The sequence below is a fragment of the Coregonus clupeaformis genome, chromosome 1 (genome assembly GCF_020615455.1).
Source record: "Coregonus clupeaformis isolate EN_2021a chromosome 1, ASM2061545v1, whole genome shotgun sequence".
Classification (NCBI taxonomy): domain Eukaryota; kingdom Metazoa; phylum Chordata; class Actinopteri; order Salmoniformes; family Salmonidae; genus Coregonus; species Coregonus clupeaformis.
The window spans coordinates 66,862,479-66,984,374 of NC_059192.1; the positions used below are offsets into that span (position 1 = coordinate 66,862,479).

Consider the following 121,896-nt stretch of genomic DNA (forward strand, 5'->3'; position numbering starts at 1 on the left):
TCTTCGTGACAAAGGAGGGTGGTCTACGTCCGTGTATCGACTACAGAGGTCCCAACTCCATCACCACCAAGTACCGCTACCCTCTCCCGTTGGTACCGGCTGCCATTGAACAGCTCCGCAGGGCCCGTTTTTTAAACTTAACTGGACCTGCGGAGTGCCTGCAATTTGATCCACATCCGGGAGGGGGATGAATGGAAGACGGCCTTCAGCACAATGTTTGGGCACTACGAGTACTTGGTGATTCCTTATGGATTAGCCAATGCTCTGTCGGTGTTCCAGGCATTTGTGAACGAGGTGTTCTGGTACATGCTTAGGCATCAGGTGGTCATGTATATTGACGACATCCTGATCTACTCGGACAACTTGGAGGAGCACATCACCCACGTCCGGGTAGTCCTGGGACGCCTCCTGGAGAACCATCTGTACGTCAAAACGGAGAAGTGTCAGTTCCATCAGGCCCCCGTCTCCTTCTTGGGATATCGGATCAGCTCGCAGGGAGTGATTATGGAAGAGAAGAAGGTCGATGCAGTCAAGTCATGGCCAGACTCAACCACCATAAATGGAATACAACGGTTTTTGGGGTTTTCCAACTTCTACCACCGCTTCATTAGGAACTTCAGCTCCATCGCCTCTCCCCTCACCTCTGTCCTCAAAGGTGGTCCCCGTAAGTTGGTGTGGAGTCCTGCAGCCGATGAGGCCTTCCGCCTACTGAAGGGGCATTTTACCTCCGCCCTGTTGCTGAAACATCCAGACCCTACGCTGCCCTTCGTGGTGGAGGTGGACGCCTCAGAAGTGGGCGTGGGGACCGTTCTGTCACAACGTTAAGGTAATCCACAAAAATGGTATCCCATGTGCATACTACTCTAAAAAACTGTCTCCTGCAGAAAGGAACCATGACGTCGGTGACCGTACTCCTGGCGGTGAAGTTGGCATGAGAGGAGTGGAGACACTGGCTGGAGGGCGCCACGGACCCGATTCTCATCCTCACCGATCATCGGAACCTGGAGTGCATACGGCTGTACCCGCACCATGCAAGGAGGGCCCTTTCCTTTACTAGATTCAACTTCACCCTGTCATACCGCCCAGGTTCAAAGAACATCAAATCCGATGCCCTGTCTCGTCTCCATGATTCGGCAGAGGTTCCTGTCCTGAGTGCGCCCATCATACCTCCCTCCCGAGTCATTGCCGCCGCGCTTTGGGACATAGACGTGGACATCCGCCAGGCTCTGGAGAGGGAATCCGCGCCTGCTACCTGTCCTCCGGAGCCCACCTACGTTCCCACGGAGGTAAGGGATCGGCTATTGACCTGGGCGCACACATCCCTTGCCGCTGGACACCCAGGCATCACCAGCACCACTCAATCCATCTCCGTTAAGTACTGGTGGCCCACCTTGGCACAGGACGTCGCCCGCTACGTCAACTCCTGCTCCGTATGTGCTCAAACCAAATCCTCCCGGCAGGCTCCAGCAGGGAAATTCCTTCCCCTCCCCATGCCTCAGCGGCCTTGGTCCCATCTGTCCATAGATTGTGTTACTGATCTTCCCCTATCTGATGGTTTCACCACTGTTCTGGTTGTTGTGGACAGATTCTCCAAATCCTGCCGTTTTATCCCTCTCTCTGGTCTCCTTACCGCTCTCCAGGTCGCTGAGGCACTATTTCAGCAGCTCTTCCGGCACTATTGTCTTCCAGAGGACATCGTCTCCGACCGTGGTCCCCAATTCACGTCGCGGGAATGGAGAGCCTTTATGGAGAAGCTGGGGGTCACGGTCAGCCTCACATCCGGGCTCAACATCGCTGGTCTACTAAAGACCGGTCCTGGCAATCCATCATTACGCAGACCTGATAACCTTTATTACGCACACCTGCGCCTCATCATTAGGCACACCTGGACTTCATCACTTCCCTGATCACTCTCCCTTTATCTAGTACTCCATTGTTATCACCCATCAGGCAGTATTGTTTCTATGTTTATGTTCAGACACTACTTGTTCATGTATTCACTATGTTCGTTCTTATTAAACTCGCCGACTGCACCTGCTTCCTGACTCCCTGCGTCTACGTTACAAACATAGACAAACCTTGAATAAAATATGTTGAATTTGTACATTTAAAACAATGTCAGATTTTCAAAGTTATATCCACTATCAGAAACAAAAGACCCTTTGGTCTCCCATCCAAGGTTTTAACCAAGCCCAGCTTTGCTATGATATTTGTCACTTGACTATTACCATTGCTATTGTGAGAATGATTGTTGCGAGATCTCCACTTAAAAACTAAATTGCTATCAAAGTCATTCTAAAGGGTAGGTTTTACAGGGAAATTAAATGTGACCATAATTGCTCAATCATCAATGATGATATTTAGACCTATATAGCATTTGAAAGGCTTCAATCCAACATGTAAATTATACATTTGTAGACAAACTGGAATTAAAGCCAGACTAAGTCAGTGTAGCAGATGGATCTCCTTCAAATGTTGATATTTGGCTGCGTTGACAACCAAACACAATTCAATATCACATTTTAAATATACAGTGCCTTGAGAGTATTCACACCCCTTGACTTTTTCAACATTTTGTTGTGTTACAGCCTGAATTTAAAATTCATAAAATTTAGATTTTGTGTCACTGATCTAAACAATACCCCATAATTATGTTTTTAGACATTTTTACAAATTAATATAAAATTAAAAGCTGAAATGTCTTAAGTCAATAAGTATTCAACCCCTTCGTTATGGAAAGCCTAAATAAGTTCAGGAGTAAAAATGTGCTTAACAAGTCACATAATAAGTTGTACCTCACACATTACAATTATCTGTAAGGTCCAGTGGAGTCTGGGGGAGGAGCTATAGGAGGACTGCTCATTGTAATGGCTGTAATGGTATAAATGGAATGGAGTCAAAAATGTGGGTTCCATATGTTTGATACCGTTCCATTAATTCCAATCAAGCCAACTTTATCTCCTCCCACCAGGCTCCACTGAAAAGGTTCCTCAGTCGAGCAGTGAATTTCAAACACAGATTTAACCACAAAGACCAGGGAGGTTTTCCAACGCCTTGCAAAGAAGGGCACCTATTGGTAAATACAAAAATACCAGAAATGAAATATCCCTTTGAGCATGGTGATGTTATTATTTACACTTTGGATGGTGTATCAATAGACCCAGTCACTACAAAGATACAGGCGTCCTTCCTAACTCAGTTGCCGGAGAAGAAGGAAACCGCTCAGGGACTTTAAAACAGTTACAGAGTTTGATAGCTGTGATAGGAGAAAACTGGGGATCGATCAACAACATGGTAATTACTCCACAATACTAACCTAATTGACAGAGTGAAAAGAAGGATGCCTGTACATAATAAAAACTTACCAAAACATGCAATAAGGCACTAAAGTAAAACTGCAAAAAAATTGCCAAAGAAATGTACTTTATGTCCTGAATACGAAGCGTTATGTTTGGGGTAAATCCAACACAACACAACACATACAGTGGGGGGAAAAAAGTATTTAGTCAGCCACCAATTGTGCAAGTTCTCCCACTTAAAAAGATGAAAGAGGCCTGTAATTTTCACCATAGGTACACGTCAACTATGACAGACACAATGAGATTTTTTTTCTCCAGAAAATCACATTGTAGGATTTTTTATGAATTTATTTGCAAATTATGGTGGAAAATAAGTATTTGGTCAATAACAAAAGTTTCTCAATACTTTGTTATATACCCTTTGTTGGCAATGACACAGGTCAAACGTTTTCTGTAAGTCTTCACAAGGTTTTCACACACTGTTGCTGGTATTTTGGCCCATTCCTCCATGCAGATCTCCTCTAGAGCAGTGATGTTTTGGGGCTGTCGCTGGGCAACACGGACTTTCAACTCCCTCCAAAGATTTTCTATGGGGTTGAGATCTGGAGACTGGCAAGGCCACTCCAGGACCTTGAAATGCTTCTTACGAAGCCACTCCTTCGTTGCCCGGGCGGTGTGCTTGGGATCATTGTCATGCTGAAAGACCCAGCCACGTTTCATCTTCAATGCCCTTGCTGATGGAAGGAGGTTTTCACTCAAAATCTCATGATACATGGCCCCATTCATTCTTTCCTTTACACAGATCAGTCGTCCTGGTCCCTTTGCAGAAAAACAGCCCCAAAGCATGATGTTTCCACCCCCATGCTTCACAGTAGGTATGGTGTTCTTTGGATGCAACTCAGCATTCTTTGTCCTCCAAACATGACGAGTTGAGTTTTTACCAAAAAGTTATATTTTGGTTTCATCTGACCATATGACATTCTCCCAATCCTCTTCTGGATCATCCAAATGCACTCTAGCAAACTTCAGACGGGCCTGGACATGTACTGGCTTAAGCAGGGGGACACGTCTGGCACTGCAGGATTTGAGTCCCTGGCGGCGTAGTGTGTTGTTGATGTTAGACTTTGTTACTTTGGTCCCAGCTCTCTGCAGGTCATTCACTAGGTCCCCCCGTGTGGTTCTGGGATTTTTGCTCACCGTTCTTGTGATCATTTTGACCCCACGGGGTGAGATCTTGCGTGGAGCCCCAGATCGAGGGAGATTATCAGTGGTCTTGTATGTCTTCCATTTCCTAATAATTGCTCCCACAGTTGATTTCTTCAAACCAAGCTGCTTACCTATTGCAGATTCAGTCTTCCCAGCCTGGTGCAGGTCTACAATTTTGTTTCTGGTGTCCTTTGACAGCTCTTTGGTCTTGGCCATAGTGGAGTTTGGAGTGTGACTGTTTGAGGTTGTGGACAGGTGTCTTTTATACTGATAACAAGTTCAAACAGGTGCCATTAATACAGGTAACGAGTGGAGGACAGAGGAGCCTCTTAAAGAAGAAGTTACAGGTCTGTGAGAGCCAGAAATCTTGCTTGTTTGTAGGTGACCAAATACTTATTTTCCACCATAATTTGCAAATAAATTCATAAAAAATCCTACAATGTGATTTTCTGGATTTCTTTTTCTCAATTTGTCTGTCATAGTTGACGTGTACCTATGATGAAAATTACAGGCCTCTCTCATCTTTTTAAGTGGGAGAACTTGCACAATTGGTGGCTGACTAAATACTTTTTTTCCCCACTGTAACTGAGTACCACTCTTCATTTTGCAAAGCATGGTGGTGGCTGCATCATGTTATGGGTATGCTTATCATCGGCAAGGACTAGGGAGTTTTGTAGGATAAAAAGAACAGAATAGAGTTAAGCACTTGCAAAATCCTAGAGGAAAACCTGGTTCACTCTGCTTTCCAACAGAAACTGGGAGACAAATTCACCTTTCTGCAGGATAACAACCTAAAACACAAGGCCAAATATACACTGCAGTTGCTTACCAAGACGACATTGAATGTTCCTGAGTGGCCTAGTTACAGGTCTGACTTAAATTGGCTTGAAAATCTATGGCAAGACTTGAAAAATGGCTGTCAAGCAATCATCTAGCAACTTGACAGACCTTGATTTTTTTTTTAAAGAAGACTTACCCAGAAAGACTCACAGCTGTAATAGCTGCCAAACGTGATTTTATTTTTTGTTTTTTATAAATGTTAGAATTTTTCTTCCACTATGATATTACAGAGTATTCTGTTTAGTTTGTTGACAAAAAATAATAATTAAATCCATTTTAATCCCACCTTGTAACAACACAACATTTGGAAAAAGTCAAGGGGTGTGAATATTTTCTGAAGGCAAAAAATTAAAATTAAAGAATTGGATTAAGCCAGTGGCTCAGATAAAACTATCAATGCAGTAGATACATCTCCTTTAAATGTTGATATTTGGTTGCATTGTCAACCAAACACAATTCAGTATTACTTTTGTAATACAGTAAATAGCCTATTGTTAAGGCTATGTAACATTCAACCTTAAAATGAGTAACACATCCATGGCCACATTTTGAGGGGACTGTAACTATAAATTTCTTCTTATGTAATCATATAAAGTGTGCATGTTCAAGATAGCATGCATAGGTCATCACAGGTCTGTGGAGATCTTCACAATTGCTGTAATAATCTATGCAGAATCTTGAATAGCATTGATCACTTGCACCATGTGCTTTTAATGTAATCTCAACTGCAATCCAGGTCATTTGGTTCTGCTATTAGATAAAGCACAGTGATACCAATTATCCATGTTGAAATGACGTAGTGTATCCAGTGGGCTTTTTAGGTCAACACCTTGCATAGCCTAGTAGCCTAGAGAGTCTAACAGCTAGGTCTATATGTCGAAAGGGAAGGTAAGATATAAGGAGGACAGATCTGTGCATAATGGCAACATTAACATTCTTATCCATGGTGCTTTACGAACACCAATGAAGTAGACCTATAGGCTAGGCTTATTCCCTTGGGAATGTCATGCAAGGATTGCGTCCAAGAGGGTTGCACATCCCTGTCGGACTCACGGACTGCCCTCCGAACCCTGTTCCACAAGGTTCTGTTCTCGGACCATTATAGTTCTCATTGTATATGCTACCTCTCTGTGAAGTTATCCATAACCACAGTGAATGTTTGCACGACTAATGGCTATAAACACAGCTGATTAAACTAATTGCATTCTAAATTGAAGATCATGATTAGTTGATTATTGGAGTCAGATGTGTTAGCTGGGGCTGGGGCAAAAGTATGACACCAATCAGTGAGTTGCCAATCACAAGTGTCTGCAGGTTTTCACTCTTTCCTTGTACTTGATTAATCAATTAAGGTAATTGATTAGGTAGGATCTCCCCTCACCTGGTTGTCTGGGTCTTAATTGGACACAAATTGAAATACATTTCAGTTTCAGCTAGCAGCTAGTTTTTTCTGCAGTCAGAGCATCACTATTTTATGAATAAAACATGTCTAAGAAACGTAAAAGTGCTGATGACTCATCATCAAAAAAGAAAGTAATACTATATCTCGAGAGTTATCTTAACTTTGGTTTTATTGAAGGACAGGACAGGACTCGGCCAGAATGTGTCATTTGTGGCGAGAAGCTAGCTAATGACACCATGAAGCCAAGCAAAATGCAACGACACCAGGAAACAAAACACCAGGAGACTATTGGTGAAGGTCAGGATGTTTTTGAGAGGAAGAAGCAGTTGGCACTATCAAAAAGATCCACAGACATCAGAAAAGCATTTGAAAGAGCAGGCAGTGATTTACACAGAGCCACGGAGGCGTCATTTGAGTGTTCGCTATTAATTGCCAAGGCTAAAAAGCCGCACAATATTGGAGAGCAGCTAATCAAACCCACCTACCTGAAAATTGTAGAGAGGCTGTGTGGCCCACAGGTGGTGGATAAAGTGAGAACCGTCCCACTCTCTGACAACACTGTTAAAGACAGAATTGATCAAATGGCTGGAGATTGTCAAAACCAGATGCACGAGAAGCTTAGGAATGTTCCCTTTGCCATTCAGTTGGATGAAACAACAACAGTGTCAGACGAATCCGTTCTCATCGTTTATGTGCAATATATTGACGGTGATGACTTGAAACAAGACATTCTTATGTCTACCAATCTAGCCACAACAACAACAGGCCAAGATATTTTTATAGCTATGGACTCATATCCCTCGTCCTACAATCTGCCCTACGAGAATATTGTTGCGTGCTGCACTGATGGGGCTGCAGCGTTGATGGGCAAAAACAAGGGATTTAACAGTCAATAAATATTTACACGAGAACGGATACAAAAAGTTTTGGATTGTCAAAGGACACGCAGTTGCACCCAGACTGGCCAAACACGCAGCTACAAAGGTTATTCAACCAATTAGCACTACGTACCTGTCTGAGAAGGCCTTCAGCGCGCTTGTAACAATAAAAACAAAAGCCCGTAACAGGCTCGATGTCCACCAGGAATCCAAGGAAAAAAGGTTGGGAACCACTGCTCTAGCTGATCAAACTCGTCTGCCTAGCTGGTAAAACCACACCCATTAATATCATATTTCCCAGCATGCTCTATTGCGGTTTATTTTTATAATTGTTTGTTACAATATCTGTGTTTATAATCTATTGAATAGCATACAAGATGAATAGCATACAATTTTCTAAACTAATCTATTCTGTTAGTTGGATTTATTGCACCCGTTACTGAAATGGTTGTTCCAATTTAGATGGTTTAGGTAGTCTCATTTATTCACCATTCTAACCCTGGCAGTCATTCCGAATGCATATTATGGTTGAATACAAGTTCCAATTGTTGGATATCCCTGCTCTGGCTGGATTCAAATAAGCATTAAACATCAGTTTGCAAGCCAGCAAAATGTGACTTGCAGGCCTGATGTGGCTACTATATAAAAACTAGGCCCTCAAAGTAAGGCCTTATGATATATGTAATGTTTAATGTTTAATGCTGGTTTTGCTGGTGACCAGCATATGCTGGTACACTCAACCTAATGAAAAAATTGTGCCATCTCCAAAGGGTTAAATAAAAAAATGATGTGCAATTTATCGATACAATACGTGTCAACCCTGTAACACACGTTCGCATATCTGTCTGAAATTTGAGAATATATTTTTTAAATGATTAATTCCTATGGTAAAGCCATGACATTTTTAGTTCTGAAAACTTCATGGCGATACTAACTTTATAAAATAGTATACAAATCCTAAGAAGATATCCATCTAAATGTTGTCTTCCCCATTCGGAAAGTATTCAGACCCCTTGACATTTTTCCACATTTCGAAATTGAGCTCAGGTGCATCCTGTTTCCATTGATCATCCTTGAGATGTTTCTACAAATTGATTGGAGTCCACCTGTTGTAAATTTAAATTGATTGGACATGATTTGGAAAGGCTCACACTTGTCTATATAAGGTCCCACAGTTGACAGTGCATGTCAGAGCAAAAACCAAGCCATGAGGTATAAGAAATTGTCCGTAGAGCTCCGAGACAGGATTGTGTCGAGAGACAGATCTGGGGAAGGGTACCAAAAAATGTCTGCAGCATTGAAGGTCCCCAAGAACACAGTGGCCTCCATCATTCTTAAATGGAAGAAGTTTGGAACCACCAAGACTCTTCCTAGAGCTGGCCACCTGGCCAAACTGAGCAATCGGGGGAGAAGGACCTTGGTCAGGGAGGTGACCAAGAACCCGATGGGCACTCTGACAGAGCTCCAGAGTTCCTCTGTGGAGATGGGACAACCTTCGAGAAGGACAACCATCTCTGCAGCACTCCACCAATCAGGCCTTTACAGTAGAGTGGCCAGACGGAAGCTTGCAGCCTGCTTGGAGTTTGCCAAAAGGCACGTAAAAGACTCTCAGACCATGACAAACAAGATTCTCTGGTCTGATGAAACCAAGATTGAACTCTTTGGCCTGAATGCCAAGCGTTACGTCTGGAGGAAACCTGGCACCATCCTTACGGTGAAGCATGGTGGTGGCAGCATCATGCTGTGGGGATGTTTTTCAGCGGCAGGGACTGGGAAACTAGTCAGGATCAAGGGAAAGATGAACCTCAGACTCGGGCAAAGGTTCACCTTCCAGCAGGACAATGACCCTAAGCACACAGCCAAGACAAAGCAGGAGTGGCTTCTGGACAAGTCTCTGAATGTCCTTGAGTGGCCCAGCCAGAGCTGGACCCGATCGAACATCTCTGAAGAGACCTGAAAATAGCTGTGCAGCGACACTCCCCATCCAACCTGACAGAGCTTGAGAGGATTTGCAGAGAAGAATGGGAGAAACTCCCCAAATACAGGTGTGCCAAGCTTGTAGAGTCATACCCAAGAAGACTTGAGGCTGTAATCGCTGCCAAAGATGCTTTAACAAAGTACTGAGTAAATGGTCTGAATACTTATGTAAATGTGATATTTCACATGTTTTTGCTTTGTCATTATGGGGTATTGTGTGTAGATTGATGAGAAGAAAAAAACTATTTAATCAATTTTAGAATAAGGCTGTAACGTAACAAAATGTGAAAAAAGTAAAAGGGTCTGAATACTTTCCGAATACTTTCCCCCCCCCATCTCTCTCTCTCATCTCATCACTCTCTCGCTCTCCCTCTCCTTTTCTCCCTCATGCTCGCTCTTGGTATCCCCCTTTCCCTTTCTTCCTCTGCCTCTGCCCATCTCTCTCCAAAATAAAGAGACCACGTTTCTTCTCTGATTAACAAGTGCCTCACATGGTGGCATGGTTTCTTTAACCTTGAGTTCCTCGCAAAATCAGCAGAGATTCCATTTCACATAAAACAGAGTTATTCAGGGTTGGTGTATGCTAGCTTAGGGCGATCCCATGACTACTGCTCATTGTAATCCAGGAGATCAAAAGATTTTCTCTTTCTTGAGATCACACAGAGAGCTGAGATATTGATGGCTGAAGTATTGGCAATAGCCTGGTGTTCATTTGTTACATGAGTTGTCACCGGCAATAAAGCTGATGGAAAGTGGTGATATAAGGTGGTGCATGTGACCCATGTGAAGATACGCTTGAATAGAGGCTTTTGTACCTCTTATAGCTAGAGATATTTTGTCACTGTACCACCATGCACAATGATTTCCACATTTTTCAAACTGTGTTGGTTCGTGTGTGTGTGCGCATGTGTGTCTGCGCGCATGCATGCAGGTGCATGCTCATGTGCATGTGTGTAGTTGGGAGAGACACATATGGATTGATTTCAATATGTTGTTTCCACATGTCACAGACATTCAGCAATTATACATGATCATCCACTGCAGCTAACCAAGAAGTGTCAAAGTCAATTAAAGTTCACAAGATATCCAGATTCAATAGGACTAATTACCGACCAGGCCTATTTGCATTCATCCCTCGTGGTTCTTTTTAAATTACCCGGAGAGACTGTAAGGCAGTGGCTTCGTCCCAAATGGCACCCTATTCCATTTTGGTGCATAAATTTTGACCAGGGCCCATAGTGTGAAGTGACTTGATTTTCCCTTCCTCTTACTTATACAGCTGAACAAATAGTCCCACACTTCTTTAAAGTGATATTTGCTTGGTAGGCCTACTCATATTTAAATTCCAACTAAAGATTTACATTTGATCTCTGCTTGGGTATAGCCTACCAAAAAATGACATGTCGACGTGTCAAAAAGGGAAGAGTGCATTTTTATATTTCATGGTTGGAGTGTTGCCGAAATGACACACAATCTTCTTAATCTAACCTGAGGCGTTGCTTGGCATTGCTTATCAAATCGACGTTGGTTGTTGAAATTATGTTATGATGATAAAATAGATAAGAAGTTGGCAGACTGGTGGGGCTGAGAAGGAGACAGGTCTGTGTATCGCTGTCTCTCCCAATCAAGCACAGGGTCTAAATGAAGTCCCCCTTGTCATCATTATTCTCAACCAACCCCCTCCACACATTCCCTCCTCTGACCCGCCACCCACGTCCCCACCCCCACTAGGCCTCTGCAGTCATGATACCGATGGTAATATAAGTTCAGTTCAATGGTTGCCTAGCAACTGAGTTCAGAATTGCGAGGGGGACCATATACAGTAGAGAATTAACAGTGTTTAGGGTTTTGTTTGTGTGTGTGTTTTGGTGGGGTGGGATGGGATGGGATGGAGTGTGGGTGTGTGCATAACAATACCTCAGTCTTAAGTTCTGTTCTATACATTACAGCTTCTGTTCCCCAAGTATTATACTTCAATTCCCCATGCATTAGCATATAGTTTGTTCGTTTGTCATATTTACTACTTTTTATTTGGGGGGGAGATAGTGCTTCTAAGGAAAATATTACATGAAAGCTATTTCAAGTCCATAAAAGTACAATGTCACCCTTGACCTATGATAATGTTTATTATATCCTCTCTCCTCCTCCTCCTCATCCACTTTCTCCTTTGCTCCCTCTCTCCTCTCTCTCCCTCCTCTCTCTCTTTCTCCCTCTCTTTCTTCTCCCCTCTCTCCCTCCTCCTCTCTCTCTCTCTTTCTCCCTCTCTCTTTCTTCTCCTCTCTCTCTCTAATTCATCATCACCGCTCAGGCAGACTTCCTGAGACTCTTCATGAGACTCTTTCATTAATGAAGCAATCAATTAAATAGAAACTCTTCAAGGGCCATGTCACAATAACACCTAATCACTCTCTATTAATTGAGTTTTCTCCAATTGTGGCATAAATTCATGCACATTACACCGCTCCACCTTCATACTGCTTTCCCTATTCTAAGGGCACTATTCAAACAGATCTGCTTCAGCCGACATCTGCATAGCGGTTGTTTTGGCAGTGTCGGATGTGGAACTGCATTAGAGCTTTCAAATCCACAAGCAGCTCCTGGTATTATACCTAAAGCGGACATTGCCACTGGCTGCAAGGAGTCACATTACGAGAAATTCCATGCAGCCTTGTTTACAAGTTCGAACACTGGAATGTGAGATGTAATCTACACCTCCATTAGGTTGATAAAAATCTACATTATTTTGTTTAATGATTTTCAATTTCAGCGTCATTATTATAGCCAAAAGTGGTCCATGAAAGATTTTTTCGCCCCCCTAAAAAGTTTGTCGGATTTTTGTTTTTGGTAAAACAATACTGTAAAATCACCAGGAATTTCATTGAGGAAATCTGTTGCCAAGTATTCCCACAAATAAAAAAATTGACGTGATCGTGTCTCAATGTTATCAAGCTATGAAATTATTGTCATTTTCAAATACAATCTCTTTTTGGGCTTAGTTATGGTCAATTTGCAGTGTACAAATTATTATAATTATTTTCCGGGCCCCCGACAGAAATCGGCCTGTGGCTGAATCTAGTTGCCTACCCCTGCCCTAAACTAATATAGCTACAGCTAACCAGTGTAGATCCCATCATCTCAAACAACTGCACACACAAACATGCTCTGTGCAGAATCATGTGAACTAGTGTAAGGCCCTACAGAGAAGAGTGTTCCAGGCTGCCTGTCTCCAAGTGGCAACCAAGGACAGTGTGAATGGCGCTTTGTCACATAGACTGACCAGGTGAATCCAGGTGAAAGCTGTGATCCCTTATTGATGTCACTTGTTAAATCAACTTGAATCAGTGTAGATGAAGGGGAGGAGACAGGTTAAAGAAGGATTTCTAAGCCTTGAGACAATTGAGACATGGATTGTGTATGTGTGCCATTCAGAGGGTGAATGGGCAAGACAAAAAATGTAAGTGACTTTGAACAGGGTATGCTAGTATGTGCCAGGCGCACCAGTTTGTGTCAAGAACGGCAATGCTGCTGGGTTTTTCACACTCAAAAGTTTCCCGTGCGTATCAAGAATGGTCCACTACCCAAAGGACATCAAGCCAACTTGACACAACTGTGAAAAGCATTGGAGTCAACATGGGCCAGCATCCCTGTGGAATGCTTTCGACACCTTGTAGAGTCCATGCCCCGACAAATTCAGGCTGTTCTGAGAGCAAAAGGTGGGGGGTTGCAATTCAATATTAGGAAGGGGTCCTTAATGTTTGGTATACTCAGTGTAAACTCCCTGTGAATCATTTTGCAGAGCATATTTTACATTTTTGTCATTTAGCAGATGCTCTTATCCAGAGCGACTTACAGTAGTGAGTGCATACATTTTCGTACTGGTCCCCCATGAAACCCACAACTCTGGCGTTGCAAGCACCATGCTCTACCAGCCACACAGGATCACTAAAAGCTCTCCAAGACTTTAAGATGTCAAGGCCATTTCGTTTTTTGTGTGAAATTATTTTTTTATTTTTCAAGATGTCAAGACCATTAAAAGAGTGGGAATATCTTATATAAAAATTGACATTGTCTTTTTGGGATCATGGATCCAGCCTATTAGCTTCCATTTTTACATTCAATTATGTTATTTTAACATGATCTATACTAGTGTTTGGGGGTGGTACTCTCACAGTATCATACACCAATGTTGGTATTCGTCTAGCCTGAGTGCCAGTCTGTTTTTGATATCATGCTAACTTCTTGTCATGCAAAACATGGCTTGACAATGAGCAATGGAGTTGGCAAGAGTACAAACAGATCTGGGATCAGGCTAGTATTTGTCCTCATATCATTAATAGACTATACTGTAAGTCACACAACAGCCTCTCCTTTATTTCAGGCAGGATCTAAGCTAATACCGGTAATGATGCCAACGTTTCCGTCTGTCACTTCTGTCAGCTAGTGAATCACCCAATACACCAGGGTGGATCTGGATCACATAATATGTACTGGAGAGGATGTCTGCTTCCTGAATAGCACCCTATTCTTTATAAAGTGCACCTCTTTTGACCAGTGCTTTGGTCAAAAGTAGTCTACCATATAGGATATAGGGTGCCATTTGGGATGCAGACGATGTACCAGAGAGCTTCTTTTACAAGAGCCTTCTTCTATTTCACTCCTCCGTACATGATGATCTTCCTCTCAAAAGATCTTACTCTCAGGAAAATTGCAACAGGAAAATGAAAGAAACAAATCCTCCCTTCCAAGTCCACAAGTCTCTGTGGTCCTCGTCAGTGATTTTATTAGGGGTTCACCGAGAAGCTGTGAAACCTATTGTTATTGTCTGAATTATTCATTTAAAAAAAATCTTAATCCAATAACCCAAGTATAGATTGGTAATTTTTTATCTAATTTGGCACTCAGAAACTAGAGGACAACTTGGTCAAAACGAATGGCACAAATTAGCCTATAGGGGTTGTTATTATAAGCAGTCTCACTTAAAACTTCATATTGCCGCCCCATTTCACCTACTTTGTATGTAGGTGTCTTTCCTCATGCTGAACAAATTTCCCTCAAGGACCCATAAGGTCCGTCAGCATAGATTGTCCTCCATCTTGATTTTTTTTTTTTTACAATCTTTGAAAAACGTATTCCCATGAACCATACGTCCAAATAACACCAACTAAGGGATTGGATAAGAGATGGCTGAGTTATTGATCAATCAGGAAATCTGATTTAACGTGTCCATTGAAATCCTTTGTAAATCCACTCCACAATTGCCTATCAACTTGAAACTATTTAGGGTCATCAAAGACATTACCATGATGAACCATGTTACGTTTGGCATTGATATCTTAACAAATAAGGAAACTATTAACAATTAACTTTTTTGACTATCTAACGCTAATGCTTAAAATAACCATAAAAGATTATTCTCATAGACTAAAAGTCAGATTCACTCCAAATGTGTTATTTGGACTCATCACAATAGTCCCTAAAGAGTTTGAGAAAATAACATTGATGCATTCAAAGATGGCCACACTATGCCAGTATACGCTAATATGCAAACATTTTCTAAACAAATACTTCAAAAATCTTGTTATCATGAACCAAATTACACCAAATTTGGAATGTCTGCTAAATGACTAAAATGTAAAATGTAAAAAATCAAAATTGCGCCTAAACTGCAATATTATATTGTGGCCTTTCTCTTGCATTTCAAAGATGATGTAACAAAAAAATTATAGAAAACACATGTTTTCTTGTTTGTATTATCGATCTCTAAAGTGTTATAACCTCCTACATTAATTTCACATTTCCACAAACTTCAAAGTGTTTCCTTTCAAATGGTATCAATAATATGCATACCCTTGCTTCAGGTCCTGAGCTACAGGCAGTTAGATTTGGGTATGTCATTTTAGGCGAAAATTGAAAAAAAGGGTCCGATCCTTAAGAGGTTAAACCACTGTAAATCCACTCCATAGTGCCGTATGATCTCGAAACTTGTAATCACTATCATGGACGTCCCTAAGATATACCACACTGAGTTCCTACCTGATAGAGTGCTTGCTTTGTTATCCAACTGATCGTATGCCCTTTCTGTCATGTAGGAACTCAGTGTGGTTCATTTTAGGGACGTCATCATCAATCATCCCTCTATTCCAGAGAGTCTTGGGATCCTTTAATCGATGTTGCTGTATTTCTCATATAGGCTTCTACTCACTTTGAGATAAAATATTTGTCAGATTGAAACACCTGGTTTCTTATTATGCCAGCCCAATCTCTTAAATAATACGGAACTAGGCATATAATGCGTATAATCCATATAATCCACAGGCATATGCAATATTCCTAGAAGTCAATATTTTTTATGGTCAGTCAGTCTCTTTGTAGACTTCACCATGGGTGGTCATTTTCTTCTAATGTCAACACAGCCAAGCATGACATAATTGCTGTGGAGATACTGGGTAATTACTTTTCACACTGATAGTGGACCACATGCATTTTTTATGAGGGGATTTTCACTGTTCATCAACACTAGGGGATGTAAAGAGAAGAAAAGTGCAGCTTTGGGAGAGTGAGATGTGGGTGAGGGAAAGAGAGTAGGGGATTGGACAAAGTTAGAATGATTGAACACCCTTTTTTGAGAGTTTAAGGGAATGTGTGTGTATGTGTGTGCGTGCGGTGTCTGTGTGCGTGCATGCATGCATACTTGTGTGTGCGTGTGAGTGAGTGTGTGTGCCTATGAGTGAATGTGACTGTGTGAATTCATATGCATTTGAGTGGGGGGGAATAGAAAGACATGAACAGAAAGAGACTGACTCTGTGCCAGCTAGTCCTCATTGCTATACCACCATGTAACTTTGACATTCTTTGTTCTGATCTGTGATGGATGAATAGATTCAGAGAGTGGAGGCCAAGGGTTGAGAGAGACACAGAGAGAAAGGGATAGGGAAGGATGGAAAGAGAGAGAGACTGAGAGAAAGAGGGATGGACAAGGAGGGAGGGAGTGAGTGATAACGACAGGAAGACCCGTAAGCAACACCAATTATGACTCTTTACCAAGAGGAGAGAAGGGGAAATAGCATGTCTGCCTCTGTCTATCACTGCCTGAAGTACCATTAGTTTAATTATATGGAGAGAAAGAGTGAGTGTGTGAGAGAGGGAGAGAGAAAGAGGGGCAGACAGAGAGAGACTGAGGGGTGAGAGAGAGGGGGGACTGAGAGGGGGGAGACGAGAGTGGAGAGTAGAGACAGACTGGGAGGGGGAGATGGAGAGAGAGGGGAGCGATATACTGGCACAGTCTGTACTGCATTGCATTGGCACTGGCTTGGAAAGCAAACAGAACAGAAAAGAGAGAAAGAGGAAGAGGGAAAGCAAACAGAACAGAAAAGAGAGAAAGAGGAAGAGGGAAAGAGAGAATGTTTTTCTGGTGATCCTAGAACAACTGCAACACTGCCCTGAAGGAGGGAGGGCAAGAGGGAGGAGAGAAAGAGAGTGAGGGAGAGAGGAAAGACAGAAATAGTCACACACACACAAGCGCAAAACAGACTGTCAAGGAATAATTTTCCTTCCCGTTGGCTCACTCTATAATCTTCCTCCTCCAGCATGCCTTTGTATTTCCTCTTCTCCTTCTCTTTTTTATCTCAACTTTAACTATTCATGCATTAGATTTTGTATGCATCTTTCTCCCTCTCCCTGACTCTCTCTCTCTCCATCGCTCTCTCTGTCTTCCTCCCTCCCTTCTCCTCACCACCTGTTAGTCTTGATTCTCTCTTCACCGGAATTTCCAGTTTTTGTGTGGGAGTTTCACACTCACGCTATTACTAAGGTAAGTCCATACTTGTATCAGTGAATATTGCATTTTCATCTATTTCTAAGCTCTTTTTCTGTGATTGCAATGTATTTTTTTATTTTTTGTCATTTAGCAGACGCTCTTATCCAGAGCGACTTACAGTGAGTGCATACATATTTTTTTATTATTTTTTTCATACTGGCCCCCCGTGGGAATTGAACCCACAACCCTGGCGTTGCATACGCCATGCTCTACCAACTGAGCTACACGGGACTATCTTTATCTTTCGTTTATTCTATCATTATTTTTCTGTCCACATTCACTCTTTCCCTGCCTGTCTGTCACATCCCCTCTACTCCTCACTTTTTTCTCAATATCAGTAGGTCTAATGTGCAGTTTGTCGGTATTAGCTGTTTGAGCTGTCAGTGTCTCCTCACTCAATATCGTCGTCAGTGTGTCCGTTCACTTCATGTGACATTTACTCTCAATGATTGTCACCTGTGCTACACTGTGAAACGAATGCAGGAAAAACAATGCATAGCCAAGTTGTACACCCACGCACATATAAAGACACACATGCACACACATGCACGTACGTACAGACACACATGCACATACACACACGTACACACTTTAAGTTTGATTTATTTAGCTCTCTCTCTCGCTCACACACACAACTAGAGACTTGATGCTTTATCTCGCCCTCACACATGCAAATTGTATCAGGTCTTTTTTTTGTATCTCCATCTAACACATATGCCCCCCGCAACCCCTACCCCACCTCCAATCCTGAAACAAACACACACACAAAAGCACACACAGACACACACACTGGAAATAACTTTACTCTAATTGACAAGCGCTCACCGTGGTACTAGGAGGCTGAGTGACACGCTGACTATTAGGTTCTAATGAGCAGAATGCACTGCACAATACTGTCTGTCTCCATGGTGTTATTTAAAGGTGAAAGGAGACTGCCCGAGGGCCTATTTGTGTTGTATGTAGGACTGGAAAGAAAGTAACACAACACAGGTTGGGGAAAGAAATGGCAAAAAGACTGACAGAGAGATAATGAGAAAGATAAAGAGGAGAGGATGCAAGACGAGGGGTTGACGGATAAAGAGCTGAAAAGGGGGTGAGAGGATGAGAAGAGGAAAGTAGAGGGAGCGACCGTGCATAAGATATGAGTCTAATTCAAAGTGAAAGAGCTAACTGAAGAAGGGAGAGGCAGGATTGAGTTGTATGGGGGACTCATGTTGCTAAGATGTTTTTCTGAGATGTTCTTGTCTGTCAGGGTGGATCAAGCCCTGTTTATTCAATTTTGGAGCTGAGAATCTACACGAATCTACACGTGTAGCTCATGGCTACACTCTTAGAAAAAAAGGTGCTATCTAGAACCAATAAAGGTTATTCGGCTGTCTCCATAGGAGAACCCTTTGAAGAACCCTTTTTGGTTCCAAGTAGAACACTTTTGGTTTCAGGTAGAACCCTTTTGGGTTCCATGTAGAACCCTTTCCACAAGAGGGTTCTACATGGAACCCAAAAGAGTTCTACCTGGAATCAAAAAAGTGTATCCTATGGGGACAGCCAAAGAACCCTTTTGAAACCCTTTCTTCTAAGAGTGTACATATTCAGTGGCTTGCGAAAGTATTCACCCACCTTGGCATTTTTCCTATTTTGTTGCCTTACAACCTAGAATTACAAATGATTTTTTGGGGGGTTTGTATCATTTGATTTACACAGCATGCCTACCACTTTGAAGATGCAAAATATTTTTTCTTGTGAAACAAACAAGAAATGAGACAAAAAAACAAAACTTGAGCGTGCATAACTATTCACCCCCCAAAGTCAATACTGTAGAGCCACCTTAGGCAGCAATTACAGCTGCAAGTCTCTTGGGGTATGTCTCTATAAGCTTGGCACATCTAGCCACTGGGATTGTTGCCCATTCTTCAAGGCAAAACTGCTCCAGCTCCTTCAAGTTGGATGGGTTCCGCTGGTGTACAGCAATATTTAAGTCATACCACAGATTATCAATTGGATTGAGGTCTGGTCTTTGACTAGGCCATTCCAAGACATTTAAATGTTTCCCCTTAAACCACTTAAGTGTTGCTTTAGCAGTATGCTTAGGGTCATTGTCCTGCTGGAAGGTGAACCTCCGTCCCAGTCTCAAATCTCTGGAAGACTGAAACAGGTTTCCATCAAGAATTTCCCTGTATTTAGCGCCATCCATCATTCCTTCAATTCTGACCAGTTTCCCAGTCCCTGCCGATGAAAAACATCCCCACATGCAGCATGATGCTGCCACCACCATGCTTCACTGTGGGGATGGTGTCCTCGGGGTGATGAGGGGTGTTGGGTTTGTGCCAGACATAGTGTTTTCCTTGATGGCCAAAAAGCTACAGTTTAGTCTCATCTGACCTGAGTACCTTCTTCCTTATGTTTGGGGAGTCTCCCACATGCCTTTTGGCGAACACCAAACGTGTTTGCTTATTATTTTCTTTATGCAATGGATTTTTTCTGGCCACTCTTCCGTAAAGCCCAGCTCTGTGGCGTGTACGGCTTAAAGTGGTCCTATGGACAGATACTCCAATCTCCACTGTGGAGCTTTGCAGCTCCTTCAGGGTTATCTTTGGTCTCTTTGTTGCCTCTGATTAATGCCCTCCTTGCCTGGTCCGTGAGTTTTGGTGGGCGGCCCACTCTTGGCAGGTTTGTTGTGGTGCCATATTCTTTACATTTTTTAATAATGGATTTAATGGTGCTCCGTGGGATGTTCAAAGTTTTGGATATTTTTTTATAACCCAACCCTGATCTGTATTTCTCCACAACTTTGTCCCTGACCTGTTTGGAGAGCTCCTTGGTCTTCATGGTGCCGCTTGATTGGTGGTGTTGCAGACTCTGGGGCCTTTCAGAACAGGTGTATATATACTGAGATCATGTGACAGATCATGTGACACTTAGATTCCACACAGGTGGACTTTATTTAACTAATTATGTGACTTCTGAAGGTAATTGCACCAGACTTATTTAGGGGCTTCATAGCAAAGGAGGTGAATAGATATGCACACACCACCTTTCTGTTATTTATTTTTGTAGAATTTTTTTAAATAAGTAATTTTTTTTATTTCACTTCACCAATTTGGACTATTTTCTTTATGTCCATTACATGAAATCCAAATAAAAATCAATTTAAATTACAGGTTGTAATGCAACAAAATAGGAAAAACGCCAAGGGGGATGAATACTTTTGCAAGGCACTGTATGAGATTACAATACATGTAACAGTTAAGGTTGCATTGCTTATATCTCTCTGGCTTTTAAGCTATTGTTGTGTATAGGGCTGAGTTTGTACAGTATATGTCCTATTTGGTCAGACTACACGTGATAAGAGGATATACAGTGGGGGGGAAAATAATTTAGTCAGCCACCAATTGTGCATGTTCTCCCACTTAAAAAGATGAGAGAGGCCTGTAATTTTCATCATAGGTACACGTCAACTATGACAGACAAAATGAGATTTCTTTTCTCCAGAAAATAACATTGTAGGATTTTTTATGAATTTATTTCCAAATTATGGTGGAAAATAAGTATTTGGTCAATAACAAAAGTTTCTCAATACTTTGTTATATACCCTTTGTTGGCAATGACACAGGTCAAACGTTTTCTGTAAGTCTTCACAAGGTTTTCACACACTATTGCTGGTATTTTGGCCCATTCCTCCATGCAGATCTCCTCTAGAGCAGTGATGTTTTGGGGCTGTCGCTGGGCAACACGGACTTTCAACTCCCTCCAAAGATTTTCTATGGGGTTGAGATCTGGAGACTGGCTAGGCCACTCCAGGACCTTGAAATGCTTCTTACGAAGCCACTCCTTCGTTGCCCGGGCGGTGTGTTTGGGATCATTGTCATGCTGAAAGACCCAGCCACGTTTCATCTTCAATGCCCTTGCTGATGGAAGGAGGTTTTCACTCAAAATCTCACGATACATGGCCCCATTCATTCTTTCCTTTACACGGATCAGTCGTACTGGTCCCTTTGCAGAAAAACAACCCCAAAGCATGATGTTTCCACCCCCATGCTTCACAGTAGGTATGGTGTTCTTTGGATGCAACTCAACATTATTTGTCCTCCAAACACGACGAGTTGAGTTTTTACCAAAAAGTTATATTTTGGTTTCATCTGACCATATGACATTCTCCCAATCCTCTTCTGGATCATCCAAATGCACTCTAGCAAACTTCAGACGGGCCTGGACATGTACTGGCTTAAGCAGGGGAACACGTCTCGCACTGCAGGATTTGAGTCCCTGGCGGCGTAGTGTGTTACTGATGGTAGCTTTGTTACTTTGGTCCCAGCTCTCTGCAGGTCATTCACTAGGTCCCCCCGTGTGGTTCTGGGATTTTTGCTCACCGTTCTTGTGATCATTTTGACCCCACGGGGTGAGATCTTGCGTGGAGCCCCAGATCGAGGGAGATTATCAGTGGTCTTGTATGTCTTCCATTTCCTAATAATTGCTCCCACAGTTGATTTCTTCAAACCAAGCTGCTTACCTATTGCAGATTCAGTCTTCCCAGCCTGGTGCAGGTCTACAATTTTGTTTCTGGTGTCCTTTGACAGCTCTTTGGTCTTGGCCATAGTGGAGTTTGGAGTGTGACTGTTTGAGGTTGTGGACAGGTGTCTTTTATACTGATAACAAGTTCAAACAGGTGCCATTAATACAGGTAACGAGTGGAGGACAGAGGAGCCTCTTAACGAAGAAGTTACAGGTCTGTGAGAGCCAGAAATCTTGCTTGTTTGTAGGTGACCAAATACTTATTTTCCACCATAATTTGCAAATAAATTCATAAAAAATCCTACAATGTGATTTTCTGGATTATTTTTTCTCAATTTGTCTGTCATAGTTGACGTGTACCTATGATGAACATTACAGGCCTCTCTCATCTTTTTAAGTGGGAGAACTTGCACAATTGGTGGCTGACTAAATACTTTTTTCCCCCACTGTATCTGTGTTTTTATATGAGACAGTACAGTATACGAGGTCGCATAGCTTACATCTGTTTGGCTTTTGTTGTGTATGGGTTATATGGCTGGGCTTGTAATGAGCTACAGTCACATCCAAAATTATTGGCACCCTTGATAAAGATGAGCCAAAATGACTGTATAAAATAAATAATACAAATACCAAGCTATATTGTATGCTGATTTAAACATATATCATGTTTTATATTAATACAGTTGCTCAGAGGAATGCATTTCTCATAAATATATTTTCAAAATTATTTGTACCCCTAAAGAGTCTTACAAATATAATCAAACAAAATTAAATCTGCATTAACATTCACATTTCTTAAGTTAATCTCATTTTAAGGAACTGTATTGTGGCCTTCCATGGCTTCCAGTTTCATTGGGGTATAAAAATGAGGTAACGCATGTAAAATCCCTTTGTCATCAATTCACCATGGGAAAAGGCAAATAACTCACAAACGAAAAGAGACAAATGATTATTGACCTTCATAAATTAGGCAATGGGTACAATAAAAAAGAATAATAAACAAATAATACCACTTACTACTATTACGGCAATAATTAAGTAGTTTAAAACCACTGGAACAGTGGTAAACTTGCCTGGTATTGGACGCAAGTGTATCTTTTCCAGGAAGGTGGTTCGGGAGGCAAAGAAAAATCCAAGGGCCAAAGTTTGAGAATCTTCAGGTCTCCAAATCTATAATTAGACGCCACCTCCATGCCAAAAGGCTTTTTGGAAGGGTTGCCAGAAAAAATCCTTTATTGAGAGCAACCAACAAATGTAAACACCTGGAATTTGCTAAACGGCATTGGCACTTTGATTTGGAACCGGTGCTATGGTCCGATGAGAAGAAAATAGAGCTCTTTGGCCACGCACACCAGTGGTGGATTTGGCGTAGAAAGAAAGATGCATATACAGAAAAAAACCTCATACCTACTGTAAAATATGGTGGTGAATCTTTGATGTTATGAAGCTGTTTTGCTTCCACTGGTCCTGGGGCCCTTGTTAAGGTCAACTGCATCATGAACTCTACCATGTACCAGGACATTTCAGGCCAAAACCTGATTGCCTCTACCAGGAGGCTGAAACTTGTCTGCAAGTGTATCTTCCAGCAAGACACAATATCCACAAATAAATGGTTAATTGACCACAAAATCAACATTCTGCAATGCGCATCTGTGTCCGGACTTGAATCCTATTGAAAACCTTTGGTTTTGTATGTAACCCTTGTTCTCTGAAGGAGATGAGGGACACGTTTCACCATGGGACACACCCTATAGGGAGATGTTGAACCGAGTTGACTGAACGAGAACAACAACAATTTTGACACTTCTATCGTTTTTAGATTTTATTGTATTACTTGTTAAAACAAAATCTCTTTCTCTGAGCAATTGTATTAGTATAAAATAATATTATTACCCAATTTTTTTTGGCATACAATAAACACTGAGTATAACATTAAGAACACCTGCTCTTTCCGCGACATAGACTGGCCAGGTGAATCCAGGTGAAAGCTATGATCCCTTATTGATGTCACTTGTTAAATCCACTTCAATCAGTGTAGATGAAGGAAAAGAGACAGGTTAAAGAATGATTTTTAAGCCTTGAGACAATTGAGACATGGATTGTGTATGTATGCCATTCAGATGGTGAATGGGTAAAACAAGAAATGTAAGTGCCTTTGAACGGGGTATGGTAGTAGGTGCCAGGCGCACCGGTTTGTTTCAAGAACTGCATCGCTGCTGGGTTTTTCACGCTCAACAGTTTCCCGTGTGTATCAAGAATGGTCCTCCACCCAAAGGACATCTTGACACAACAGTGGGAAGCATTGGAGTCAACATGGGCCAGCATCCCTGTGCAACTCAATATTAGGAAGGTGTTCCTAATGTTTGGTATACTCAGTGTAGCTCAGTATTTGTATTATTCATTGTATGCAGACTTTGTTGCAGGTTAGCGTTTTTCATCATGAATGTTGTTCTGGAGGCAGCTCTGCAGAGTGGTCACTAGCTGGCACAGCCACAAATTCATAAAATCTGATTTAAAACCTAACCCTAATCTTAACGCTAACCACACTACTAACCCTAATCTAATTTTTTTCCATTAATTTTTACAATAGCCAATCTTGACTTTGCAGCTGGCCTATCTAGCGGAAATCGATCGGCTCTGCCTCCAGGAGAAGACTCATCCCAATAAACGTCAACCTGCGTCTTTTTTGCTCATCTTTATCAAGAGTGCCAATAATGTTGGATGTGACTGTATAATTATGTCCTATAGTGTGGAGTGGACACCAGTAAGAGTAGCTGGGTTGATCCACAAATAGAGTGCCTTTTATTTCCCTCTAATCTCAGACAACCAGAACTAAAATGTTGCGTAATGCGTCAAATGCTCGATTAAGTTCTGGTGGGAGACTTGTTAGAAAATGTACTAAGGAGACTGGCAAAGTCTCCACCCCTCTAAACGGAAACTCTATGGGCCAAATGTTCCCTTCTGAAATTAGAAAGATGCGAAATCGTGATTTGTCCAAATGATCAGTGCCAAAAACCTACCTTTTTAGGGGACTTGTAGAAGTTCTGGACTGGTTCCGATCTGCATTTCCGTGTACAAGAGCGTTCAGTGAACGGCGCAACATCAATTGCTTTATAGTCAGCTAAAGAGCTGAGCCTCCCACTTCAGCTGCTGCTCCCGAAGAGCTGAGGTGGACTATGTGAAAGCTGACACCTCATTTGCAAAGGGAGCAACGTGTCACATTTTCTGGCCTATCCAGACAAAGGATCGATGTCCTCTGACTCAGAGCGACGGATACCCACGTGGGAGATGACATACAGTGGTTCCTCAATTAAAAGTTTTGAGTTTATGCCACGGCACGTTTGTGGTAGATGGTGCCAGATTGCGGTAAATTGCATCATTCTGTCATCGCGCCAGACTATCACAATAGGGAGTTAGAACGCTGATTATGCTTTGGGTTTTTCTCCCTCGAAAAACAGAAAGAATTAATTCTAAAATAGCACAGTGTGCCCCTAGTCTATGTAAAGAGAGTTTCTGAAACATGGAGTAGTTCTTTGTTGATGTGAAGAAGAAACTGAATGAAAGAGAGTACAGCGAGGAAAAACTGACAGAGAAGTCATTTGTATGGGCCTCATTTATGCACATTGTGGATACGGAGGGGAAAAAGTTTGCCCATATTTTCAAGACCTGATTTCATTTATAAGTTTTATTTATTAAAGCTGCAATATGTAACGTTTTGGGGCGACCCAACCAAATTCATATAGAAATGTGAGTTATAGATCTGTCATTCTCATTGAAACCAAGTCTAAGAAGCTGTAGATACAGTGGGGAGAACAAGTATTTGATACACTGCCGATTTTGCAGGTTTTCCTACTTACAAAGCATGTAGAGGTCTGTAATTTTTGTCATAGGTACACTTCAATTGTGAGAGACGGAATCTAAAACAAAAATCGAGAAAATCACATTGTATGATTTTTAAGTAATTAATTTGCATGTTGTATGTTCTATGTTGTCTGTACTGTATGCTTCCCGTTCTTAAGTTTTGTTTTTGCGTCTTTTACTTTTGGTTTTGTACACCAGTTTCAAACAGCTGAAAATAAAATATTTTGGGTTACTGAAAATATATTTCACAGCGGTTTAGATGGTACAATGCTTGTTTTGTCACATAAACTGAAATTAGGCGAACTATTAGAATTTTAGCAACCAGGAAATGGGAGAGCGATTTCTGCATATTGCACCTGTAAATGTATTAGTTTATTTAGGAAATTAAAGGTATTTGTTTAGTCAGCATAAAGCTGAGAAACTCACTATTTTGTGGCTTTGGTTCAGCCTTGCGAATGCAGTAATAGCGGTCTAATCTCGCTGTAATATTCTCAGACAGATTTACAGCTCTCAAAATGAAAAAGTACAAAACCATTTCGTAGAATTGAAACAAGACCACTTTCCCTTGGTCGCTGAAGTCTTAACGAGTGTTCAGGCATTTGAATGGTGTATCTGTGTCACTCAGAGGATGCAGGGCAGAACATTTTCTGTCAGTGAAATGAAATAGTGCCAATTTTGTACTGTCACTAAATATGATCATACTGTAAAACTTCAATTAAAAGCAGAGTCTCAAATAGCAGTCACCTTTAAATAGCCGGGCAATGGTACACATTCCAGAAAATAAACACCTGTTTCAAATAAACATCTGGTTTAAATGAATTGTTTACAAGGTTACCATGTATTACCATGCATTGTGTACAAGGTTTAATGTTCGATTTGTTACATTAAATAATTCAGTAATGACTCGAAAGAATGATGGCAATCATCTGTTTTTATCACCAGTAAGAAACCTTTGGCTGCTAACAGCTGAGAACTTCTAGCTAACTGGCAAGCACAAAAACAGTCAACAACTTCGGAAGTACAGACCCCCAGAAATTGGCAGATCGCCCTCTAGTTGCGAAAGTAAGAACTGTCAAAAATGCACAGTCAAAGAGGAGAATAAGTATTCTATCAAGGAAAATTATTTTATTTATATTTTTTGGGGCATGCTAAGACAAAAGAAACCTGACACAGTGTGTAAATGATAACACAGTGCAGGAAATGAAGAAATTGATTAAAATGCTGGAAGTGAATGCTGGAATTAAACAATGAACTATGCAAATAGTCAAAAGCTGTGTGCATTAAGGAAATAGACGCCTGGCTCAAATAGAAGCCTGTCTCTAATAAGCGCCTGTTGTGTTCAGTGATTTAAACAAATAAACGCCTGGGCTATTAATCTAAGTTTTACAGTATCTATTTTACAGTTATAAGGAAGGTAGTCTCACGTTGCCATACCTCCAAAATCACGTAATTGTCATGCCTCCCTTGGAGGTTTGGAGATTTTTGTATTGCAAAAATGGTTTGAAAGATCCGCTGGGGGAATTTTTTTTTCAATTTCAAGAACCCTCCCCCCACACGCCCATTGAAACTGGTGGTACGTGTTATGTTCGTCACTGTTTTCCGACCGGGTAGGACACATTTTGTAGAAAGTGTTTCTCCGGGAAGATGTCAATTTATATTTACAACCTGAACTTTTCTCAGTTCAAAATACTGTAAATATATCAAAAATACATTTTACTGTAAAACTTCAATTAAACGCTGAGTCTCAAATAGCTGCCTGTCCCTTTTAATAGCCGGGCAACAGCACACATTTCAGCAAATAAACAAACGCCTGTTTCAAATAAACGCCCGGTCTAAATTAATTTCTTACAAGGTTATCATGAATAATTCAGTAATGACTTGAAAAAATTATGGCAATCATTCGTTTTCATCACCAGTAAGAAACAGCTAGCCATTGGCTGCTAACAGCTGAATACTGCTAAAATGGCCCCAGATGAGTCAACCACTCTATATATACCACCAGATATGATGTGCATCATTATAATAGTCTTATCTCCAACTTGTGTGACTCTTATGCATTAATGGACATTTGGAGAGTTCAGAACCCAGATATTAAGCAATTTGCTTGGTTCAAACCCAATGGTCCCAGTAATTGTATTTATTTATTATTGGCTCATTTCAAATAATTTTGCCACCTATGTCTGTAACACTTTCATTTCAGCTTCCCCTCTCACTGATCATAGTGCCATATCTCTAGATTTAAAACCTAATGACAAAGCAAAAACAAAAAACAAAAAAATAAATATGAAAATGTACATAAGTATTCAGACCCAGTACTCAGTACTATGTTGAAGCACCTTTGGCAGCGATTACAGCCTCAAGTCTTCTTGGGTATGATGCGACAAGCTTGGCACACCTGTATTTGGGGAGTTTCTCCCATTCTTCTCTGCAGATCCTCTCAAGCGCTGTCAGGTTGGCTGGGGAGCGTCGCTGCACAGCTATTTTCAGGTCTCTCCAGAGATGTCAGATCGGGTTCAAGTCCGGGCTCTGGCTGGGCCACTCAAGGGCATTTAGAGACTTGTCCCGAAGCCACTCCTGCGTTGTCTTGGCTGTGTGCTTAGGGTTGTTGTCCTGTTGGAAGGTGAACCTTTGGCCCAGTCTGAGGTCCTGAGCGCTCTGGAGCAGGTTTTCATCAAGGATCTCTCTGTACTTTGCTCCGTTCATCTTTCCCTCGATCCTGACTAGTTTCCCAGTCCCTGCCCCTGAAAAACATTCCCACAGCATGATGCTGCCACCACCATGCTTCACCATAAGGATGGTGCCAGGTTTCTTACAGACGTAACGCTTGGCATTCAGGCCAAAGAGTTCAATCTTGGTTTAATCAGACCAGAGAATCTTGTTTCTCATGGTCTGAGAGCCTTTAGGTGCCTTTTGGCAAACTCCAAGCGGGATGTCGTGCCTTTTACTGAGGAGTGGCGTCCGTCTGGCCACTCTACCATAAAGGCCTGATTGGTGGAGTGCTGCAGAGATGGTTGTACTTCTGGAAGGTTCTCCCATCTCCACAGAGGAACTCTGGGGCTCTGTAAGAGTGACCATCAGGTTCTTGGTCACCTCCCTGACCAAGGCCCTTCTTCCCCGATTGCTCAGTTTGGCCAGGCGGCCAGCTCTAGGAAGAGTCTTGGTGGTTCCAAACTTCTTCCATTTAAGAATGATGGAGGCCACTGTGTTCTAGGGGACCTTCAATGCTGCAGAAATGTTTTGCTACCCTTCCCCAGATTAGTGCCTCAACACAATCCTATCTCGGAGCACCACAGAAAATTCCTTCGACCTCATGGCTTTTGCTCTGATATGCACTGTCAACTGTGGGACCTTATATAGACAGGTGTGTGCCTTTCCAAATCATGTCCAATCAATTGAATTTACCACAGGTGGACTCCAATCAAGTTGTAGAAACATCTCAAGGATGATCAATGGAAACAGGATGCACCTGAGCTCAATTTAGAGTCTCATAGCAAAGGGTCTGAATACTTATGTAAATAAGGTATTTCTGTTTCGTTATTTTATAAATTTGCAAACATTTCTAAAAACCTGTTTTCACTTTGTCATTATGGGGTATTGTGTGTAGATTGATGAGGAAATCCATTTTAGAACAAGGCTGTAACGTAACAAAATGTGGAAAAAGTCAAGGGGTCTGAATACTTTCTGAATGCACTGTATAATTACATTAATACCCAAACCTGGAAAAGACTGTAGATCTATTGATAACCTTAGACCTATACATTCACAAAATAACGATTATAAACTATTTTCACACTTGTTTGCCAACAGAAGGCGTAACTCAGATTGTAAATGAGACTCAATGTGGTCCATATATAATAATATCCGATTAGTCCTGGACCTGATAGATTATGGTTAAATGACAGAGGTTTATTTTATTTGTAGATTTTCTAAAGGCTTTTGATATGGTGGAACATGATTTTTTGTTCCAATCTCTTAAACATTTTGGATTTGGTAACAAATCTATTGATACCATGACAATGTTATATTGTAACAACAGTTCAGTCTCCCTTCCTCATGATACCTCTCCACAATTCAATATTAATTGTGGAATTTGGCTAGGCTGTCCAATTTCAAAATGTTTATTAATTTTAGCTGCTGAAATGCTGGCCATTTTTTAAAAGAATTATGAAAATGTTACGGGAAAATCCATAATTATTAGTCAACTGGCAGATGATACAACTATTTTTCTTAAGGACAAAGAACAAATCCCCTTACCTATCAATTTAGTTAATCTCTCCTCAGATGCATCAGGTTTGAGGCAAAAATATTAATAAATGTGAGCTTATGGCCATACATGACCATCCATCAATTTAATTTGGCTTCAAAGAGATGTATCTATATTTGGAAGAATTTAAAGTTTGTCTAGGATAATTTATCCAGCACTAGCTATCCCTGCTCAGCTTATAAAAATGATCAACCAAACTGAATTACATTTTATCTGAAAGAACAAGGTTCACTACATTAGAAAGAGTGATGTTTCAAGACCCTACTTTCTGTATTTCACCAACAAGTGTTATTATATTGTAAATTGGCATATAAAAGCAACTTCACTCCACATAACACACCAATATGGAATAATAGGTGTATTCTGTACTGTAACAAGACCATATTCTTTGAAGAATGGATTAACAAAAATATTTTGTCTGTTACAGATCTTTTAGATGAAAGTGGTAATATCCTCAGCCATAATGATTTTATGATAAAACATTACTTTCCCTGACGCCCTAAGCAATATTGTACAGTCATAAATGCTGTTCCTTCTAGTCTTGTACTGCTGGTTAAAGGGATGTTATTATATTCAGATGGATCTCCTTGCCTACCTTCTTTATACATAGATGGCTGCTGTTTGTGGGATAAGAAGTGTAACAATGAAAATTTATTTCCCGAACATTCTTCCCAGAACAGTTCAAAAGGAATTATACACAGTACCAGTAAAAAGTTTGGACACACCTACTCATTCAAGGGTTTTTCTTTATTTTTTTACTATTTTCTACATTGTAGAATAATAGTGAAGACATCAAAACTATGAAATAACACATGGAATCATGTAGTAACCAAAAAAGTGTTAAACAAATCAAAATATATTTTATATGAGATTCTCCAAATAGCCACCCTTTGCCTTGATGACAGCTTTGCACACTCTTGGCATTCTCTCAACCAGCTTCACCTGGAATGCTTTTCCTACAGTCTTGAAGGAGTTCCCACATACGCTGAGCACTTGTTGGCTGCTTTTCCTTCACTCTGCCGTCCGACTCATCCAAAACCATCTCAATTGGGTTGAGGTTTGGGGATTGTGGAGGCCAGGTCATCTGATGCAGCACTCCATCACTCTCCTTCTTGGTAAAATAGTCATTGTCCAGGTCATTGTCCTGTGGAAAAACAAATGATAGTCCCACTAAGCCCAAACCAGATGGGATGGCGTATCACTGCAGAATGCTGTGGTAGCCATGCTGGTTAAGTGTGCCTTCAGTTCTAAATAAATCACAGACAGTGTCACCAGCAAAGTACCCCTCCTCCATGCTTTACGGTGGGAACTACACATGCGGAGATCATACGTTCACCCACACCGCATCTCACAAAGACACGGAGGATGGAACAAAAACTCACATTTGGACTCTAGACCAAAGGACAAATTTCCACCGGTCTAATGTCCATTGCTCGTGTTTCTTGGCCCAAGCAGGTCTCTTCTTCTTATTGGTGTCCTTTAGTAGTGGTTTCTACCATGAAGGCCTGATTCACACAGTCACCTCTGAACAGTTGATGTTGAGATGTGTCTGTGACTTGAACTCTGTGAAGCATTTATTTGGGCTGCAATTTATGAGTCTGGTAACTCTAATGAACTTATCCTCTGCAGCAGAGGTATCTCTGGGTCTTCCATTATTTTGGCGTTCCTCATGAGAGCCAGTTTTATCATAGCGCTTGATGGTTTTTGCGACTGCACTTTAAGAAACTTTCAAAGTTCTTGAAATGTTCCGTATTGACTAATGATGGACTTTCGTTTCTCTTTGCTTATTTGAGCTGTTCTTGCCATAATATGGACAAATAGGGCTATCTTCTGTATACCTTGTCACAACACAACTGATTGGCTCAAACACATTAAGAAGGAAGGACATTCCACAAATTAACTTTTAAGAAGGTACACCTGTTAATTGAAATGCATTCCAGGTGACTACCTCATGAAGCTGGTTGAGAGAATGCCAAGAATGTGCAAAGCTGTCATCAAGGCAAAGGGTGGCTATTTGAAGAATCTCAAATATAAAATGTATTTTGATTTGTTCAACTATTTTTTGGTTACTACATGATTCCATATCTGTTATTTCATAGTTTTGATGTCTTCACTATTATTCTACAATGTAAAAAGTAGTAAAAATGAAGTAAAACCCTTGAATGAGTAGGTGTGTCCAAACTTTTGACTGGTAGTGTATGTCACATTTTGTAACCAAGAAAATAAGAAAGAGCAGGTGTTCCTAATGTTTTGTACTCTCATCTATACTATATATCAGGGTTTCCGTGAGCAAAATTTTGCGCCAGACAAGTGACTGGGAAGATTTTATTTATCTGACATTTGATAAATGTACCGGTCATCCATAAGCATTGGTTGCGTAACTCATTAGGGCGTCTAACCACGCTGCCAGCAACGTCAATAAAATAGTGATTTTGGCCAAGTGAGACACATTTACATGTCCTTAAAAACAGCTTATAACAAATTACAAAAACACTATTCCTTCTATTCCTTGTGTTTCGATGTGTAGGATATGCAGAACTTTATAACCTATTGTTTTATTGATTTTTACTTTCCTAAAACAATAATTGTCACCTCACGTTTCAGCTGTCAAGAGACATGAGTGCTAAATGCATCAGGGCATTGCATGCATCAGGGCATTGCATGCATCAGGGCATTGCATGCATCAGGGCATTGCATGCATCAGGGCATTGCATGCATCAGGGCATTGCATTATTCATTTTAAGAAATATAAAGGAAGAGAAGCTTAGCTTAGGCCTAGCCCCAGAGAGAGAGAGATATGGCGGCGGCATGCTATGACACCAACATGCATTTCTTTATCCTTGTCAGATAGGCTACTCCTTCTGCTTTACAGATATAGGCGTACAGAACAGGGAATGGAACCGGTTCAGGGAACAGAACAGAAAACCGGAAAATATTATTTTTCAAGGAACAGAAATGGAACCTGGACCGAAAGTGATCCACGTGGAACGAGAGAGAGCTCGGTTTGTTGTTTTAGAAAGTTTGTTGGTTTGAAAGTGTATTGAAAAGTTTCTTAGTAGTTAGCTAACTTTTGAGTTTGTATCTTGTGACGCAGTTGGCATCAGTTGCTGGGACTGCTACTCTCTGTCCAGTGATCCTGCTGACCAAGGCCGGGTTTGAGGACCTATTTGGTGTAGCAGCTAGCCTAGCTGCTAGCTAGCTGCCTATCAAGCTAGCAGGGTTTTCTTGAGGGCTTGAACGCAGCCCGCGATGCAGTTCGCCATTGTGGCTGGGATCGCGGATTGTCCTGGGTTTGTGGCTGTCTAGATCCCTGCTGTTTAATGTTGTTTTCAATCTTCCCTTTGACCTGCCCTGTCTGGAACTGCGAGGAGTAACAGCGTAACCTACGTTGCTAGTTAACATGACAAAGACCAAAACCGGCGGGAGTACCGTTGAGGACAGTGGTGTCTCTCTATCACAGGAAATAGATCAATCCATGGAGCCTTTGATATTATTGACCATAACCTGTTGTTGAAAAAACGTATGTGTTATGGCTTTTCAACCTCTGCCATATTGTGTATTCAGAGCTATCTATCTAATAGAACTCAAAGGGTTTTCTTTAATGGAAGCTTCTCTGATGTCAAACATGTAAAGTGTGATGTACTGCAGGGCAGCTCTCTAGGCCCTCTACTCTTTTCTACTTTTACCAATGACCTGCCGCCAGCATTAAACAAAGCATATGTGTCCATGTACAGTGCATTCGGAAAGTATTCACACCCCTTGACTTTTTCCTCATTTTGTTACGTTACAGCCTTATTCTAAAATTGATTAAATTGTTTTTTTTTGTTATGTGTTATGACGATCTGTTATGACGAGTTTCTCTGGTTTTCAAGTAATTCATAATGCAAGAAGATATTTAACACTTAGATGGAGAGTTGATGCAAAGTATTTAATTGATTACGGTACCGGGTTCGTATAACAAACGGCACATGCATTGCCTCCTGTCATCCGAACTCTGGACAAAGGAAATCTCTCAGTTGATATACTTCATGTTACACGTTTCTGCAACAACATCTGGTAACCATCAGTGGGCACTCCCCACTCTGATGTTATTATCTTGTACCCCAAGTCAGTATATTACATCTATCAATCATTCTAAGATAAACCCTATTAAGCTCCCTCGACATAATGGAATCCTTGGCATTCAGACTCTGTGGCACCAAGAGTTACCTATCTAACAGATTTAACTTTGTTAACACTATGACAAGACGTTATATCAATCCCCCATTTCCTTTTCTTTTGTTGTAAGTAAAATTCCCCTTGTATAACATTACTTAAACCCAACATTTCACATAAAACTTCATATCAACTAAATTGTTCTCCAATCAGTAGTATAGATATATGATTAGAGCCTAAACTATGATAGATACCTGAGAATTCATCCCCCTCTACTTTCTATACCTGAATTCAACCAGATCCTCAATATATTTAATCAACAAAGGTATACATTCTCAGTCATCTAACACATGCTAAATCAAACCTCTCAAATCTCTATGGAGTCAGTCTGAGTAAAAGATCGATACATGATTAATTACTATATTCACGCTTAATATCTATGTAGGCAAAACCTCAATTATACATAAAGAAAAATCCCACATAGACCATTCAAGAAAAAACATACATAAAATGAATGTTGAACATCATGACATCATCCAACCAGATACATTGATTCATGACAATTTCTAAGTTACATTTAAACTACAATATAGGTAGATGAATATCCCAATAAAAATAACTTCAGTCTTCATTTTCTTGATTCATTCAGAGGAACCCCAAGCTTTTCTATGGTAACTTGGGGCGCTATCTGATCGACGAGGTAGTCCAGCTTCCACATTTTCAATCCTGTAAACCTTATATTCAACGTTATAGCATTCCCACATCACATTCCCAAATCCTCAATCAACATTATCAATGGACTGTACACTTGAATAAGATGATATACAGTGGGGAGAACAAGTATTTGATACACTGCCGATTTTGCAGGTTTTCCTACTTACAAAGCATGTAGAGGTCTGTAATTTTTTTAGTTTTTCTTTAAGAAGCCCTCCTGTTCTCCACTCATAACCTGTATTAACTGCACCTGTTTGAACTCGTTACCTGTATAAAAGACACCTGTCCACACACTCAATCAAACAGACTCCAACCTCTCCACAATGGCCAAGACCAGAGCGCTGTGTAAGGACATCAGGGTTAAAATTGTAGACCTGCACAAGGCTGGGATGGGCTACAGGACAATAGGCAAGCAGCTTGGTGAGAAGGCAACAACTGTTGGCGCAATTATTAGAAAATGGAAGAAGTTCAAGATGACGGTCAATCACCCTCGGTCTGGGGCTCCATGCAAGATCTCACCTCGTGGTGCATCAATGATCATGAGGAAGGTGAGGGATCAGCCCAGAACTACACGGCAGGACCTGGTCAATGACCTGAAGAGAGCTGGGACCACAGTCTCAAAGAAAACCATTAGTAACACACTACGCCGTCATGGATTAAAAATCCTGCAGCGCACGCAAGGTCCCCCTGCTCAAGCCAGCGCATGTCCAGGCCCGTCTGAAGTTTGCCAATGACCCTCTGGATGATCCAGAGGAGGAATGGGAGAAGGTCATGTGGTCTGATGAGACAAAAATATAGCTTTTTGGTCTAAACTCCACTCGCCGTGTTTGGAGGAAGAAGAAGGATGAGTACAACCCCAAGAACACCATCCCAACCGTGAAGCATGGAGGTGGAAACATCATTCTTTGGGGATGCTTTTCTGCAAAGGGGACAGGATGACTGCACCCTATTGAGGGGAGGATGGATGGGGCCATGTATCGCGAGATCTTGGCCAACAACCTCCTTCCCTCAGTAAGAGCATTGAAGATGGGTCGTGGCTGGGTCTTCCAGCATGACAACGACCCGAAACACACAGCCAGGGCAACTAAGGAGTGGCTCCGTAAGAAGCATCTCAAGGTCCTGGAGTGGCCTAGCCAGTCTCCAGACCTGAACCCAATAGAAAATCTTTGGAGGGAGCTGAAAGTTCGTATTGCCCAGCGACAGCCCCAAACCTGAAGGATCTGGAGAAGGTCTGTATAGAGGAGTGGGCCAAAATCCCTGCTGCAGTGTGTGCAAACCTGGTCAAAACCTACAGGAAACGTATGATCTCTGTAATTGCAAACAAAGGTTTCTGTACCAAATATTAAGTTCTGCTTTTCTGATGTATCAAATACTTATGTCATGCAATAAAATGCAAATTAATTACTTAAAAATCATACAATGTGATTTTCTGGATTTTTGTTTTAGATTCCGTCTCTCACAGTTGAAGTGTACCTATGATAAAAATGACAGACCTCTACATGCTTTGTAAGTAGGAAAACCTGCAAAATCGGCAGTGTATCAAATACTTGTTCTCCCCACTGTAGATGAAGAATTTGTACTTTCCCTCCTTGCATTAATATTGACTGATACATCTCTAGCTGTAATCACTGGCATGTTAGTAATCGTTTGTACAGATCTCAAAATCAATCCCCGAAAAATGGGAAAACAACACCCCATAACTATGGCTACAATAATTACTATGGCCACTATGGGACCTAGAATGCTTGCCATCCATGTTCCTATTGAATTATCACAAAAAAACCTTGAAAAGACTTCAACAGTGTTCAAATTGCTATATCCCCCTAATATTTTTGCATCTCTATTCGTATTCTTAATTCCATCCTGCATTTCTCTAATATTTCCCATAGCTTTAGTTAAATTCCCAAGACCTTCCTGATTATGATGGCAAGTATGCCAAACATGTATCTCCTCCTACAATCGCACACACGCCCCCTTGAGCTGCTGTAATAGCATCCAATGCTATGCGAGTTTCAATTACATATTGTCTAATGAGTGCCCTTTCAGACCCAATTGCTTGAAAACCCAATACTGTTAGTAGGTACCATGTTTAGTCTGAACTCTGTTCAACCCTGACTCCGTTCCAGTAATATTCCTTAGGATGGAGGCAAAGAATAACACTCTGGTTACAGTCACTGATAAATCAGAACATCCTTGGATTAGTTAGGAGTGAGGATTTCAACCCTAGGTCAGATCAGATAAAGATAGAAAACAAACATTCCTCTTTCACACACCAAACCCAGTGATGAACCAATTAAGTTCTTGCTTAACAACACATATGTACTCATCTAAACCTTTCAATGTAAAAATACACATCAATCCCTCATAGGTCTCATATCAATACATCCCAATACTTCAAACCTATATAGTTACTACTATATGAATACTGTGACATAAAAAATCAACATGTTCCTGATATAAGGCACACTCCTTGCATCAACCTTATCTTCCAAACAGTAATATTCAAAATGTCTACTCGAAATAAATCATATAAGTGTATCCTAACACCTTAAAACTAATGTAGCGTTGTTTTAACCATAATATCTGTTTAAGACATGTATCTTGCGATTGTACCAGCACTACCAGGGCATGCTGAGAATAGGTTCAACATCTTTAGCTCACATAACTTCTTTACCCATATCACAATTAGTATTACAATAAAAATAATCAATATCAATATCTAATACATTAATTGCAGTGTCAACTTACTTAAATCACTCAGTCATCTTATAAATCATAACCAAAATCAAATTAATTATCCAACACAAATTTTAAATGACAATTGTTGGTGATTCACATTGGTCCTATCACTCAAAGTTAAAACCCTCAACTTAGCACCCATTGACACTGGCAGAATTGTCACGATCGTGGGAAGGAGTAGACCAAGGCGCAGCGTGTGAAACAAACATGACTTTAATTAGTTAAAGTTTAAATATACAAAACAAGAAACGACTCGTGACGTCCAACGATAACACTGACCGAACACGGAACAAAAACCCACAAACCCAAAGTGAAACACAGACAGTTAAATATGGCTCCCAATCAGAGACAACCAGCAAACAGCTGACACTCGTTGCCTCTGATTGGGAGTCACACAGACCAACCTAGAAATAAACACAACAGAACTACCAACATAGAAACAGAAAACATAGAATGAACACACCCTGGCTCAACATAATGAGTCCCAGAGCCAGGGTGTGACAGTACCCCCCCCTAAAGGCGCGGACTGCGACCGCGCCTCAACTAAACAAACCAGGGGAGGGCTGGGCGGGCATACCTCCTCGGCGGTGGTTCTGGCTCCGGCCTTGACCACCACCCTTCAATACACCCCCCAATGCGCCCCTGGTCCAGTCTGGCCCCGCCGGCTGGAGCAGGACTTAACAGGAGCGGTCCTTACCAGGCTGTCGACTCGCACCCCTGGCTTGGTGCGTGGAGGAGGAACGGGCCTTACCAGGCTGACGACGCGCACCCCTGGCTTGGTGCGTGGAGGAGGAATGGGCCTTACCAGGCTGATGACTCGCACCCCTGGCTTGGTGCGTGGAGGAGGAATGGGCCTTACCAGGCTGACTTCTCGCACCCCTGGCTTAGTGCGAGTGGCAGGAACAGGCCGGACCGGGCTGGCGACGCGCACCGTAGGTTTGGTGCGAGTGGCAGGAACAGGCCGGGTCGGGCTGGCGACGCGCACCGTAGGTTTGGTGCGAGTGGCAGGAACAGGCCGGACCGGGCTGGCGACGCGCACCGTAGGTTTGGTGCGAGTGGCAGGAACAGGCCGGGTCGGGCTGGCGACGCGCACCGTAGGTTTGGTGCGAGTGGCAGGAACAGGCCGGGTCGGGCTGGCGACGCGCACCGTAAACTTGGTGCGGGTGGCAGGAACAGGCCGGACCGGGCTGGCGACGCACACCGTAGGCTTGGTGCGTGGAGCAGGGACAGGCCGGGCTGGGCTGTCGACGCACACCGTAGGCTTGGTGCGTGGAGCAGGGACAGGCCGGGCTGGGCTGTCGACGCACACCGTAGGCTTGGTGAGTGGAGCAGGGACAGGCCGGGCTGGGCTGTCGACGCACACCGTAGGCTTGGTGCGTGGAGCAGGGACAGGCCGGGCTGGGCTGTCGACGCACACCGTAGGCTTGGTGCGTGGAGCAGGGACAGGCCGGACTGGGCTGGCGACGCACACCGTAGGCTTGGTGCGTGGAGCAGGGACAGGCCGGACTGGGCTGGCGACGCACACCGTAGGCTTGGTGCGTGGAGCAGGGACAGGCCGGACTGGGCTGGCGACGCACACCGTAGGCTTGGTGCGTGGAGCAGGGACAGGCCGGACTGGGCTGGCGACGCACACCGTAGGCTTGGTGCGTGGAGCAGGGACAGGCCGGGCTGGGCTGTCGACGCACATCGTAGGCTTGGTGCGTGGAGCAGGGACAGGCCGGACCGGGCTGTGGAGACGGATAGGAGGCCTGGAGTGAAGAGCGGCCACCACCCGTCCTGGCTGAATGCCTACCCTCACACACTCTGTGTGAGGCATCCGCACAGGACGTACAGGGCGGTGTACCCCTGGCCTGGTGGCCTTCTGGATCCGCCCCCTTTTCTCCTCCGTCAGCCCCGTCGTCCATGCCGTGTGCCCCCCCCTAAAAATTTTCTGGGGTTGCCTCACGACCGTCCGACGACGACCCTGATCACGCCGTAGCTCCTCTCTACAGCGCCTCTCCACTGTCTCACTCCATGGCCGGCGATCCATCCCGGCCAGGATTTCCCCCCAAGTCCAGGACCCTTTACCGTCCAATATCTCATCCCATGTCCAGGCTGCCTGCTCCTGGACACGCTGCTCCTCTTTCGCCAGGGCCTTTCCCGGCGCTTCCTCCCATGTCCACCCCAAGGGCTGCCCCTGGACACGCTGCTTGGTCGTTGCATGGTGGGTTTTTCTGTCACGATCGTGGGAAGGAGTAGACCAAGGCGCAGCGTGTGAAACAAACATGACTTTAATTAGTTAAAGTTTAAATATACAAAACAAGAAACGACTCGTGACGTCCAACGATAACACTGACCGAACACGGAACAAAAACCCACAAACCCAAAGTGAAACACAGACAGATAAATATGGCTCCCAATCAGAGACAACCAGCAAACAGCTGACACTCGTTGCCTCTGATTGGGAGTCACACAGACCAACCTAGAAATAAACACAACAGAACTACCAACATAGAAACAGAAAACATAGAATGAACACACCCTGGCTCAACATAATGAGTCCCAGAGCCAGGGTGTGACAAGAATGTACATTTATATTAACATACTGTAGCACCCGAGTGGCGCAGTGGTCTAAGGCACTGCATCGCAGTGCTAGCTGTGCCACTAGAGATCATGGTTCGAGTCCAGGCTCTGTCGCAGCCGGCCGCGACCGGGAGATCCATGGGCGGCGCACAATTGGTCCAGCGTCGTCCAAGGTAGGGGAGGGTTTGGCCGGCAGGGATGAGGGTTCGTTTCCCACGGGGGGCCAGAAAAAATAAATAAAATAAAAAATACATGTATGCATTCACTAACTGTAAGTCGCTCTGGATAAGAGCGTCTGCTAAAATGACTAAAAAATTAAATAAATAAAAAACTATCCAGAATTCTAGTATTACCTTCCTCATCATGAGAATAACTACAGATCACTATCACAATGCATTCTTAGTCCAAATTACTATATATTTAGCAGCACCTTCTACATCAACCTCATACCCAAATTATCAAATTTAGAGAAGTCCAAATCAATTATGGACACAGCTGACCAACCCCGTCCTTCCCCGACACTTAATCTTCTGGCGTCCCTTCATTATGCTCTTCAGACAGCTTCATATTTCAACTTGACTTGCCCATAACAATGTCCCAATTTCAATGTCTCATCCGAGCAGCTACCATCTCTGCCCCCCCATTCCGTCCATTTGCCAACCAGTATACCAACGACATGAAAAATGCTGTATTTGAACAGATCTCTCTCCATGCCCACTCCACATGGACTCCTGTCACACTCCCGCGAGAAAAGCATGAGATAAAAGACAGTTGATAGCTTCGATTGGATACTGTACATCAGTTGCAGGTAGAAGTGGTGCTGTACAGGACTGTCTTCAACGCCTCTGATGCTCATCTTCAGCCGGTTTAGAAGTTTTTTTTTTTTGGTTCACACCGTTCTTGACCGAATTATCCCTACTATGCATTCCAGACACCATCTGTAGTTACGAAAGAGAGGACAGATCATAACAGTTTAGCTGAGTTCATTTCTAATCCAAGAAATCCATATAAGCATTGACTATATGACAAATTATTATGTTTTTACCAATTATTCTTAATACCAATTTCTAATATACTCTCTTTATCACCCTATCGAATCAGCCAGAGCAAGTAGCTCATCAGTAGCCTTCCCATTGTCACCCTCAGCTCCCTCATCTCTAGGTCGTCAGTTTCCTCATGGTACTCCGGTACAGTGGTTTAGATGATACCAGGTCGATCTCCCCTCTATCCGTACAGCCGTTGGTGTAGCCTGGATGACGATGTATGGTCCCTTTAGCTCTGAACCTTCTTCCGTAACTAGGATCTCCGGATCAGGCAGAGTCCCTCTCAAGCCACCAACATCGGTCTGTGGAGAGTGTCCTTCTGGCAGCATACCAATAGGGAAGTTGAGAGTCACTGCTGCAAAGACACACAGACACAGACAGACACAAAAGAAAACAATGCTCCACAGTGGTGAGGCCATCTTCCTCTTCTGGGGTTGGAACACTCCTACAGTGGGACACATGGATGCAGGTATTTCTCTCTGGTACTTTCCCCTCCATCTAGGTAGCCAGCAACACCTAGTACTGACCTCCCCACCTAGGGTTTGTCCATCTCTTACTTCTGTAATCCTTTACCGCCAGTCTCCAGGGCGCAGATATGGCTCATATTCTCCTGCTAGGTTGGGCAGAGAAGCCTTCACCCGTGGGAAGAAAGTCTTAAGAACATTGTTAGGTGAGACACAGTATGCTACTGTACCATGTCTTCTCATCAGTTAGGAAAAGCCTTGAGACTAGGAAGTGCACATTCTTGCAGCTTGTTGCAATCCACTAGTTTCAGAGACAGGCCTCCTCTACACCCTGCCTCCTCTACACCCTGCCTCCTCTACACCCTACCACAAATACACTTAATCACATAAAACATTTAATCTAACCCATTACACATTAATTACTACTGCTCATATTCTTAATACAATTTGCATATTTACCAAAAAGGCCCATTCGACCAGTACTTGCCCCCTTTGGACACATGACTCACATCGTGATTCATGCATTCAAAAAACTAAACAACAACATTGCATGTTAAACCAAAATAATAAATGAAATTAAAATGACAACCTTTGATAATACCTTAACTTAATTGTATCCCATAAGGTAATTCAAGAATAATAAAATTGACTAGCGACAGGTATCCCTCATTCAGGGATAGCACTCTCTCCCTGTCCTTGTCATGGTCTGAATCATATATATAGGACTATTGCTAAAAACGAGTCCTATATCGACATAACCTGAAAGGCTGCTCAGCAAGGAAGCCACTGCTCCAAAACCGCCATAAAAAAGCCAGACTACGGTTTACAACTGCACATGGGGACAAAGATCGTACTTTTTGGAGAAATGTCCTCTGGTCTGATGAAACAAAAATAGAAATGTTTGGCCATAATGACCATCATTATGTTTGGAGGAAAAAGGGGGCTGCTTGCAAGCTGAAGAATACCATCCCAACCGTGAAGCACGGGGGTGGCAGCATCATATGCTGTGGGGGTGCTTTGTTGCAGGAGGGACTGGTGCACTCAAGACATCAGTCAGGAAGTTAAAGCTTGGTCGAAAATGGGTCTTCCAAATGGACAATGACCCCAAGCATACTTCCAAAGTTGTGGCAAAATGGCTTAAGGACAACAAAGTCAAGGTATTGGAGTGGCCATCACAAAGCCCTGACCTCAATCCTATAGAAAATCTGTGGGCAGAACTGAAAAAGCGTGTGCGAGCAAGGAGGCCTACAAACCTGACTCAGTTACACCAGCTCTGTCAGGAGGAATGGGCCAAAATTCATCCAACTTATTGTGGGAAGCTTGTGGAAGCTTACCCGAAACGTTTGACCCAAGTTTAACAACAAGGCAATGCTACCAAATACTAATTGAGTGTATGTAAATTTCTGACCCACTGGGAATGTGATGAAAGAAATAAAAGCTGAAATAAATCATTCTCTCTACTATTATTTTCACATTCTTAAAATAAAGTGGCGATCCTAACGGACCTAAGACAGGGAACTTTTACTAGGATTAAATGTCAGGAATTGTGAAAAACTGAGTTTAAATGTATTTGCCTAAGGTGTATGTAAACTTCAGACTTCAACTGTATCTATATTATTAATATTACATCTATTGATGGACATTTCGACACCATTCTCAGTTGTTTAAGCTAGCAAACCATTAGGCAACTCAAAAAATGACTACCTCGAAATCGTCTCGCTATTCCTGTTAAATAAGTGAGTCTTTCAATTTGAACCAAACAAGCTGCTAAATCGTCCAGTCTACATCACAAAACAAACACTGTCTGCAGTATCTGTCTAAGCAACACCTACCAACAGTTGAATTACACTCAGAAACCCAGATTATCCTATGCAATTGACCCAATGCTATTGAAATGACAAAGAAACCCAGCAAATAAAATAAAATAAAACAGTATTTGTCACATACACGTGTTTAGCAGATGTTATAGCGGGTGTAGCGAAATGCTTCTGCTTCTAGCTCCGACAGTGCAATAATATCTAACAAGTAATATCTAACAATTTCACAACATATACCCAATACACACAAAACTAGTAAGGAATGGGATTTAAGAATATAAACATATATGGACAAGCAATGACAGAGCGGCATGGAATAAGATACAGTAGAATATTATAGAATAGAATGCAGTATATACATATGAGATGAGTAGTGCAAGATATGTAAACATTTTAAAGTGACTAGTGTTCCATTTCTTAAAATGGCCAGTGATTTCAATAGGCAGCAGCAGCCTCTAATGTGCTAGTGATGGCTATTTAACAGTCTGATGGCCTTGAGATAGAAGCTGTTTTTCATTCTCTCGGTCCCAGCTTTGATGCACCTGTACTGACCTCGCCTTCTGGATGATAGCGGGTTGAACAGGCAGTGGCTCGGGTGGTTGATGTCCTTCATGATCTTTTTGGCCTTCCTGTGACATCGGGTGCTGTATGTGTCTTGGAGGGCATGTAGTTTGCCCCCCGGTAATGCGTTCGGCAGACCGCACCACCCTCTGGAGAGCCTTGCGGTTGTGGGCGGTGCAGTTGCCGTACCAGGCGGTGATACAGCCCGACAGGGTGCTCTCAATTGCGCATCTGTAAAAGTTTGTGAGGGTTTTAGGTGCTAAGCCGAATATCTTCAGCCTCCTGAGGTTGAAGGGGCTCTGTTGGGCCTTCTTCTCCACACTGTCTGCGTGGGTGGACCATTTCATTTTGTCGGTGATGTGTACGCCAAGGAACTTGAAGCTTTCCACCTTCTCTACTGTGGTCCCTTCGATGTGGATAGTATGGAAATGTATGCACTCATTAACTGTAAGTCGCTCTGGATAAGAGCGTCTGCTAAATGACTAAAATGTAAATGTAAAATGATAGGGGGGTGCACCCTCTGCTGTTTCCTGAAGTCCACGATCATCTCCTTTGTTTTGTTGATGTTGAGTGAGAGGTTATTTTCCTGGCACCACACTCCCAGAGCCCTCACCTCCTCCCTGTAGGCGGTCTCGTCATTATTGGTAATCAAGCCGTGCTTGGCCACGCAGTCATGGGTGAACAGGGAGTACAGGATGGGGCTGAGCACGCACCCTTGTGGGGCCCCAGTGTTGAGGATCAGCGAAGTGGAGATGTTGTTTCCTACCTTCACCACCTGGGGGCGGCCCGTCAGGAAGTCCAGGACCCAGTTGCACAGGGCGGGGTTCAGACCCAGGGCCTCGAGCTTAATGATGAGCTTGGAGGGTACTATGGTGTTGAATGCTGAGCTATAGTCAATGAACAGCATTCTTACATAGGTATTCCTCTTGTCCAGATGGGATAGGGCAGTGTGCAGTGTGATGGCGATTGCATCATCTGTGGATCTATTGTGGCGGTAAGCAAATTGAAGTGGGTCTAGGATGACAGGTAAGGTAGAGGTGATATGATCCTTGACTCTCAAAGCACTTTATGATGACAGAGGTGACTTCTACAGGGCGATAGCCATTTAGTTCAGTTACCTTTGCTTTCTTGGGTACAGGAACAATGGTGGCCATCTTAAAGCATGTGGGAACAGCAGACTGGGAAAGGGAGAGATTGAATATGTCCATAAACACACCAGCCAGCTGGTCTGCGCATGCTCTGAGGACGCGGCTAGGGATGCTGTCTGGGCCGGCAGCCTTGCGGGGGTTAACATGCTTAAATGTCTTAATCACGTCGGCCATGGAGAAGGAGATGCCACAATCCTTGGTAGTGGGCCTCGTCAGTGGCACTGTCTTATCCTCAAAGCGGGCAAAGAAGGTGTTTAGCTTGTCTGGAAGCGAGACGTCGGTGTTGGCGATTGGTGAGTCCGTGATTGTCTGTAGACCCTGCCACATACGTCTCGTGTCTGAGCCGTCCGCCGACTCCACTTTGTCTCTATACTGATATTTTGCCAGTTTAATTGCCTTGCGGAGTGAGTAGCTACACTGTTTGTATTCTGCCATATTCCCAGTCACCTTGCCATGGTTGAATGAGGTGGTTCACGCTTTCAGATTTGCGTGAATGCCGCCATCTATCCACGGTTTCTGGTTAGGGTAGGTTTTAATAGTCACAGTGGGCACAGCATCACCTATACACTTCCTGATAAACTCAGTCACCGTTTTTTTTGTTTTTTTCCACTCTATACGTTTGATCTAAATTATTTTCAGAAGCTACCCAGAACATATCCCAGTCCACGTGATCAAAACAATCTTGAAGCGTGGATTCCGATTGGTCAGACCAGCGTTGAATAGTCCTTAGCAGGGGTACTTCCTGTTTGAGTTTCTGCCTATAGGAAGGGAAAAGCAAAATGGATCGTGGTCAGATTTGCCGAAAGGAGGCGGGGGAGGGCCTTATAACCATCCTGGAAGTTCGAATAGCAATGGTCGAGGATTTTAGCAGCGTGAGTACAACAGCCGATATGTTGATAGAACTTTGGCAGCCTAGTCCTTAAATTTGCTTTGTTAAAATCCCCGGCTACAATAAATGCAGCCTCAGGATATGTGGCTTCCAGTTTGCATAAGGTCCAGTGAAGTTCTTTGAGGGCCGTCGTGGTATCGGCTTGAGGGGGGATATACACGGCTGTGACTATAACCGAAGAAAATTATCTTGGGAGATAATACGGTCGGCATTTGATTGAGATATTCTAGGTCGGGTGAACAGAAGGACTCGAGTTCCTGTATGTTACTACAATTACACCATGAGTCGTTAATCATGAAACACACACCTCTGCCCTTCTGCTTCCCGGAGAGATATTTATTCCTGTCTGCACGATGAACTGAGAACCCAGCTAGCTGGACCGATTTTGACAGAATATCCCAAGAGAGCCATGTTTCCGTGAAACAGAGTATGTTACAGGCCTTGATGTCTCTCTGGAAAGAAATCCTTGCCCGTAGATCGTCGACCTTGTTAACCAAAGACTGAACATTAGCGAGTAGAATACTTGGAAGCGGTGGGTGGTGTGCGCGCATCCTAAGTCGAACCAGCAGGCCGCTCCGAGTGCCTCTCCTCCACTGGCGATGTTTTGGGTCAGCCGCTGGAATCAGTTCAGTTGCCCTGGGGAGAGCAAACAAAGGATCTGCTTCGGGAAAGTCGTATTCCTGGTCGTAATGCTGGTGAGTTACCGCAGCTCTGATATCCAATAGTTTTTCACGGCTGTATGTAATGATGCAAAACACTTTCTGAGCGAATAATGTAAAAAATAATACATAAAAAAACAAAATACTGCAAAGTTTCCTAAGAGCTAGTCGCGAGGCCGCCATCTTCGTCGGCGCCGGGATCGGCGTAGCCCAATTACAATGGTTTGTTGTCTTAACATCTGATCCAAAATGAAATTCCTTCACTTCCTCACCATAGCTCCTCAATGAAAATGTATTTAATGGAAACCCTAAATTGGCTTTGTACTATGTTATAAGTTACGTCTATAAATTCCAGTCCTTATGGGCAGTTTATTCCTTAAACCTTATCTCTATCACATGGTCCATAGCACCCACAGCACCAACTCCTAAAACTTCTATTTATCGTTTCCCACCCCTGACGTACGTCTACGTTTTGGTGAGCAAGTTAATATATAAATATTATTCCAATTATTACTTTATGAAATCTTTAGTAATCGCCTACACACACATAAAATTCCTCATATTTTCATATATTCACATAATCCATATAGATCGTTAGAACTCCTAGGTACTCACATCAAACAATCCCTTCGTATTTTTTACGATTCTCAATCAACACAAATCAACTTCTACAAACATACTCCCAGGGGAACCAAAATACAGACTGTAGTTTCCAGGACACTGCCCTGCCTGTCATGGGATCCTCCCAGTAAATACAGACTTTTCCACTACTCTCTAAAATAACCTCACGCTCTCCATACCACTCCTTGATATTCTATGACCTAATTCTGTTATATATTGAAACTTCTTATCCAAACTTATCAAATTATCATACCCATTTCTATAATTTATTAAGCACCCTTCAGATTAAAATTACTTTCTGTTCTTTGTTCATAAGATAGCCTATGTTGTTCCGTTCAATTACTTAACTTGGTTAGCTGACTTTTTCTCCTTATTAATTATATACTGTATCCAGGTCATCGTGCGCTCATTAAATCGCATGCTTTATACGCGTCTTTCATATAATCTAAATCCAATTTCGTGTTGCTTACGGCAATATTGTCAATGATATATTTTCACGCTATCTGTAATTTATCCCTTTTAAAAATACCTTCTTGAGGATACTCATTATCTGTCCATGCTGATACATCACTGAGATGTGGTTTCCCATAGAAAAATCTTAATTTACTTAACATCCATTCGCCCATTGTCTGATTTTCAATACTTTTAAAAGAGTCTTGTTTTAAATGCGGATTTGTCTGTAATAATTTTGTCATTTCCTTTCGCTCTCTTCGAGGTAAATTAAGCTCTGATTTATTCTTAATGGTGACTGTCTTGCCAGATACCAGTCTACTAAGTTGGCTATCCATTGCTTTTATTAGTTCATGCAATATTAGTAATCAAATACTTGAATCAAATCCCCAACCTGATCTTTATTAAAATGTATTTTGTCATTGGTGCCATGATTCAACATGCTTAATTGTATCTGCTCTGATTCTTTATGCAGTATGAGTTATTGTTTTCTCTCTTTCCTGACCATTTTGAGTAATTCACAAAGGACTAATTCTCTCATAGGGCTTTTACAAAGGACTCTAACCTTTAATAAATATTGTTGAGGACTTGAACCTCTTAACAAATCTAACACTTTTTGATGATTCTTACACACCACAGGACTCAAACCTCACAACCTCCATCTTTATAATCTCGTCTTGTTAAAGACTTGAACCTCAACAACTTTATAATGATTTTTCACATTGACTCAAAACTCTATCTTTATAATGTCGTACACATTAAAATACCCAACGCCCAATCTTGCTAAACCCACTCTCATTCTCCTCTGTTGTTTTTTTACTCATTACTCTGAACAAACCCTGTTTAGAATCATAGCACCATGTCATTGTCTAAATTGATTTTTCTCCTTACATCTGTTTACGTACTTGAACACCACTCATCTATTCCCCTCAAAGAAATCTTGAATTTTAAACGTTCGTTACAGCTCAGCTTTACCACAGATAAGCAGAATTTGACATAATCAAAAAAATGAAAGTCTGCTTACCTGTTAGTTCGGCTGTAAACTGCATCCTGTTCGTTTAGACGCCAATCTGTTATGACGAGTTTATCTGGTATCAAGTAATTAATGATGCAAGAAGATATTTAACAGTTGATGCAAAGTATTTAATTGATTACGGTACCGGGTTCGTATAACAAACGGCACATGCATTGCCTCCTGTCATCCGAACTCTGGACAAAGGACATCTCTCAGTTTATAGACTTCATGTTACAAGTTTCTTCAACAACATCTGGTAACCATCAGTGGGCACTCCCCACTCTGATGTTATTACCTTGTACCCCAAGTCAGTATATTACATCTATCAATCATTTTAAGATAAACCCTAGAAAGCTCCCTCAACATAATGGAATCCTTGGAATTCAGACCATATGGCACCACGTGGCACCAAGAGTTACCTATCTAACAGATTTAACTTTGTTCCCACAACACTATGACAAGACGTTATATCAAAATGTATTAACAATAAAAAACAGAAATACCTTATTTATGTAAGTATTTAGACTTGAGACTATGAGACTCGAAATTAAGCTCAGGTGCATCCTGTTTTTATTGATCATCCTTGAGATGTGTCCATCTGTGGTAAATATAATTGATTGGACATGATTTGAAAAGGCACACACCTGTCTATATAAGATCTCACAGTTGACAGTGCATGTCAGAGCCAAAACCAAGCCAATTGTCCGTAGAGCTCCGAGACAGGATTGTGTCGAGGCACAGATCTGGGGAAGGATATCAAAAAATGTCTGCAGCATTGAAGGTCCCCAAGAACACAGAAGGGCCTTGGTCAGGGAGGTGACCAAGAACCCAATGGTCACTCTGACAGAGCTCCAGAGTTCCTCTGTGGAGATGGGAGAACCTTCCAGAAGGACAACCATCTCTGCAGCACTCCACCAATAAGGCCTTTATGGTAGAGTGGCCAGATCGAAGCCACTCCTCAGCAAAAGGCACCTAAAGACTCTCAGACCATGAGGAGCAAGATTATATGGTCTGATGAAACCAAGATTCAACTCTTCGGCCTGAATGCCAAGAGTCACGTCTGGAGGAAACCTTGCACCATCCCTACGGTGAAGCATGGTGGTGGCAGCATCATGCTGTGAGGATGCTTTTCAGCAGCAGGGACTGGGAGACTAGTCAGAATCGAGGGAAAGATGAACGGAGTAAAGTACAGAGAGATCCTTGATGAAAACCTGCTCCAGAGTGCTCAGGACCTCAGACTGGGGCAAAGGTTCACCTTCCAACAGGACAACAACCCTAAGCACACAGCCAAGACAACGTAGGAGTGGCTTCGGGACAAGTCTATGAATGTCCTTGAGTGGCCCAGCCAGAGGCCGGACTTGAACCGGATCGAACATCTCTGGAGAGACCTGAAAACTGGATAATGTCGCCGGAGGGGATGGCTGACGTTTTACGTAATCCTAACCAACTGTGCTATTTTGTGTTTTTTCCCCGCATTGTTTGTAACTGATTTTGTATGTAATGTTGCTGCTCCCGTCTCTTATGACCGAAAAGAGCTTCTGGATATCAGAACAGCGATTACTCACCTCGAACTGGACAAAGATTTTCTATTTAATGAGTCCGACGCAAAGGATATACTGCTTCTCTGAGACCAGGCCCAAATCCCTGTCATTCGCGTGAAGAAAAGACTGACATACAGGGGGCGGAGATCGGCGTGCCTTGTGAGAATTCATTGGCGAGTGGGTAACCCGCCTCTACCATCTGCTCTATTGGCCAATGTGCAATCACTGGAGAATAAATAGGATGATCTCCGTTCGATACTATCCTACCAACTGGACATTAAAAACTGTAATATCTTATGTTTCACCAGGTCATGTCTGAACGACGACACAGATAATATACAGTTGGCTGGGTTTTCTGTGCGTCGGCAGGACAAAACAGCTACGTCTGGTAAAATGAGGGGTGGGGGGTGTGTCTATTTGTAAATAACAGCTGGTCCGCGATGTCTAATATTGAGGAAGTCTCGAGGTATTGCTCGCCTCAGGTAGAGTACCTCATGATAAGCTGTAGCCCACACTATCTACCACCACAAACCGATGCTGGCACTAAGACTGCACTCAACGAGCTGTATAAGGCCATAAGCAAACAAGAAAATGCTCATCCAGAAGTGGCACTCCTAGTGGCCGGGGACTTTAATTCAGGCAAACTTAAATCCATTTTACCTAATTTCTACCAAGCAGCATGTCACATGTGCAACCAGAGGAAAAAAAACTCTAGATCACCTTTACTCCACACACAGAGACACATACAAAGCTCTCCCTCGCCCTCCATTTTGCAAATCTGACCATAATTCTATCCTCCTGATTCCTGCTTACAAGCAAAAACTAAAGCAGGAATTACCAGTGACTCGCTCAATACGGAAGTGGTCAGATGATGCGGATGCTACGCTACAGGACTGTTTTGCTAGCACAGACTGGAATATGTTCCAATGGCCGGGGACTTTAATGCAATCATTGAGGAGTATACCACCTCAGTCACCGGCTTCATCAATATGTGCATTGACGACGTCGTCCCCACAGTGACCGTACGTACATATCCCAACCAGAAGCCATGGATTACAGGCAACATACGCACCGAGCTAAAGGCTAGAGCTGCCGCTTTCAAGAAGCGGGACACTAATCCAGATATTATAAGAAATCCCGCTATGCCCTCAGACGAACCATCAAACAGGCAAAGCGTCAATACAGGACGAAAATTGAATCCTACTACACCTGCTCTGACGCTCGTCGGATGTGGCAGTGCTTGCAAACTATTACGGACTACAAAGGGAAACCCAGCCGTGAGCTGCCCAGTGACGCGAGCCTACCAGACGAGCTAAATGCCTTTTATGCTAGCTTCGAGGTAAGCAATACATGCATGAGAGCACCAGCTGTTCCAGATGACTGTGTGATCATGCTCTCAGCAGCCGAAGTGAGCAAGACCTTTAAACAGGTCAACGGATTACCAGGACGTGTACTCAGAGCATGTGCGGACCAACTGGCAAGTGTCTTCACTGACATTTTCAACCTCTCCCTGACCTAGTCTGTAATACCTACATGTTTCAAGCAGACCACCATAGTCCCTCTGCCCAAGAAAGCGAAGGTAACCTGCCTAAATGACTACCATAGCACTCGGTAGCCATGAAGTGCTTTGAAAGGCTGGTCATGGCTCACATCAACACTCCAACACCATCATTAAGTTTGCTGATGACACAGAAGTGGTAGGCCTGATCACCGACAATGATGAGACAGCCTATAGGGAGGAGGTCAGAGACCTGGCAGTGTGGTGCCAGGACAAGAACCTCTCCCTCAACGTGAGCAAGATAAAGGAGCTCATCGTGGACTACAGGAAAAGGAGGAACGAACACGCCCCCATTTCACATCGATGGGGCTATAGTGGAGCGGGTCGAGAGTTTCAAGTTCCTTGGTGTCGACATCACCTACAAACTATCATGGTCCAAACACACCAAGATGGTTGTGAAGAGGGCACGACAACACCTTTTCCCCTCTGGAGACTGAAAAGACTTGGCATGGGTCCAGCTGCACCATCGAGAGCATCCTGACGGCCTGCATCACTGCCTGGTATGACAACTGCTCGGCATCCGACCGTAAGGCGCTACAGAGGGTAGTGCGTACGGCCCAGTACATCACTGGGGCCAAGCTTCCTGCTATCCAGGACCTATATCCTAGGCAGAGGAAGGCCCAAAAATTGTCAAAGACCCCAGTCACCCAAGTCAGACTGTTCTCTCTGCTACCGCACGGCAAGCGGTACCGGAGCGCCAAGTCTAGGTCCAAAAGGCTCCTTAACAGCTTCTACCCCCAAGCCATAAGACTGCTGAGCAATTAATAAAATGGCCACCTGACTATTTACATTGACACCCCCCCTCCCCCTTTGTTTTTACACTGCTGCTGCTCGCTGTTTATTATCAATGCATAGTCACTTTACCCCTACCTACATGTACCCCTGCACATTTCCTCGGTATATAGCCTCGTTATTGTTATTTTATTGTGTTACTTTTAATTAAATGTTTTACTTTAGTTTATTTAGTAAATATTTTCTTAACTCTATTTCTTGAACTACATTGTTGGTTAAGGGCTTGTAAGTAAGCACCTGTTGTATTCGGCTCATGTGACAAATACAATTTGATTTGATTTGAAATAGCTGTGCAGCGACGCACCCCATCTAACCTGACAGATCTTGAGATGATCTGCAGAGAAGAATGGGAGAAACTCCCCAAATACCAGTGTGCCAAGCTTGTAGCATCATAGCCAAGAAGACTCAAAGCTGTAATCGCTGCCAAAGGTGCTTCAACAAAGTACTGAGTAAAGGGTCTGAATACTTCTGTAAATGTGATATTTCCGTTTATTTTTATTTTATACATTTGCTAACATTTCTAAAAACGTGTTTTTGCTTGGTCATTATGGGGTATTGACTGTAATGCAACAAAATGTGGAAAAGGTCAAGGGGTCTGAATATTTCCGAATGCACTGTGTATATATATATATATATATATACTTCCAGTCAAAAGTTTGGACACACCTACTCATTCAAGGGTTTTTCTTTATTTTACTATTTTTTACATTGTGGAATAATAGTGAAGACATCAAAACTATGAAATAACACATATGGAATCATATAGTAAAACAAAAAGTGTTAAACAAATCAAAATCTATTTTATATTTGAGATTCTTCAAATAGCCACCCTTTGCCTTGATGACAGCTTTGCACACTCTTGGCATTCTCTCAACCAGCTTCATGAGGTAGTCACCTGGAATGCATTTCAATTAACAGGTGTGCCTTCTTAAAAGTTAATTTGTGGAATTTAATTCCTTCTTAATGCGTTTGAGCCAATCAGTTGTGTTGTGACAAGGTAGGTGGGGGGGGTAGCAAAGAGAAACAACAGTCGATCATTACTTTAAGACATGAAGGTCAGTCAATACAGAACATTTCAAAAACGTTTAAAGTTTCTTCAAGTGCAGTCGCAAAAACTGAAACTGGCTCTCATGAGGACCGCCACAGCAATGGAAGACCCAGAGTTACCTCTGCTGCAGAGGATAAGTTCATTAGAGTTACCAGCCTCAGAAATTGCAGCCCAAATAAATGCTTCACAGACTTCAAGTCACAGACACATCTCGACATCAACTGTTCAGAGGGGACTGTGTGAATCAGGCCTTCATGGTCGAATTGCTGCAAAGAAACCACTACTAAAGGACACCAATAAGAAGAAGAGACCTGTTTGATCCAAGAAACATGAGCAATGGACATTAGACCGATGGAAATTTGTCCTTTGGTCTGGAGTCCAAATTGGAGATTTTTGGTTCCAACCACAGTGTCTTTATGAGACGTGGTGTGGGTGAATGGATGATCTCCGCATGTGTGGTTCCCACCGTAAAGCATGGAGAAGGAGGTGTTATGGTGTGGGGGTGCTTTGCTGGTGACACTGTCTGTCATTTATTTACAATTAACCAGCATGATTACCACAGCATTCTGCAGTGATACGCCATCCCATCTGGTTTGGGCTTGGTGGGACTATCATTTGTTTTTCAACAGGACAATGACCCAACACACCTCCAGGCTGTGTAAGGGTTATTTTACAAAGAAGGAGAGTGATGGAGTGCTGCATCAGATGACCTGGCCTCCACAATCCCCTGACCTCAACCCAATTGAGATGGCTTGGGATGAGTCGGACGGCAGAGTGAAGGAAAAGCAGCTAACAAGTGCTCATTATATGTGGGAACTCCTTCAAGACTGTTGGAAAAGCATTCCAGATGAACCTGGTTGAGAGAATGTCAAGAGTGTGCAAAGCTGTCATCATGTAGTGTGTGTTGTCATCATGTATTTGCAGTGCTTTCAAAGGAGTCTTTGCATTACATTTTGAACTGGAACTGAAAAGCCTTCATACTCTGATATTTCTGATATCATTGCTTTGTACTGTTGGCTGGGCCCTATAGCGACTATAGCCTGACGGTTTATTATTGTGCTGTGGTGGTTGAGTTGTTGATCGTATCAATGCTCTCCTGTCACCACATCAAACCCCCCTACATTACCATGGATGGCATGTCACAGAAACACAATGTGGATTTAGAGAAGTTCGGAGAAGAATCACAGCATCTTGTCCTCAGGTGCTGCAATCCAAGATTTGTCTCCCACTATGCTACGCTACTTAATTGAGCGCTGACGAACTCTGACCCCGGGCTTCCAGCTTCAACACTGAGTCATTCATTCTGCCTTTGTGCTCTGATGATGTCGGCTGTGTCCCAAATGGCACCCTATTCTCTATGTAGTGCACTGCTTTTGACCTGGGCCCGTGGGACCTAGCTTCCCATGCTAGGGAAACTGGATGTGCATTGACAGTGCAACAACATTGAGTCAATATGGTCGCAGTCTGCCCCAGCCAGCCAACAGGGTCGTGTTTATTAGGGCATGCGACAGAAGTCGCTTTGCAACGGAAAATTTAAGTACAGTATTTCACAAAAGTGAGTACACCCCTCACATTTTTGTAAATATTTGAGTATATCTTTTCATGTGACAACACTGAAGAAATGACACTTTGCTACAATGTAAAGTAGTGAGTGTACAGCTTGTATAACAGTGTAAATTTGCTGTCCCCTCAAAATAACACAACACACAGCCATTAATGTCTAAACCGCTGGCAACAAAAGTGAGTACACCCCTAAGTGAAAATGTCAAAATTGGGCCCAAAGTGTCAATATTTTGTGTGGCCGCCATCATTTTCCAGCACTGCCTTAACCCTCTTGGGCATGGAGTTCATCAGAGCTTCACAGGTTGCCACTGGAGTCCTCTTCCACTCCTCCATGATGACATCACAGAGCTGGTGGACATTAGAGACCTTGCACTCCTCCACCTTCCATTTGAGGATGCCCCACAGATGCTCAATAGGGTTTAGGTCTGGAGACATGCTTGGCCAGTCCATCACCTTTACCCTCAGCTTCTTTAGCAAGGCAGTGGTCGTCTTGGAGGTGTGCTTGGGGTCGTTATCATGTTGGAATACTGCCCTGCGGCCCAGTCTCCGAAGGGAGGGGATCATGCTCTGCTTCAGTATGTCACAGTAAATGGTGGCATTCATGGTTCCCTCAATGAACTGTAGCTCTCCAGTGCCGGCAGCACTCATGCAGCCCCATACTGTGACACTCCCACCACCATGCATGACTGTAGGCAAGACACACTTGTCTTTGTACTCCTCACCTGGTTGCCGCCACACACGCTTGACACCATCTGAACCAAATAAGTTTATCTTGGTCTCATCAGACCACAGGACATGGTTCCAGTAATCCATGTCCTTAGTATGCTTGTCTTCAGCAAACTGTTTGCGGGCTTTCTTGTGCATCATCTTTAGAAGAGGCTTCCTTCTGGGACGACAGCCATGCAGACCAATTTGATGCAGTGTGCGGCATATGGTCTGAGCACTGACAGGCTGACCCCCCACCCCTCCAACCTCTGCAGCAATGCTGGCAGCACTCATACGTCTATTTCCCAAAGACAACCTCTGGATATGACGCTGAGCACGTGCACTCAACTTCTTTGGTCGACCATGGCGAGGCCTGTTCTGAGTGGAACCTGTCCTGTTAAACCGCTGTATGGTCTTGGCCACCATGCTGCAGCTCAGTTTCAGGGTCTTGGCAATCTTCTTATAGCCCAGGCCATCTTTATGTAGAGCAACAATTCTTTTTTTCAGATCCTAAGAGAGTTCTTTGCCATGAGGTGCCATGTTGAACTTCCAGTGACCAGTATGAGGGAGTGTGAGTGCGATGACACCAAATTTAACACACCTGCTCCCCATTCACATCTGAGACCTTGTAACACTAACGAGTCACATGACACCGGGAAGAGAAAATGGCTAACTGGGCCCAATTTTGACATTTTCACTTAGGGGTGTACTCACTTTTGTTGCCAGCGGTTTAGACATTAATGGCTGTGTGTTGAGTTATTTTGAGGGGACAGCAAATTTACACTGTTATACAAGCTGTACACTCACTAATTTACATTGTAGCAAAGTGTCATTTATTCAGTGTTGTGAGGGGTGTACTCACTTTTGTGAGATACTGTAGATGTTTCTTATTGGACAAGTCCACATAGTTCCTCGCTTTCTTTCGTTTGGGGCCCGATTCAGACGCCTTTCCTACGCACGCCTTTCCTACCCACTTCTCAGTAGTTGGTATTCAGACTTACCTTATGCAACTGCGTAACGTGCTTTGCAGATGTGTTTCCCTTACACGTGTGGAATATATTTAATTAAACCGCTAAAAACCCTCCAACTTGCTGGCCAACAGATTGTCTCGTGGAGTTTGCATTCAATAGGGTTTTCAGTACATTTACTGTGTCTTAAGCCATCCCTTTAAATATGGTGTTAGAATTTAATTCGAATTTTGTTGACAAACTCACTAGAATACATCGAGAGAATGGGTTCAGAATATAGGGGTCAATGAAATAAATCCATCTAAATATATGCATATTCGTCTCCGTAACTGGTAGATTTTAAAATATGCTGGTCTTGTAGATTATTTAGGCAAATTGTAGGGTTAGGTAAGTATGTATGAATCATAAAAACAGGGTTGTAGAGCCTTAACGCACAAAATATATTGATGAATACAAAATACAGTGGTTTGAGTCATCCTAAAAGTTGCCATATTCAAGTTCAATGCATAAAATATTGGAAGGTGGAAAAAAGTGTACAATAGGGGTTGAACAATAGTCCTATAAATCTACCTTAATCCTCACTAATCATGGAACTGTATGGCAACGGTCCAGTCATTGTGAACTGTGCACTAAGCTCCAGGTTTAAACTGCTACTTGTGGTCTGAGTTCCATAATGATTCAAATAGGTTACATGTCCCAAATTATTGCACAACTTTAGCCTAATATGATCCACTATTGCTAGCAACCCTCGGGAACAACTACACGGATGAGGAAAAAAAGGTAAATGGATTGGAATGGAATGGAATTATGCAAAATGTAGGCTACAAATTGAAGGAAACTAACATTAAAGTGACAGTTATAAATGTATATGGGTATTACTGACAGTGGGTCCTGATAGTGTCTAATATTTAACGTGATACAAATTGTAGAATAAAACTGAGAAAAGCCCGGGTCTCCAAATTTCATCCCTGCAAATTATGAGGGCATACAATTAAAATTCAGAATAACGGCACAGCTATTTATATCCTACTTCACTGTGGAAAAGGGGCCGCAATACATGTCATGTTGATATGATTTTCAGTTTGCTTCCATATGACTGTTTTCACATTTGTCTCCAGGGATCATAAGGAAAAATCTTCTAAAACAAATGCTATGTGTATTTACAATCCACTTCTCCAAACATATTACTCATTTACCTAGCTCTTATCAATAGCTCTTATGAATTTATAAATTACAGTGCATAGAGATTTTATCTGAAAAAATAATGTAGATGCTTTTTCCACGTGGAACCGGCAGGTTCGATCAACCTTATTCATGGTTTCATCGCGCGTAAAGGTGGTGGATTTAAGTCAAGGTCAGAATACGGTGTATCTGTAGACACACCTGCGCCACACCTTAATTTCTTTGATCTCCACCCCAAACGAATGGGGGATGAATAGCATGTTATTCTCATGCTTAAATTCAAGGTCAGAATACGTGTAGAGAGAAAAGTGCATAAAAAGGGAATTACATCCCATTTACACGCTGTGATACCAGGCTGGGAATTACATTTACATTTAAGTCATTTAGTAGACGCTCTTATCCAGAGCGACTTACAAATTGGTGCATTCAACTTAGGATAGCCAGTGGGACAACCACATCGTGATGGAGCCCGAAAGTATGCTCTCGATGGTGCTTCTGTAGAACACTGTGAGGGCCCACGGGAATAGGCTTAATTTCTTCCGCATCCTGAGGTTGTCGTGCCTTCTTCACCACTGTGTCCATGTGGTTAGACCATTTCAGCTTCTCTGAGATGTGTATGCAGAGGAATTTGAAGTTATATACCGTCTTCACGGCGGCCTCGTTGATGAGGATGGGGGCATGTCCAGCCTGGTTCCTCCTGAAGTCCACAATTAGATCCTTTGTTTTGCTAACGTTGCGGGATAAGTTGTTTACTTGGCACCACGCCGTCAGAGTGCCTACGTCCTCCCTGTGGGCTGTCTCGTCGTTGTTGGTAATCAGGCCTATTACTGTTGTGTCATCAGCGAATTTGATGATGGAGTTGGACCTGTGTGAGTCCACGCAGTCGTGGGTATACAGGGAATACAGAAGGGGACTGAGGACGCACCCTTGTGGGGTCCCCGTGTTTAGAATCAGTGTTGTGGAGGTAATGTTGCCTACATTCACCACCTGGGGGCGGCCTGTCAGGAAGTCGAGGTCCCAGTTGCATAGGGAGGAGTTCAGACCCAGGGCTGTGAGCTTTGTAATGAGCTTATAGGGCACTATGGTATTGAAGGCCGAGCTGTAGTCGATGAACAGCATCCTCAAATATGCATTCCCTTTGTCCAGGTGGGTAAGGGCCGTGTGCAGTGCAATGGCAATTGCGTCGTCCGTGGATCTGTCAGAGAGGTAGGCGAATTGGAGAGGGTCGAGTGTGTCGGGAGGGAGGAAGTTATATGGTCTTTGACTAGGCTCTCAAAGCACTTCATGATGACGGAAGTGAGTTCTACTGGGTGGTAGTCATTCAGTTCAGTTACTTTCCCTTTGTTGGGCCCAGGGATGATAGTGGAAATCATGAAGCAGGCAGATATAGCGGCCTGAGCTAGGGAGAGATTGAAAATGTCAGAGAACACAAAAGCCAGCTTGTCTACACATGCTCTGAGGGCACAGCTAGGGATGCTGTCTGGGCCAGCAGCCTTGCGAGGGTTAGCACATTTGAATAACTTACATACGTCCTCAGTGACCGCGATGTGGCTGGCTTTCTTTTTGTAATCCGTGTTCGTTAGGAGCCCCGGCCACATACGCCTTGTGTCCGTCCTGCTGAATTGCTCCTCCACTTTGTCCCTGTACTTGTGTTTCGCCATCATCGATCTGCGTAGGTCGTATTTGTACTGTTTAACCAAACTATTGTCCCCGGCCACCTTGCCCTGTTTATAAGCAGCATCTCTCTCTTTCAGTTTTCTTACAAGGCTGCTATCAATCCACGTTTCTTGATTCAGGAGCGTTTTGAAAGACACTATCAGTATCACATCTATGCATTTTTTTATGAATCCGGTGACTGAGTTGGCATATCATTTTTTATATTTTCTACATTGTAGAATAATGGTGAAGACATCAAAACTATGAAATAACACATATGGAATCATGTAGTAACCAAAAAAGTGTTAAACAAATCCAAATATATTTTATATTTTAGATTCTTCAAAGTAGCCACCCTTTGCCTTGATGACAGCTTTGCAAACTCTTGGCATTCTCTCAACCAGCTTCACCTGGAATGCTTTTCCAATGGTCTTGAAGGAGTTCCCACATATGCTGAGCACTTGTTGGCTGCTTTTCCTTCACTCTGTGGTCCTACTCATCCCAAACCATCTCAATTGGGTTGAGGTCAGGTGATTGTGGAGGCCAGGTCATCTGATGCAGCACTCCATCACTCTCCTTCTTGGGCAAATAGCCCTTACACAGCCTGGAGATGTGTTGGGTCATTGTCCTGTTGAAAAACAAATGATAGTCCCGCTAAGCGCAAACCAGATGGGATTGCATATCGCTGCAGAATGTTGTGGCAGTCATGCTGTGGTCCTCTGTAGCTCAGCTGGTAGAGCACGGCGCTTGTAACGCCAAGGTAGTGGGTTCGATCCCCGGGACCACCCATACACAAAAAAAAATGTATGCACGCATGACTGTAAGTCGCTTTGGATAAAAGCGTCTGCTAAATGGCATATTATATTATTATTATATGCTGGTTAAGTGTTCCCTGAATTCTAAATAAATCACAGACAGTGTCACCAGCAAAGCACCCCCACACCATCACACCTCCTCCTCCAAGCTTCACGGTGGGCACCACACATGCAGAGATCAAGCGATCACCTACTCTGCGTCTCACAAAGACACAGCGGTTGGAACCAAAAATCTCAAATTTGGACTCATCAGACCAAAGAACAGATTTCCACCGGTCTAATGTCTATTGCTCGTGTTTTTTGGCCCAAGCAAGTCTCTTCTTATTATTAGTGTCCTTTAGTAGTGGTTTCTTTGCAGCAATTCGACCATGAAGGCCTGATTCACGCAGTCTCCTCTGAACAGTTGATATTGAGATGTGTCTGTTACTTGAACTCTATGAAGCAATTATTTGGGCTTCAATCTGAGGCTGGTAACTCTAATGAACTTATCCTCTGCAGCAGAGGTAACTCTGGGTCTTCCATTCCTGTGGCGGCCCTCACGAGAGCAAGTTTCATCATAGCACTTGATGGTTTAAGACCTTCATGTCTTAAAGTAATGATGGACTGTCATTTCTCTTTGCTTATTTGAGCTGTGCTTGCCATAATATGGACTTGGTCTTTTACCAAATAGTGCTATCTTCTGTATACCAACCCTACCTTGTCACAACACAACTGATTGGCTCAAACTCATTAAGAAGGAAAGAAATTCCACAAATTAAGTTTTAACAAGGCACACCTGTTAATTGAAATGCATTCCAGGTGACTACCTCATGAAGCTGGTTGAGAGAATGCCAAGAGTGTGCATAGCTGTCATCAAGGCGAAGGGTGGCTACTTTGAAGAATCTCAAATATAAAATAGATTTGGATTTGTTTAACACTTTTTTGGTTACTACATGATTCTATATGTGTTATTTCATAGTTTTGATGTCTTTACTATTATTCTACAATGTAGGATCAAATGCCATCAAAGACTCTAAGTACCACAAGTGAATATATCCTCAAGGTCAATATCATGATTTGTGTCTATTGCCTGACTGTAACTACTGTTTCTTTCCCCCTCCAGCCATATGACTGTGCGAAAGGGAAACAAGCGCCTGACCATCTCCATCCAGGAACACATGGCCATTAACGTCTGTCCCGGCCCAATCCGCCCCATACGACAGATCTCTGCCTACTTTCCCCGCCTCTCGCCAACTTCCTCCGTCTCTGAGTTGAATCCAGCCAATCTGGCTGGGTTTCCCTCCACACTCAGCCCCGGCAGCGGAGGAGGGGCAGTAGGGGGAGGAGGAGTGGGCGGCGGTGGCCAGTTGTCCCCATTGTTGGTGGGGGCGACGGGGGATGGTGGAGGGGGCACGTTGTCGGCCATGAGTAGCATGGACACATCAATCGAGATCGACAGCTGCGACAGCGATGACAGTAGTGAGTGGAATGGTTATGGAGTGGAGTATCAGAGTGGAGCAACAGGATAGAGTAATGGGGTAGACTAACAGGGTGACGTAACAGAGGGGAGTAACAGAGGGGAGTAATGGAGGGGAGTAATAGGGTAAAGTAACAGAGTGGAATAACGGGGTGAAGTCACAGGGTGGAGTAACAGGTTAGAGTAACATGGTTGAGTAACAGAGTAGAGTAACAGGGTGGTGTAACAGAGTGGAATAAATGGGTGGAGTAACAAAGTGTAGTAACAGGATGGAGTAACAGGGCGAAATTACAGAGTGGAGTAACAGAGTGAAGTAACAGAGTGGAGTAACAGAGTGAAGTGACAGAGTAGAGTAACAAGGGTGGAGTAACATGGTGGTGTAATGGAGTAACAAGGGTTAAGTATCAGGGTGAAGTAAAAAAGTGGAGTAATGTGGTTGAGTAACGGAGTGAAGTAATGGGGTGGAGACCAGAACCATAACATAGATTTGTGGGATAAAGGAATCATACATTAACATCTTATTTCTGTTACGGTCTTTCAGCCGCCTTGGGGACATTGGAGTTTGACCTGCTGTATGAGCGAGCCACCAGCTCCTTACACTGCACCATAATCAAAGCCAAGGTAGCTACACTCAAACCCCCAGCCTCAGAGAAACTGTTCTCTCCAAGCATCTCTCTCTATCCTCCACCTGCCATCCTCTTTTGTACCCTCCAGCCCGGAGCTCCCTTTCTACCACCCAACCCACCTCTTGTTTCAAAACACAACCCACCACCCCTCTCTCTCCACAGTATACCTGTCCAGTGTTGGGCGGATTACTTGAAAAATGTAATCTGTTACTGATACCAGTTACATGACAATAAAGTAATCAGTAATATAATCCTTTGGATTACTCAAAATTAGTAAAGTAATCTGATTACTTTTGGATTACTTTCACTTCTAACACCCCAACATATTTCAAAATGTTTTAGAAACGTGCACCTAATATAGCATTATTTAATTTAGTAACATGACTATTTCCAAATTGGGGACTAGTGTGAGAGCATAAAGATCCTATAATGTTCTATATTATATGTGTGAGAGCATAGTCACAGGGCTCCATAATAACGTTTTCAGTTGGGGCACCAGCCAATGATTTGGTCGCACCAAAATCTTGTTTCAGGGTCATGCAATAGAACGAATGAATAGCCTAATCATCTTAAAGGTCCAATGCAGACATTTTTATCTCAATGTCAAATCATTTCTGGGTAACAATCAAGTACCTTACTGTGATTGTTTTAAATTAAAATGGTAAAAAAGAAACAAAAATAGCTTCTTACCAAAGAGCAATTTATCAAGCAAGAATTTAGCTAGGACTGTCTGGGAGTGTATGAGTGGGGAGGGGAAAACTGAAAACTAGCTGTTATTGGCAGAGAGGTTTGGAACTCTCTTTCTTATTGGTCTATTAACTAATTTACCGCCTGGTGATGTCACCAGGCCTGCCAAAACTAAAAAACTAAAAACTTTCAGGCGGTCTGTTCAAAGGGCTCGTTCACTAAAAACACATAATCATTTTCACAATTTCACAGTATTATTCCAACCTCATAGTGTAGAAATATATATAAAACACAGGAAAATCACGTTTTTGAATGCACTGAGCCTTTAATCTAACATGTGCAAGCAGGAATGCATGATTCCAGATATTTTTATGTGAAACCTAAAACAGTGATTGTCATGAATGTTGGGTTTGACAATATTAGGCAATTGGTGCTATTATTTTACTATCAAAACAGGTTTCCAGACTTGTCTTATTTTTTTGTTCACTAGAGTAGTGTCTACATCTTTTTGGACTCTAATATTCCATTGGTTAATTCATTTGGGGGCTAATTCAGTACCCGAGGTAGTGGTTAGTTAGATAATATAACCTAGCCCAGCTTTTTCCAAACCTGGGCCTGAAGACCCCCAAGGGGTGCACATTTTGGCTTTTGCCCTAGCACTACACAGCTGATAAAAATAATCAAAGCTTTATGATGAGTTTATTATTTGGTTTAGCTGTGTAGAGCTAGGGCCAAAACCAAAATTTACATATTTGGGGTCCCCAGGACATAGTTTGGGATACGCTAGCCTATTTAGGCTACTGATAGTTAGCCGTGTAATTGATATCAGTCAATTTAATGAATAGGCCTATGCACTCACTCACCTTGAATGGCTGACGTGAGTACCCTTTGGTCAATATTAAGAGTTGATAAAAAAAATACAGACCAAAAGAAAGCTGGGACCCTCTTCTCTTTTACAGTAACAACAGTGGTTGTTTTCAAGACAGTGTTTTTCTTGCGATTGCATTTATATTTGTATTTCTTTATTGCACAACCAGAACCAAAAAAGATATCCCGCAACGGAGCACACAAAGGAGAGAGAGAGAGAGAGAGAGTGAAAGTGCACCGCTACAAAGCAGTCTGATTGACTAGAAGGCCAGGTGTAAATGTTTTGGAAGCCTTGCCTATTCATTCAACCAGTTTGAATACAAAATAATCCGTCCACCCTTGATGCGCAATCAGCAGAACACAATAATATTTGAGAGCATGTGAGAATCTTGAGGGTGCACTAAATGACAGCAATGCTGACAAAGTTTTATCAATTTTCCCTCTTGATATTCAGTAATCCCAAAAGTAATCAGCTGTTTTTAAGAATGTAACTGTAATCCAATTTTTTTGTAATCCAGGTTGATTACAGTTACTTCAAATTTGTAATCGGATTACGCAATCCCTGTTACAAGTAATCCTGTACTACCCAACCCTGCACCTGTGTAGACTCCCCTCCTCCTCTACCATTATTATCCCCTGCTGTAGTAAGATTGATTTTTTATGAGGTTTTATAATAAATCGTTCATATGCCCACCCGCGTAGGGCTTTGACTGTGCACTATCGATGTTGTCAGTTGGCGTGATATTCTCTCTCTCCTCCCAACCCCATGCTCTATCCCCCTCTCTTTCTCGCTCGAATTATCCTCTTTTTTTCTTTCCTCATCCCCCTCTACCTCCAAGGGTCTGAAGCCAATGGATTTCAATGGCCTGGCCGATCCTTACGTCAAGCTGCACCTGCTCCCAGGAGCCTGCAAGGTCCACTTCTATTATTAGCACACATTACATACAGTATATTAATATAGCCTTATCATCAGAAGTCACATTTATTTAGCATCTATTAACAGTTTGTTACACATAATCGTTGTTGGAATAGGGAAATCCCTTGCCATTTAGTATTGACAAGGTTATCCTGTACCATGAAATGTTTCCCAAATAGGTTGGTACTTTGCCCCTTAGGGCCACTGTAGGTTGGTATGGGTTGCTGTTACTGTTTTAACCCTGCTTTGTTGTGATCTTCAACACTCCCAGGCGAACAAACTGAAGACCAAGATTGTGCACAACACCCTGAACCCTGTGTGGAATGAAAGACTCACCTACCTGGGCATCACAGAGGAGGACATGTACAGGAAGACACTCAGGTAAGTGTTATACTCGGGCAGGGGTGAAAGTAGATGTAATTTATTTCCGGTATGTGACCTCCTATGTGTGCACGCGCTTGCGCATGTACCACATTTTTTTAGGGGCCTAATCATAGAATTACATATAGAATCAATGCATTCAGTTGTCCAACTGACTAGGCATCCCCTTTCCCTTTCCCTATTAATTCAATAGGATCTCTGTGGGCCTAGTCGTAAAGATTTGTCATCTCACTTAAAAATGGTTTTACCTTTTTATTGTGGCATAAACACAACCAGTCATGATGTTTTCATCTGATTGTCCAACAATCACTTCAAAGGGCTCCTTTACTAGGCTACCCACGCACATTCATCCACTCGCAACATATTTCCAGCCTCCAAAACAGTGGTGAATGGAAAGAGACATCTGATGCTGCTGGAGGACGGTCATGACCTGGCATATGACATTTGAATTCAATTGGCCCAAAAGCATTGGATGTAGAAACTAAGTGCCTTGTTAGAATTAATTCTGAAAAGAATATCGCACATTATTTTAGATTGACTAGATACTTGAAACTGTCTGTGTCTGCCTACCTACCTGTCTGTCTGTGAGTGTATATGTCTGTCTGTCTGAGTGGCGCAGTGGTCTAAGGTGGCGCAGTGGTCTGAGTGGCGCACTCAGTCTCCTGAGTGGCGCAGTGGTCTAAGGCACTGCATCGCAGTGCTAACTGTGCCACTAGAGATCCTGGTTCAAATCCAGGCTCTGTCGCAGCCGGCCACGACCGGGAGACTCATGGGCGGCGCACAATTGGCCCAGCGTCGTCCAGGGTAGGGGAGGGAATGGCCGGCAGGGATGTAGCTCAGTTGATAGAGCATGGCGTTTGCAACGCCAGGGTTGTGGGTTCGATTCCCACAGGGGGGCAGTATAAAACAAATATATATATGTGGTCCTCTGTAGCTCAGCTGGTAGAGCACGGCGCTTGTAACGCCAAGGTAGTGGGTTCGATCCCCGGGACCACCCATACACAAAAAAATTTATGCACGCATGACTGTAAGTCGCTTTGGATAAAAGCGTCTGCTAAATGGCATATTATATTATATTATATATTCACTAACTGTAAGTCGCTCTGGATAAGAGCGTCTGCTAAATGACTAAAATGTAAATGTAATGTAAATGTCTGTCTGTCAACCATGTGACAGTCATCTTTTCCCACTGAATGCAATGTATTGACAAAAATATGTTTTCCTTTTTCCAAAACATGCGGTAACGATAAATAATGTTTTAATAGCCTACAGTTCCTTGACATTTTGTTTTAATTATTGTGATAGGCTCATGTTTTACCATTACGGTGTACCCCCACTATTTATTTTGCTGTGATGCCGTACCTGATGTACCGCCTTACTTTCACCCCTGTACTCGGGGCTCCCTTTCTATTTCTGTCCTCTTTGCTCTCTCGCGCTGTCTCGCTCTCTCACACACATACACGCGCGTACACAGACACTGACTGACTGACAGACAAACAAACAAACAATCAGACAGACAGACAGACAGACAGACAGACACACACACAAACAAACACACACATTTGCTTTTTTGTATCTTAGTGTCTGTTTCACTCTCATCTGCATGTTTTGGCAACCCCTTTTCTGTCTTCCCCTCCTCTCTTTCTCTCTCTCTCCCTCCCTCCCTCTCCCTCACTTCATCCTTCACTATCACTCCCTTTTCTCTCTCTCTCTCTCTCTCTCTCTCTCTCTCTCTCTCTCTCTCTCTCTCTCTCTCTCTCTCTCTCTCTCTCTCTCTCTCTCTCTCTCTCTCTCTCTCTCTCTCTCTCTCTCTTCAGCTGCAGTGACAGATTGAGGTCGGAGTCATCACCAGAGGGTATTTAAGTTAATTGACCCCCCTCCAGAGGTGACGAAAGCCTCAGATTGTTCCTCTGGGCGACTTCAAAACTTTCTCTAAAGCTACACGTGGGCGTCGGAGTTATATAGAATTGAATAGACTATCGATCTCCCGCGGGAAATTAGATTGCCACCAGCATGAGAGACAATGTCTGTGTCGAAAAATAGTGCCCTATGTAGGGAATAGCGTGCCATTTTGGCACAGGAATAAATGGTATATATATATATGCCATTTTGCAGACACTTTTATCCAAAGCTACTTACAGTCATGCATGCATACATTGTTCGTATGAGTGGCCCCAGCGGGAATCAAACCCACAATCCTGGCATTGCAAGCACCATGCTCTACTAACTGAGCCACACAAGATGGGGTTGCCATATACACTGCTCAAAAAAATAAAGGGAACACTAAAATAACACATCCTAGATCTGAATGAATGAAATAATCATATTAAATACTTTTTTCTTTACATAGTTGAATGTGCTGACAACAAAATCACACATAAATTATCAATGAAAATCAAATGTATCAACCCATGGAGGTCTGGATTTGGAGTCACCCTCAAAATTAAAGTGGAAAACCACACTACAGGCTGATCCAACTTTGATGTAATGTCCTTAAAACAAGTCAAAATTGAGGCTCAGTAGTGTGTGTGGCCTCCACGTGCCTGTATGACCTCCCTACAATGCCTGGGCATGCTCCTGATGAGGTGGCGGATGGTCTCCTGAGGGATCTCCTCCCAGACCTGGACTAAAGCATCCGCCAACTCCTGGACAGTCTGTGGTGCAACGTGGCGTTGGTGGATGGAGCGAGACATGATGTCCCAGATGTGCTCAATTGGATTCAGGTCTGGGGAACGGCCGGGCCAGTCCATAGCATCAATGCCTTCCTCTTGCAGGAACTGCTGACACACGCCAGCCACATGAGGTCTAGCATTGTCTTGCATTAGGAGGAACCCAGGGCCAACCGCACCAGCATATGGTCTCACAAGGGGTCTGAGGATCTCATCTCGGTACCTAATGGCAGTCAGGCTACCTCTGGCGAGCACATGGAGGGCTGTGCGGCCCCCCAAAGAAATGCCACCCCACACCATGACTGACCACCATGCTGGAGGATGTTGCAGGCAGCAGAACGTTCTCCACGGCGTCTCCAGACTCTGTCACGTCTGTCACATGTGCTCAGTGTGAACCTGCTTTCATCTGTGAAGAGCACAGGGTGCCAGTGGCGAATTTGCCAATCTTGGTGTTCTCTGGCAAATGCCAAAAGTCCTACACGGTGTTGGGCTGTAAGCACAACCCCCACCTGTGGACGTCGGGCCCTCATACCACCCACATGGAGTCTGTTTCTGACCGTTTGAGCAGACACATGCACATTTGTGGCCTGCTGGATATAATTTTGCAGGGCTCTGGCAGTGCTCCTCCTGCTCCTCCTTGCACAAAGGCGGAGGTAGCAGTCCTGCTGCTGGGTTGTTGCCCTCCTACGGCCTCCTCCACGTCTCCTGATGTACTGGCCTGTCTCCTGGTAGCGCCTCCATGCTCTGGACACTACGCTGACAGACACAGCAAACCTTCTTGCCACAGCTCGCATTGATGTGCCATCCTGGATGAGCTGCATTACCTGAGCCACTTGTGTGGGTTGTAGACTCCGTCTCATGCTACCACTAGAGTGAAAGCACCGCCAGCATTCAAAAGTGACCAAAACATCAGCCAGGAAGCATAGGAACTGAGAAGTGGTCTGTGGTCACCACCTGCAAAACCAGTCCTTTATTGGGGGTGTCTTGCTAATTGCCTATAATTTCCACCTGTTGTCTATTCCATTTGCACAACAGCATGTGAAATGTATTGTCAATCAGTGTTGCTTCCTAAGTGGACAGTTTGATTTCACAGAAGTGTGATTGACTTGGAGTTACATTGTGTTGTTTAAATATTCCCTTTATTTTTTTGAGCAGTGTAAATCGGAAGGCTTTCTATGCACCTGGTGGGAGCAGAAATATATACAGAGATATACAGTCGTGGTCAAAAGGTTTGAGAATGACACAAATACTAATTTTCACAAAGTCTGCTGCCTCAGTTTTGATGATGGCAATTTGCATATACTCCAGAATGTCAAAGAAGAGTGATCAGATGAATTGCAATTAATTGCAAAGTCCCTCTTTGTCATGAAAATGAACTTAATCCCAAAAAAACATTTCCACTGCATTTCAGCCCTGCCACAAAAGGACCAGCTGCCATCATGTCAGTGATTCTCTCATTAACACAGGTGAGAGTGTTGACGAGGACAAGGCTGGAGATCACTCTGTCATGCTGATTGAGTTAGAATGACTGGAAGCTTTAAAAGGAGGGTGGTGCTTGAAATCATTGTTCTTCCTCTGTTAACCATGGTTACCTGCAAGGAAACGCGTGCCGTCATCACTGCTTTGCACAAAAAGGGCTTCACAGGCAAGGATATTGCTGCTAGTAAGATTGCACCTAAATCAACCATTTATTGGATCATCACGAACTTCAAGGCGAGAGGTTCAATTGTTGTGAAGAAGGCGTCAGGGTGCCCAAGAAAATCCAGCAAGCGCCAGGACCGTCTCCTAAAGTTCATTCAGCTGCGGGATCGGGGCACCACCAGTGCAGAGCTTGCTCAGGAATGGCAGCAGGCAGGTGTGAGTGCATCTGCACGCACAGTGAGGCGAAAACCTTTGGAGGATAGCCTGGTGTCAAGAAGGGCAGCAAAGAAGCCACTTCTCTCTAGGAAAAACATCAGGGACAGACTGATATTCTGCAAAAGGTACAGGGATTGGACTGCTGAGGACTGGGGTAAAGTCATTTTCTCTGCTGAATCCCCTTTCCGATTGTTTGGGGCATCCGGAAAACACAAAATCCGGAGAAGACAAGGTGAGCGCTACCATCAGTCCTGTGTCATGCCAACAGTAAAGCATCCTGAGACCATTCATGTGTGGGGTTGCTTCTCAGCCAAGGGAGTGGGCTCACTCACAATTTTGCCTAAGAACACAGCCATGAATAAAGAATGGCACCAACACATCCTCCGAGAGCAACTTCTCCCAACCATTCAAGAACAGTTTGGTGACGACCAATGCCTTTTCCAGCAACATGGAGCACCTTGCCATAAGACAAAAGTGATAACTAAGTGGCTCGGGGAACAAAACATCAACATTTTGGGTCCATGGCCAGGAAACTCCCCAGACCTTAATCCCATTGAGAACTTGTGGTCGATCCTCAAGAGGTGGGTGGACAAACAAAAACCCACAAATTCTGACAAACTCCAAGCATTGATTATGCAAGAATTGGCTGCCATCAGTCAGGATGTGGCCCAGAAGTTAATTGACAGCATGCCAGGGCGGATTGCAGAGGTCTTGAAAAAGGAGGGTCAACACTGCAAATACTGACTCTTTGCATAAACTTAATGTAATTGTCAATAAAAGCCTTTGACACTTATGGAATGCTTTTAATTATACTTCAGTATACCATTGTTATGTCTGACAAAAATATCTCACAACACTGAAGCAGCGAACATTGTGAAGACCAATACTTGTGTCATTCTCAAAACTTTTGACCACGACTGTACCTTCAGAAAATATTCACACCCCTTGAGATTGAATTGACTTTTTTTTGTCAATTATCTACACAAAATACTCTGGAAGAAAAATTCTAACATTTCTAAAAATATTTATGAAAAAGAAAACACTAATATATCTTGATTAGATAAGTATTCCACCCCCTGAGTCAGTACATGTTAGACTGTTGGATCGTGCAACATTTGCTCATTATTCTTTTCAAAATTCTTCAAGCTCTGTCAAATTGGATGTTGATCATTGCTAAACAACCATTTTCAGGTCTTACCATAGATTTTCAAGCAGATTTAAGTCAAAACTTTAACTCAGCCACTCAGGAACATTCACTGTCTTCTTGGTAAGCAACTCTGGTGTACATTTGGCCTTGTGTTTTAGGTTATTGTCCTGCTGAAAGGTGAATTAATCTCCCAGTGTCTTGAGGAAAGCAGACTGAACCAGGTTTTCCCCTAGGAATTTTCATGTGCTTAGCTCCATTCCTTTTCTTTTTTATCCTGAAAAATGATTACAAGCATACCCATAACATGTTGTAGCCACCATTATGCTTGAATATATGGAGAGGGGCCTCAGTAATGTGTTGTATTGGATTTGCCCCAAACATAACACTTTGTATTCAGGACAGAATGTTGGGGCGTCAGGTAGCTTAGTGGTTAAGAGCGTTGTGCCAGTAACCGAAAGGTCTCTGGTCCTAATCCCCGAGCTGACTAGGTGAAAAATCTGTCGATGTGCCCTTGAGCAAGGCACTTAACCCTAATTGCTCCTGTAAGTCGCTCTGGATAAGAGCGTCTGCTAAATGACTAAAATGTAATTGCTTTGCCACATTCTCTGCAGTATTATTTTAGTACCTTGTTGCAAACAGGATGCATGTTTTGGAATATTTGTATTCTGTACAGACTTCCTTCTTTTCACTCTGTCAATTAGGTTAGTAATGTGGAGTAACTACAATGTTGTTGATCCATCCTCAGCTTTCTCCTATCACAGCCATTAAACTCTCTAACTGTTTTAAAGTCACCATTGGCTTTGAGTTAGGAAGGACGCCTGTATCATTGTAGTGACTGGGTGTATTGATACACCATCCAAAGTATAATTAATAACTTCACATGCTCAAAGGGATATTCAATGTCTGTTTGTTTTTTTACCCTATCAATAGGGGCCCTTCTTTGCGAGGCATTGGAAAACCTTCCTGGTCTTTGTGGTAGAATCTGTGTTTGAAATTCAATGATCGACTGAGGGACCTTACAGATAATTGTATCTGTGGGGTACAGAGATGAGGTAGTCATTATATATATCACAGAAGACTGAAATATAAGAAAATCATTATTTTGAAAAACATAATTCCACTTTGACATTACGGGGTATTACCAGTTACAAAAAATCTCAAATTAATCCATTTTAAATTCAGGCTGTAACACAACAAAATGTGGAAAAAGTAAAGGGGTGTGAATACTTTCTGAAGGCACTGTATAGAGATTAATTAGATATATTGAGATTCATGGCTCTCGGTGGGGAGTGGAGGTGCTGTGATCGTATGATATTCATCAGTGACAATTGTTCAGGAGCTTTCTTGCTTTATCTCTTCATCTCTCCTCTCAAGAATCTTAATAATCTAGGGGCTTATCGAATTTAGTTTTACCTTCTCTACCTGTCCATGACCTGCATACAGAATCTGTATCAGGGAATATATTGGAGTGGCTGACACCACACTGAATGTGTCAATTAATGTAAAAACCACCATTGTATACACTACATGACCAAAAGTATGTGAACATCTCATTCCAAATGCATGGGCATTATGGAGTTGGTCCCCCCTTTGCTGTTATAACAGCCTCCACTCTTCTGGGAAGGCTTTCCACTAGATGTTGGAACATTGCTGCGGAGACTTGTTTCCATTCAGCCACAAGAGCATTAGTGAGGTCGTGGTTCTGATGTTGGGCGATTAGGCCTGGCTCGCAGTCGATGTTCCAATTCACCCCAAAGGTGATCGATGGGATTGAGGTCAGGGCTGTGTGCTCGATTTTATACACGTCAGTAACGGGTGTGGCTGAAATAGCCGAATCCACTAATTTGAAGGGATGTCCACATACTTTTGTATATATAGTGTATGTCAATTTGGATGTTTGGAGTGGCGTATTTCACTGATTGGACATTGAAGCGTCGGTTTGTGCCACTCTCCCAGCGCACGGATTAAATCCAAACAGCCTTTTATCACCGCCACAGACATTGTGTTCTCCAAGGAGCTGGAAATGTCAGCCACCGTCACGGTAATAGGAAATTGATAATGTATTCTGAGGGCAATAGAGTACCGCTCCCTTCCTCCCCCCTCTCAATTATTTTTTTCTGCCTCTCTCTCTATCTCTGTCTCACTGACTCCCTCTCTGCCTCCCCCGATATCTCTCTCTCTCTTTCCCTGCCTCCTCTCCAGTGGCGATTTTAGCATGTAATTCTTGGTGGGGCAGAAAAAACAAAAAAGTGGGATTCATGCCAGCAAAGCCACAACACAACTGCTACACCTGGCTATCAGCGGAGCCTTGTCTGGCAGCAAAACAGTTCATTCAGCCTCATTTACTACCTTTTAAAAAAACATAGCTGATATGGCTGACTTGCTTAAACAAATGTGGTTTCTAATGACAATTGAGATGTACAAACTATGGCATAAGGGGACGACAAGCGGATAAGAGGCAATCTGTAATTTCGATTAAGACATTCATGAGCGAGCTAGGACGGACATAGTCAATATAACTATTTGTTTAGCACTTTTAAAATGTACAGCGACAGAATTCAGAACATGGGCCGTTCTTACAGTGTTCTCCCTGTACACCAAGTCAGAACCGTAGGATAAATAAAGGGGGCATATAAGCAGACAATAAAAGCTCTTACAATATTCAACTTCCCAGTTGTCTTGAACTCACTGAAATCAAGTTTTCGCAATTCCGAGTTAACAGTTGTTTTGTGCGCGGCACAAATCATGCTTCATTGACAGCATGGCCAATGTTGAATGTTTATCATTTTAGACTAGGAAAAGAGCCCCTTAATCCCAAATTTGGGACCACACAGGCGCTCCACTGAATAGCAGGCTAGTGATTGCTTTGCAATGCTTGCAGTTAGCCACTGTCACCGATTCCTTCCAAACCACTCATTGTTGAATTAGCGATTTCCAACTTGTTGTGTAATGTTTATGTCCAATGGCCGATGAGCACCGATATGTTTAATCTATAATTTCTCTTCATTATTTCTCTTCATATGTGGTGAATAATGTACGGAGTCAGGCGCAGGAGTAAAATAACCGGATGCAGATGTATTCCTGTCACGATCGTCTTGTAGCGAAGTAGACCAAGGCGCAGCGTGTGAACCAAACATGACTTTATTTAATTAAAGTAACAAACAAAACACGATTCGTGAAGTCCACGGTTAAACATACCGACACGGAACAAAAACCCACAAACACAAAGTGAAACACAGACAGTTAAGTATGGCTCCCAATCAGAGACAACCAGCAAACAGCTGACATTCGTTGCCTCTGATTGGGAGTCACTTAGGCCAACACAGAAAACAACAACCTAGAACACCCAACCTAGAAACAACCCACACAGAACGAACACACCCTGGCTCAACATACAGAGTCCCGGAGCCAGAGCGTGACAGTACCCCCCCCTAAAGGCGCGGACTGCGACCGCGCCTCAATAAGGGCTAAACAAGGGAGGGCTGGGTGGGCATACCTCCTCGGCGGCGGTTCTGGCTCCGGCCTTGCCCACCACCCTCCAATCAACCCCCCATAGCGCCCCTGGTCCGGTCTGACCCCGCTGGCTGGATCTGGACTGGACATTGACGGAGCGGATTGCTTACGCTCCGTTGTGGAGCAGCTGACCGGTCTTACCAGGCTGACGACTCGCACCCCGGGCTTGGTGCGAGTAGCAGGAACGGGCTGAACCAGGCTGACGACTCGCACCCCTGGCTTGGTGCTAGTGGCAGGAACGGGCTGGACCAGGCTGACGACTCGCACCCCTGGCTTGGTGCGAGTGGCAGGAACGGGCTGGACCAGGCTGACGACGCACACCGTAGGCTTGGTGCGTGGAGCAGGGACAGGCCGGGCTGGGCTGACGACGCACACCGTAGGCCTGGTGCGTGGAGCAGGGACAGGCCGGACAGGGCTGGCGACGCACACCGTAGGCTTGGTGCGTGGAGCAGGAACAGGCCGGGCAGGGCTGTCGACGCACACCGTAGGCTTGGTGCGTGGAGCAGGGACAGGCCGGACAGGGCTGGCGACGCACACCGTAGGCTTGGTGCGTGGAGCAGGAACAGGCCGGGCAGGGCTGGCGACGCACACCGTAGGCTTGGTGCGTGGAGCAGGAACAGGCCGGGCAGGGCTGTCGACGCACACCGTAGGCTTGGTGCGTGGAGCAGGGACAGGCCGGGTAGGGCTGGCGACGCACACCGTAGGCTTGGTGCGTGGAGCAGGAACAGGCCGGGCAGGGCTGTCGACGCACACCGTAGGCTTGGTGCGTGGAGCAGGGACAGGCCGGGCAGGGCTGGCGACGCACACCGTAGGCTTGGTGCGTGGAGCAGGGACAGGCCAGACTGGGCTATGGAGACGGATAGGAGACCTGGAGTGAAGAGCTGCCACAACCCGTCCTGGCTGAATGCCTACCTTCACACACTCTGTGTGAGGCATCCGCACAGGACGTACAGGGCTGTGTAGCCGTACTGGCATAACAGCACGTGACACTGGCGCAGGATATCCGGGACCGAGGAGAGGCACTGGAGGCCCCGAGCGCTGAGCCGGCACACTCCGTCCTGGCTGCATGCCCACCTTCGCACAACACGTGCGGGGTGCTCGCACAGGACGTACCGGACTATGCCGGACCACTCGCGGCACAGTGCGCAGCTCCGCATACCGCGGAACCTGCCCAGTCTCATGCTGCCATGCCTGAGTACGGGGAGTTGGCTCTGCTCTCCATCCAGGCTCCGCCAACCTGCCTTCTGGCCCCCAAAACCCGGTGGCCTTCTCTCCTCTTCTCCTATTTCGCCCTGTGGCAGCCTCCTGCTGCCCAGTCGCCCATGCCGTGTGCCCCCCCCTAAAAAATTATTGGGGGTGCCTCTCGTCCGTCCGACGATGGCACTGCTGACGCCACTGCTCCTCTCCTGCCTGGGTCTCCCCCTTCATTGCCCTCCGGTACCGGACGGCCTCCTCCTCGGTAATCTGCCCCCAACCGAGGAGGACATCCACCAGAGTCACCTCCTGCGTGTGTTCCTGGACACGCTGCTTGGTCCTTGTATGGTGGGTTTTTCTGTCACGATCGTCTTGTAGCGAAGTAGACCAAGGCGCAGCGTGTGAACCAAACATGACTTTATTTAATTAAAGTAACAAACAAAACACGATTCGTGAAGTCCACGGTTAAACATACCGACACGGAACAAAAACCCACAAACACAAAGTGAAACACAGACAGTTAAGTATGGCTCCCAATCAGAGACAACCAGCAAACAGCTGACACTCGTTGCCTCTGATTGGGAGTCACTTAGGCCAACACAGAAAACAACAACCTAGAACACCCAACCTAGAAACAACCCACACAGAACGAACACACCCTGGCTCAACATACAGAGTCCCGGAGCCAGAGCGTGACAATTCCTTCCAGACATACAATGCGCCTACAACGGCAATTGAAACAGGTACAGGGGAAACAATCCTCCCTGACCAAACACAGTCTCAGAAAATACAATAAATGTAATGACACAGGGGAAAATCAATCCTGGCAAAATAAATGAGAGAGTATCTCAACCGAGCTACTCTCCTCCCACATAGAACAATCACTCACAAAGACAAGGGGGCAGAGGGAACACTTATACACAGACTAATTAGGGGATTAGCACCAGGTGTGTGTGATTGACAAGACAAGACAAGTGGAGTGATGAGAATGGGAGCGGCAGTAGCTAGTAAGCCGGTGACGATGAACGCCGAAACCTGCCCAAACAAGGAGGGGAGGCAGCCTCGGCGGAAGTCGTGACATCATATGAAAAGGATTAAAAAGGATTCGCCAGTAGATTGTCGACTTGATTCATGATAACTGCTAGCTAAGATTTTGAAAGTATGATGTTGACATGATCAGTCCAATCAAAGCTACTGTACATATCACGTGATTTGACGTCATTTTATCTGTAGCCAATGACCTTGAGCCTTCTTGGATGGGCACTTCTAATGTAACTCTATGACAGCACCCAAGGGGCTTACATTTTCTAGCTCTATCCTTAGACTTGGCGGTAAAGTAGTGTCTCCATGAGTGCAGAACACTGAGCCAATCACAGCGCAACGCACCGTATTTTCTGTTGACTTGCCCCACTACCACAGTAAGCACTGAGCTAGGCTGAAACACCTGCATTTTGGAGCTGCCTTACTCAAGAAAACAAAAAATTGTATGTTTGTATGCGGCTTTATTAACTCAATGATATACTGTATATATTTTTTTACATTGTTTGCAAACTGATATGGGACACGTATTAATGCCAAAATAACATGCAAAACAGGCAAGCCCCCCAAAAGAAATTGGGGCTCAAAACTGCCCTGAATGACGGGTCGCCACTGCTCCCTCTCTCTCTCTCTCTCTCTCTCTCTCTCTCTCTCTCTCTCTCTCTCTCTCTTTCTCTCTCTCTCTCACTGCCCCCTCTCTCTCTCTCTCTCTCTCTCTCTCTGTGTGTCTCTGTCTGTGTCTCTCTGTCTCTCTGTCTCTGTGTGTTTGTTTCCTGGGTTTTCTTCTAGAGGATGTGAAGGAAAGGTTGCTTGTGTTCTGAGGGCTCATAAGACAATATAGTATAAATTACCTCTGCAGCCTTCAACAGCTATCGAGTGGTTTCCCCGGGCAACTGGCCGCTCGCACCTGACCTCACATAAGCAAAGTCCTAAATGGCACCCTATTCCCCACATAGTGCCCTACTTTTGACCAGAGCCATATGGGCCCTGGTCAAAAGTAGTGCATTATATAGGGAATATGGTGCCATTTGGGACACAACCGTATTTGTACATCCTTCCCAGTTCGGGCGGCTGAAGACAGCCAGGCAATTTGGCCGTCTTGGTCTGTGCATACAAAACAGAAGGTAACACTTTATTTGGATAGTCAGTAACATTTCAACTATCTACTAACCCTGACTCTAACTCTAACCTTAACCCTTACCCTAACCCTTATTCTAAACCTAGCAACCTAACCTTAGCAAGCAGCTGCTTATCAACAGATAGTTTGTTGATAGTATGACCATCTGTACAGATGGACTGTCCAGGTTATCCAAATAAAGTGTCTCTCTCTCTCTCTCTCTCTCTCTCTCTCTATCTGCCAGATGTGAGTCTTCTTTCCTTTTCTCACCCACATCTTTCCTTCACTTTCATCACCTCCCACCCTCTCTCTTTCTCTCTCACCCACTTCTTTCTCCATGTGTGTTTCTGTCTAATTTAGGTGACTTCGTGGCAGGATAGAAGGAATACCTGGAATAGTAAAGTAATCCTTCTACCCCCCCCCCCATAAAAAAAAGTGGTTGTCCCACTGGCTATCATAAGTTGAATGCACCAATTTGTAAGTCGCTCTGGATAAGAGCGTCTGCTAAATTATGTAAATGTAATATAAAAACAACTGCAGAGTCCATAAATATGGATTAGATTAGCCCAGCATGCTGCACCTTCACGCTCTGAATTCCCAGTGGTGCCACATGCTAATTGTGTCCACTATGTTTGCATGTATTATACATTATATTTGCCTGTATCTTTATCAGACACAGCATATATGTATCATTTTCACTATGGCATAAACATAGACTAAGCCAAAGCAGCAAATGTATGTTGTGTAACAGCATTATGCATTATGATACAGTTGTAATGCATTTTAAGACTTGTCATGAGCATATGAGCCTCATAATGTCTTATCATAATGATGACTCATGACAAAATACCAGCCATTTGAGTCAGTTGAAATGTGGATACAGAGAGACATAACATGTTGTAAACCTTCATAATAAGACATTATAAAGGCTGATGCATGCTTATAACGAGTTAACAAGCATTATACCTGAGGTGTGGATTTGGGAATCTCACTCAGCCTGAAAACTTGCGACTGGTTAGAATGTATCAGGACGGTGATCACTTGTCTGCAAGGCAGAGGTGCCGGGTTCTAGTCTCGGTGTGAGCTAGAGCGGAAGGAATTGGTACAGCTAAGCAAAGCACAATTACGTCCGCTACACAGGCTGTGCTGCTTTCTAATTCAGCGCATGTCAGTCCTGTCAATGGTTAGTCATCATGATTGAGTTAAGTTAGTCATGACCGACTATGTTGAATGTCCACGTCTACTTGTATTCTCTCTCTCTCTCTCTCTCTCTCTCTCTCTCTCTCTCTCTCTCTCTCTCTCTCTCTCTCTCTCTCTCTCGATTACAGATTGATTAGATCTCTCTCTCTCTCTCTCTCTCTCTCTCTCTCTCTCTCTCTCTCTCTCTCTCAATTACAGATTGATTAGAGCCCTTAGTCATGACTGAGTTAGTTAGACACAAGTGACCAACTCTGCTTAACTTGTGTGTGTTCTCTCTCTCCCTCCTTCTGTCTCTCATCCATCCATCCGTCAGGGTGTCTGTGTGTGACGAGGACAAGCTGACGCATAACGAGTTCATCGGAGAGTCACGGGTGGCCCTGCGCCGCGTAAAGCCCGACCAAACCAAGCGCTTCAACATTTGTCTGGAACACCCACCGCCTGTGAGGGAGTTGGGGATGAGGGGGAGGGAGGGCTGGAGGGGGGATGGAGTTCACTTTATTGGACTTGTTCAGGAATTTCTCTCACATCGTAAGTTCTTCTTCTTGAGTCATCTCTTCCCCATACACTGCCAAACAAAGCCAAACAGAAACCAAAGTCAAACATGTTAAAATGTCAGATTCAAACCACCAGCGATGAGAAGATAGATACAGGCAGATTACAATAAAAAGGGATAAGGGAGTGAGCATTATTTATAATAAGGGTTACAAGAAGAAATCGGACCTCTCTGAAAATTGATGGCCCTCTCTTCAGCAAAATATATTTTACCTAAACCCTCCCGTAACGCTTGAAAAAAAAATAACTATGCTAAACCCAAAATAATAATTAATACAAAGTGTAAACCTTTTTACATATTAGCATAATATTTTTTAATACCACACAAATTATGGAAATTACAGGCTAAGAATGGCCTATGTGTTCATCTTATCATATTTCTCCAATGCCAAATCAGTGTGTCTTGTTTGCAACGAAATTGTCCCTGTTTCCAAATAATTCAATCTGAAACGTCGTTAGGAATCTGAGCATGGTACTTTAAAAAGATAGGCCTAACTTTCCACCCCATACAGAGTATGCCTACCGATGCAGATAAATGTAAGCTTTAACTGCTGGCTACTCTTCTTCAGTCGCTTAACCCAATGAGAGAAGGCCACAAGTGTTTCCCTAAAAGCTGTCTGGGTTTAAACATCTTCTTTTGTACAGAAAGTGAATAGCTTCATCAATTGATCGTGACAGAATTAGATTACTTCCCAAGCAAAGTCAAATGTTTTTGTCTCCTCGGCTATAGAAGGTTGTAGCTCAGCCTCTGAATGTCAAAGAAACGAAACAATGATATCCCCATATGCATCGGAGTCACATCTTTCCCGGGTTTGTACAGTTTGTTTCTAGAATAAAGCATTGCGGACCAAAGTGCTGTTGTAGATCACTTTATATAATCAGATCTATTTTATTTTCTTCAAAATCTTACGCTAACATGGGGTAGGCCTGTGCGTTTTGACATTTTCTTTAATAAAAGGTAGGCCTATGGTATACCCTCTCATACCCCCTCAATTCGAGTCTTGGTTTTAACTTAACAGCCGTTCACTGACACTGAGGTAGGCTATTTTAAGAGTGAATAGTGGGTGGAGGAATTGACCAACAAATCTATGGTTATAGCAGCCTATAGCCTAATTTCGTCTGTCAAACAGGTAGGCCTACCTCTTATTTCTTAAATAGGTAGAAATAGGCTCCAACACAAAGTCCTCTTGTTGTTAGTAGTCAAATTAAAATGAAGACGTTGAACTGCCTAGTCGAATTTGCTTACTCTCAGCACCATGAACTGTCCATTTCCGATTTGCTGCTGCTTCAAGTTTCAGCACCACAATGTAAGTTACTCGAATCTGGCTTATTGTGAGGTCAATAACTGATAAATATATCATGGCCAAGAAACATATTGTTTTTAATAAAATAGATTACAGTAGTAGCAAGCTATCAAAGATTACCTCTGGTCCTCCTCTTCGCACTCTCTTTTTCAAACTGAAACTATAGGCTAGTCTTCACGCAAGTTTTTAGACTAGGCCTAATCCCCCCCCAAAAAATCAGAAGAATAATAATAATAATAATAATATAATATGCCATTTAGCAGACGCTTTTATCCAAAGCGACTTACAGTCATGCGTGCATACATTTTTTTGTGTATGGGTGGTCCCGGGGATCGAACCCACTACCTTGGCGTTACAAGCGCCGTGCTCTACCAGCTGAGCTACAGAGGACCAAGAAGCCTTTGACTCTCCTCCTGAACTGCCACCGTAGGCCTACACAGCACAGCCATTGTTTAGGCAGCACACAAAAACGTTTTTGATCAGCAAGAGCAGAGCAGGCCGGGGCTCAGGGTTGGAATATCCATTGCGGTGTGTAATGCAGCCTAGTTTTATTTAGACCATCCCAGCAGATATCTTAGAAATATAACTTTGCTCTGTGCTTCTCCAAGCATGCACTTCGTAGCCTATAGGCTATGGATCCTTATACAGTGGCTTGCGAAAGTATTCACCCCCCTTGGCGTTTTTCCTATTTTGTTGCCTTACAACCTGGAATTAAAAATGGATTTTTGTATAATTTGATTTACCCAACATGCCTACCACTTTGAAGATGGAAAATATGTTTTATTGTGAAACAAACAAGAAATAAGACAGAAAAACATCAAACTTGAGCATGCATAACTATTCACCCCATCAAAGTCAATACTTTGTAGAGCCACCTTTTGCAGCAATTACAGCTGCAAGTCTCTTGGGGTATGTCTCTATAAGCTTGGCACATCGAGCCGCTGGGATTTTTGCCCATTCTTCAAGGTAAAACGGCTCCAGCTCCTTCAAGTTGGATGGGTTCCGCTGGTGTACAGCAATCTTTAAGTCATACCACAGATTCTCAATTGGATTGAGGTCTGGGCTTTGGCTAGGCCATTCCAAGACATTTAAATGTTTCCCCTTAAACCACTCGAATGTTGCTTTAGCAGTATGCTTAGGGTCATTGTCCTGCTGGAAGGTGAACCTCCGTCCCAGTCTCAAATCTCTGGAAGACTGAAACAGGTTTCCCTCAAGAATTTCCCTGTATTTAGCGCCATCCATCATTCCTTCAATTCGGACCAGTTTCCCAGTCCCTGCCGATGAAAAACATCCCCACAGCATGATGCTGCCACCACCATGCTTCACTGTGGGGATGGTGTTCTCAGGGTGATGAAAGGTGTTGGGTTTGCGCCAGACATAGCGTTTTCCTTGATGGCCAAAAAGCTCAATTTTAGTCTTATCTGACCAGAGCACCTTCTTCCATATGTTTGGGGAGTCTCCCACATGCCTTTTGGCGAACACTTGCTTATTTTTTTCTTGAAGCAATGGCTTTTTTCTGGCCACTCTTCCGTAAAGCCCAGCTCTGTGGAGTGTACGGCTTAAAGTGGTCCTATGGACAGATACTCCAATCTCCGCTGTGGAGCTTTGGTCTCTTTGTTGCCTCTCTGATTAATGCCCTCCTTGCCTGGTCTGTGAGTTTTGGTGGGCGGCCCTCTCTTGGCAAGTTTGTTGTGGAGCCATATTCTTTCAATTTTTTAATAATGGATTTAATGGCGCTCCGTGGGATGTTCAAAGTTTCTGATATTTTTTTATAACCCAATCCTGATCTGTACTTCTCCACAACTTTGTCCCTGACCTGTTTGGAGAGCTCCTTGGTCTTCATGGTGCCGATTGCTTGGTGGTGCCCCTTGCTTAGTGGTGTTGCAGAATCTGGGGACTTTCAGAACAGGTGCATATATACTAAGATCATGTGACACTTAGACTGCACACAGGTGGACTTTATTTAAGTAATTATGTGACTTCTGAAGGTAATTGTCCTCCTGAGTGGCGCAGTGGTCTAAGGCACTGCATCACAGTGCTAGCTGTGCCATTAGAGATCCTGGTTCGAATCCAGGCTCTGTCGTAGCCGGCCGCGACTGGGAGACCCATGGGGCGGCGTACAATTGGCCCAGCGTCATCCAGGGTAGGGGAGGGAATGGCCGGCAGGGATGTAGCTCAGTTGGTAGAGCATGGCATTTGCAACGCCAGGGTTGTGGGTTCGATTCCAGTATAAAAAATTAAAATGTATGCACTCACTAACTGTAAGTCGCTCTGGATAAGAGCGTTTGCTAAATGACTAAAAATGTAATTGGTTGCACCAGATCTTATTTAGGGGCTTCATAGCAAAGGGGGTGAATACATATGCACGCACCACTTTTCCGTTATTAGTTTTTTTCATTTCACTTCACCAATTTAGACTATTTTGTGTCTGTCCATTACATTAAATCCAAATAAAAATCCATTTAAATTACAGGTTGTAATGCAACAAAATAGGAAAAACGCCAAGGCACTGTATTGAGACCACACTAAATAGCCTATAGGTGCACTTGATATTGTGTGCCCAGCGAAGCTGTGAAACCAATTGTTATTCTCCGAATTCTTATTATTTTCGTTTTCATATACTTTTTTTATTTGGCACACAGAAACTACAGGTCATGAGTAACTTGGTCAAAAATAATTGCACCGATTGGCCTATACTGGGCGCTGTTATAAGCAGTCTCACTTAAACCCTAAAATCTGTCACCCCTTTTGACCTAGAGACTTGAAACTTTGTATGTAGATGTCGTTCCTCATGCTGAACAAATTTGTCTCAAGGACCCAAAGGTCTCTCATGATAGATTTTCCTCCATCTTGGAAATTTTTGAAAAATGTATTCTCATTCGTCTCTTAACTTAGTTTGAGAAAAGCTAAGGGATTGGTTAAGAGATGGCTGAGTTATTGATAAATCAGGAAATCAGATTTTACCTGTCCATTTAAATCCTTTGTAAATCCACTCCAAAATGGCCTATCAACTTCAAACGTTTTAGGGTTATCAAAAACATTACTGTGATGAACCATGTTAAGTTTGGCATTGATATCTTAAAAAATAAGGAAACGATCAAAAATTCACTTTTTTGACTGTAACTGTAATGCTTAAAATAATCATAAAAAATCTTCTCATGGACTAAAAGTCAGATTCACTCAAAATGTGGTCTTTGGACTTCACAATAGTCCCTAAAGAGTTTGAGAAAATAACATTGATGCATTCAAAGATGGCCACACTATACCAGTAGATGCATATTGGCACATACGTCTACTCATGAACCACAGGACCAAAATACACCAATTTGGAATGAAGGCCCATGGTAAATGTCTTAACTTGGTTTAAGAAAAGCTTGGTCAAAAGATGGCTGAGTTATTGACAAATCAAAAATGGGATATTACGTGTCCATTTAAACCAATGTTAATCCACTCCACAGTGTCCTATCAACTTGAAACTTGTCATCGCTATCATGGACGTCTGAAAGTCAAACTGAATTTGGTGTTGATATCTAAAAAAACAAGGAAACTATTAACAACTAATCGTTTGCATATGTAACGCTAATGCTCAAAATCATCTGCAATCATCTTCTCCTCATTAACCACGTTAGATTCACTCCAGATTTTTTATTTACTCATTACATCAGTCTTTAATAGTTGCTGCATTCAAAACATAAGCTGTGTGAATATAAAGTCACTGCAACCATAACCCTTTGCTATGAGACTAAAAATTAAGTTCAGGTGCATCCTATTTCCATTGATAATCCTTGAGATGTTTCTACAACTTGATTGGAGTCCCCCTGTGGTAAATTAAATAGATTGGACATGATTTGGAAAGGCACACACCTGTCTATATAAGATCCCACAGTTGAGAGTGCATGTCAGAGCAAAAACCAAGCCATGAGGTAGAAGGAATTGTCCGTAGAGCTCAGAGACAGGATTTTGTCGAGGCACAGATCTGGGGAAGGATACCAAAACATTTCTGCAGCATTGAAAGTCCCCAAGAACACAGTGGCCTCCATCATTCTTAAATGGAAAAAGTTTGGAACCACCAAGACTCTTCCTAGAGCTGGCCGCCTGGCCAAACTGAGAAATCGGGGGAGAAGGGCCTTGGTCAGGGAGGTGACCAAGAACCCGATGGTCACTCTAACAGAGCTCCAGAGTTCCTCTGTGGAGATGGGAGAAACTTCCAGAAGGACAACAATCTCTGCAGCACTCCACCAATAAGGCTTTTATGGTAGAGTGACCAGACGGACGCCACTCCTCAGTAAAAGGCACATGACTGCCCGCTTGGAGTTTGCCAAAAGGCACCTAAAGGACTCTCAGACCATGAAAAACAAGATTCTCTGGTCTGATGAAACCAAGATTGAACTCTTTGGCCTGAATGCCAAGCGTCACGTCTGGAGGAAACCTGGCACCATCCCTACGGTGAAGCATGGTGGTGGCATCATCATGCTGTGGGGATGTTTTTCAGTGGCAGGGACTGGGAGACTAGTCAGGATCAAGGGAAAGATGAACGGAGCAAAATACAGAGAGATCCTTGATGAAAACCTGCTCCACAGACCTCAGGACCTCTGACTGGGGCGAAGGTTCACCTTCTAACAGGACATCGACCCTAAGCACACAGCCAAGACAACACAGGAGTGGCTTCGGGACAAGTCTATGAATATCCTTGAGTGGCCTGCCAGAGCCCGGACTTGAACCCGATCAAAAATCTCTGGAGAGACCTGAAAATAGCTGTGCAGTGACACTCCCCATCCAACCTGACAGAGCTTGAGAGGATCTGCAGAAAAGAATGGGAGAAACTCCCCAAATACAGGTATGCCAAGCTTGTAGTGTCATACCCAAGAAGACTCGAGGCTATAATCGCTGTCAAAGGTGCTTCAACAAAGTACTGAGTAAAGGGTCTGAATACTTATGTAAATGTGATATTTCTGTTTTTTGTTATTATACATTTGCAAAAATTTCTAAACACCTGTTTTTGCTTTGTCATTATGGGCTATTGTATGTAGATTGATGAGGGAAAGAACAATTTTATCCATTTTAGAATAAAGCTGTAACATAACAAAATGTGTTATAAGTAAAGGGGTCTGAATACTTTCCGAATGCACTGTATGTGGTCTGAACGTAGTGAAAAGTGGATATTTTATCCTGCAAGTCCTGCCGCTTGCTCAGTCAGCGTATTACAGTTGTGAGGGTTTATTTAAGTATTTTGGAACGCTAATGTGGAGTGAACCGACTGAGATTTAAATAATTTACGCAAACAGATTTCGACAAAATTAAGTCCCAGAATTCAAAGATAACAGCAAGATACCAATACACTAATGCTGAAAATATTTAGAAACCATTAGTCAAATTGACCCCAGAATTGGTATAAACTCAATACATTAAGTAATTACTTTAAGAATGATTACCTGCTGCATTCAAAGATAACCAACCTACAGCACTAGACTAAACTTCACTTGCATCATCCTTGTGATATTGAGAGATAAACATGGTAATGCTTTCACTGATTGCACATAAAGGAGGATAGTTCCTACATGATAGGGCGGCAGGTAGCTTAGTGGTTAAGAGCGTTGTGCCAGTAACCGAAAGGTCGCTGTTTCTAATCCCCGAGCCGACTAGGTGAAAAATCTGTCGATGTGCCCTTGAGCAAGGCACTTAACCCTAATTGCTCCTGTAAGTCACTCTGGATAAGAGGGTCTGCTAAATGACTAAAATGTAATAGTGCTTGCTTTGTTATCCAACTGATCTTGTGACCTTTCTGTCATCCTGTGAAATGTGTTCATAGCTGCTCACAGCTATATTTCGCTCTCTCTCTCTCCAGCTTCCCTCCCCTTCTGCAATGAGTGCGGCACTGAGAGGCATTTCCTGCTACCTGAGAGAGGTACACCAAACACCCCTTTTGCCTCTGTCGGTCTGTCTGACTATGGTTCAAACAAAAAGCACTGTGCCAACATCGCACTGCACTTGACTTTTAAAGGCAGTGTAGGCTTGAGCCAAAACCTGGTGGGTCCATCTTGCTTCAACTGAAACAACTGTTAGCTTTTCCTATGAGATAACCTGGCACACTTAGCCCTATGCTAACACGACCAGCTGTTGGCTCTGCATTAAAGGCCAAAATTGGTGAATGAAAATTGTGATATACAGTGGGGAGAACAAGTATTTGATACACTGCCAATTTTGCAGGTTTTCCTACTTACAAAGCATGTAGAGGTCTGTAATTTTTATCATAGGTACACTTCAACTGTGAGAGACGGAATCTGAAACAAATATCAAGAAAATCACATTGTATGATTTTTAAGTAATAATTTGCATTTTATTGCATGACATACAGTGGGGGAAAAAAATATTTAGTCAGCCACCAATTGTGCAAGTTCTCCCACTTAAAAAGATGAGAGAGGCCTGTAATTTTCATCATAGGTACACGTCAACTATGACAGACAAAATGAGAAAAAAAAATCCAGAAAATCACATTGTAGGATTTTTTATGAATTTATTGGCAAATGATGGTGGAAAATAAGTATTTGGTCAATAACAAAAGTTTCTCAATACTTTGTTATATACCCTTTGTTGGCAATGACACAGGTCAAACGTTTTCTGTAAGTCTTCACAAGGTTTTCACACACTGTTGCTGGTATTTTGGCCCATTCCTCCATGCAGATCTCCTCTAGAGCAGTGATGTTTTGGGGCTGTCGCTGGGCAACACAGACTTTCAACTCCCTCCAAAGATTTTCTATGGGGTTGAGATCTGGAGACTGGCTAGGCCACTCCAGGACCTTGAAATGCTTCTTACGAAGCCACTCCTTCGTTGCCCGGGCGGTGTGTTTGGGATCATTGTCATGCTGAAAGACCCAGCCATGTTTCATCTTCAATGCCCTTGCTGATGGAAGGAGGTTTTCACTCAAAATCTCACGATACATGGCCCCATTCATTCTTTCCTTTCAGTCGTCCTGGTCCCTTTGCAGAAAAACAGCCCCAAAGCATGATGTTTCCACCCCCATGCTTCACAGTAGGTATGGTGTTCTTTGGATGCAACTCAGCATTCTTTGTCCTCCAAACACGACGAGTTGAGTTTTTACCAAAAAGTTATATTTTGGTTTCATCTGACCATATGACATTCTCCCAATCCTCTTCTGGATCATCCAAATGCACTTCAGACGGGCCTGGACATGTACTGGCTTAAGCAGGGGGACACGTCTGGCACTGCAGGATTTGAGTCCCTGGCGGCGTAGTGTGTTACTGATGGTAGGCTTTGTTACTTTGGTCCCAGCTCTCTGCAGGTCATTCACTAGGTCCCCCCGTGTGGTTCTGGGATTTTTGCTCACCGTTCTTGTGATCATTTTGACCCCACGGGGTGAGATCTTGCGTGGAGCCCCTGATCGAGGGAGATTATCAGTGGTCTTGAATGTCTTCCATTTCCTAATAATTGCTCCCACAGTTGATTTCTTCAAACCAAGCTGCTTACCTATTGCAGATTCAGGCTTCCCAGCCTGGTGCAGGTCTACAATTTTGTTTTTGGTGTCCTTTGACAGCTCTTTGGTCTTGGCCATTGTGGAGTTTGGAGTGTGACTGTTTGAGGTTGTGGACAGGTGTCTTTTATACTGATAACAAGTTCAAACAGGTGCCATTAATACAGGTAACGAGTGGAGGACAGAGGAGCCTCTTAAAGAAGAAGTTACAGGTCTGTGAGAGCCAGAAATCTTGCTTGTTTGTAGGTGACCAAATACTTATTTTCCACCATAATTTGCAAATAAATTCATTAAAAATCCTACAATGGGATTTTCTGGAAAATTTTTTCTCAATTTGTCTGTCATAGTTGACGTATATCTATGATGAAAATTACAGGCCTCTCTCATCTTTTTAAGTGGGAGAACTTGCACAATTGGTGGCTGACTAAATACTTTTTTTCCCCACTGTAAGTATTTGATACATCAGAAAAGCAGAACTTAATATTTGGTACAGAAACCTTTGTTTAAAATTACAGAGATCATACGTTTCCTGTAGGTTTTGACCAGGTTTGCACACACTGCAGCAGGGATTTTGGCCCACTCCTCCATACAGACCTTCTCCAGATCCTTCAGGTTTCGGGGCTGTCGCTGGGCAATACGGACTTTCAGCTCCCTCCCTTTCTATTGGGTTCAGGTCTGGAGACTGGCTAGGTCACTCCAGGACCTTGAGATGCTTCTTACGGAGCCACTCCTTAGTTGCCCTGGCTGTGTGTTTCGGGTCGTTGTCATGCTGGAAGACCCAGCCACGACCCATCTTCAATGCTCTTACTGAGGGAAGGAGGTTGTTGGCCAAGATCTCGCGATACATGGCCCCATCCATCCTCCCAAAAATACGGTGCAGTCGTCCTGTCCCCTTTGCAGAAAAGCATCCCCAAAGAATGATGTTTCCACCTCCATGCTTCACGGCTGGGATGGTGTTCTTGGGGTTGTACTCATCCTTCTTCTTCCTCCAAACACGGCGAGTGGAGTTTAGACCAAAAAGCTATATTTTTGTCTCATCAGACCACATGACCTTCTCCCATTCCTCCTCTGGATCATCCAGATGGTCATTGGCAAACTTCAGATGGGCCTGGACATGCGCTGGCTTGAGCAGGGGGACCTTGCGTGCGCTGCAGGATTTTTAATCCATGACGGCGTAGTGTGTTACTAATGGTTTTCTTTGAGACTGTGGTCCCAGCTCTCTTCAGGTCATTGACCAGGTCCTGCCGTGTAGTTCTGGGCTGTTCCCTCACCTTCCTCATGATCATTGATCTTGCATGGAGCCCCAGACCGAGGGTGATTGACCGTCATCTTGAACTTCTTCCATTTTCTAATAATTGCGCCAACAGTTGTTGCCTTCTCACCAAGCTGCTTGCCTATTGTACTGTAGCCCATCCCAACCTTGTGCAGGTCTACAATTTTATCCCTGATGTCCTTACACAGCTCTCTGGTCTTGGCCATTGTGGAGAGGTTGGAGTCTGTTTGATTGAACTCTTTACCTGTATAAAAGACACCTGTCCACACACTCAAACAGGTGCAGTTAGTACAGGTAATGAGTGGAGAACAGGAGGGCTTCTTAAAGAAAAACTAACAGGTCTGTGAGAGCCGGAATTCTTACTGGTTGGTAGGTGATCAAATACTTATGTCATGCAATAAAATGCAAATTAATTACTTAAAAATCATACAATATGATTTTCTTGATTTTTGTCTATGATACAAATTACAGACCTCTACATGCTTTGTACAGTGGGGAAAAAAAGTATTTAGTCAGCCACCAATTGTGCAAGTTCTCCCACTTAAAAAGATGAGAGAGGCCTGTAATTTTCATCATAGGTACACGTCAACTATGACAGACAAATTTAGAAAAAATTATCCAGAAAATCACATTGTAGGATTTTTAATGAATTTATTTGCAAATTATGGTGGAAAATAAGTATTTGGTCACCTACAAACAAGCAAGATTTCTGGCTCTCACAGACCTGTAACTTCTTCTTTAAGAGGCTCCTCTGTCCTCCACTCGTTACCTGTATTAATGGCACCTGTTTGAACTTGTTATCAGTATAAAAGACACCTGTCCACAACCTCAAACAGTCACACTCCAAACTCCACTATGGCCAAGACCAAAGAGCTGTCAAAGGAACTATGACAGACAAAATGAGAAAAAGAAATCCTGAAAATCACATTGTAGGATTTTTAATGAATTTATTTGCTAATTATGGTGGAAAATAAGTATTTGGTCAATAACAAAAGTTTCTCAATACTTTGTTATATACCCTTTGTTGGCAATGACACAGGTCAAACGTTTTCTGTAAGTCTTCACAATGTTTTCACACACTGTTGCTGGTATTTTGGCCCATTCCTCCATGCAGATCTCCTCTAGAGCATTGATGTTTTGGGGCTGTCGCTGGGCAACACGGACTTTCAACTCCCTCCAAAGATTTTCTATGGGGTTGAGATCTGGAGACTGGCTAGGCCACTCCAGGACCTTGAAATGCTTCTTACGAAGCCACTCCTTCGTTGCCCGGGCGGTGTGTTTGGGATCATTGTCATGCTGAAAGACCCAGCCACGTTTCATCTTCAATGCCCTTGCTGATGGAAGGAGGTTTTCACTCAAAATCTCACGATACATGGCCCCATTCATTCTTTCCTTTACACGGATCAGTCATCCTGGTCCCTTTGCAGAAAAACAGCCCCAAAGCATGATGTTTCCACCCTCATGCTTCACAGTAGGTATGGTGTTCTTTGGATGCAACTCAGCATTCTTTGTCCTCCAAACATGGCGAGTTGAGTTTTTACCAAAAAGTTCTATTTTGGTTTCATCTGACCATATGACATTCTCCCAATCCTCTTCTGGATCATCCAAATGCACTCTAGCAAACTTCAGACGGGCCTGGACATGTACTGGCTTAAGCAGGGGGGCACGTCTGGCACTGCAGGATTTGAGTCCCTGGCGGCGTAGTGTGTTACTGATGGTAGGCTTTGTTACTTTGGTCCCAGCTCTCTGCAGGTCATTCACTAGGTCCCCCCGTGTGGTTCTGGGATTTTTGCTCATTTTTGCTTGTGATCATTTTGACCCCACAGGGTGAGATCTTGCGTGGAGCCCCAGATCGAGGGAGATTATCAGTGGTCTTGTATGTCTTCCATTTCCTAATAATTGCTCCCACAGTTGATTTCTTCAAACCAAGCTGCTTACCTATTGCAGATTCAGTCTTCCCAGCCTGGTGCAGGTCTACAATTTTGTTTCTGGTGTCCTTTGACAGCTCTTTGGTCTTGGCCATAGTGGAGTTTGGAGTGTGACTGTTTGAGGTTGTGGACAGGTGTCTTTTATACTGATAACAAGTTCAAACAGGTGCCATTAATACAGGTAATGAGTGGAGGACAGAGGAGCCTCTTAAAGAAGAAGTTACAGTTCTTTGAGTGCCATAAATCTTGCTTGTTTGTAGGTGACCAAATACTTATTTTCCACCATAATTTGCAAATAAATTCATTAAAAATCCTACAATGTGATTTTCTGGATAATTTTTTCTAAATTTGTCTGTCATAGTTGACGTGTACCTATGATGAAAATTACAGGCCTCTCTCATCTTTTTAAGTGGGAGAACTTGCACAATTGGTGGCTGACTAAATACTTTTTTTCCCCACTGTACAAAGCATGTAGAGGTCTGTAATTTTTTTTCTCAATTTCTCTGTCATAGTTGATGAAAATTACAGGCCTCTCTCATCTATTTAAGTGGGAGAACTTGCACAATTGGTGGCTGACTAAATACTTTTTTCCCCCACTGTAAGTAGGAAAACCTGCAAAATCGGCAGTGTATCAAATACTTGTTCTCCCCACTGTGATATATATATATATATATATATATATATATATATATATATATATATATATATATTGTATACCACTTTCATTTAAGGACCGCTGTGCCATATACAGTACCAGTCAGAAGTTTGGACACACCTACTCATTCAAGGGTTTTTCTATATTTTTACTATTTTCTACATTGTAGAATAATAGTGAAGACATCAACACTATGAAATAACACATATGGAATCATGTAGTAACCAAAAAAGTGTTAAACAAATCAAAATATAATTTATATTTTAGATTCTTCAAAGTAGCCACCCTTTGCCTTGATGACAGCTTTGCACACTCTTGGCATTCTCTCAACCAGCTTCATGAACAATGCTTTTCCAACAGTCTTGAAGGAGTTCCCACATATGCTGAGCACTTGTTGGCTGCTTTTCCTTCACTCTGCGGTCCAACTCATCCCAAACCATCTCAATTGGGTTGAGGTCAGGTGATTGTGGAGGCCAGGTCATCTGATGTAGCACTCCATCACTCTCCTTCTTGGTAAAATAGCCCTTACACAGCCTGGAGGTGTGTTTTGGGTCATTGTCCTGTTGAAAAACAAATAATAGTCCCATCAGCGCAAACCAGATGGGATGGCGTATCGCTGCAGAATGCTGTGGTAGCCATGCTGGTTAAATGTGCCTTGAATTCTAAATAAACCACAGACAGTGTCACCAGCAAAACACCCCCACACCATCACACCTCCTCCTCCATGCATCACCTACTCTGCGTCTCACAAAGACACTGTGGTTTGGACTCATCAGACCAAAGGACAGATTTCCACCAGTCTAATGTCCATTGCTCGTGTTTCTTGGCCCAAGCAAGTCTCTTCTTCTTATTGGTGTCCTTTAGTAGTGGTTTCTTTGCAGCAATACGACCATGAAGGCCTGATTCACGCAGTCTCCTCTGAACAGTTGATGTTGAGATGTGTCTGTTACTTGAACTCTGTGAAGCATTTATTTGGGCTGTATTATCTGAGGCTGGTAACTCTAATGAACTTATCCTCTGCAGCAGAGTTAACTCTGGGTCTTCCTTTCCTGTGGCGGTCCTCATGAGAGCCACTTTCATCATAGCGCTTCTGTCACGGTTCTCTAAGACCGAACCCAGAAGCAGACCAGGACAAGGTGAGTTGAACGAAGGTGAGTGTTTATTTACAGATTCAAAAGGATGCAGAATAATCCAGGAGACGGAGCGGGTGGCGGAGATGAGTAGGTGGAGGTGAAGTGGCAGATTAAATGATGGCACGGCAGGGGTTGGGTGAAGGTTCCGGGAGAATGACTGTAGACAGAAAAAAACGGAGGTAAGTACAAGGCAGGTCAACAAGGTGCAAAAACAACAAAACTAACGCTAGTACTCAGAGGCTGATACACTGGCAAAACATACTGTTAATGGCTAACGATCCGGCAGGGAATGGATGTCAGGTCAGAGCTTAAGAAGGGGTGATGATCAGGACCAGGTGTGCCGAGGCTGATGAGAAGCAGGTGCGGGTAATCGAGAGATCACCCACCTAGCAACGTTGCCCGGCAACCGGACAGGGTGCGTTCAGGAACCTTCGGGAAAACAGGAGATACCGAGCAGAAAAACGGCAACCCAGGCAGGAACAGACTCAGGATGCAGGGTTCATGACAGCTTCATGGTTTCTGCGACTGCACTTGAAGAAACGTTCAAAGTTCTTGAAATGTTCAGAATTGACTGACCTTAATGTCTTAAAGTAATGATGGACTGTCGTTTCTCTTTGCTTATTTGAGCTGTTTTTGCCATAATATGGACTTGGTCTTTTACCAAATAGGGCTATCTTTTGTATACCAACCCTACCTTGTCACAACACAACTGATTGGCTCAAACGCATTACGAAGGAAAGAAATTCCACAAATTAACTTTTAAGAAGGCACACCTGTTAATTGAAATGCATTCCAGGTGACTACCTCATGAAGCTGGTTGAGAGAATGCCAAAAGCTGTCATCAAGGCAAAGGGTGGCTATTTGAAGAATCTCAAATATAAAATATATTTTGATTTGTTTAACACTTTTTTGGTTACTACATGATTCCATATGTGTTATTTCCTAGTGTTGATGTCTTCACTATTATTCTACAATGTAGAAAATAGTAAAAATAAAGAAAAACCCTGGAATGAGTAGGTGTGTCCAAACTTTTGACTGGTACTGTATGTATGAAATTAGTTTTGATTTAGAATGAACCATTATCATGCACCTGTCTCAGAACAGGGACAGGGGGAGAAAAAAATACATGTCATCTATGCACTTTCCCGTGGTTCATTTTCATGACAGCCAGGTAGGCTATACTCCTGTTGTAAAGCGAAGCAATGTGCTTAATATTAGGAATGTTGAGAAATAAATATAGTAGGTCTAGCCTATAGAAAGCTGATGGGATCCTCCTCTTTTCAATAGAGACCATCAAAACTCTGTTTTCTCATGCAATTGCATAGTTTATAGAAATGTTGCGCAACATGAGCTCATTGGCTCTCATGAAGTGCTTGAATGTTTTTTATTACATTTGCATTGATGTCAGAGTGATTAAAGGGACAATAGAGTGCTGAGTACCAGGTAGTTAGCAAGTTTGGTATGCTACTAATGACCATTATCAGCATCAGAGTTTGGAGAAGCCTAGTTACCTTTACTAAACGTTTACGTGGAATTTGACTGTGGTCATGCCTCGTGACCACCGGTGTTGCGGTAATATGGTCACTGTAACAGCCCTAATCAAAGGTTGGTGAATTTATGCGCTCACAAAATAACAAGAAATAGACATACATGTAAGGGGGTAAAAATGGATGTGGAATATAGACGAATGTACGCTTCACTATAAATACATGTATGTAGCTCGGCTCTGCCTGTGGCCATGGAGTGACTCATGCTTCCCTGAGATGTTGCATCTCATCATTCTTAGCTTCTTTGAGTGGCTGCTCCCTCGCTTTTATTTTCTATTCCTTCATCCATCAATCTTAATGTGATGTGGCATGATGCGTACCGCACTGTGCTTGCTATCAGACTCTTTCATCACAATAGTCAGTCTGTAAGACACACAAGGGGATGAATGAATGGATAAACTTTATTGATCCCCAGAGGGGAAATTGGGCTTGTCACCAGCATAAGAATACTGGCGGACTTACCATTAGGATGATGTAAGGCAATTGTCTCACATCATCAAGGGGCCTCGTGAGCTGGGCATAATAAAAAATATATAATACTACTAGACCCCCCATGCTCTGCCTGCTAGAGCGACACCTCTCTCTGCTTCTTCTTTTTCTTCTTTTTTGTCCGGTTTCCGGCAGACTAGACGCTTTATTGCGTATTGCTGCCTTTCACAGTTCGGAAAATGCATTGCACATTTTGTTCACAAAAAAGGGAAAAGGGAAATGGGCAACACCTCTCTGTCTCTTCTCTCCCTCATGCTTTATCAGCTACGGTTAATAAAGTAGTTTAAAAATGGACTTTTCCGCTGTTTCCTTCGTTAGGATCGGACCAGATCTACAGTACTAAACAAAAGTTTGGACACACCTACTCATTCAAGGGTTTTTCTTTATTTTTACTATTTTCTACATTGTAGAATTATAGTGAAGACATCAAAACTATGAAATAACACATATGGAATAATGCAGTAACCAAAAAAGTGTTAAACAAATCAAAATATAATTTATATTTTAGATTCTTCAAAGTAGCCACCCTTTGCCTTGATGACAGCTTTGCACACTCTTGGCATTCTCTCACCAACTTCACCTGGAATGCTTTTCCAACGGTCTTCAAGGAGTTCCCACATATGCTGAGCACTTTCTGCCGTCTGACTCATCCCAAACCATCTCAATTGGGTTGAGGTCAGGGGATTGTGGAGGCCAGGTCATCTGATGCAGCACTCCATCACTCTCCTTCTTGGTAAAATAGCCTTTACACAGCCTGGAGGTGTGTTGGGTCATTGTCCTGTTGAAAAACAAATAATAGTCCCACTAAGCCCAAACCAGATGGGATGACGTAGAGCTGCAGAATACTGTGGTAGCAATGCTGGTTAAGTGTGCCTTGAATTCTAAATAAATCACAGACAGTGTCACCAGCAAAGCACCCCCACACCATAACTCCTCCTCCTCCATGCTTTACGGTGGGAACTACACATGCGGAGATAATCCGTTCACCCACACCACGTCTCACAAAGACACGGCGGTTAGACCCAAAAATCTCCAATTTTGACTCCAGACCAAAGGCCATATTTCCACCGGTCTAATGTCCATTGCTCGTGTTTCTTGGCCCAAGCAGGTCTCTTCTTCTTATTGGTGTCCTTTAGTAGTGGTTTCTTTGCAGCAATTTGACCATGAAGGCCTGATTCACACAGTCCCCTCTGAACAGTTGATGTTGAGATGTGTCTGTTAGTTGAATTCTGTGAAGCATTTATTTGGGCTGTATTTTCTGAGGCAGGTAACTCTAATGAACTTACTTGCAGCAGAGGTAACTCTGGGTCTTCCTTTCCTGTGGCAGTCCTCATGAGAGCCAGTTTCATCATAGTGCTTCATGGTTTTTGCGACTGCACTTGAAGAAACTTTCAAAGTTCTTGACATTTTCCAGATTGACTGACCTTCATGTCTTAAAGTAATGATGGACTGTCGTTTCTCTTTGCTTATTTTAGCTGTTTTTGACATAATATGGACTTGGTCTTTTACCAAATAGGTCTATCTTCTGTATACCAACCCTACCTTGTCACAACACAACTGATTGGCTCAAACGCATTAAGAAGGAAAGAAATTCCACAAATTAACTTTTAAGAAGGCACACCTGTTAATTGAAATGCATTCCAGGTGACTACCTCATGAAGCTGGTTGAGAGAATGCCAAGAGTGTGCAAAGCTGTCATCAAGGCAAAGGATGGCTATTTGAAGAATCTCAAATATAACATATATTTTGATTTGTTTAACACTTATTTGATTACTACATGATTCCATATGAAGATGCTGGAGGAAACAGGTACAAAAGTATCTATATCCACAGTAAAACGAGTCCTATATCGACATAACCTGAAAGGCCGCTCGGCAAGGAAGAAGCCACTGCTCCAAAACCGCCATAAAAAAGCCAGACTACGGTTTGCAACTGCACATGGGGACAAAGATCGTACTTTTTGGAGAAATGTCCTCTGGTCTGATGAAACAAAAATATAACTGTTTGGCCATAATGACCATCGTTATGTTTGGAGGAAAAAGGGGGTTGCTTGCAAGCCGAAGATCACCATCCCAACCGTGAAGCAACCGTGAAGCCATTCCAATGTATTGACGTGTTTCAACCCAAAGGCTATTGTCTTATGTCAGATAACGTGTTCGTCTGTACTGATGGACTAGCAACGCGTAGTAGTGATGCACCTGTTGGAAGACAATGTCCCAATGCAGTAATTCAACAATGGCACACATCTTTTGCTAACATGACACTGTATCCATAAGTATTAAATATACTTTATGTAAGGCATAAATGCCAAAGTTATGTACATTGCCTTGAGAGTTAATGTACAGAACGGAGCTGTTTATCCCACTTATACCACCCACAATTGCTTAAGAAAACAATATGAAAGCACACATTTACCGGTATAAATACTTTTCTTTAGTTAATATTTTCATTTTTATAAGCTAATTCATACTTTCTCATCTTTTGGTTGCTAGAGTCACGACCCAGTCGTTCGTTCAATTAGTTCAAAATGTATGGACGCATCCCAGTCGTTCGTTCTTTATATTCCGTTGCCATGCTCGCTGGCAATGTTCTTATCCCTTGCTTGCTAGCTAGTCAGCTACCTACGGCTAACACAGTCACAACCTCTGCAGCCAAAATAACAGCAAAGTAGCTGTTTTCTATTGACATTCATTTGGATACATCCATAACAATGAGCTGATAATGCCCAATTTTGCCTGGCATAGCTAGAAAAGTTAGCCTTCTCTTCAGGACACTCAACACTGTTCGTTACGAGGAGATCACATTGCATATCAAACACAACTAGTTTGTTGCTAGCAAACCTGCCAATATGACAACCAAATTCAAAAATATTAGTTTCTGAAAACAGCTGGTCAAATTAGAAACGTGGGAGTATTTGACAGCATAGAGCCACTTGTGTCATGACTGCAACAGTAGGGACCAGAGAAAATCATTTTCATCACTCACCACGTTAGGTCATCAGATGCTCCAAAAAAATATGTCTCTGCAAAAACAAATCAATGCTAGCTAGCTAAGTTTTTCCTCGTTGGACCTGCGTTTACAATGTGTTCAATTTCGGTTTGTGTGGTTGTTGGTTTAGCTTTCTGTAACTTTGTAGCAAGTACGGTCTGAATGTGTAGCCGCTTATTGCATAATGATTGCAAGGTGTCCCAATATCTTGTACAACTGTCCCGATATCTTTTCCAACCGTTCTGTTATCTGGTTTTAATGTCCATTCTAGAATGCCCTTCTAACCAATCAGAAACGAGTATTCAACAATGTTGTGGTATAACTATATTATAATACCATAAGCCGTAAACTTGCGGTGGGTCTGCTCCTACATTCTTTCACAGATGTTGTCCTTTTAGGCTCAAAAGAAGCACTTCATCCAGGGACATGCCACTGGCCCCAATTATTTGAGTGGAATTCCACACTCAAATATTTTCAAGCTTTTAATTAGACAGATTATAAACCATTTATGATGGTTGCAGTCCACAAAGATTAAATTGCATAGAATCGAATTAATCATATCCATTAAGTTACTGCCTATAGAACAGGGTTTCGCTAATGTATATACTATATAACGCTATACCCTTCCAATACAGGTTAGTTCAATCAGTTTTGATAACTTTTTTTGACCCTGCACATCCTTTTTCCCAACGACTTGCTGCTAGGTCCTTTCAGCTAGTAGTTGCTATGTCAACATCATGTCTGACGAATGCTGTGACTGCTAACTTAAGTCCCTTCAGTACAGACACAAAAGGTCAATACACAATCTCTCACTCTCTCTCCTTTTCTCTCTACCACTTTTTCTCAATGTCCCTCTCTCTCAGTGGGAGAGTGAACAGCAGAGGAGTCTGGAGGAGAGGGGTCGTCTGCTGCTCTGCCTGCAGTTCCTCCCCCCGTCCAGTGAGGTCGATAAGGCCAAAGGGGAGGCCAAGGAGAGGGCCCGCGGAGGGCTCTGTGTGGGTGTGCAACGCTGCGCCCACCTAGCAGCCATGGACGTCAACGGATTCTCGGACCCCTACGTCAAAACGTGAGTATAGGCTTTGACCCTGATACCAATACTAGACCTGGGTTGTGTTCATTAGAGCACAACGCAGCAAAACGTTTTGCAACGGAAATGAAAATTAGTGTTTCTTATTGTACAAGTTCCCCGTTTCACACGTTTTCGTACCGTTTTTCTTGTGTACAAATGTTTTGTTTTCTTTTAAATATTTAAGATGCGCTTGATTGAGCTTGAATGGTGTAACAGAACAAATGGAATAGTGCCAAAAGTGAAAACTCCTACCATTCGGCACTCCAGGCAGGCTCAATGAAAGGTTCAAAGTATCTGAAAGAAAACAAATACGTTATTATTTCCAGTGGGCATGAGGGGTAGAAAGAGATGCAGTGTACAGGGAGTTATGGTTATTGAGATGACCATCTTACTGTAGGTGCCCTTTGAGTAACATACAGAGATTTATGGACTGGAGCCTTTGCACAATTGCATTTCAAAAGTAATTGAGAGAGAGAGTGTGTGTGCGTGTGCAAGCCATGGCTAGTGAGATGTGGAATTGTTCCCAGCGTGACTGATGCATCCTGACAGAAATCGGACAAAGGAACTGAACATTTCATCCCTTGTCAATGTGTTCACTTGAATGCCGTCACTGGCCTTGAGCTTTCCCTGGAATTAGTAAAAAACAGTGGCCGTGCCGAGCAAACATCTCACTTTACCTCCCTTTCACACGTACATAAACACACACGTACACACTTTCTTGGAGAAATATGCCAAATAAATATGCCCTCAGGTTAAAGTACAAGCAAGGCATACCAATAAACATGCTACCGTTTTCCTACCGCCAGTGCACACAATCAAATGTCTGTCCTGCAGACGCTTTCTCTCTCACACACACACGCTCATGCACACACACACACACACTCATGCATGCAGACACAAACTCATGCATGCACACACACACAGGCATACACACACACGCAGCATCTCATTCTGTTTCTTCTCTCGCTCTCTCTCTCTACCTCGCTCTCTCGCTCTTTGTTCTGTGTTAGCACTCAGTAAATTCCCCATCTGTTTTGTTGTGTCTGAGTGTGGGGGAGAACATCAGGTCTTCGTGCTGCGGGGTGGTGGGTGGAAAATGTGTGTGAGGGAAATGCAGAACACTAGCTTTCTGTCAGTTTAGATATTAGAGAATGTGTCAGAGCACAGCGAGAGATACTCGGCACAGTTAAAGATTCTACTGTGTAGCTTAAGTCTCAGACCATAAGATAATATGATTTCACGTTCAGAATTGTCCTTGTTATGACACACATAGCTAGAAATGTAATATACAGTATAGATTGGGACATGGGCGGCGTACCAAATAGTACCCTATTCCCTATATAGTCCATTACGTTTGACCAGGGCCTATAGGATCTGGTCAAATGTGAATAGGGTGCAATTGGGACACAACCATAGTTTCTTATGCTGTATGATGACAGAATCATATCTACCCTATAAATGATGGGGTCTTTACATTTGGAATGTAACAATATCACGCTCCGAAGGTTATGTTTGAGATTTAATGTGTTTCAGAAGATGTTTATACGCTGTATATGCATTTCTACATTATAAGTCTGCATATCTGCAAAAGTTTCAGTGGATGGGGATTTGCAATTACAATAGCAGCAAGAAATCATGCAGAATGTAGCTTTAAACACGACCTTGCCTTAGGAATGACAATGGCAAATGGCACCCTATTCCCTACATAGTGCACCAGTTTGGACTGCATAATGAATTGAGTTTGTGTTTTCTTAATGGAGTGTGACAGCCTCACATTACTCTGTATCAGGTACCTCAAGCCAGACCTGCAGAAGAAATCCAAGCATAAAACAGCCGTCATAAAAAAGACTCTTAACCCTGAGTTTAATGAGGTAGAGCTCAGTGTGTGTGTTTATACTGTACATGTGTGTTTGTGTGTGTGTGTGTGTGGTTCTTGTGCTTGTGTGTGCAAGATAGAATCTGTGTGAATTGTGCAGTGTGTGTGTTCATGTGCATGCTTGTATGTGTTCTTGTGCTTGTGTGTGTTCTTGTGTTTGTGTGCATGTGTGTGTTTGTGAAACCTGCGGTGTGTACCGAGCAGTGGCATGAAGACAGCTTATTAGGACTATAATCAGTCCTCGGAGACACAATCAGCCTTTTGTTTTCGCATCATTTCTCTAAAATGCCCAATTATATACCGGTATTTGTACAATACAGCGCTTACATTTCACATTGTAGTCATTCAGAGGATGCTCATACCTGTGCCGTTTGCACTGCAAACATACTAATAAATGGTTTGAACAACAGTGCAATATAAATAAAATATAAACACTTTCTTGAAGTGTTCAGTGTTATGACTCATGAACAAATTATTCACTAAACACTATTTTAAGGGAAAACATAAGTCAAGCAATATCATTGTATAAATGACTGGTGTTACATACTGTATATGCATATTACACTTGAGTTTCTCTGCTCCAGTTCTGGGGACAGCCACTGTGTGGGTTCTCATTTCAACCAATCACTTCTACAGCCTGAGTGCCAGTCTGTTTTTGTTATCATGTGCAAACAGATCTGGGACCAGGCTATCAGTTATGCCGGGCATACATTACACAACTTCTAAAATCTTAACAACTTGGACGTGCTCACATTTTGCGATTTCCTTGTCCCAAATCTTTCATTCCGTCCACTCTCAAACCCAGGACGTGGGTGCTCACATTACACAATGATACCCTAGTTGATCCTTTCCTGCGTTTCTTGGTTGTCGTAGGAAAAAAATGCAGACACGCAAACAGTGAGCTAAAAAAAAAAATCTTATGTGTAGAAACATCAAAAAATAGATTTCACGGAGGTGCAGAATATGGGCTTAATATTAAAGAATAACGATAATATGAAATTATATTTTTGGTTTCTGTCATGGTAGGACGCAGATGTAATATTGGTTTGTTTTGCATGGCACGGTGCCCCGGGTGGGTGGATATATCACTCAAGGACCAATGAAATGTTCAAAAATAATAAAATCCCGCCCAACCAGGGCAACGGGCCATGTAAAACGAACTCGCACATTGAAACGCAGCTGCGTTCTTTCCACAGCTCCACCAATCTGTCTTCCATCACCTCTGTACACACGGTGCGCGTTCTTGTTGCTTTCCTCTTCGCCATCATTGTTTTGGTCTCACATGCTGCATGCTCATTGGCTATTGGCAGCAGTCCTTGGCCAATCGCAACGTAGCACTGCTCATACTACAGCATGACCAAACTACACGTGTCCCGACGTACTGATCCTAGCCCAAATTCATAGGATTTCACCCCGATGATGAAAATTCATCTGGGACAGCAAAAAGGTGGCAAATTCGTGACAAAATCATGTAGTGTATGCCTGGCATTACAGTATATTCTTTTAATCAGATAAAGATAGTCATGTTTGTTTTCTGTTTAAGGACCGATTTCCGAGATCCAGATTAAGCTTTGTCCTGGACTAAAAGGAATCCAGGACTATACTTACTATAGGCGATTGTAGGTGATTATCAATATATTTTAGTTGATTGGTTTTGTTGAACTGTGCAGATACTAATTGTCTAACTCTGCTGGAGTCTTCACTGTATTGGCCATCGAGGCTGCGTCCTATGCACTGCTTTAAAAAATAATGTAGCTATATATAGATAGATATCTGCTGCTTATATGTCTTGCATTCCCAAACAAATTCACAAAAGGGCAGTTTAGCCAAGCAGAAATAATGACAATGTAAAGTATGACCCAAAAGGACCAATAAAATAAATATATTTTGTCTCTCTTTTCAAGGTGGCCCCCTTCCTCTCAGAGCTAGTAGCTAGGTGGAAATTCAGTAGGGCCGGAATGATACCAGTTTCGCGATACTCGTTATTATCATGGCAAGGAAACAAAACACGAAGCAGATTTAACTTCTTTAGGAAAAACAGCCCTAATGTTGGAAACGAACATAATTTGTCACATGTATTTATTTTCAAGCTATAGCATACAATATTTTACACACAGCAAGTTTTTAAAGAACCAAAGAGTTTGGTCTGCTTCGTGATTTCATTTTTGGTATCTTCCCGGCCCTGAAATACAGGGTTGCAAAGTCATTCGAAAGTTTCCGCAACAATTGCCAAACAACACTAGCCAAAAGAACACACGCAATTGTGGAGCTGGCTAATTGTAATGCACACATGGCAACAACCACCCTGACCACCTCTACTCATTACCAACACTGTGCCGGGATTCAATCCAAGGCACATTACAGAGCAGCGCACTGGACTACTGACAATGTGCCTTTTAAAGGCAATTTCACCTTTTTAAAAGGCAATGGTTTGCATTGTTAGTATTTCCACTTGGCTAAACAACTCTCTGTTTGGGAATTTGTTTGGGAATGCAAGACTTATAAGCAGCAGATACACTATATACAGTGGGGAGAACAAGTATTTGATACACTGCCGATTTTGCAGGTTTTCCTACTTACAAAGCATGTAGAGGTCTGTAATTTTTATCATATCAAAAAAATCAAGAAAATCACATTGTATGATTTTTAAGTAATTCATTTGCATTTTATTGCATGACATAAGTATTTGATCACCTACCAACCAGTAAGAATTCCAGCTCTCACAGACCTCTCCTGGAGTGGCCTAGCCAGTCTCCAGACCTGAACCCAATAGAAAATCTTTGGAGGGAGCTGAAAGTCTGTATTGCCCAGCGACAGCCCCGAAACCTGAAGGATCTGGAGAAGGTCTGTATGGAGGAGTGGGCCAAAATCCCTGCTGCAGTGTGTGCAAACCTGGTCAAGACCTACAGGAAACGTATGATCTCTGTAATTGCAAACAAAGGTTTCTGTACCAAATATTAAGTTGTGCTTTTCTGATGTATCAAATACTTATGTCATGCAATAAAATGCAAATTAACTACTTAAAAATCATACAATGTGATTTTCTGGATTTTTGTTTTAGATTCCGTCTCTCACAGTTGAAGTGTACCTATGATAAAAATTACAGACCTCTACATGCTTTGTAAGTAGGAAAACCTGCAAAATCGGCAGTGTATCAAATACTTGTTCTCCCCACTGTATATATACAGTGGGGGAAAAAAGTATTTAGTCAGCCACCAATTGTGCAAGTTCTCCCACTTAAAAAGATGAGAGAGGCCTGTAATTTTCATCATAGGTACACGTCAACTATGACAGACAAAATGAGAAAAACATTTCCAGAAAATCACATTGTAGGATTTTTAATGAATTTATTTGCAAATTATGGTGGAAAATAAGTATTTGGTCAATAACAAAAGTTTCTCAATACTTTGTTATATACCCTTTGTTGGCAATGACACAGGTCAAACGTTTTCTGTAAGTCTTCACAAGGTTTTCACACACTGTTGCTGGTATTTTGGCCCATTCCTCCATGCAGATCTCCTCTAGAGCAGTGATGTTTTGGGGCTGTTGCTGGGCAACACGGACTTTCAACTCCCTCCAAAGATTTTCTATGGGGTTGAGATCTGGAGACTGGCTAGGCCACTCCAGGACCTTGAAATGCTTCTTACAAAGCCACTCCTTCGTTGCCCGGGCGGTGTGTTTGGGATCATTGTCATGCTGAAAGACCCAGCCACGTTTCATCTTCAATGCCCTTGCTGATGGAAGGAGGTTTTCACTCAAAATCTCACGATACATGGCCCCATTCATTCTTTCCTTTACACGGATCAGTCGTCCTGGTCCCTTTGCAGAAAAACAGCCCCAAAGCATGATGTTTCCACCCCCATGCTTCACAGTAGGTATGGTGTTCTTTGGATGCAACTCAGCATTCTTTGTCCTCCAAACACGACGAGTTGAGTTTTTACCAAAAAGTTATATTTTGGTTTCATCTGACCATATGACATTCTCCCAATCCTCTTCTGGATCATCCAAATGCACTCTAGCAAACTTCAGACGGGCCTGGACATGTACTGGCTTAAGCAGGGGGGCACGTCTGGCACTGCAGGATTTGAGTCCCTGGCGGCGTAGTGTGTTACTGATGGTAGGCTTTGTTACTTTGGTCCCAGCTCTCTGCAGGTCATTCACTAGGTACCCCCGTGTGGTTCTGGGATTTTTGCTCACCGTTCTTGTGACCATTTTGACCCCACGGGGTGAGATCTTGCGTGGAGCCCCAGATCGAGGGAGATTATCAGTGGTCTTGTATGTCTTCCATTTCCTATTAATTGCTCCCACAGTTGATTTCTTCAAACCAAGCTGCTTACCTATTGCAGATTCAGTCTTCCCAGCCTGGTGCAGGTCTACAATTTTGTTTCTGGTGTCCTTTGACAGCTCTTTGGTCTTGGCCATAGTGGAGTTTGGAGTGTGACTGTTTGAGGTTGTGGACAGGTGTCTTTTATACTGATAACAAGTTCAAACAGGTGCCATTAATACAGGTAATGAGTGGAGGACAGAGGAGCCTCTTAAAGAAGAAGTTACAGGTCTGTGAGAGCCAGAAATCTTGCTTATTTGTAGGTGACCAAATACTTATTTTCCACCATAATTTGCAAATAAATTCATAAAAAATCCTACAATGTGATTTTCGGGATTTTTTTCTTCTCAATTTTTCTGTCATAGTTGACGTGTACCTATGATGAAAATTACAGGCCTCTCTCATCTTTTTAAGTGGGAGAACTTGCACAATTGGTGGCTGACTAAATACTTTTTTCCCCCACTGTATATATATATATATACACAACAGTATGTGGACACCCCTTCAAATTAGTGGATTCGGCTATTTCAGTCACACCTGTTGCTGAGAGGTGTATAAAATCGAGCACACTGCCATGCAATCTCCATAGACAAATATTTGCAGTAGAATGGCCTTACTGAAGAGCTCAGTGACTTTCAACGTGGGACCGTCATAGGATGCCACTTTTCCAACAAGTCAGTTCGTCAAATGTCTCCCCTGCTAGAGCTGCCTCGGTCAACTGTAACTGCTGTTATTGTGAAGTGGAAACATCTAGGAGCAACAACGGCTCAGCTGCGAAGTGGTAGGCCACACAAGCTCACAGAACGGGACCACTGTATGCAGAAGCACGTAGCGTGTAAAAATCGTCTGTCCTCGGTTGCAACACTCACTACCGAGTTCCTAACTGCCTCTGGAAGCAACGTCAGCACAAGAACTGTTCGTCGGGAGCTTAATGAAATGGGTTTCCATGGCCGAGCAGCCGCACACAAGCCTTTAAGATCACCATGCGCAATGCCAAGCGTCGGCTGGAGTGGTGTAAAGCTCGCCGCCATTGGACTCTGGAGCAGTGGAAATACGTTCTCTGGAGTGATGAATCACGCTTCACCATCTGGCAGTCCGATGGACAAATCTGGGTTTGGCGGATGCCAGGAGAACGCTACCTGCCCGAATGCATAGTGCCAACTGTAACGTTTGGTGGAGGAGGAATAATTGTCTGGGGCTGTTTTTCATGGTTTGGGCTAGGCCCCTTAGTTCCAGTGAAGGGAAATCTTAACACGACAGTATCCAATGACATTTTAGACGATTCTGTGCTTCCAACTTTGTGGCAACAGTTTGGGGAAGGCCCTTTCCTGTTTCAGCATGACAATGCCCCCGTACACAAAGCAAGGTCCATACAGAAATGGTTTGTCGAGATCGTTGTGGAAGAACTTGACTGGCTTGCACAGAGCCCTGACCTCAACCCCATCGAACACCTTTGGGGAGATTTGGAACGCCGACTGCGAGCTAGGCCTAATCGCCCAACATCAGTGCCCGACCTCACTAATGCTCTTGTGAATGAATGTAAGCAAGTCCTCGCAGTAATGGTCCAACATCTAGTGGAAAGCCTTCCCAGAAGAGTGGAGGATATTATAGCAGGAAAGGGGGATCAACTCCATGTTAATGGCAATGAATGAGTAGTTTGATGAGCAGGTGTCCACATACTGTTGGTCATAAAGTGTATTTAATGCAGCTACACACATTTTGAACGCAACTGCATAGGTCCTAGGATGTAGGATCGACGACAATACAGTGAAGTACTGTATGTTGTCGATTTAAATTGGCTAAACTGGAGTGAAATTCAGCAAACACACTGGCTGCCACAGGACCAATGATGAGAAACTGAATCTGTTACCATCCTCATAAGGAAATGAAATAAATTGTTACCAGCACACTGTTGAAAGCTGTTCAACCGTGTGAATCTATGTTTCTTTCATTGCTTGACTTTTTCTACCCAAGTTACTAGATTTCTATATTAATTATCCTCATAGGACTTTTTTTTTTTTCTTCTCTCTATCTCTTGTTAATGATTGCCTTTTGACCCACCATCCGTCCCCTGGCTCTGCAGGAGTTCTTCTATGAGATCTCCTTCACGGAGCTGTCCACCAAAACTCTGGAGGTCACCGTCTGGGACTACGACCTAGGGAAATCCAACGATTTTATTGGTGAGTTGATGACTATGTCACCCACAGTCATTAGTGGAATTCTAGTCGTGGGCGGCCTGGTTGCCAAATTGGGCCAGTTTCTTCATTTTCTTAACCAAGGCCGGGGTTGATTAAAAGGCACATTGCAGCACTGTGCACTGTACTACCGACAATGTGCCTTTTAAGGTCAAAATCCCTAATATTCTCAGAGATCGCATTCATGATTAACGCTGCGGATGTCGGCTCAAGTGTAAATTACCTTTAAAAGTGAAATGCAATGCACTTGTCGACTATGCACCTGTGGCGATATGCTGATAAGCTAATAGCTATGGAATGACATTAGGTCAAGTTCAAGCACACACTGCCAGACATGCGCAGTTCGACCAATGATGTTCAGCAATAAAGACGCATAAAGATAGCTCCCGGTATATTGTTTCATTCATACGTTTATACACGTTAATACAGTTAGACAGTACGACAGCGGAACTTTACATGGTGTAAGAAATAAAGCAATGATTGAAACGTCAACTTACCTTCGTGGAAAAAGACAAGAATGGCGAAGTTCTCGGCGCCGGACCAGCTCATATTTGCCAAGCCAGAGGAATGACCGGACTGGAAACAACGTTTTGTGAGGTACCGTACAGCCACAAAATTGAACAAAGAGCCGAAAGAAGTCCAAGTGCCTTGATTTATTCAATGGGCCCGGAGTCCAAGCAGCTCTACCGATTGTTTGATTTTGAGGATGATGATGAGGAAAACGACTATGGAGTAGAGGTCTTCAAAATGGTCCTGGGGTCTTCAAAATAGTCCTGGGGCTTTCCCACCCGGACCCAATATGTATAAATATTTTTCGAAATTTAGAGACCCGTTCCGAATGGACCAGAGGACAACTAGATCCGTTTTGTATAGACCTGGTCGGATCCAGACCCGGTCTGATCTGATTCGAGTGATGGAAGCAGCAGAAAATAAATAGTTTGAGCTACTTCATTAAACAGAGCTGATAAAGTGCGAGTGTAGGGAGAGAGATGCGGGGGAGGGGCCGTACTGTGAGCGAGTGACACGAGGAGCAGGGAGGGAGAGGCGAGAGGCAGCAATAGCTACCATAGCTAGGTGATTTATCATCAAATATGATTAAGTAGTACCTGTCTTGACTTGGTTGTTGTAGCCTATCTTTCTCATGTAACTTTTAATTCTGTAATTTTAATTCCATCTTCCATTGATTAGATATCTCCTAACTTTTGCCACACATGCAGGCTCTATGACTGTAGCCTATTGCTGCTTTGATGACTTATGATTGACCAACAACAACAACAAGCTCCACGCGCCACTCTCGTGAAAAGCAAGTGCAGCAGCATAAATATACAATTTCTCTCTCTATCTACTGCAGCAGTCCCGTTCGGATCTGTACGGGTCCTTCTGGACAAGTCAGTTAAAATGACATCAGATCCGACCCGGACCCGTGACATTATTTAGAATTCTGGATCCGGATCGGGTCCCGGATCGGGTATTCGAGTACAGGTGGATCCGTGAAGACCTCTACTATGGAATAATCCAGTTGTTTGATGAACATTTTGTACCAAAACGTGATGTCATTTTCTCGAGAGCCTGCTTGCATACCAGAGTGCAGGAACCTAATGAGACTGTAGAAACATATATCAGGCACTTGTATGAGCTAGATGCTCATTGGGATTTCTGGCAAAAAGAAGATGAAATCCAAGACGGGCTTGTTATCGGTAACAGAGATAAAGATCTCTCACTGAAGCTGCAAATGCAGAGTGACTTAACATTGAAAAAAGCTGCCGATATAGCTAGAGATTCGGAGCTCGTGAAAAGTCTGAAAAGTGAAGCTAGCGCAGCAGAACACGCTGATGAGCTAAAAGCTATACCCATATGGAAAAGACAGGCATGTGGAGCTAATGCTAAGAAAATTATTATTGTCACATACACCGGAAAGGTGCAGTGAACTTGTTGTTTTACAGTGTCAGCCATAGTAGTGCGGCGCCCCTGGAACAAATTCGGGTTAAGTGCCTTGCTAAAGGAAACTTTTTGCACCTTGTCGGCTCGGGCATTTGAAGCAGCAACCTTTCGGTTACTGGCCCAATGCTCTAACCACTAAGCTACCCGCTGCCCTGCTAGCCAAGGGTCTACAGACAACCTAATCAGAGCAGTCATGGGGAGAAATGGATGTGGCAGGTGTGGGCGTGCACACAATAGAGATGAATGTCCTGCTATGGATAAGGAATGCAACAAATGTCACAAACTGGGTCATTTCGCCGCAATGTGCCACACAAAGTCAGTTCATGGAGTTACTGAGGAAGTGGATAGCTTGTATCTAGGATCTGCGAATGAAAGCCCCATAGAGAACAGTGCTTCTGTAGACACTGCAATTACAGACAATGAACCCCCATGTTGCACAACACTAGTTATTGCTGGAACAGCAGTTAACTTCAAAATAGACACAGGGCCGACACGTCAATCATGAGTGAAACAATGTACAACAGCTTAACTAGTAAGCCACAGCTAAAGCCATTTTTACTCCTATTTGCCGAGCAAAATGTGCGTGCGTTGCACCGATATGCAGACTTGACAACATTGTCCACAACATGTTGTCTCTAACAATTGGGCATTTTGGGCATACTAAACCCCCAAGTAAGTTGTGACGAACTCACTTACAAAACTCAGTTTTGGACAAGACTGACTTTATGACCAAAATTATCCTATTTACGCTTTGTAGTCAATTTTGAGCATAGAATAAAGGTTTCTGGCTCATATCGATGCCACATAGGCTGTTTTCAAAAGGAGATGTTGATTTTTAGGGGCAATTTTTCTTTGAGAAGGTCAAAGCACTGATCTCATCAGTGCAATTGTACCAGTTCTTCAACAGTGGTAAACGCAGATGCAAGCAGCTACGGCTTGGGTGGGGTACAAGAACACGACGGCACCCTTAAGCCGGTAGCTTTCTGCTCACGTACACACAGTAACGCTGAAAAGAGATTGTGAATGAGTGTCTCACAGGCGTGTGGGCATCAGAAAAGATTTACCAGCATTTGTGAGGGCTGGAGAACTATCGCTTGATCACAGATCACAAACCACTGGTGACATTGATAAACAACAAAGACCTGGACAAAGCACCCCTTCGATGTCAGTGGCTGCTAATTCTAGTTGATGAAGTTTAACCCCATCGAGGGAAGAATGGAAGAACCTGGTCATCGCCGATGCCTTGTCTAGGCACCCCAAACCAGAGATGGACGATACAAGGCTGGAAGCAGACGTCCAGGCTATGGAAAGGATCATACAGTGCCTTCAGAAAGTATTCATACCCCTTGACATTCCACATTTTGTTGTGTTACAGCCTGAATTCAAAATGGATTACATTTATGTTTTTCTCACCCATCTACACATAATAGCCCATAATGGCAAAGTGAAAACATGTTTTTAGAAATTGTAGCAAATGTTATTGAAAATGAAATAAAGAAATATCTCATTTACACCCCTGAGTCAAAACATGTTAGAATCATATTTGGCAGCTATTACAGCTGTGAGTCTTTCTGGGTAAGTCTCTAAGAGCTTTGAACACCTGGATTGTACAATATTTGCACATTATTATTTTAAAAATTCTTCAAGCTCTGTCAAGGTAGTTGTTGATCATTGCTAGACAGCCATTTTCAAGTCTTGCCATAGATTTTCAAGCCGATTTTAAGTCAAAACTGTAACTAGGCGACTCAGGAACATTCAATGTTGTTTTGGTAAGGAAGTATATTTGGCCTTGTGTTTTAGGTTATTGTCCTGCTGAAAAGTGAATTTGTGAAGTTGGCAGCAGACCTCTGCGAGTTCAAGGGGAAAACGTTCCTAGTCTTCATGGACTACTACTCTTGGTGGCTCAAGATCTAGTGAGGCAGTCATCGGAAAACTTCAAAGCATCTTCGCAAAGTTCGGAATACCTGAAGAAATGGTGACGGACAATGGCCCACAGTTTAAATCGCAGCAACTTTGAGATTTCGCAGCCAAGTACGACTTCAAACACACAACTTCAAGTACATACTATCCCCAAGCAAACGGGATGGTGGAACGGGAAAATGGCAAAAGTCATCCTAAAATTCACAGCTCGCGCCAATAAGCTACAGGGACACTGCAACGGAACCAACACGAGAAAGTCCAGCCAGACTCCTTATGGGAAGGAGACTCCACATGACAGTTCCTGCTCTGAAACAAAACCTGAAGCCAGCATGGCCAAACCTGGCCACTGTAAAGCACAATGACGCCAAAGTCAGACGCGCCTATGAGAAAATGTACAACAGGAGGTACTCTACCAGACCACCTCCTGCTCTGCAGATGAGCTACAAGGTTCGCTTGAAAACGGATGGAGAGAAAGAGTGGAAAACGACCTGAGTCATCCAAAGTAAGAGCTTCACACCACAGTCCTTTGTCGTACAAACATAGCATGGGGACTCAACAAGACGGAACCGCCAACACTTGCAGCGCGGTCAGGACGCACAGAGCGCACCCGAGTAGGCAAAAGTCAATTGACCAAAGTTGCTAAGCTTGCTAGAATAACCTCCTTCAATGAATGACAGAATATCTCCTATATTTGGCAAAATCGAGTTGATGATTATACAGATAGCGCATGAATAATGGGGAGATGAAGAGTGGAATATACTGAACATAAATATAAACGCAACATGCAACAATTTCAAATATTTTACTGAGCTACAGTTCCCAGAAGGAAATCAGTCAATTGAAATAAACAAATCAGGCCATAATCTATGGATTTCACATGACTGGGAGGGCATAGGCCCAGCCACTTGGGAGCCAGGCCCAGCCAATCAGAATTAGTTTTTCACCACAAAAGGGCTTTATTACAGACAGAAATACTCCTCAGCTGTCCAGGTGGCTGTTCTCAGACGATCCCGTGTCAAGGCTGAGGTGTATGTGGTGTGGGAGTCAGGCGCAGGACACCGAAGCTTAGTCCAACAAAGTTTACTGTGAAACCACTAGGCAAAGATACAGTAAACGGCCTCAAAACAAAACAGAGGCGAGCAATACGCAAACTATGCGTATTACATTAAACAACGAAACAGATACAAAAACATGCAGCACTACGGACAGGCGAAAAACAACACACAACCTAACCAATACAAAACAGGCAACTTATAGGACACGTAATCAGACACAAACGGACACAGGTGTAAAAGACAGACAAAAGCAATCAAACATAGAAACATTCAACGGTGGCAGCTAGTACTCCGGGGACGACGAACGCCGAAGCCTGCCCGAACCAGGAGGAGGAGCAGCCTCGGCCGAATCCGTGACAGTACCCCCCCCTTGACGCGCAGCTCCAGCCGTGCGCCGACCCCCGGCCTCGGGGGACGGCCAGGAGGACGCGGACCCGGGCGCGTGGGATGCCCACGGTGGAACTCAGTCAGGAGGGATGGATCTAGGATGTCCCTCCCTAGGCACCCAGCACCGTTCCTCCGGACCGCACCCCTCCCACTCCACGAGATACTGGAGACCACTCATCCGGCGCCTCGAGTCCAAGATGGTCCGGACCCTGTACGCCGGGGCCCCCTCGATGTCCAAAGGGGGCGGAGGGGTCTCTCTTATCTCATCTTCTTGGAGTGGGCCAGCTACACCCGGCCTGAGAAGAGACACATGGAACGAGGGGTTAATATTCTTGTACTCAATAGGCAGTTGTAACCTGTAACACACCTCGTTCAATCTTCTGAGGACTTTAAAGGGCCCCACAAACCGCCGACCCAGCTTCCGGCAGGGCAGGCGGAGGGGCAGGTTTCGAGTCGAGAGCCAGACTCCGATCTCCCGGTGCATATACCGGTCCCTCACTGCGGTGGCGATCGGGCGCTCGCCTTTTGTTGACGGATGGCCCGCTGCAGATGGACATGGGCAGCGTCCCACGTCTCCTCCGAGCGCCGAATCCACTCATCCACCGCAGGGGCCTCGATCTGGCTCTCGTGCCATGGTGCCAGGACCGGCTGATACCCTAAAACACACTGGAAAGGTGTTAAATTGGTGGAGGAGTGGCGGAGAGAGTTCTGGGCCATCTCTGCCCAGGGGATATACCTAGACCACTCCTCCGGCCGGCCCTGGCAATAGGACCTCAGAAACCTACCCACATCCTGGTTGACTTGTTCAACCTGCCCATTGCTCTCTGGGTGGTACCCCGAGGTAAGGCTCACCGAGACCCCCAAGCGTTCCATGAACGCCCCCCAGACTCTGGAGGTGAACTGGGGACCTCGGTCAGACACAATATCCTCGGGGACCCCATAGTGCCGGAACACGTGGGTAAATAGGGCCTCAGCGGTCTGTAGGGCAGTAGGGAGACCCGGCATTGGGAGGAGACGACAGGCCTTGGAAAACCGATCCACAACGACCAAAATGGTGGTATTCCCCTGGGAGGGGGGTAGGTCGGTCACAAAATCCACCGAGAGGTGGGACCATGGTCGTTGTGGAACGGGCAGGGGATGTAACTTTCCCCTGGGCAAATGTCTAGGCGCCTTACACTGGGCGCACACCGAGCAGGAGGAGACATAAACCCTCACATCCTTAGCTAACGTTGGCCACCAGTATTTCACGCTAAGGCAGTGCACTGTCCGGCCAATACCTGGATGTCCAGAGGAGGGTGATGTATGAGCCCAATAAATAAGGCGATCACGAACCTCGAGCGGAACGTACGTCCGCCCCACAGGACACTCGGGGGGAGTAGGGTCGGTACGCAGTGCCCGCTCGATCTCCGCATCGACCTCCCACACCACCGGAGCCACCAGACAAGACTCCGGCAGTATGGGAGTAGGCTCAATGGACCTCTCCTCTGTGTCATACCGCCGGGACAGGGCGTCTGCCTTACTGTTCTGGGACCCTGGGATGTATGTGATCTTAAAAACAAACCGGGTCAGGAACATGTTCCACCTAGCTTGACGAGGGTTCAATCTCCTAGCTGCCCGGATGTACTCCAGGTTACGGTGATCAGTCAGAATGAGGAAAGGGTGTTGAGCCCCCTCAAGCCAATGCCTCCACACCTTTAGGGCCTGGACTACAGCTAACAGCTCCCTGTCCCCTACGTCATAATTACGCTCCGCCGAGCTGAGCTTCTTGGAATAGAACGCACAGGGGCGGAGCTTAGGTGGCGTGCCGGACCGTTGTGACAGGACTGCCCCAATACCGGCCTCGGACACGTCTACCTCTACTTGGAATGGTAAAGAGGGATCCGGATGCGCCAGCACCGGAGCCGAGGTGAACAGGTTCTTCAGTTTGACAAATGCCCTGTCCGCCTCAGCTGACCACTGCAAACGAACCGGACCCCCCTTTAGCAGGGACGTAATGGGAGCTGCAACCTGTCCAAAGCCCCGGATAAACCTCCGGTAGTAATTAGCAAAACCCAAAAACTGCTGCACCTCTTTTACAGTGGTTGGAGTTTGCCAATTACGCACGGCCGACACACGGTCAACCTCTATCTTCACACCAGACGCGGACAACCGATAACCCAAAAAGGAGACTGACTCCTGGAAGAACAAGCATTTTTCTGCCTTGACATACAAGTCATGCTCCAACAGTCTCCTCAACACTCGGCGCACCAGGGCTACATGCTCGACTCGTGTAGAAGAGTACACTAGGATGTCGTCGATGTATACTACCACACCCTGCCCATGCATGTCCCGGAAAATCTCGTCAACAAAGGATTGGAAGACTGAAGGAGCATTCATTAACCCGTATGGCATGACGAGATACTCGTAATGACCCGAGGTGGTGCTAAATGCTGTTTTCCATTCATCCCCCTCCCTAATGCGCACCAGATTGTACGCGCTCCCTAAGATCCAACTTTGTGAAGAACCGCGCTCCGCGTAATGATTCTGTCATAGTCGCAATCAGTGGAAGAGGGTAACTGTACTTAACCGTGATCTGATTGAGACTACGGTAATCAATACACGGGCGCAAACCCCCGTCCTTCTTCTTCACAAAGAAGAAACTCGAGGAAACCGGGAAGTGGAGGACCGTATGTATCCCTGTGCCAAGGACTCGGCTATGTAAGTCTCCATAGCCGCTGTCTCCTCTTGAGACAGGGGATACACACGGCTCCGCGGAAGTGCCGCTCCTGTTTGGAGATCTATCGCACAATCCCCCTGTCTATGAGGTGGTAGCCGTGTTGCCCTCGTTTTGCTGAACACCAGTGCTAAATCCTCATATTCGGGGGGAATGCGCATTGCGGGCACTTGGTTCGGACTCTCTACCGAGGTCGCCCCTAAGGAAACCCCTAGACATCTCCCTACACACTGGGCAGACCACTCCATAAGAGCCCTCTGTTGCCACGCAATGGTAGGATCATGGGCGCTTAACCAGGGAAGCCCCAGCACCACGGGATACGCAGGAGAGTCAATCAGATAAAACTGAATGATCTCCTCATGACCCCCCTGCGTCGTCATCTTAAGTGGTGCTGTGACTTCTCTGATCAACCCCGACCCCAACGGCCGGCTGTCTAGGGCATGAACAGGAAAGGGGGCTTCTACCGGCCGAAGGGGAATTCCTAACCTATAACAAAATGCACGATCAACAAAATTCCCAGCTGCGCCTGAATCTACTAGCGCCTTATGCTGGGAATGAGGTGCCACCTGTGGAAATCTCACAGGTATACACATGTGACCAACAGAGAGCTCTGGGTAAGTGGGGGCGCCTACTCACCTGAAATGACTCCCCCAGTGCGTGACCTGTTGTCCCCTCTCCCAGGAGACCCTCCCCAGCACCTGGCCGCGGTGTGTCCTCCACGGCCACAGTTGGTGCAGGGGATGGCCCCCCTCGGGTTCTCTCTCCTCCTCTCTCTAGCGCCAGCACCTCCGAGCTCCATGGGAATCGGCTCGGAGGTGCTGGAGGGTGGAATGGACGACCCCCACTGGGACGTCCCGCGGTTAGCCAGCAGGGTGTCGAGACGGATGGAGATGTCCACCAACTGGTCGAAGGATAGGTTGGTGTCCCTGCAGGCCAGCTCACGACGTACGCCTCTCGTAGGCTACACCGGTAATGGTCGATGAGGGCCCTCTCATTCCACCCCGCATCCGCCGCTAGAGTCCGGAACTCCAGGGCGAACTCCTGTGCGCTCCTCTTCCCCTGTCGGAGGTGGAACAGACGCTCCCCCGCCGCCTTCCCTCAGGTGGATGATCGAAGACAGCCCTGAAGCGGCGGGAGAACTCCGCGTAGGTGATGGTAGCGGCGTCTATTCCCCCTCCATTTGGCGTTGGCCCACTCCAACGCCTTGCCGGATAGACAGGGAGATGAGGGCGGAGACGCTCTCGTATCCCGAGGGCGCTGGGTGTATGGTGGCCAGGTAGAGTTCCACCTGCAGGAGGAACCCCTGACACCCGGCTGCAGAACCATCATATGCCCTCGGGAGCGAGAGCCGAATGCCACTGGGTTCCGGTGCTGAGAGAGGAGGACTGGCCGTTGGTGATGGGATGGTGTGAGAAGGCGTGGGCACCTCTCTCGTAACCAACCGGCGCAGAGTGTTGGACACCTCGTTCATGGCGGCCCCAAGTTGCCGGATCATGATGTCTTGGTCGCTGATCCGATCCTCCAGCGACTTGGGTGCCGCCACTGCTCCTGCTGACTCCATACTGGTGTGTTGTTCTGTCAAGGCTGAGGTGTATGTGGTGTGGGAGTCAGGCGCAGGACACCGAAGCTTAGTCCAACAAAGTTTACTGTGAAACCACTAGGCAAAGATACAGTAAACGGCCTCAAAACAAAACAGAGGCGAGCAATACGCAAACTATGCGTATTACATTAAACAACGAAACAGATACAAAAACACGCAGCACTACGGACAGGCGAAAAACAACACACAACCTAACCAATACAAAACAGGCAACTTATAGGACACGTAATCAGACACAAACGGACACAGGTGTAAAAGACAGACAAAAGCAATCAAACATAGAAACATTCAACGGTGGCAGCTAGTACTCCGGGGACGACGAACGCCGAAGCCTGCCCGAACCAGGAGGAGGAGCAGCCTCGGCCGAATCCGTGACATCCCGCAGGTGAAGAAGCCGGATGTGGAGGTCCTGGGCTGGCGTGGTTACACTTGGTCTGCGGTTGTGAGGCCGGTTAGACGTACTGCCAAATTCTCTAAAAAGACGTTGGAGGTGGCATATGGTAGAGAAATAAACATTTAATTATCTGGCAACAGCTCTGTTGGACATTCCTGCAATCAGCATGCCAATTGCATGCTCCCTCAAAACTTGAGACATCTGTGGCATTGTGTTTTGTGACAAAACTGCACATTTTAGAGTGACCTTTTATTGTCCCCAGCACAAGGTGCACCTGTGTAATGATCATGCTGTTTATGTAATGGTCAGCTTCTTTATATGCCACACCTATCAGGTGGATAGATTATCTTGGCAAAGCAGAAATGCTCACTAACAGGAATGTAAACAAATTTGTGCACAACATTTTAGAGAAATAAGCTTTTTGTGCATATGGAACATTTCTGGGATCATTTATTTCAGCTCATGAAACATGGGGCCAACACTTTACATGTTGCGTTCATATTTTTGTTCAGTATAGTTTAAATATCAAGGTATCTTAACGGGGACCAACTCTGTTTTACTACTCTCATACCGTTTGTTGATCACACATTCTCAAATGGGCAGCGTAGTAGACAGCGCAGAGAAGTGGGGGAAATATTATAGAGGTATTTTGAAATGCACAGGCGAGAGACGTGCTTTGATAATGCAATGGATTACCAAAAAAGTTCAGATTTTCATGCGAGAGGAGTCAGGATTTCGGGTTTCAGTGGAATTGGGACTGGATAGCAAAATAGCGTAGGTTCTAGGACAGCAGAAGATAGAATTTGTTAACAGACAGAGATGCCTATGTAGTGAATTGTGCATAGGCCTATCAAATGTATGACTGTATGAAGAGTCACAATGACAGCTCAAAAAGGCACACATTATTTTATAGGCTATACTGTAGGGGTTCCCTGTAAGGTTTATTAACTGCATTCAGGTCAGGAGTGCTGTCCGACAGTGTTAATTATGTTTGTGCTTTGAATTTATGCCGACTTTGTGTGAAGTAAATATGCTAGGCTTCCATGCGACAACCTGTTTGGATAATGTGCTATAACATTTTTTGCTAATCTGCTGCTTCACATGTTGTGTATTTTGTGGAATTGCATTAGAGCGGCATTAGGGATGTTTTTTTTCCCCCCCCCCGGGTCTTGTCATACATTTTTTTCGGGAAATGTGAATTGTTCCTGGGACAGTCCCGGGATCCCGGTTACCCATGTTAATCCCTAGTGGCAACCGGTGCTACCATTGAACTCTCTGGTCCCAGACCAACACCGATCAGCCTTGCTTCAGAAAAGACTGATCCAGGGCCAGCTCTGACTGGGGTTGTAATGACCCGGTCCGGACGCATTGTGAAGCCTGCCAGCAAGTTAACCTTTTAGATTGGGAATGAGCAATATGCCCTTTTCTTTTCATCTTGGTGTGGTAATCTACCCATTACCCTGTAGTTTTGAAAGAGTGAAAAATAAAAGAGACATTGGTTTAAAAAAATGAAATTGTTTTAGAAAAAAAGAAGAGAGAAGAAAGAAGTTGTTGTATCAAAAATATAAAAAAGCATGTCGTAAAAAGCTTTGCTATTAAAAACGGTGTTGTGCTTTAGCCTACATAGTTATACACGGTATGCTGTTTGTTTATATACTGTAGGTGAACCTAGTAATTATGGGATCAGCCATCTTGCTTAAGGGGGAGATGTGGCGATACGCTGATAGGCTAATATCTATTTAATGATGTTAGGTCAAGTTCAAGCACGCACTGCCAGACATGCGCAGTTAGACCAGTGATGTTCAGCAATAAAGACCCATAAAGATAGCTCCCGGTATATCGTTTCATTTATACGTGAATACAGTTTACCAGTAAGACAGCGGAACTTTACTGTCCCTTTGATTGAATTCCGTCCCAAGACGGTATTCAATGGTCGCGTTCCAGGCCAACTACGTTGCAGTCACCTGCCAGAAATCACAACTCCTGGACAAGTGTTTATCACCTAACCCCATTATAAACAATCTGATGCTGACTGCAAAAGTTAATAAATTGGAACGCATCAATGGATTGATCCGCACAGAGCGACTACAATATAGGTTGCCTGGAATGCCATCTATTGCGACACAGATTGTTTTGTAACTTCATTTTTCTGTTTGCACCTACTAGGAGGCGTGTCCTTAGGCTGTCACTCACAGGGAGACACTCTCCAGCATTGGATAGACTGTCTGAAGAACAAGGGCACAAAGGTGGAGCGATGGCACACGTTGACCAATGAGCTGCCTGGATCCACATTCCATGAATGAAAATGGGCCAATAATAATATCTCACCACTGTACTGTTTTTGGCCAAAATGTTTGGCTAAAATGGGATTCTGGATGAAAAGCTGTTCATAATCGCATGTTATGGAGATGTATTCTGCATGACTTGAACATTTTAGTCTATACACTGACTTTGAACCATGAAAGGGTTTAGGAATCATACAAACATATCCCAGAGGCCGCAATAAGGGAATGCGGGGGTCGTTCAGTGGGGCACAATGTTTTGACTGTTCAGAAAGAAATGGTAGGGGTGTGGAGTAAGTTGAGCCACCCTTGTTTCTAAGAAACGATACACAAAATTAATAATTTGGCCAAATATTTAGGAAGCAGTCATCATTTCATGGAGTCCTAAACCCGGTCCTCGGGACCCCAAGGGGTGCACGTTTTATTTTTTTCCCTAGCACTACACAGCTGATTCAAATAATCAACTAATCATCAAGCTTTGATCATTTTAATCATTTTAATTAGCAGTGTAGCACCCCTTGGGGTCCCAAGGACCGAGTTTGGGAAATGCTGCTGTGAAGGAAGAAACTAGGAAAAAGTCGTATGCAAGTCAGGTCCCCAAAAATTATTTTCACCAAGTCAAATGAATATGTGTTAAGAGGTTTCATGATGGTTAAATCTTAGCCAAAGTAGATCATTTAAAGATTGTTCTATACATCAGTTGGAGTCTCTATGAGCTTCAATATGAGGTCCTAAACCTAGCATGAAGTGCATCCTTGTAGCTGTGTGGGCTAATATACAGTGGGTATAGAAAGTCACCACCCCCTTTTAAAATGTTCACCTTTTGTTGCCTTACAGCCTGAAATGAAAACGCATAAAATCTTTATTTACACACAGTAAACCACAATATCCAAGTGAAAAAAAATATCTAAAAAAAAAAATCGGAAAATTAAATACAATTAAAACAGTAAAATACCCTATTTGGATAAGTGAACACCCCCCTGAGTTAATACTTGATGGAACCACCTTTTGCTTGAATTACAGCCATGAGTCTCTTTGAATATGTCTCTACTAACTTTGCACACCTAGACTGTGCAATATTTTCCCATTCTTCCTTGCAGAAATGTTCAATCTCAGTCAAATTGCATGGTGACCGCTCATGGACTGCACTCTTCAACTCATTCCACAGATTCTCGATGGGATTTAGGTCGGGGCTCTGACTAGGCCACTCAAGGACATTCACCTTCTTGTCCTTCAGCCACTGTACGGTTGCTTTGGCGGTGTGCTTTGGGTCGTTGTCATGTTGAAACGTGAACTATCTTCCCATTTTCAACTTCCTGGCAGAGGGCTGCAGGTTCTCCTCAAGAATCTGTCGGTATTTTGCACTGTTCATTTTCCCTTCTATCCTGACAAGTGC

The 121,896-nt window shown here is 43.6% G+C and overlaps 1 protein-coding gene across 2 annotated transcripts; it reads left to right on the forward strand.

The window, feature by feature from the left end:
* The first annotated feature begins 16,860 nt into the window (after positions 1-16,860).
* On the forward strand, positions 16,861-120,868 carry LOC121572485 (double C2-like domain-containing protein alpha). 2 transcript variants are annotated; one of them, XM_041884556.1, is made up of 11 exons: positions 16,861-17,412; positions 61,820-62,175; positions 62,715-62,794; positions 65,193-65,267; positions 65,541-65,650; positions 79,699-79,825; positions 87,087-87,146; positions 99,608-99,810; positions 101,603-101,684; positions 108,097-108,193; positions 120,385-120,868. In XM_041884556.1, exons 2-11 carry the CDS (start codon positions 61,824-61,826, stop codon positions 120,519-120,521), a joined length of 1,323 nt encoding a protein of 440 aa, XP_041740490.1. In that variant the 5' UTR covers positions 16,861-17,412; positions 61,820-61,823; the 3' UTR covers positions 120,522-120,868. The 2 variants fall into 2 exon arrangements, with proteins under 2 accessions (XP_041740490.1, XP_041740496.1); XM_041884562.1 differs by lacking the exon at positions 101,603-101,684 and having other exon boundaries at positions 120,385-120,470.
* The last annotated feature ends 1,028 nt before the right edge of the window (positions 120,869-121,896 follow it).

Coding starts and splice junctions, on each gene's coding strand:
- LOC121572485 (XM_041884556.1), top strand. CDS start 61,824: ATGACTGTGCGAAAGGGAAACAAGCGCCTGACCATCTCCATCCAGGAA. Junction 62,176..62,714: donor CTGCGACAGCGATGACAGTA/GTGAGTGGAATG, acceptor ACGGTCTTTCAG/CCGCCTTGGGGACATTGGAG. Junction 101,685..108,096: donor TTAACCCTGAGTTTAATGAG/GTAGAGCTCAGT, acceptor CTGGCTCTGCAG/GAGTTCTTCTATGAGATCTC.